This window comes from Coregonus clupeaformis, chromosome 11, assembly GCF_020615455.1.
Source record: "Coregonus clupeaformis isolate EN_2021a chromosome 11, ASM2061545v1, whole genome shotgun sequence".
NCBI lineage: Eukaryota > Metazoa > Chordata > Actinopteri > Salmoniformes > Salmonidae > Coregonus > Coregonus clupeaformis.
Genome location: NC_059202.1, coordinates 26725111 through 26869289, shown reverse-complemented (window position 1 = coordinate 26869289; position 144179 = coordinate 26725111). Strand labels below are relative to the sequence as shown.

At 42.6% G+C, this 144179-nt stretch overlaps 5 protein-coding genes across 7 annotated transcripts; 2 read left to right on the top strand and 3 right to left on the bottom strand.

Annotated features, from left to right (window-relative positions):
* The first annotated feature begins 14690 nt into the window (after positions 1–14690).
* On the top strand, positions 14691–17008 carry LOC121576461 (sphingosine 1-phosphate receptor 1-like). The gene is made up of 2 exons (XM_041889621.1): positions 14691–14827; positions 15571–17008. The coding sequence occupies exon 2, from the start codon at positions 15766–15768 to the stop codon at positions 16882–16884; it is 1119 nt and encodes a 372-aa protein (XP_041745555.1). The 5' UTR covers positions 14691–14827; positions 15571–15765; the 3' UTR covers positions 16885–17008.
* Positions 17009–61410: 44402 nt separating this feature from the next.
* On the top strand, positions 61411–69729 carry LOC121576460 (zinc finger and BTB domain-containing protein 37-like). 2 transcript variants are annotated; one of them, XM_041889619.2, is made up of 4 exons: positions 61411–62042; positions 62211–63231; positions 63637–63730; positions 67170–69729. In XM_041889619.2, the coding sequence occupies exons 2-4, from the start codon at positions 62234–62236 to the stop codon at positions 67677–67679; spliced, it is 1602 nt and encodes a 533-aa protein (XP_041745553.1). In that variant the 5' UTR covers positions 61411–62042; positions 62211–62233; the 3' UTR covers positions 67680–69729. The 2 variants fall into 2 exon arrangements, with proteins under 2 accessions (XP_041745553.1, XP_041745552.1); XM_041889618.2 differs by having other exon boundaries at positions 63631–63730.
* Positions 69730–74236: 4507 nt separating this feature from the next.
* Positions 74237–78955, bottom strand: LOC121576459 (antithrombin-III). 2 transcript variants are annotated; one of them, XM_041889616.1, is made up of 7 exons: positions 78849–78955; positions 77006–77375; positions 76483–76698; positions 75460–75597; positions 75095–75313; positions 74763–75002; positions 74237–74524 (listed from the first exon to the last, which is right to left on the bottom strand). In XM_041889616.1, the coding sequence occupies exons 2-7, from the start codon at positions 77372–77374 to the stop codon at positions 74348–74350; spliced, it is 1359 nt and encodes a 452-aa protein (XP_041745550.1). In that variant the 5' UTR covers position 77375; positions 78849–78955; the 3' UTR covers positions 74237–74347. The 2 variants fall into 2 exon arrangements, with proteins under 2 accessions (XP_041745550.1, XP_041745551.1); XM_041889617.2 differs by having other exon boundaries at positions 77006–77391; positions 78849–78938.
* Positions 78956–86228: 7273 nt separating this feature from the next.
* Positions 86229–119250, bottom strand: LOC121577425 (roquin-1-like). The gene is made up of 19 exons (XM_041891176.2): positions 119162–119250; positions 109803–110268; positions 98591–98711; positions 97936–98178; positions 96914–97089; positions 96162–96362; positions 95921–96053; positions 95469–95587; positions 95017–95129; positions 94578–94844; positions 94317–94501; positions 94070–94116; positions 93732–94013; positions 93346–93507; positions 93071–93217; positions 92474–92681; positions 92118–92389; positions 91711–91799; positions 86229–88847 (listed from the first exon to the last, which is right to left on the bottom strand). Exons 2-19 carry the CDS (start codon positions 110031–110033, stop codon positions 88706–88708), a joined length of 3138 nt encoding a protein of 1045 aa, XP_041747110.2. The 5' UTR covers positions 110034–110268; positions 119162–119250; the 3' UTR covers positions 86229–88705.
* An 8712-nt stretch (positions 119251–127962) lies between these two features.
* Positions 127963–139791, bottom strand: LOC121577424 (SCL-interrupting locus protein homolog). The gene is made up of 17 exons (XM_045223495.1): positions 139445–139791; positions 139070–139157; positions 138811–138918; positions 138440–138555; positions 138022–138209; positions 137229–137485; positions 137017–137100; positions 136704–136790; positions 136197–136347; positions 135836–135945; positions 135411–135531; positions 134328–135314; positions 133000–133123; positions 132611–132854; positions 131731–131887; positions 129652–129971; positions 127963–129391 (listed from the first exon to the last, which is right to left on the bottom strand). Exons 2-17 carry the CDS (start codon positions 139153–139155, stop codon positions 128695–128697), a joined length of 3837 nt encoding a protein of 1278 aa, XP_045079430.1. The 5' UTR covers positions 139156–139157; positions 139445–139791; the 3' UTR covers positions 127963–128694.
* Between the last annotated feature and the right edge of the window lie 4388 nt (positions 139792–144179).

Genomic DNA, 144179 nt, shown 5'->3' with positions numbered 1-144179 from the left:
GTGTTGAATCAGCACACATTCACATCTCACAGACAGACAGACAGACAGAGACACAGACACAGACACAGACACAGACAGAGACAGAGACAGAGAGACAGAGAGACAGAGAGACAGAGAGACAGAGAGACAGAGAGAGAGAGAGAGAGAGAGAGAGAGAGAGAGAAACAGGGCAGAGGGCATACTGACGTCTTATTTTTTTACTGTCGGTGACTGACATGCACCGGAATGGGTGACGCCAAGGGGGTTCTCTCTCTGCTGTTTGTCGTCTGACTTTTCAGTAAGAAGATTACCACTAGTATGTTGGCAACATTAATGGAGACATTAGAGGGTGGAAGTTACAGATAGACATCACTCTCATGTAGTAGCTCTGTCATCATACCAGGTATTAATAAGCAAAATGCTTGGTTCCATTACTGTGGTCATCATATCCCTTGACATAATAATCAACCCTAACATAATGATCTAGTACTGCACTACATAACATTTCCCTCTACGTACCAAATCTGTGCATATCTACATTATTAAGTGTTCCACATGAATCCACGGTTGTGAAAGCTGGTAAAGCATGTTAATTATAGCAAATAGCCATGGTTCTGACAACGCCCATCTTTTTTAATTCAGTTGTCCAACAGATTTCCTCTGCTGATAACATTTGATTTCCTCTGTTGATAACATTTCTTGTTGCTCTATTGTCACTTGGAACACAGTGTCCCCTTACAAGAGGTTGTTCAGCTCTCTCTCTCTCTCTCTCTCTCTCTCTCTCTCTCTCTCTCTCTCTTCTCTCTCTCTCTCTCTCTCTCTCTCTCTCTCTCTCTCTCTCTCTCTCTCTCTCTCAGATACAAACACACACACGTTTGTTTTGGCAATTACAGTGTGTGAATGTACGGTATACTATGCCTTCATCACAAAATGTATTACTAGACCATGTTTGCTTAAATCAACAACAACTAATAATTGAGATAGGATCTCTTCCGCTTACCATTATGAGTTGAGTCCACATCCCTTGATTGTTTCCCCTTTCACCATTGGTCCACTGAGAACGTCTAATGGGTGGTCTGTTGGGATCAGTGAGGTTGGATAATAGCATGTTATTATTAGAGCAATGAAAGTAAGCTCACCTGCCTCGTACAGTATATAGGAGGAGGAAAAAATGTTGTACTTTGGTCTCCAGCTTAATTATAGCACATCATTAATTTGATCAGTTCCAACATAATATCTTGGAGGACAATGGAAGTTTACTAGAAAAAATACAATTTAATAATATTTTATAGAAAATAAAAAACTCCTGTTGCTGCAGTGTCTTATTAGTTTGTGGGGTGAATGTTCACCCTGATTTAGGGCATGTGCTTTAAATCAAACTCAGCCATTCATGATGCACAATTATTAGGTTCCCTTTAGTAAGTACTCTACAACTTGGCTCTTTTCTATGATCTAATGAACACACAACTATAATCAGTCTCCTTTATTCAATCCGTATCGCGAAAGTTCACCGTTACATCTTGATTGAAATTGAAAGGCAATGTTCCTGCGTTAGCGGAGACTGAATTCATGGTAAATGCTGTATATGTCGGCTCAGTTGGAAATGACCTTTACATTTCTACAGCGCATTCTGTAACGTTTCAGCGATACAGACTTAATAGAGCCATGAGTATTCCAAAGTTAGACTTTCAAGTAATGTGGGATGTGAGGAGTCGTAATCCTTCCCAAAGCACCGCAGTGTTGCCAGAAAGGGCTGTGTATGACATCAGAGGAAGTGATGGACAGGAGGAAGTAGTCTAATGCTTTCTGGTGCTCCCTTGGTAACTTCACCACTACACCCCCTCCTCTCCCAGACTCCAGAGAGCTCGACTGCCTTTATCTTTCTTTTCAACCAATAGAAAGTCACCTCCCAAGGAGGTCACAGGAAGTAACTAGTCGGTCATAGTTAGAGGAGCACTGTAAAAGCCATTTTTTCCCCCATGGGTTTGATTTGCACAGTCAAGTTTCTCTGACTCATTCTAATGCTACTGTATTCTGTCCTTGCTCTTTGGTTACACGTGACTTTAGAGACCCAGGCATTGTCATAATACTGACATACAGTAGTAGCAATGTGACACTTGCCGTTTATGAAGAGCATTGACATACCTCATAATATGATGTAACTATTCAGCCTGCTACTACAACCAGGAACACTCCCCTCAGACATAGATGGTTTCACGTAAGACTATGCACACACAGGCAGCAATTTGTGAACTAAATCAACTGTGTAAACATTTCTACAGTATGTTGAGATGAGTAGGAAGAGCTGGTGGTTCTGACTCTTTTCTCATAGACTGACTGCTCATTTACAGATTGCGCATTCCAACTCTGGGACTTCTTCTGTCTGCTCCTAACCCATCCAATGGCCCGCTTCAATTAGACACAAACCAATTTACATTCCTATGACATGCTTAGCTTAACCCTTTTATCAACCACCCCCTTCCCCAATTCCCCTCTACCCTTCTGTGAGCCGCCCAAACCCAGCCACCACTTCAACATCCCTCCTCCCCCCAACAACCCTTCCATGGGTATAGTTGGGGCCAGGGTCCTACAGTACGGTTCTCTTTTTCTCTAGGTTTTGTTCAGTTTTGTTCCCTCTTGAGACAGTTAGCAGTAATTATAGCTACAGTGGCAGTTGGTTCTGACATTCCTACGTATTACAATAGATTTTTAGTTAGAGCAGTCCAAACATTGGCCTGCTGATTGTGTTAATCAGTTTCTATCTCTTATTTAAAGGTCCCCTATATTACATTTTCATCAAAGATTTACCCAAATGTTTTCCACATGTGAGGAGAGTAGAGCACCTGAGTTGTATTATATAGCAAGATCTCAGGATTTTTTCTGTATAAACGCTGAAGTAAAATGTCAAGAGGAGAGGTTTGTCTTTTGTTGTACTGTAGACTGCATGCCTGAGATTTGGTTTTAATGACGTGCTTTTGATTACATTTGCACATTGTTGATAACTCACTGATTTGATTTAAATGCATAATTAATTGAAACACCATTGACAAGAGCTGGTAGCCTGAGATAAAGGAATAATTGGAGTAATTACAGTTTGGAAATGGCCATACTCAGTGTGTGTTTATATAGAAGACTGGTTTCAACTGAACAATGCTATCCAAAAATTCTAAATGATGTACCACACATGATTTATGCTCTCATGGTGCATTCAAACAGTACATTTTTGTAAATTGATGGGAGGTGTCTATTCGATGTCTAGTCCAGCCTTCTTTGGCTAAAGATGATGCTGCCAACAATGGAGCAGATGGGGCTATGGCTTGTGCAGTTGATAGTACAAAGAATGAACAGCATGGGGGATAGCACAGATCCTTGTGGCACACCTGTGTTTACAGATTACGATGTAAGCACACTCCACTGGGTGCTTGTTTACTGAGAGCATTAACTGGGCCTTATATTGGCAACCTTTAAGTGTATCCTCATAATGTCTTTGACTTCCTAGAGATCAAGGTGTTCATTGTGCCATATTCTCACTCTTTCATTATGTACCATTTGGCTGGTTGGCTTGGTCATCTTTGAGAGCACAGTATCTCATCAACTGAAAGACTGTGAGACATGAGGACAAAGCTGAATGATGGACACAGAGTCGAGGGGGTTTGTCACTTGGCAGAGAGTGAGCTGGATCTCCCTGTGGTCCAACTCTCCACGGTGATGCAGGAAGTCTCCTGGAAAGGGACCCGGACATCTATCTTTTGGGACTGCAGAGAGTAGAGTTTGGCCCAATCACTACATTGTCCTCTCCCTCAGGGGGCAAGAGACTGACATTTTATTGGATGGTTTACAGACGATTCAAGATGATAATTTATATGATTTTCATAGCACCATGATGAAGGCTTTTAGCTGAAATGTGTTGTTTAAGTGTAATCCATTATATCAACAACTATACCGAACATACAATACTGCATGTTTTTCCAACAAAATCTTGGATGGTGGGACATGTGTTGTTGGCAGGGAGTCACAGTCAATTTTCTTTGTCTTCCCAAAACTGGATAGCTAAATTAATTTATGCTTTTTTGTTTTTTAATCATGTTTCCTCTCTGTTTCACATGATTGAGTGCTATTCCATATTAATGAATATATTGGGCTGGTGGATGGGAGGGGGTTGTAATAGTTTAAATTGAAAAGATTTGCTTGGGAAGAGTGAAACCAGCAAGCATGCCTTTTATTTCCCAGCAGGGAGACCTCAGTGGGCCGACCTTGGTGTTTCCAAACATCACTATTGTTCCTGGTGACATCAGGTGCCAGCTGGTACTTCCCCCTAATGATCCCACTTTCCTGGAGCATCTGTAGTGGCGTAGACAGTACCGTCTGGCCTCTCACCAGACGCTGACATTTATCACTCTGGTTATCATTAGATTTCCCTGGAACAATCGGGGCCCATTTCAGTCCACATCTGAGCCAAGGCAAACAGATACAACAAAGCGAGGGGTCTTCCATGTAAGGTTATGTAACAAGGGACATTCACTTTGAGAGATCATGGTACAGATATAGGATCTTAATTGAATCACCCTGTTGCAGGAGAACAGGAAATGTACAACCTGTAGTGTATTTGAGGTTTAAAAAGACATCTGAAGTTTGTAATTTCCACTTTGAAATTTCAAACGTGATTTTCCCTTACGAAAAATTCAACCCCTGCAAAAATGTCCATTAGTAGTATTTAGTAGTAGTTATTAGGATCACCAATTAGCTGTTGCCAAGGCAGCGGCTACTCTTCCTGGGTTCCAAACAGGAAAGAAAACACAACAAATAAAATACATAAAATACATAGCACTACATTTACATTACAATTTAGTCATTTAGCAGACGCTCCCATCCAGAGCGACCCACAGCTAGTGCATTCATCTCAAGATAGCCAGGCGAGACAACCACACATCACAGTCGTATCACAGTCGTATCACAACCACGTATCACTACATAATACAGTACAAAATACAATAAAAAAATACATTACAATTTCTGTGTGTCTCTTCACAATCCTTGTCGTGCTGTAAAGTGTTATTTTATCAGTTTTGTTTAATCTGTTTTTTTGCTACCTTGAGTTACCTGGGGTGGAAGAGAGTTTCATGTAGTCATGGCTCTATTGATTGTAGCCCATGTAGTCATGGCTCCATTAATTAGAATCCACATAATATTTCACATTTCCTGTTGTAGCAAACTGTCTCAAATTTAGATCCTACGTCTGTACATGCCATATTGAGGTACAGGGAACACAACTGCATCTCTCTCTCTACTTTTGAGCTCCATATCATGATAGAGAAACTACTCAGTTAATAACCCATGGATGTTTATCAAGACAAAAAGTGATTCAGACAAAGTGTACCGACTAAAAACCAGGAATTACATCCTGGGAGAGAGAGTCAAAAGTGATGTCAACAATAATAATAATCACCATGGTGATTGTAACAATGGTCATGTGTTTTGATTGAATTTTGGGGGACATGGCTGCCCCACCTTTTATGGAAGGTTCCCAGACATTCTAGGGCTCAGGGATGTGTATGCGTTGTGACCTCACTTCCTCTTTGAATAAGCCCTCTGTCACACACACACATCCTGGGTCAAGTGTTGTGGCCGGTCAGTTCGAGCCAGGCCATTGTTTAGGGGCGTCGTGCCTCTAGCATGAACAGTGTGCACCAACAGATCCCAGGTCAGGAAACGGGGCTGGAAAATAAGACACAGAACAGTAATTTCCATTACCCCATTTGTGAGTTCCAGTTCACCATATATTCATTGCAGTGCTGAACGTTTTGTTTTATCACTGAGACTGTGTGTTGTCTTTTGGACAATGGCGTATTTTAAATGGTGTATTTTTACATGGGCAAGTGACCAAGACTCATGACCTGTCCAATTCCCATTTCCTGTTCGACTGAAAGACTCTGAAAATCTGAGGAGAAAGAGAAGAGTTGTGAAGGGGGCGTTCCTCTGACAGAAGACTTTCCTCTGAGTGCAGTTCACCCTTTTCAGAGCTTGGCATAGTTTACGCCTCACCATGGCGACAAGCTGAAGAACTAGCAGTGTCAATGAGCCTGTGTCATTTCATTCTCCTGGGTGCCTTAAGAAAACCTCCAATGGAGGAAGTGAATTTTCCCAAAGTTACGGTAACGTTAGATTCATCAGAGAGAAACACACTGTGACGTGACAGGAATACGATGTGTTTAGGTTGTCGAGTGCATAGTTCTTCACTTCTGCCTATAACAGTTTTAGAGATCAAACTTGACAGAGAGCTTCACAAAATACAGCCTCTCACCTGATTCCAAACCAATGCTTTCTTGGAGAATAGTTCCTATGTCCAATCAGAGAGATGGTGGGAGTGGCACAGTTCTATAGAGTTTCCAGTGAGGGATGGAGATTATGTACTTCCACAGTTTACATTTCTAATGTCAGTAAACAAGCCCTGCCAAAGGAGGCATGGGTTTGGATCCCATTTCTGACACCATGTTATGTTATAAGCTACTATATATGGATGAGACAGAGAGACATGTCACGTTAACAAGAAGTACATGGCAACAATACAGGTGATGCATCTGGGTCTTTGACCTTGACCAATACAGAATGAACCCTTTACAGGACAATGATTTTGCCTGAAGTAATCATTGAACTAATCATGACAAAGACCACAGTGTATAGTAGCCATTAGCCTTTCTGAATATGATTATCCATGACAGTCAAAAATAAGAGGCACAGACAAACATAGGCACAGACACATGATAACATACGCTCTATACACACACATGATAACATACGCTCTATACACACACATGATAACATACGCTCTATACACACACGATAACATACGCTCTATACACACACGTACACATGGATTTTGTGTTGTAGATATGTGGTAGTGGAGCAGGCGCCTGAGGGCACACACTTAGTGTGCTGTGAAATCTGTTATGAATGTGTAGTAATGTTTTTTAAATGTATAACTGCCTTAATAATGGGGATCCATAATAAATACAAATACAAATAGTATACTGTTTGCCACATCAGAACTGCAGAAATGAACAAGCAAGTCGGATAAAAAAAAAAAAGAGGTCTACATATCAGACCTAATGTACGACCAAAACATAGTTTGCTTGATGTTACTGAATATTGTAATACACTATTCTACTTTTAACTCCAGAGAAACCAATCAAAACTGAAAGATGTCTTTAATTCCTGCAGAGATTATTACTAGGAAAGATTTTTCTGCTTTAATCTTTTCCACTGAAGCTGACAGATCATATTAGGAGCTCCCATGATTGGATTGAACCCCACAGTTTGATAACGGAAGACTAGTGACTTCTCTGTAGCTTGTTCTCACTTCTTTCCTCCCCGTTCAAGATCTGTGTGTTTGGGCGAGTGTGTTTTTTTTTTTTTCTCCTGCGTTTAAAACACTCTTTTGTCGGACCAATATGCAAAGCCCCTCTAAAAGCCAAAAGGCTTACACTGAGCTGGATCACGTCACGCTCAGATTTGTTGCCCACGACAACAAAGGGAGATTCTTACTCTTTTGTTCAACTTACTTGTGTGGCCAGTTGCATGTCCAGGAACACAGATGTATGACACATACCTTCTCAAAAGTTTCAGCAAACTATGGCACTTTCTCATGGAGCCAACATGGTTCCAATATTCCACATCCAGTCAGTCCTGGCATGTCCAGAACAGTCTCCATCTTAGAGACCTTGTGGTTAACCCTGAGAATTTAGCTACTTCTCAAGGTTTCCCCCAATGCTCACTTTAATGATGGTATGTTTATGCTGTAACAGTATTCACATTGAACACTAATGACAATGGAGATAATTCAACTGAAATAACCAGCGGTCCTCAATTACTGTTATCTTTACAAAGCCTCCATCTATCACAACATCTCCGTTCCCAATCCAGTATTTGCTGATGAATCCCTCCCTTTGAGAATGAAGCTCCCATGATTTATATGTCAATCAAATGGAAAAGACTGAGTGTCACTGTCAACCATTTTACTCTAGGAGGTGAGAGACATTCCTGGGACTTCACAGCTAGCTATGCGGAGCTGATTTCTGGGAAGGAATTTAAAGCGTGGTGAAGAACATGGAACCCGTCATGCCTTGCGATCTCACCCCATATTGTACTTGGCATCACATTTTCTTTGTTATTTAGCAGACACTCTTATCCAGAGTGACTTACAGTAGTGAGTGCATACATTTTTTGTTCTTTTTTGTACTGTTTCCCAGTGGGAATGGAACCCAGACCCCTGGCATTGCAAATGCCATGCTCTACCAACTGAGCCACACGGGAACACATCTCATTGCTGTCTCTACTGATCATGCCATTGCATACTGTGTCCTTACAGGTTAACAATGACTCTCTTAAATGGTGACAATCTCAATGCTCAACATGCTCTGTAGGCCTTCCTCTGTTTGGGTGATACATAAAATGGGAACATGCTCACCTAAAATTCAATAAGTCAATGCATTGTATTTGTATTTGTATTTATTATGGATCCCCATTAGCTGCTGCCAAGGCAGCACTTACTCTTCCTGGGGTCCAGCAAAATGAAGGCAGTTATACATTTTAAAAACATTACACACACATGATAACATACGCTCTATACACAGATTTCACAACATATTAAGTCAAATCAAATGTTATTGGCCACATGCGCCGAATACAACAGGTGCAGACATTACAGTGGAATGCTTACTTATAGCCCTTAACCAACAGTGCATTTATTTTTAACAAAAAAAGTGAAAATAAAACAACAACAAAAAAAGTGTTGAGAAAAAAAGAGCAGAAGTAAAATAAAATAACAGTAGGGAGGCTATATATACAGGGGGGTACCGGTGCAGAGTCAATGTGCGGGGGCACCGGCTAGTTGAGGTAGTTGAAGTAATATGTACATGTGGGTAGAGTTAAAGTGACTATGCATAAATAATTAACAGAGTAGCAGCAGCGTAAAAGGATGGGGTGGGGGGGGCAGTGCAAATAGTCCGGGTAGCCATGATTAGCTGTTCAGGAGTCTTATGGCTTGGGGGTAGAAGCTGTTGAGAAGTCTTTTGGACCTAGACTTGGCACTCCGGTACCGCTTGCCGTGCGGTAGCAGAGAACACTCTATGACTAGGGTGGCTGGAGTCTTTGACAATTTTGAGGGCCTTCCTCTGACACCGCCTGGTATAGAGGTCCTGGATGGCAGGAAGCTTGGCCCCAGTGATGTACTGGGCCGTACGCACTACCCTCTGTAGTGCCTTGCGGTCGGAGGCCAAGCAGTTGCCATACCAGGCGGTGATGCAACCAGTCAGGATGCTCTCGATGGTGCAGCTGTAGAATTTTTTGAGGATCTGAGGACCCATGCCAAATCTTTTCAGTCTCCTGAGGGGGAATAGGTGTGTGCCCTCAGACCTCTACTCTACTACCACATATCTATTACCCAAATTCAATGTTTACATGTGTGTATAGTGGGTATGTTATCGTGTGTTTGTATGCATGTGTCTATGTTTGTGTTGCTTCACAGTCCCCGCTGTTCCATAAGGTGTATTTGTATCTGTTTTTTAAATCAAATTTTACTGCTGGCATGAGTTACTTGATATGGAATAGAGTTCCTTGTAGTCATGGATCTATGTAGTACTGTGCGCCTCCCATATTCTGTTCTTGACTTGGGGACTGTGAAGAGACCTCTGGGGGCATGTCTTGTGGGGTATGCATGGGTGTCCGAGCTGTGTGCCAGTAGTTCAAACAGACAGCTCGGTGCATTCAACATGTCAATACATCTCACAAATACAAGTAGTGATGAAGTCAATCTCTCCTCCACTTTGAGCCAGGAGAGATTGACATGCATATTATTAATGTTAGCTCTCTGTGTACATCCAAGAGCCAGCCGTCCTGCCCTGTTCTTTGTGGCACCTGACCACACGACTGAACAGTAGTCCAAGTGCGACAAAACTAGGGCCTGTATTGATCATCCTAAAGTGTATTCACCTGCCAGTGTTGTCTTTTTGACCTGCATTTTGATGACGGTGCTTCTGCATGTGGTCTTTATGGTCAATATAACAAAGATTCCCAAAGTATGTTTTGTGTGGGATTGATTGGCGCTATCTATACTGACTGTGAGAACCGGACGAAGGAGAAAGGTCACTTTTTTAGGGCATTGGAAGGAAAAGGCAAGGATGTGGGGATTGTTATCTTTCGTGAAATGTTGTTCTTCCACCCCCCTTACAACTTATATTTGACCTGGTTGAACTGGTGAAGGATTTTAGATAAGTGGTGAATGGGTAGATGATTAGAATTGGGACTCACGTTAATGTTTGTGCTTAAAGTTGGTCAGGGACGTTGAAATCCTGCTAAAAGTCTAAGTGTATGCTTTTCAGTCTATTTTCAACTACGCCATCCATACTACTTGTGCTTGTCAGTGTGTCTTATGTGTGAGTAATAGACGTCTTGATATAAGGACATACTTTGTTGCCGTTTTTATTTTATTTTACACTTAGACCTACCCAACGTAACTTGAAACCCTAGGAGGCCTTGTAAAAACCTCCGTAAATTACTTTTGTTTTCTGTTCTCTCCTTCATTGAGCATTTCCTGCGATCGTATTCCTGTGGAATGCTTTATGAGAGCAGTATAACGTTGCGAGTACATGCCATCGGTATTTTTACAACCCATGACTTGAGGGGGTTTTAAAAACACCTACAGAGAAAGCAATAAGAATAGTTGAGGGTTTCCTCTCCACTTTCTTTTCCAGTCTTGCTTTTCTTTTGGGGGATTCGTTTTCTACACTGACATCTGACATGGTCAACAGAACAACAGTCATGTTACCAGACACTAAATTGACATTGCTGTGTTCCATAAATTATTTGCTGTGCTTAACCTGCCCTGCAGCACTTTGTCTGTTTCTTGTATTTATTGCTTTCTTTAAACAGATGATTTGCACTCAAAACTTGATTTGTCTAGCTGTCTAGACCAATGGCTATAAAGCTAAACTGCAACATAAATCTAGAGAAGTTCCGCCTACTGGGTTGAGTGGCCTATGTGCTCTCATTGTCCAACACATGTGACCTCTCCATAATTTTCTAGGCTGTGCTATGCTCAGAGGTGGCCTCTGAACGTGTGACTTTGTCATGACGTAAAGTCTCTGTAGCGTATATATAACTACTATAACTTTTGGTACCCTGTGAAAAATATACTATACAAACAGAAATCAATGTAAGTCTGGATATGTGTACATATATCAAACACATACAGTACTAGTATGGAGGGTAGGGGTTTATTGCACAAAGTAGGATCAACCAATAGACTTTCAAGTCTTCTCACAATCCAATGACTGTGTTGGTGTGAGTGTTAGGGTTTTGGACATGCAGATTCCGGTGGGGTTGCACCTGGAGAAAGACTGGGATAATGATGAACCAACCAGATACAATAGAATGAAGAAATGGCAAGAAAGGGAGTGGAATAGGGTGGTGGTGAGATGCCAAATTCAGCTGGCACATGGATGTAAAGAATGTCACAGTTGAAGTATCATGGTGGATCAATTGGAGCACGATCGAGCAATTTCAATGAGCACATGTCTTGGTTTTCTTCTCTCTGTACCAGTGAGTTACCGGAGTTCGTCATGTTGGGGCCTCTCCTCTTCCTTATGGGGCCAATGTCATTCACCTCCTCGACTCTGTCCCCTGAGAGTCAAGAAACGAAGTCCGTGGAGCTCATAGAAGCACAGTCCTCTGTTAGTTCCCCTTTTTTTCTTTCTTCTCGCCGCTCCACGTAGTTTTTCTGCATGGCTACTTTCCCCCTGACCTCTCGGACATTGGAGGGGGAGGGGGAGTGGAAGGGAGGTTAACGTGCCTAAGGTCCCAGCTGCTTTGGATCACATTTGCACAAATGTATCAAGTACTGCAGCAATGTGTACTGTAGCAAAGCATTACTGTGAAATGATTCGTATATAAAGTCTAGAGGGCTTATTTTGGTTGGTCGATCTATGGGCCAATTTGTTTTAGATTTATGCTGATGTTCTCCTTCCATTAGGCCATGTTGGGAGCAACCAGGATTGGAGGATAAATGGGTCAGAGTCCTGTGGTGGATACATTATGTCTAAGTAAAGGAGATCAAAAATAAACCATGAAAGAGGGATGGCAGTGGGACTTCCCAAAATAAAGACCCTGTCTTTCTCTGCAAGCAGGCTTTTGATCTCACTTGGTTTGATTGTCCAGAGAGCTGACAGCGATGGTGCCAACGCTCGCTCACAAGACAACCAACTGGAGCAGGGATACAGATATTCTCCCCCTGTCAAAGAATTCACCAAAGAGACCTCTTGAAGGAAGTTTTCCATGTTGTCCTCTTTCCTTTGAGTGCTTTTCCTCTCTCTTTGCGCTCTCTTTCACACAGACACAAACACGTAAGGACTTCCCCCCACTAATTCAAAGTAAAAAATAATTTAAAATGTAATTAACACAAGACAATTTGATGACGTGATTGCATAGGCCTAAGTATACATCCTCTGAGGCAATACTTGGTGAAAACACCTTTGGCAGCAATTACAGATGTGAGCATTTTCTGGTTAAATCATCCCCAATACATAATGCATACACCATCATGTTTGAAACTAAGGATGGTTTTGAATGGATGATATACACACACACACACACACACTCAGAAGAGGCTATGGTTATGCCATGTTTCCCTACTGCCCCACCTCCTGAGGGCTGAGTGGAGCAGCAGACTTGAAGGGACAGAGGGAGCAGCACATGTGATTAATGGGCAGGAGTCTGGGAGCACAGGGGATGGAGCTGGGACTCTGGGAGAACAGGGGATGGAGCTGGGACTCTGGGAGAACAGTGGATGGAGCTGGGACTCTGGGAGAACAGGGGATGGAGCTGGGACTCTGGGAGAACAGGGGATGGAGCTGGGAGTCTGGGAGAACAGGGGATGGAGCTGGGAGTCTGGGAGAACAGGGGATGGAGCTGGGACTCTGGGAGAACAGGGAATGGAGGGGGGTTACTCATGGAGCACAAGGGATGGAGGGGGGTTACTCATGGAGCACAAGGGATGGAGGGGGGTTACTCATGGAGCACAAGGGATGGAGGGGGTTACTCATGGAGCACAAGGGATGGAGGGGGTTACTCATGGAGCACAGGGGATGGAGGGGGGTTACTCATGGAGCACAAGGGATGGAGGGGGGTTACTCATGGAGCACAAGGGATGGAGGGGGGTTACTCATGGAGCACAAGGGGTGGAGGGGGGTTACTCATGGAGCACAGGGGATGGAGGGGGGTTACTCATGGAGCACAAGGGGTGGAGGGGGGTTACTCATGGAGCACAGGGGATGGAGGGGCGTTACTCATGGAGCACAAGGGGTGGAGGGGGGTTACTCATGGAGCACAAGGGATGGAGGGGGGTTACTCATGGAGCACAAGGGATGGAGGGGGGTTACTCATGGAGCACAAGGGATGGAGGGGGTTACTCATGGAGCACAAGGGGTGGAGGGGGTTACTCATGGAGCACAAGGGGTGGAGGGGGGTTACTCATGGCGCACAAGGGGTGGAGGGGGGTTACTCATGGAGCACAAGGGATAGAGGGGGGTTACTCATGCACATATTGCTTGACTTAATTTGGTGGAGGGAAGGGGTGGTGTCATCAGGGGGCGGAATAATGTGCACAGCTGGTGCATTCCCAGAGATAAAAGCAAAATTATTTCTGATAACGGAATTTATTAATGGCATTATTGGTATCATTATTGTTTTATTGTTATAATTACTACCACAATGACTGCTGGCTTCGCCAATACTAAAAGTAATAGTAGTAGAGGTATCATAATAAGTATTCATCTTTGTGTCCATTAGAATATCTAAATTAATGTTAGTAAGCATACTAAATCAACTGCACCACATCGTCAAGACAGACGTTGGTCTTTTTAGGCAGGCTATTCTGTTCAGATGACAATGGAGGAACATTTGGGTTGAAGCCATAAACACCCTCCCATGGATATGAATAAAACTTATATCTACACAATCTATATATCTATCTATTAGTAACTCATAGATTATTACTACGCAATTACCATTTTACAATGGAATCTCTTGTACGTACCTCGTAATTTATGTATTTTAAAATAAATGCAACCCAAATGGCCATATCAACCCCCACTTCATTAACAGAGGCTAAATTGCTGAGCTATTCACTTTTGATTGACAGCAATTGACTCAAAATGTAGCCATGGCCATCCCCCACCACCAAAGGGTTTGTGTATTGTCCAAACAGTATATTTCTTGATCACAAACAAAACAGACCTACTAAAATGAGGATCATGATTGTATTTACTTTCTTTAGGTTGTACCAGTTGCCTAGCATTCATGGTGATTATTATTATCATTATTATCACTGACTTTATTATTTAGAGATGGTAAAACCACAAATGAGTCCAAATATTCATATACATTTTTTTATTATAATAATCTTTAAGGCACATACATTTGACAAATATATATTTATTTTTTTACACTGATTTCATTGCCTATATTCATTTAATGTATGTGTTCTTCTGGAAAATTGGAAGAATTTCTCAATTTAATGCACACTAAATTTAGAAATTCAAAATAAATGTAATCTCAGCAGGACAACCCGACTGGGACGATATGAGGAGGGAAGGGAGGGGAGGGGTGGGTTGAGTTGAGCTGACAAAATGATTCACTTTTACTTAGCCTATTCTGCGCACCGCGCTCAGTCCATGGGATCACTGTGCAAACACACAGAACTGATCCACTGGGAAATACACAAAAAGGTTTCTTACTGAACAGATTTTTTGGCATTATAAAAGGTTGACACTTCGCATTGATGACGACTATTATTAAGGTAAGGAAACATGACATTGACTTAATTTCTAGATTTTATCAATGTATTTGGCCCAATTAGGTGTCTGGCCATCATTATTAGTAGGTTATGAAGAATTTAAAATAATGCAAATAAAAGTTGTTCTGTAACAAGAAAAAATACTATTGGCTTTCGAAAGTAATTTAACGTAATAACTTTTTGATCATATCTTAAATACAGAAGAAATCGAAAAAAACATGTTTGAACAAAATAACGTTTTCATCTTGCTCATCACTTGCCCATGAGTTTTAAGCGCATTTCAAGTTCATGTTAAGATGCCGTTAGATAGTTCTTGCAAGTTTGTTCTGAAGTTCATGGATTTTTCAAACGTCACAGTTCAGAATCAGAACATCCTATTATGGTGGTAATTTAGCCTATGCATCAATGCGATACTTTTCCATCTTGTGGAATTCAGCACACAGTTCAGAATCAGGTATCATGATCGTCATATCTATAAAGGGCCGATCTGGGTCCGACTTTTCTGATTGTTTGCTTTATCACATATTCCTAAAAAATATTTATTCTCAACTCTTTTACAAAATAATTGCCACTCTGTCATGTTCACTTGTTTTTAGAAGGACCTTTGTTCTGTCTTTTGTTCAATTAGCCTACTGAATACTCAATCACCATTCCATATAAAAGGGCATGAGCAGCCTGGGCTAGGCATAAAAAATCTACAAACATTTTCATGACTGTTCTAAATTGGTATTTTCTAATTTTTTCAGGAGTTTGATGATTGGGTCCAAGGACATTCACAGAATATCCTGTGACATTGAGGATTATTTTATTTGAGCGTCTGCAATGACAACTCATCAAGCGTTTAGGATAACCATTGCCAGCAGTGCCTTGACCCACCAGCGCCACTCAGTGGACTAAGTCTTGAACTACAGAATTTGGGGGATTTCATTAAAAACAGAGCCATGGGTGACTCAATGTATTCCGATTTGATAGCCAGACACTACAACTTCACAGGGAAGCTCCGGAAAGTGGAGCAGGATTCTAGGCTCAAAGCGGACTCTGTGGTTTTCATCATTGTATGTTGCTTCATCATTCTTGAGAATGTATTGGTCCTGCTTACTATTTGGAGGACCAAGAAGTTCCACAAGCCCATGTACTACTTTATTGGGAACTTAGCTCTATCAGACTTGCTGGCTGGGGTGGTGTACACTGCCAACATCCTGCTGTCAGGTGCCAACACATACAAACTGACCCCCACACAGTGGTTCTTCCGGGAGGGGAGTATGTTTGTGGCCCTGGCTGCCTCAATCTTCAGCCTGTTGGCCATCGCCATCGAGCGCCACCTCACCATGCTGAAGATGAAGTTGCACAACAATGGCAACACGTGTCGTGTCTTCATGCTCATCAGCACCGTGTGGCTGATTGCAGCCATATTGGGCGGCCTACCCATCATGGGCTGGAACTGCATCCAGAGAATGCCGAGCTGCTCCACCGTGCTGCCGCTCTACCACAAGACCTACATCCTGTTCTGCACCACCGTCTTCAGCGTCATCCTCATGGCCGTCGTGGTCTTGTACGCACGCATCTATGCCCTGGTGCGCACCCGCAGCCGCAAGATGGTGTTCCGCAAGGTCTCCAACGGCCGCAGCGGGGGAAGCGCTAGCAGCAAGAGCTCGGAGAAGTCCATGGCCCTGCTGAAGACCGTGATCATCGTGCTGAGCTGTTTCATCGCCTGCTGGGCTCCCCTCTTCATCCTCCTGTTGCTGGACGTGGCCTGCGACATCCGCATGTGCCCCATCCTGTACAAAGCCGAATGGTTCCTGGCCCTGGCCGTGCTCAACTCGGCCATGAACCCCCTTATCTACACGCTCACCAGCAACGAGATGCGTCGCGCCTTCCTCAAAACGCTCCTGTGCTGCAGCATCTGCACCCGGCCCTCCGGCAAGTTCTCCCAGCCCATCATGGGTGCCGAGTTCAGTCGGAGCAAGTCGGACAACTCGTCCCACCCCAATAAGGATGAGCCGGAGTACTTGCCAAGGGAGACCATCGTATCCTCTGGGAATATCACCTCCTCTTCTTAAAGAGCCTTCTGGACTGTTGTGTGAAAAGTAGCTCCACTGCTTAGGAAATGTGGATGTATATATGTTTTTGTGCAGTGTGCAAGTGTGTTTGTGTGTGTGTACATTATGTATATATGTGTATAAATTGTGTGTGTGTGTGTGTGTGTGTGTGTGTGTGTGTGTGTGTGTGTGTGTATGTATGTGGTTTTGTTGCCCTGTGGATGTGTGTATGTACAGTATGTCAGTTTGTACAGTAAGTTGCCTCTTCAGTTTCCATTTGTTTTATCACTTCTCTAAGTGTCTGTCCATGTCAGAGAGTAGAGATGTAGAGTTGTTCAGTTTGTTTACTTCTCCCCCACACCTTGGACTGCCAGCGCTGATCTGTCATAGGGAAGCACATACAGTATAACACCTAAACTATAAACCTGGCTTACAGTATAGCACCTAAACTATAAACCTGGCTTACAGTATAGCACCTAAACTATAAACCTGGCTTACAGTATAACACCCAAACTATAAACCTGGCTTACAGTATAACACCCAAACTATAAACCTGGCTTACAGTATAGCACCCAAACTATAAACCTGGCTTACAGTATAACACCCAAACTATAAACCTGGCTTACAGTATAGCACCTAAACTATAAACCTGGCTTACAGTATAGCACCTAAACTATAAACCTGGCTTACAGTATAACACTCAAACTATAAACCTGATTTACAGTATAGCACCTAAACTATAAACCTGGCTTACAGTATAACACTCAAACTATAAACCTGATTTACAGTATAGCACCTAAACTATAAACCTGGCTTACAGTATAACACTCAAACTATAAACCTGATTTACAGTATAGCACCTAAACTATAAACCTGGCTTACAGTATAACACCCAAACTATAAACCTGGCTTACAGTATAGCACCTAAACTATAAACCTGATTTACAGTATAACACCCAAACTATAAACCTGGCTTACAGTATAGCACCTAAACTATAAACCTGGCTTACAGTATAGCACCTAAACTATAAACCTGATTTACAGTATAACACCCAAACTATAAACCTAGCTTACAGTATAGCACCTAAACTATAAACCTGGCTTACAGTATAGCACCTAAACTATAAACCTGGCTTACAGTATAGCACCTAAACTATAAACCTGATTTACAGTATAACACCCAAACTATAAACCTAGCTTACAGTATAGCACCTAAACTATAAACCTGATTTACAGTATAACACCCAAACTATAAACCTAGCTTACATTATAGCACCTAAACTATAAACCTGATTTACAGTATAACACCTAAACTATAAACCTGATTTACAGTATAACACCCAAACTATAAACCTGGCTTACAGTATAGCACCCAAACTATAAACCTGGCTTACAGTATAACACCCAAACTATAAACCTGATTTACAGTATAACACCCAAACTATAAACCTAGCTTACAGTATAGCACCTAAACTATAAACCTGATTTACAGTATAACACCCAAACTATAAACCTAGCTTACATTATAGCACCTAAACTATAAACCTGATTTACAGTATAACACCTAAACTATAAACCTGATTTACAGTATAACACCCAAACTATAAACCTGGCTTACAGTATAGCACCTAAACTATAAACCTGGCTTACAGTATAGCACCTAAATTGTAAACCTGGCTTACAGTTTAGCACCTAAATTGTAAACCTGGCTTACAGTATAGCACCTAAACCATAAACCTGATTTACAGGATAGCACCTAAATTGTAAACCTGGCTTACAGTATAGCACCTAAATTGTAAACCTGATTTACAGTATAGCACCTAAACTATAAACCTGATTTACAGTATAGCACCTAAACTATAAACCTGATTTACAGTATAGCACCTAAACTATAAACCTGGCTTACAGTATAGCACCTAAACTATAAACCTGGCTTACAGTATAGCACCTAAACTATAAACCTGGCTTACAGTATAGCACCTAAACTATAAACCTGATTTACAGTATAACACCCAAACTATAAACCTGGCTTACAGTATAGCACCTAAACTATAAACCTGGCTTACAGTATAGCACCTAAACTATAAACCTGGCTTACAGTATAGCACCTAAATTGTAAACCTGATTTACAGTATAGCACCTAAACTATAAACCTGGCTTACAGTATAGCACCTAAACTATAAACCTGGCTTACAGTATAGCACCTAAACTATAAACCTGGCTTACAGTATAGCACCTAAACTATAAACCTGATTTACAGTATAGCACCTAAACTATAAACCTGGCTTACAGTATAGCACCTAAATTGTAAACCTGATTTACAGTATAGCACCTAAACTATAAACCTGATTTACAGTATAGCACCTAAACTATAAACCTGATTTACAGTATAGCACCTAAACTATAAACCTAGCTTACAGTATAGCACCTAAACTATAAACCTGGCTTACAGTATAACACCCAAACTATAAACCTAGCTTACAGTATAGCACCTAAACTATAAACCTGATTTACAGTATAGCACCTAAACTATAAACCTGGCTTACAGTATAGCACCTAAACTATAAACCTGGCTTACAGTATAGCACCTAAACTATAAACCTGGCTTACAGTATAGCACCTAAACTATAAACCTGATTTACAGTATAGCACCTAAACTATAAACCTAGCTTACAGTATAGCACCTAAACTATAAACCTGGCTTACAGTATAACACCCAAACTATAAACCTAGCTTACAGTATAGCACCTAAACTATAAACCTGATTTACAGTATAACACCCAAACTATAAACCTGGCTTACAGTATAGCACCTAAACTATAAACCTGATTTACAGTATAACACCCAAACTATAAACCTGGCTTACAGTATAACACCCAAACTATAAACCTGGCTTACAGTATAGCACCTAAACTATAAACCTGATTTACAGTATAACACCCAAACTATAAACCTGGCTTACAGTATAGCACCTAAACTATAAACCTGATTTACAGTATAACACCCAAACTATAAACCTGGCTTACAGTATAGCACCTAAACTATAAACCTGATTTACAGTATAACACCCAAACTATAAACCTAGCTTACAGTATAGCACCTAAACTATAAACCTGATTTACAGTATAACACCCAAACTATAAACCTGGCTTACAGTATAGCACCTAAACTATAAACCTGATTTACAGTATAACACCTAAACTATAAACCTGATTTACAGTATAACACCCAAACTATAAACCTGGCTTACAGTATAGCACCTAAACTATAAACCTGGCTTACAGTATAGCACCTAAATTGTAAACCTGGCTTACAGTTTAGCACCTAAATTGTAAACCTGGCTTACAGTATAGCACCTAAATTGTAAACCTGATTTACAGTATAGCACCTAAATTGTAAACCTGGCTTACAGTATAGCACCTAAATTGTAAACCTGGTTGACAGTATTATGAATTCAACCATGTTCTTTTTCAGACTGAGAAGAAGGCATTTCAGTCAAAGCTATTTTTTGTATTTAGTACAGCACTTGTTGTAAAAGTGCTAATTAAGAACCATCAACCCATTATAGGCATTTACTGATTCTCTATAATGGGTGTTGATGGAAGAGTGAAAATAGTTTGTAGTGCTTATTGTTCTTATTGAAATATTTAAGAAATACAATTAATGAAGTGCTTGTATTTCTTCGACTTAACTCTGAAGGCTAGTACAATGTCAATTCTACCCCTTGATTAAGAATGTATTTTGTACTTGTAATTTGTTTTATTTCACTCTTATTGGATAAAGTTATCTTTGTAGCTATGCAATGTAGTTGCAATAATAATTTATATTCAAAACAGCGAAAGGGCGTTTTGTTTTTTGTTTGATGTGTGACAAAGTTGTCTTTTCTATCCAGTCATGATTTTATTGTTCTTTCTGTTTTGCTTCCTTTTAGATTAAGATACTGTAGCTCCAGCCATTCAACATATTTGTCTGTCCCTCAGTTATGGCTCTCAAAAACACTTGAAACTCTCTTGTGAAAAGCAGCATGCCCCAGTAGTAGGGAAGGTCATGAGGTTGAAAACAAAAAAGATTGACGTCAAAGGCTAAACAATAGCACTGGTCCATTCCTGAAAGTACCGACCCCAATAATGACTTACATTTTCATAATGGAATAAGTTAATGACAATGGGCACACATCACCAATAGTTCACTGGAATCCTCCCATAAAGATGTGTTGTTGAGTACCGTTAAACACCCATGGACAAGTACAATAACGCTTTTCAGGGGTCAATTCATTACAATTTGCCAAACTCCCATGTGGACCTAAGTCATATTTTGCACGTGTTTTGGTTAGCTCTTAATAAATATTGGAAATAAAAAATTGTATTGTTGTCTTCACTTAATGCTCTTCTCTTGTTGTCTTCTCTTAATGCTCTTCTCTTGTTGTCTTCACTTAATGCTCTTCTCTTGTTGTCTTCTCTTAATGCTCTTCTCTTGTTGTCTTCTCTTAATGCTCTTCTCTTGTTGTCTTCTCTTAATGCTCTTCTCTTGTTGTCTTTTCTTAATGGACAGGCCCAATACAGAATGTTGTGACATTAAAGAAAAAACATATTTTTGCAACATAAAAGTTGTCATTTTGTTACTAGTTGTCATATTGTTAAAGTTGTCAAAGTTGGGTTAAATAAGCGGTTCCGACTAAATTCTGCCACCTAAAGGTGGGGGACAGTAGTGACAATTGGATAAATATCTGTTAATAATAGGCTAATCATCTGAAAGCAATTAGTTTGGGGGACAGGTCCAACAACTTACCCAGCTGTTTCAGCAGCAGCCCTGAATAGGGTTGCAAAATTCCAGGAACTTTCAATACATTCCCTGGTTTTCCAGAAATCCTGGTTGGAAGTTTACGGATTTCCTGCTTATTCCCTCCTGATTCCGGGAATCCTCCAACTGGGATTTCGGGAAAACCAGGGAATTTATTGAACGTTCCCGGAATTTTGCAACCTTAGTCCTGAAGGACAGGAGATGAAGGCAGGAGGTAATCTCGTCCCCTGCCGGCTCTCTCTCTGTCAAACCTATAAACTGACAATAACAACAAATACATTTATCAAAAACTATCAAAACCAAGGCCATCTGATAATCTGTTAGATTTAGAATACGGTATGAAAAACTGTAGATGTCTGGTGTTCCATTCAACTCACAGGGTTGAATCGTGCTCATCAAATTTGACATAGGATAACCTAGCCTATATTACACCACATACAAACATTTGATTGGTTAAATGATTGATTTTCTTGTCATTATTCAAATTTTTACGAAATTAGCTTTTGCTCCAAAGTTTGACAACGACTAGGCCTATATTTTATGCATAATTGGGGTCTTTGGAGTTGACCAGAATACATGTCTCCTGTTTCATCATGCTGTAATACAGAGCAGTGTACCAGTCTCGGGTGTACAGTATGTATGACAGCATACTTTCCTGCAGGTAAATTTGACAATTAAATGTGTAAATGAGTATGTGTGTTTTGCATACTGTATCAGTGAAGGAATGAACATTAGGCAATGTAGTATCAAACATTTTCCCTTGTGTAGTATGTATGTATGACGTGTATCCTTTTTAATTGTGCATCGATTACAATTTTTCCCTTGGAAACAATAAAGCTATTGTAAATGCAATAAAAAACTACAATAAAGTTATTTGTGATGCTGTTTGACTTCAGGCCCTGTGTCCTGCCATGACTGGAGTTTGCAGTTTCAGGGCAATCTTTGGGGGCACTCCTATTTAAACTTTAAAAGATCCAATGCAGCCGTTTTTATCTCAATATCAAATAATTTCTGGGTAACAATTAAGTACCTTACTGTGTCTGTTTTCAAATGGTCAAAAAGAAACAAAAATAGATTCTTAGCAAAGAGCAATTTCTCAAGCAAGAATTTTGCTAGGACTGTCTGGGACTGGTCTGAGTGGGGACGGAAAATCTAAAAACTAGCTGTTATTGGCAGAGAGGTTTGGAACTCTTTTATTGGTCTATTAACTAATTTACTGCCTGGTGATGTCAGGCCAAAATTCCATCCCAACAAAACAGGCAGACATTTCAGGTGGTCTTTTCAAACAGCTCTCACACTAAAAGGGCATTATGATAATTTTCACAATTTCACAGAATTATTTCAACCTCATAGTGTGGAAATACACTATATATGCAAAAGTATGTGGACACCCCTTCAAATTAGTGGATTCGGTTGTTCAGCCACACCCATTGCTGCTAGGTGTATAAAATAGAGCACACAGCCATGCAATCTCCATAGACAAACACTGGCAGTAGAATGGCCCTTACTGAAGAGCTCTGTGACTTTCAACGTGGCACCGTCATAGTCAACAAGTCAGTTCGTCAAATGTCTGCCCTGCTAGAGCTGTCCCAGTCAACTGTAGGTGCTGTTATTACGAAGTGGAAACGTCTAGGAGCAACATCGGCTCAGCCGCAAAGTGGTAGGCCACACAAGCTCACAGAATAGGACCGCCAAGTGCTGAAAAATCGTCTGTCCTGGGTTGCAACACTCACTACCGAGTTCCAAACTGCTTCTGGAAGTAATGTCAGCACAATAACTGTTCGTGAAATGGGTTTCTATGGCCGAGCAGCCGCACACAAGCCTAAGATCACCATGCGCAATGCCAAGCATCAGCTGGAGTGGTGTAAAGCTTGCCGCCATTGGACTCTGGAGCAGTGGAACGCGTTCTCTAGAGTGATGAATCACGCTTTACCATCTGGCAGTCCGACGGACGAATCTGGGTTTGGCGGATGCCAGGAGAATGCTACCTGCCCCAATGCATAGTGGCAACTGTAAAGTTTGGTAGAGGAGGAATAATGGTCTGGGGCTGTTTTTCATGGTTGGGGCTAGACCCCTTAGTTCCAGTAAAGGGACATCTTAACGCTACAGCATACAATGACATTCTAGACGATTCTGTGCTTCCAACCTTGTGGCAACAGTTTGGGGAAGTCCCTTTCCTGTTTCAGTATGACAATGCCCCCGTGCACAAAGTGAAGTCCATACTGAAATGGTTTGTCGAGATTGGTGTGGTAGAACTTGACTGGCTTGCACAGAGCCCTGATCTCAACCCCATCAAACACCTTTGGGATGAATTGGAATGCTGACTGTAAGCCAGGCCTAATCGCCCAACATCAGTGCCCAACCTCACTAATGCTCTTGTGGCTGAATGGAAGCAAGTCCCCGAAGCAATGTTCCAACATCTAGTGTAAAGCCTTCCCAGAAGAGTGGAGGCTGTTATAGCAGCAAAGGGGGGACCAACTCCATATTAATGCCCATGATTTTGGAATGAGATGTTCGACGAGCAGGTGTCCACATACTTGTGGTCATGTAGTGTATATATAAAACACAGGTAAATCACGTTTTGGATTGCACTTGGCCTTTAAAGTCTATGGGGCGGCAAACTCAAGTCATGCTGGTTTATGATAAGATACTTAGCGCCTCCCTATGGCTATATGCTGTTATTGCTTCATAAAGTCGTTTTTTGGTACACCATTTTCATTTATGATGAAAATGGTGTATGTCAGGTATAAATAAAATGCAGATAATGTATGGCAGGTATAAATCAAACGCATTACGAGATCATGCCTGCACATTAGACCAATGAACAATGTTGCTACTGACACATCACTTTCATATTATTATGTATCATATGTGAAATGCAAACTATTTAGGAAACATTTAAATGAAAATTGGCCTACCTGCTTGCCTCTCTACTCTCCTTGTCCACCTCATGTTCTGTTTTTTTTTTAAACATATTGTCCTTTCATCGGCTGTTGCTATACTAGCTTGCTTGCATGTTTAAGCTAGCTAGTTAGCTAGTATTCAGGCCTACATTGAATTAACTTGCTCAATGCAAGATTAAACTAACTCAGTTATCTTTTAGGATATTTTAGGAGATTCATCTACCAAAATTAAATAATAAAATACTCAACAATTCACTCCAGTAAGAGCCTACTACCATGTATTGTAGATATGTGGTAGTAGAGTAGTGGCCTGAGGGCACACACTTAATGTGTTGTGAAAAATGTTATGAATTGTAATGACATATTTTAAATTGTATTTAACTGCCTTAATATTGCTGGACCTCAGGAAGAGTAGCTGCTGCCTTGGCAACAGCTAATTTGGATCCTTAATAAATACAAATACTGCTGCTCATTATCAGACAAACTGGCGTGGGAATCGAGGCCTTCAAACTCGGCTGGAGCTGTTGGATAAATGTTTTGCAACTTTCACAGGCAAGTGAAGTGTCGCGTCTGCTGTTGGTGGCTATTGCTGTCAACAAAGAGTCCGCTTAGGCTGCACCGTGATTAGAGGCTTTTATTAATATCACACGTTTACAGCATAAGTTACAGACCCGCGGTGTCTGGAGAAGCACCTTCCCAAATTAATCTGAATGCTTCTGACTACCCCTTTGTCTAACTCCTACTTATAAACAATGGCAAAAATGGATTGCTCCCTTTTTCGTCCAATCACCTATCCCCCCTGGGGCGTCACCCTCCAACTGCTACATTTGAACAACATTCCATAATCCTAATACACAACATTTCCCCCCTTCGAGACTAACTAAAAGTCTCAAAAACAAACAGAATAGGATTATGACCAGTAACAATTTGTCTTATTGAGTATCCTTAACATTAAACCAAAAACATTCTCCTCTAGAGTGTAAATACCTTTCTATGAAATATGAATAACTGTTTATGAAGTGTGAATACATTACTATGAAATATGAACAAATCTTTATGGAGTGTGAGAGCGAAAAACCTGTCCGGCAGCCATCTTTCCAGATATCCATCCATCAATCAAGACAGTAAAATTCTCTCACGGTCCCTCTGCTCCAGGCAACCACCTAGATACTCCAGATAAACTCATAAACCATGTAAATGCATTTGAAACTATGATGCAATTAAATACACATGTAAGCCCCTGCAAACAAAATACTATCCAAAAATGTCCACTCTAAGGCTGGTCAACCCATTGGACCCTACAGTGGACCTCTCCCTGCCTAGACTCCCTGTCCCTAAGCATCAACGAAATAAACAAAAACATCTAAGATCCTCACATGTATTCAAAAACATCAAATATCCTTCTACAAAAATTAATACCTAAGAATATGACACAAATTATGTATTACACATGCAAATATGTCTATATTTCATTGCAGACACTGGAATGTAGTCCACTACACTTCATCTCCCCGTAGTCTCGACTTCCAATGGATTGTTGATGATGGAATCGGAATCTTTCCACACCCTCTTTGTTTCATCTCCTCCAGTCATTGTCCTTTCACATTGTCCCTTCATATTGTCCTTGTTTGAGTATTTCAATCTCTACATATTCCCCCAAATGCTTCTGGAAGAAAAGAAAAGACCAAACAGTATCTTTTGCAAAACAACACTTTCAAATTAAACATCAATATCAACTAAGAATATAAAAATGATATATAAATGATGTATGAATCACATTATCCTATTCCCCCCTTTTGATTCATAAAATCATACTAAAAATCACACTAATATTGAAAAAAATTGAAAAATGATCAAATAATCAAAAAGGATATTTATCCATTAGTACTCCATCCAGACCCCCTTGTCCATCTTCATCCAGATCAGGAACAGTCAACAACGGCATCTGAGTGTTGTCTCCAGGCATCACAACACCAACCCATCTTAATATCATAGCTTTCGCAAAGGTCAGTAACAAAGTACAAAAGCAAAACATCACACACAACGCTATCAGAGCTGCAACTAAAATCTGAACCATCACTGCTCCTATTGGGCCTAACTGATCTTGCAACCAAGACTTCGCTGACCATCCAGCTCCCTCAGATCTCCCAAACGCATCCCTTATATTCTTCAACGCATCTATAACACTCGTGATATTATCGGAACTATCTGGGATCAAAGTATAACAATCATCCCCCGTCAGATTCATAGCCAAACATAAGCCACCTTGTTTTGCCAAAATATAGTCAAGAGCCATGTCATGTTTCAACAGCGTCAGTCTGTGACTTCTTTGAGTATTTGACAGAAGGTTAAACCCTCTTATTGTTTCATTCGCAAACCCCTGCAAAGTATATGTAATATTATCAATATGATCTGCCAAAATGTTACACCATACCATGGAAAAAGACCGAGTCCCCACTTCTCTCCCAGACTTATTCTCCAATGGTAGGCTTCAAGATTATTAAATGTAGCCATGTCTCTTTTCACCCTATTTTCACCTCTAGTTTCAGATTGATCTGTGTTCGGTGCTACCCCTCTTTTAATGGTAAAAACCTCATATGGAAGCTTCAACGTCGACATGTAACAACATCCTGTCCATCCATAGGGTAAGAATATATATGCTTTATCACCACAAACCCACCAAATATCTCTAAAATTCCCAATAGTTACATTGACAGGCAAAAGCTGATCTTTCACCATCAAAGTCCTGCTCTTCTTACTACCTGGTACATAAAAAGTTACATTATATTTGTCCTCTCTAACCTTATGTTCGTGCTTATCCAAAGTCATCATATAATCATCACAATCTGATATTCCCATGAACATACCCTTTACATCATCTGTTTTATTAGAACAAAAACAACTTTTAGCCCTCACTGCTTTCACCTCAAATGCTTCAGGGTTCGCTGTTACCTGACTTTCCTTACCATCCAACAAATTCACATAGGGTAATTCATTTAACCAAGAACACCTAAAACTAGGCTTAAACAAATGTTTTGACAACGACATTACTTTATCTGTCAATGCTCGTTGCTGATACAACAGCCATCTCAACGCATAGGACTGACACACACTTGATAGCGGTTGAGCGACCGTCTCTAAAATGGAACCCCACGTCTCTGGTGCTGGAATTCTCAACAGACATGGACCCTCAAGATTCCTCACTGATCTTACAGAATGAGTTAACTGCTGGAACCAAAGATTTCTCCCTGCCCATTGATCTTTAATCTTCAAAACAGACGAATCAAATCCATATGCTTTCCATTTAGCTTCTCCTTTCCCTAACGAGCGGTATTGATCAGATGTATCTTCTGATGTTAGGTTGAATCCAAAGAACTCATCCTGTACCTCCATGATATTATCCTGTACTATTTCAGATGAACCTATATTGTTCTCTACCACTATTTGCTGAGTTATTCCTGCTACATCCTTTAATTTCAGAAAAGTTGTTGTCGGTGTCGGTGTCATACTTCCTACATTTGTTATTGCCGTCGTACCATTAAATCCTTCCAAAGTTACCATTAAAGTAGTTGATTTAGTTGATGTATTAACCTTAATTATTTATAGTGGGAAAGCTACCGATATCCTATGTGCATTATTTACTGTTGGAGTGACTACTGTAACATATTCTTCCTGAACTCCTTTGGTGACCGTGGAGGCTTCACCAGATTTCAAATCTTCCATTATAAGCGTCACTTTACGAATTACATAGCCTTTTAACCAATAATTCTTAACCGGAACAAATTTTAATGCTTGCACTAGATAAGTACACATATATTCTCCCTGATCTTTCTCTGTAACATTACGCAACATAAGTGAACAATCATTCACAACCCTCTTCCCCTCCATATTGTTGTACAAAATATACTTCCTTTGACTAGGGGGCACCGCTTCTACATCTGGTCCTGATAACAATACTTCTTCTCCATAATTATCTCTCCATGTGGGAGGAACGTCCCCTCCCCCACTCCATCTCTCACAGCTACACGGAAGATGAGCTGTCTCACCCCTCCTAACCTTAATAACAGTATTTTCTTCTAAAATTGGTGCTGGCTTTAACAACTGTCAATGTTGAAAGAGTTAAATTGCTTCCCACTGTTGTTATAACAGACTGAAGTGTTGATGTTATTGTTGTTACTTCATCCCTAGTTTTCGTAACGTTTTGGTCTGACTTTTCTCCTAACTGGTCTAGGCCTACTTTGTCCAACCGAATCACTAGCTTCTCCTGTAACAGAGTTGCCCTTGGTGGTCTCTGCTGCTTCACATCCCACTGAAATATTCCCTGTTGCTTCTGGGACGTATTGAAAATCAATTTCCCCAAATCCCCTTTCCTTTCCATCCCCTGCATAGTCATCTCTGGCATCATCAGAAGTGTCACCATTATCAACGTTAACCCCAACATTGACAATCTCTCCCTCTTCCTGTTCTCCCCTATCTCCATCCTCTCTCTCTGCGTGTGGCACCTCTTCTGTAGGTGCTTTAACACAATGTGACAAATGATACCACGTAGGGAGACCCCTTAACCTGGACAGCTGTTCCAGTACTACGAACCACTTCAAATGGTCCTTCACGACGTTCGTTATACCACTTCCTTCTGAATACCTTTACGAATACTTTGTCTCCCGGTTGTACTGTATTCCTCTTATCCTCCTCAAGCGCCTTCTGCACCTCTTCTTGTCTTTGCCTGTCAGAAACATATGTGGACAACTTTTTATGAAAATTGGCCATATATGTAACGTACGCTCTCATTTCATCTTCCAACAGAGCCAAGCTTGGACCCTTTCCGCTTGTTCGCAAACAAGGCGTAGGCATCCTTCTTCCTGTTACCAACTCATGGGGTGTCATACGTAGATCACGTAACTCACTTGAGCGACACACCATTAGTGCTAAAGGAAGCGCCGCTATCCAGTTTAGACCTGTATGTTGACAAATTTTCACAATGCGATTTTTCAAGACACCGTTCATTCTTTCACACATCCCTTGACTTTGTGGGTGATAAACTGCTCCAAGACGTTGCTTAATTCCCAATTTTTGCAACATCAATTTAACTGATTTATCCACAAATTCCCTTCCATTGTCCGAGGATATTCGATCGGGTAATCCCCACCTGCTTATGACTTCTTTACACAAGAACTTGGCAACCGACTGAGCATCCTTACGCTTGGTTGGACAAGCTTCCGTCCATCGTGAAAATCTATCTACAACCACCAACATGTATCTTTTCCCATCAACTGGTTTTATCATATCAACAAAGTCAATAACCAACTCACGCATAGGACCCCTTGGTGTAGGAATGTAACCTGGATGAACAGGTATCCCTCTTCGAACATTATTTTTAAGACAGATAGTGCACCTTCCTATCATATAATCAATTTGTTCAAACAAATATGGAGCCCAAAAGCCATATTCCTTTGTGATCTTTCTGTTAACCTCCCCCCTCGCAACATGAGCTAACCCATGTGCTTCCTGAATCATCAGACCTAAGAGGTCTAGAGGCGCTACTATCAACCCCTCATGGTTTCTCCACAGACCAGTAGCATCTTTGACCGCTCCTCGGTCTAGCCATAGCTGTTTGTCGATCATAGAAGCAGCTTCTTGCATCAAAATTACATCCCGAGCGTAATTTTTGTCTTCCAAGTCCACTACATGAGTGACCAGCAAAACTTTTCCCAATTTATCCGCTCCTGCGACGGCTTTTGCAGCTTCATCAGCAGCTTTGTTCCCTTGTGTCACTCTTGACATATCTGTCTTGTGAGCTGCACACTTAGCTATCGCTATCTCTTTAGGCTTCATCATAGCATGCAACAGTTTCATTATTTGCGCATGATGTTGTATCGGAGAACCATCCGTTTTTTTAAACCCTCGACCTTTCCATACTGCCCCAAACAAATGACATACACTATGTGCATATGCTGAATCAGTGTATATGGTTACTCGCTTTCCTTCTGCTAACAAACATGCTTCTGTTAGCCCCACAAGTTCAGCAAGTTGTGCAGACGCAGGCTGTGGTATTACTTCAGCCTTTTCCACAACAAATCCCGTTCCTCTGCCTCTAACTACTGCATAACCAGCACATAATTTATCTCCCACCCGATAACAAGACCCATCAGTCCAATACTCCAGGTCTGCCTCACGTAATGGAAAGGCTTGTAGATCTGATCTAAGCCTCGAATATCTTTCTGCTTCTTGGACACAATCATGTGGCTCACCATCCTCTGAAGTTGGTACACTCTCGGCTGGATTTACTGTATCACATCTCACTAGGGTGACATCTTCCTGCTCTAAGAGCCTATGATAGTCTCTGAGCCTAGGCATAGTCAATGTATATTTCCCATAGTTCAGAAAATTTCTGAGACTATGATGGGTAAGAATTGTTACTGGGTAGCCCATCGTGACCGATGATGCTTTGTCATACATTGAATATACTCCCACCATTGCTCTGTAGCACAGTGGTAACCCTAGTTCTACCTCTGAATAAGCAGTAGAGTAGTAGGAAATAGGCTGAGGATTCGTCCCCGTGCCTGTCGGTTGACAGAAGAACCGCACACGCATATCTACCTCCAGTAGAAGCAGACACATATAGCAAAAAGTTATTTGAGTAATCTGGTAGTGTAAGTGCAGGTGCCTCCTGCAACCTCTGTTTGATCGTTTCAAATGCCACATGGCCTTCCTGTGTCCAGGAAAGATTGCTATGGAGTTGACCACTCTCAGTACCCCTAACCATAGCTCTCAAAGGTGCCATCAAACTAGTATAATCCTCTACCCAAGCTGAGGAATAACCAGCAATACCCAGAAATGTCATCATCTCTCTGACTGTTCTAGGCTTTGGAGCCTTACGAATAGTTTCCACTTGTCTGTCCGAAATGTTTCTGTGGCCATGAGTTATGTTTTGACCTAAATACACAACTTTCTCCTGGCAATATTGCAGCTTTTTCTGTGAAACCTTATGCCACTTTTCTGCCAATACCTATAGTAATTTAATTGAGTCTCTATGACATGTTTCCTTATTTTGCGAGCAAACCATTATATCATCCACGTACTGAATGACAGTGCTCTGCAATATCTGATCTATTCCTACCAAATCCTCCTTCAGTACTTTATTGAAGATATGAGGAGAATGCCGGTACCCCTGTGGCATTCTACTGTACTCATAGAATTGTCCCTTATATGTGAACCCAAATAAATTCTGACTCTCTACACTAAGTGGAACACTGAAAAATGCTCCACATAAGTCTAGTACTGTAAAATGTGTCGCATCAGGAGGAACTTGGGCTAACAAGGTATGAGGGTCTGGCACTTCTGCTGGAAAGTCAGTCACTACCTCATTTACTGCTCTCAAATCATGAACCACACGATAAGTTCCATCTGGTTTTTCCACAGGCCACAAAGGGCGTGTTACTCCGAGGGTTTTTTGTTGTCCTTAAAACCCCTGCTTTCGAAAGTCCTTCAATTTGTGGTTCAATCCCTTGGATTGCTTCATCTTTCAATGGATACTGATTTTTCCATGGAGGTCTGGCTCCTGGTCGAAGTTCAACTTTCACAGGTTGGGCTGATTTCACAAGTCCAATATCGGTACTATGTTGAGACCACAACCCTTCTGGAACTTGTTGCAACATTTCCTCTTTCATAGAGTCTGAATCCATCTTCATATTGCAAATAGATTCATGTGTCATTCCTACAGCCTGTGGCTCTCCTTGTCCTTGAGCTGAAATCATTATTTTAAGAAATCGTTGATCTTCACTTCTCCAGATCGCCAAATTCTCTTTCATTGGTCTGAAAATAAGTTTCTCTGCTTCTGTCATCATTTCTCCTATTTGCTTTTGCTCATAGCCTTCCGAAACCAACAAGGTAACATGTGGCACACTCTTCTCAATCTCAAATTCTTTATTCAGATAGTCGTCTGTGTTTATCTTCATAGCTGCTCCTTGTGGTCCTAAAATAATGCAACTTGAGCTAAGTTGAACATTCTTCGGTTGATGACTCAACCATTCCTCTGAGTGTGGTTGAGCAGCCTTCTTGAAATACTTGAGCGTACAATGGAATGGATATTCCGGAAGCTTCGCATCCGGCATATTTGCAACAATAAATCTTTCCCATATCTTAGCCTGCTTCATAAAATCTTCACTGAGATTTCCAATCCAGAATACTGAAGACGAATCCATCTCTGTCATCATCGACAATTGGTAAACCTTTTCCTTTGGCATTTCTATCAGACAGCCGTCTGGTGTACATCTTATTGTACAGATCAACTTACACAATGCATCTCTTCCCAACAATGCAACAGGTGTATGTTCTGATACCAGTATGGGTATTGTAATTTTCTGATCTTTATAGCAGAGCTCAATTGGTTCCGTAAGAGGAATCAGCTGTTTTACTCCCTCAAATCCGATTGTCCTAATGAGTTGATTGGACATAGGGAGATGTGTAGCATCTTCAGACCGAACACAGGTGAACGCAGCTCCGCTATCCGCCATCACTTCCAATGGTCGGTTGTTTATTTTCACCTCAATTGTTGGATCTTTTTCCGGTCCTGATGCTACCAGCTGACACCCCCCTTTCGGATCATCTAGGCACCTCTAGAATCCTTGCTCCGGACCCCTGTAGGGGTTCACCGGTCCTCCGGATGATCTTGACTGGCCCCTGTATCTTCCTCTGAAATTCCCTCTGATGTTTCCTCCTGACCAATTGCAGTCCCTGACATAGTGACCACCCTGTCCACAATTATAACACACATCTTGAGATTGCTGGAAGTGTGGCTGAAACCTTCCTCTTCCTTCGAAGCCTTCTCGTCCTCTTCCTCTCCAATTCTGTGTCTGTCCAGAAATTGGCTGTGGATATGAAACAACTGGTGCCGCCATTAGTGGCTGGTACAATTGCGGTTGGACCGGTTCTGGTTGAAGCTGTGGCAGTGATTGTTGATTTGGTGCACACTGATTCTGCATAACCAAAGCTTGTTTCTTATCCTTTTTATTCTCCCCCAGTTGTATTTGATTGAGTTTTCTGAGAGTTTCTTCATCCTGTTCTTTTTGATTATGTTCCTTTTTCCTGTACAGATCCACTTGATGGGCTATATGATCGGTATAGACGCCTTTTGTCATGCTTCCAAGTCCAACCACTTCTGCCAGTTTGCTTCTTACTGGTGAGGGCAGTCCCATTTGCAGTTTAGCTCTCAAAATTGACTGCTCAATTTGACTCACATCTGGATCATTTCCAGTAATATTTCTCCACACTTGATGAACTCTTGACACATAGGCTCTCGGATTTTCTTGTTGTCCTAGCGGGTCAATCAGAATATTATCAGGATGCACATTTGTTGGAAATGTATCTTTCAATGCTCTCCACAGACGATTCCTACTTGCAGCCAACAATTCAGGATCGTTCACTGAAGTCCCTACATATCTAATGAGTCCAGCTCTCTGAAAGACTTCTTCCATATCTGGAATCCCAATGAGATTAGCCAACAGTCTCTTAACGTCTCCTATGGCTGACTGTGTTCCCACCGTAATTTCTTCCAATTTCGAAATCCAAGGATAGGCCCCATTTTGAAGAATAGGCAGCTTCTCAAGTATATTTGACATATCGGTATTTTGCAACGGCTTATATTCAAAGTTTTGACCTCGAATGATAACTGGTATCATTTTGCTCGTGGTCTCTTTCCTTGGCCTTAATGCATATTTTGTCTCACCTTTTTTGGATTCTTTTTTCAGCTGTTTCTCCTTCTGTATGGTCAGCGTCTGGAGTTCTTCCTCTAGCTCTCTTACCTCTCCTAAAGTCCTCGCGTTCTCCAGTTCTGATAAGCATCGGTCTATATCTCCTTCTATTTCTTCTGTGCCAGTCTTTGCAGGATAAACTCCTTTCGAATACACAGCACCTTTAGTCTCCTCTTTATCGCTGTCTTCATCTTTGCTTTCCTCAGAACTCGAATATATTGTATCCTTCTTCTTCAAACCTTCCTCAGCCCTGGAATATCTTGTATCCTTCTTCTTCCAACCTTCCTCACCCCTTCTCTCCGTTCTGGCCAACCTCCGTTTGATCACAGGATCATATCCACCCATGATCCCCTCTAAATCACTCTGATCATCATCGTCCTCATCCAGTTTCATCCTACTTAACCTCATTCCACCCTTAGTTTCCAGACTTCTCGTTTTCTTTTTACCTTTGGAGCTTGGATGCATTTTTATGGTCGTTTCTGCTTGTCCTCTCTCTATTATTCGTTCATCTTCATCTCTGATGTAATAATCACCCTGCTGGAGGATCACTGGAAGCTGAGGATAAGCATCCCTAAGCTCTACTTCCTTCTCATAAGGTGGGGGTCTTTTCGCCGAATCCGTATGTGAGAAAGGTATACTGACTTCTACCCTTAGTTTCTCTGTCGACTTCTCTTCCTTTAGCCTTTTCTCCATACCTTTGCTTCCCTTATCGTTGGTATCTTTCATCAGTTTTTGTCCTTCATCTTCAAACAGCTTAAGAACACCCAGCTCCCTTTGTCTCTTTTCTTTACGTCGTTCCTTTAGTTTTCCCTTCTTCTGATCTGCCTTGTAAATTGACAGAAGCACTTTCATGATGTTGATGACGTCAGGGTTAAGAGTCCCTTCCACTGGCCATGGTTGTTCAATGTCAGGCCAACGTTTGTTCCATTTGCCGGATAACCTCGCAATACCCTTAACTAAAGGATTACTATGTTCCACTATATCAACCGGTGTAATGACTTTCATAGCCTTGCTGTCCTTTCTCCCCATTGTAACTACTCTTTTATATTCCTTTATTGTGAAATATTTTATTTTAGCCTATATAGCCTATGGCTTCCCCCCTTTAATTATTAATATAACCTAAACAAATAAATCAATAAATCAATAAAATTAAATAAATAAATCAATAAAAATATGAATATCAAAAAATTCAATTCAAAATTTTATTCAAAACATATTTTTAATTAAAAATAAAAAATAAATTAAAAAATCAATTAAAAATCAATTAAAAATTATGAATAATTAACACCAATCTTTTATTCCTACCCCTATCTTACCAATTTATCAATTAGTGGCCCACTTACCTTAACCCATCCGGAAAGTGAATACCAGTAGTCAACTTCACAGCAATCCCAAAAACCAACGACTTCCAATCTACAACCCTACCACACTCATAAATTCCATTGTTTAATATGCACCCAAGTATCTTAATTTCACAGAATAATGTCAGTACCTGCTTTCCAACCGAACCCCTAATCAAGCCAAGTAATGCACAGAGACTCCAAAATGCAAATTTTATTCAAATGATCAGTCTGTTGCCAAGCGTCTGAGAAATTGTCATAACATCAAACATCCTGTAGGGGAAGATTTGTAAACAAAAAAGCACTGGCCTGATTTTGACTGATCCTCTGCCTGCGTCACACCTTGTCACGTCACGCACACGTTAGCCCCTCCTCTCTCTCTCCTTTGCTCTCGTCCTATCGCCTCTCATATGACAAGGGAACAAAACGGGACAGACAAGCATTTAAAGTTTATACACTTAACTAAGTTATCCACATTCAATATTCCCCCACTCATATTCGCTATAAGACTTAATTCAGAACTAAATAGCTCAATAACATTTTTATTTAATTTTTATTTATTTTAATCGTCTTTTAATTTAATTTATCATAATCCGTTAACATATATCTAATTTATAAATTCACTACATCTCAACAAATAGTTTCATTTTCGAACAACAGTCACTTTAACGATTTAGAAGATTTGTGTCCAAATACCTCTTGTCTGTGGCTATTTCTCTGTCTCCCCCTGCCGTGTAACCCCACAGAAATATGACCCTTTACCCACAATCCCGTGTTGTAGTTTTAGCAAATCACCTCGTGTCGTAGTTTTAGCGCCGTAAAATCAAGCGCATGCGCAAATCAATTTAACAATACGATTGCCACACAATAGAACGCCAGCGTTCCACCTCAGTTCTCTATTTTACACTTATAGTCAGACAATAACATTTAACAGAGCTCACATTTGCGTAGAACTCTGAATTCACACACACAAACAAGTTTAAGAGGCTTATCCCATCGCAATGAGACCTCTAAGGACACGTTAGCATGTAGCACGCAACACAATTAGCATTTAGCCTTAGCCTTTAGCATTAGCCGCTATGTACAATGTGGCATGAACCACACTCCAGCATTTAGCATTAACATTAGCCTTAGCCTTTAGCTAACTGCGGCCTACCCCACACAAATAAGCATCCTGCACTGCCCTTTTCTTTTGACATATTTTCCTACCGTTTTGTGCTACCGTGGATTTAATGACAATTCACCGAGAAATTACACCCAATCAGACCCCCCGTCGGACAAAAGTCGAGCAATAATCACAATCAGATACATTTCATTAACCCGAGTTTTTCTTTAAAAACACACCGACTTGCACATTCTATCGTGCAAGCGGATTTGTCGGCCCATTTCTAAATGGCCCCCCTGGGGTCTTAAGCGGTACAGTGCTCTAATGTATGCATATCTGCCTTAATTGTACACCTGCCAATACTTAATTCCTACCGTTTTGTGCTCTAAAATTCCAATTATCTGCCGTTTACCAATGGAACCACATTTTAGAATATTATTACAGACTCCTAGTCGACCACAATAGCGCCACATCAACAACGACCCAAGTACTTTTAACTGTACACCTTCAATGCCCTCTCATGAATCAGCGGAATAACTAATGCCCAAATTTTGTGAGTAATCTCACCTTTAAAGCCGGCTTGGGCAGTAGTCAACTCGCGACTCAGGAAGGGAACCAAGAACGATGCAATCAGAATCTCAGCGGAGCCTCCATTTGAAGTGTCGCGTCTGCTGTTGGTGGCTATTGCTGTCAACAAAGAGTCCGCTTAGGCTGCACCGTGATTAGATGCTTTTATTAATATCACACGTTTACAGCATAAGTTACAGACCCGCGGTGTCTGGAGAAGCACCTTCCCAAATTAATCTGAATGCTTCTGACTACCCCTTTGTCTAACTCCTACTTATAAACAATGGCAAAAATGGGTTGCTCCCTTTTTCGTCCAATCACCTATCCCCCCTGGGGCGTCACCCTCCAACTGCTACATTTGAACAACATTCCATAATCCTAATACACGACACAAGTCTTTTATTTCTAATTTTGCGGATGAGCTACTACCTACTAGGGATACAGAGACACCACATAGAACTGTGTTACTTAGTAAACTCAACTCCATATACATCTCGATGGAGTTGAGTTGCAATGAGTGTCGAGTCAGTGTCAGTCGATACTTGTAAAAGTAAATTTAATCTTTAAATGCCTACCGTGTACCTATGTTTGTCCTGTGTAAATGCAGGCTTTTCTTTGTGCGCTGAAATCCGTAGTTTATGATTAAAACGCCATTTTATGTGACATCTGTCAAATTGCGCTCCGTAATCCACTGTTTCCCAATGGAGTAGGAAATTACGATTTCAACCTTGCTCTACCACTCGATACTTTTATAATTTTCCATTCTATAACTCTTACTGTGTACCAGTGCTTATCCTGATCATTATAGAGTTGTCAGTTGGAGTTGGAATAAAAATTGTATTCTGTGTGTTCCCTGCCAAAACTAAAGAATCTGCTGTTCCTTCTCCATTAACAAACAATGGTTCCCTTGGCAGCGGTCGCTTAAAATGTTGCTTTTATAAAAAACTACGGATTTCAGCACCCAAAGAAAAGTTTGCAGTTACACAGGACAAACATAGGTACATGGTAGGCGTTTAAGAATTGTCATTTTTAGAAGTATCGACTGACACTGACTCAATGTAGTCGGAGGTACACTCCGCCGACGGTCATCGTAATTGAACTCCATTGAGATGTATATGGTTTGAACGCGATCAAGATTAAGCATTTATGGGCTCTGGAAAGGGAGGGATAGCATTAAAAGTGGGAAACATAATTTCCCCGCAATAAATATTTGTCCAAAATGACAGTGCATATGTTAAAAACTAAATTTTGGGAGAATACAAGAAGAATTGAGTTGAAAAATGAATAATTGATAGAGTACTGTGGATGCCAATATCCCTGTGGACCTCCCATGCACTTGTAACCTTGTTGTGAATCTAAGGTAAACAAAACTAAGGACATTAGACAAAGGGTCAGGTTTGAGTTTGTTTCCAGCTTCACTAAAAAAAAGTCTGCTCAACCCCCTGGACACCGTGTGTGTCCATGTCGGTTTTATTGAGCCGTTGTGCATTTGGTGAGTGTACTGTATTAGGCTACTTTCTTTTCTGATTCCAATTGATTTTTTTATTTTTTATTCATGAAATAAATACTACACTGTTATCATCTGCAAAAACTAGTAAATCGTAATGTGACAGCCGTCTCTCTGCTGTGCTGTCTCAAGGTTCTGGATATACTTTACAGAATGTTGTGATTTGCTCTTTGCTTTTCTTTGCACCGTTTTGGCCGTTGAAACCGACTATAGAGAGAATTAGCAAAAATAACCCAGCAAGGATGTAAGAAATTAACAGTTGTTGGGGTAATCCCAGTAACCCAACCCATTGGGTTAATCACGCAGCCCAGCATTGGTCAACGCTTGGTCAAAATAACCCAGCATGTGTTCTATGCTATATTGACCCAGCGCTGCGTTAGTGAAATAACCAATTTGTAGTGTGCACATTTGGTGAATTTCTGATTCCAATAGTTTTAATCAAGTTTAAATGTTTTGATTGATGAAATAAATATTACACTATTTTTAGCTTATTATTTTGTGACAGCCTTCTCTGTGCTGATGCTAGTCTTTGCGCTGATAGGAAGCATGGTAGTCACAAGGTCAACATGGAGTGGTAAGACAGCCATGCCATATTCTGCTTGAGGACAGCATGTTTAACCAGTGGGGCCATGCCATATTCTGCTTGAGGACAGCATGTTTAACCAGTGGGGCCATGCCATATTCTGCTTGAGGACAGCATGTTTAACCAGTGGGGCCATGCCATATTCTGCTTGAGGACTGCATGTTTAACCAATAATATGTGATCACAACACCTAACTGACATGTAAACATGTTCTAACAAACAACCTCCTTTACAGATAAACCATTGATCAATGTGAATTCATCTGACCTTCTGGAGGGAGATTGGGTGAGAGTTCTGTGTGGAGTTACATTTTACATTTTAGTCATTTAGCAGATGCTCTTAACCAGAGCGACTTACAGGAGCAATTAGGGTTAAGTGCCTTGCTCAAGGGCACATCGACAGATTTTTCACCTAGTCGGCTCGGGGATTAGAACCAGCGACCTTTCGGTTACTGGCACAACGCTCTTAACCACTAAGCTACCTGCCACCCCATTGACTACAGCGGAGGCCACTGTCGTCTTTATAGAGATAAGAAAAATATCCCTATAAAGTTGCTGCAAACCCATGGTTACAGATATGAGTTCCGCATGTCCTCACAAGAGCTGCTGGGAGAGAGATCTGCAGGGACACGGACAACCTTGAGGTGTGACTACAAGCTGCAAGACTATGTGTCTGTGTCGAGTGACAAGAGTACAGTGGTGATGTATGGTAGATAGCTATTATATGTCACGCCTACCCCCGCTCGACGTCACCGGTCTACTAACCACCGGTCCTGGCAACCACCATTACGCACACCTGCTCACCTTGATTACCTTCCCTTTATTTAGCCCTCAGTAGCCTCAGTCCTCAGGCAGTATTGGTTTGTTTTCATTCACGGTCTGCACGCGTCTCATGTTTTGTTTATCTGCATTCTTCATTATTAAACTCACCTTCTGCACCTGCTTCCTGACTCCCGGCGTATACGTGACATTATGGATATATTTCATCCTGGTTTATAGAGACCCTGTATTGACAAGTTTTCAATCCAAGTTACTTAATATGATGCCAATTACACCTAACCACAAGTAATTTGATTGCTCATTTCACATGTTCAGTTGACACCATGCGGCTGCAGCTCCTGAATGAAGGCCTTTAATTGGAGGCCAGTGCTTGAATCAATTTTTTTCCCCATGCTCTTCTAGATACTCTTCATAGCAACACCCACCCGTAGTCTGCGCTCCAGCAGGTATATCTCACTGGTCATCCCCAAAGCCAACACCTCCTTTGGCCGCCATTCCTTCCAGTTTTCTGCTGCCAATGACTGGAACGAATTGCAAAAATCTCTGAAGCTGGAGACTCTTATCTCCTTCACTAACTTTAAGCATCAGTTGTCAGAGCACCTTACCGATCACTGCACCTGTACACAGCCCATCTGAAATTAGCCCACCCAACTACCTCATCCCCATATTGTTATTTATTTTGCTCATTTGTACCCCAGTATATCTATTTGCACATCATCTCTTGCACATCTATCATTCCAGTGTTAATACTAATTGTAATTATTTTGCACTATGGCCTATTTATTGCCTTACCTCCATAACTTGCTACATTTGCACACAGTGTATATATATTTTCTGTTGTATTTTTGACTTTATGTTTTGTTTTACCCCATATGTAACTCTGTGTTGTTGTTTTTATCGCACTGCTTTGCTTGGCCAGGTCGCAGTTGTAAATGAGAACTTGTTCTCAACTGGCCTACCTGGTTAATTAAAGGTGAAAAATAATAAAATAATAAAATACCAGTGATTACTGTAAATGCACAGGTTGTGCTTTATGGATAGCACAGTGAAGGGGAACTGTATACCCCCCACCGACCACACATTTTAGCAGACGCTCTTATCCAGAACGACTTACAGTTAGTGAGTGCATACATTATTATTTTATTTTTTCATACTGGCCTCCCGTGGGAATCGAACCCACAACCCTGGCGTTGCAAGCGCCATGCTCTACCAACTGAGCTACACACCACTGACCACCGACCACACCACACCACCGACCACACCACCAGTTGTAGGGTGGACAGGGATGGAATTCATCTCGATCAGATTCCTTGCAAACACAACATGACTATAACTAACCCATAGCCTATGAAAACCCTATTCAACCATTACTAGTACTACCATTGCTACTGACGTGAAATCCCCATTTCGACCATTACTACTCCTACCACCATTACTACTGCCTTCACTACCACTACCACTACTATTTCACAACCATAAATACTTCAAGGCTAGGAAGCACAGACATTTTACTTCAGGAAAAGTCATTTTCTAGTTTAACAAGTTCTTGGTTGAAGTGACTTCTGGTTGTTCGTTTCTGTGATGTCACATTCATAACAGGTGAGATATTTATTGTAAAAAAAAAAGACAAAAAGACCACTGGGCACAAACTGGTTGAATCAAAGTTGTTCCCATGTCATAAAAAAATATATATATGCGATGACGTTGAATAAACGTGGGAAAACTGATTGGATTTGCGAAAAGTCATCATGTAAAGGAATTTCAGGAATGTTTCCTTTTTTCTATAAACTTTTAAACAAAATCCAATGACATGGTCCAATTAGTTTTTCTTTTCACATTGAATTCATGTTAGTTTACAACTCAATCAAATGTAAATCAAAACTAGACCTTGAACTGACGTCTATGCCCAGTGTGAGGCGTCTAGTATGATGCAGATAAACTTGAGTGAAATATTCACCAAAATATTTAAAAATATATAAGTAGGAGCAGATCACAATATTGGATTACAGCAAGTCGCATAGTTAGGACCAGGCATATGCCTGACTGGTGCAACTGACCTGGGGGCCGTGGTTACCTCAATTGCAATGACATCCTGGAATTGTCTTGCCTATTCATCACTGCATTCGGCAATATTTCCCAGAAGTTAACAGTGTTGCTCCCTCGTGCCTATCAGCTCATGATGTGTCCCAGCGGTTAGCTGATTTGTTGAATCCGCCCTTCGGTTACTGATGTATTCCGCTTAGAACTTCAGGTTAAACTGATACTCATAAGAAGCCTCTCATTAGAATAATTATGATGTTCTGCTACAGATGTACACAGGTGACGCATAACACTTTGAAACAAATTGCATCAATGCTATGAGGTTATGAAACAGGTTGACTCATACATTTATAAATGATACAGTACATTGCTGTGTAAGGCATGATGAAAGTGCAAAAATGCTGTTTTAGCCCTTGCAACCTCATTCACATTTTCTCAAACAAAACTCACAACAAAAAACAGCTATAAAAAAGCTAAAATTCTTTTTAGTCATTTAGTCATTTAGAATCCTTAGTTGCGACATCCATTTTTGGACTTCTAAATTAATGATATATACCCATTGATTCCTAAATAATAGTACTTGTAAATGCCTCATGAGCCTAGTTCAACCCATCAGAACCCAAAATATAGGCTTGTTTTACTCCAATGTTTGTAAATAAAGTAAATGTAAATAAACTGTAAAGCCTCATAACATGGTTAAAACTATCATTTCGATATCATGGATGGTCAGTCCTTGCTCTGTATATGAATTTGAGAGTGGTTACATTTCTCCAGGCCCATCCCTCAGCTTTTTACCAAAACAGAGGTGGGGTGCCCACTTAGTTATTGTTTCAGTTCAGGATTCTAGCTTTAAGCACTACACCATGCAGTCCCTTCATAGTATAGTATTATCAAGGTATAGTTTAGGCTGGAATAAAGTATTTCCAGTATTTCCAGTAATGAAATACAACTGCTAATCAGTCTACTTATACACTGAGTGTACAAAACATTAGGAACACCTATTTAATATTGAGTTGCACCCCCTTTTGCCCTCAGAACAGTCTCAATTCATTGGGGCATGGACTCTACAAGGTGTCGAAAGTGTTCCACAGGGATGCTGGCCCATGTTGACTCCAATGCTTCCCAAAGTTGTGTCAACTTGGCTTCATGTCCTTTGGGTGGTGGACCATTATTGATACACACAGGAAACTGTTGAGCATGAAAAACTTAGCAGCGTTGCAGTTCTTGACACACACAAACCGGTGCGCCTGGCACCTACTACCATACCCTGTTCAAAGGCACTTAAATATTTTGTCTTGTCCATTCACCCTCTGAATGACACACATACACAATCCATGTCTCAATTGTCTCAAATCCTTCTTTAACCTGTCTCCTCCCATTAATCTACACTGAACAAGTGACATCAATAAGGGATCATAGCTTTCACCTGGATTCACCTGGTCAGTCTATGTCATGGAAAGAGCAGGTGTTCTTAATGTTTTGTACACTCAGTGTATATGCTCTGATAGTCTGCCCTTGACCCTACTTTATCAGCAACAAACTTTGTGCCATTTTGTATGATTTTGGATGCCATGTCTTGTTTTTCAATTTCCAATCTAGGTCTAGATGAACGGAACACCTTCAGAAACAAGTCTTTCCCGTTCTTAGCAACTGATGTCATCATGCCTCTTGTGTTAAGCATTACTGACTCCTTAAGAGGAAAGACAGATGTCATACAGTTATCCAGGCGGCTGATCCTATTAACCATTTCATGAACAACCAGCCTGGTCTCATAGACTAGATGTAACATAGTAAATGTAAATCCGGGACACTCAAATTAGTATGATATGTCACGTTTGGTATGGTTACATAAGACATATGGTTACTTGAGGCAAAAATGAAAGTAGGATGGTTGGTCGGGGTGGATGGATGGGCATTTAACACTAACGTCTAGCAACCCAAAGGTTGAGAGTTTGAATCTCATCATGGACAATTTAAGCATTTGAGCTAATTAGCAACTTTTCAACTATTTAGCTAACCTTTCCCCTAACCCTAACCTTAACCCTTTTAGCTAACCCTTCCCCTAACCCTAACCCTTTAATCTAACTCCTAAACTTAACTCTAACCTCTAAACCTAACCCCTAGCCTAGCTAAAGTTAGCCAGCTAGCTAACGTTAACCACCTAGCTAGAATTCGTAACTTATAGTACGTTTGCAAATTCATAACATATTTTTGCAAAGTAACATATAATACGAATTGTAATTCGTAACATATCATACGAAATGGGGATGGACATCCACAAATCAATACTTACCATACGAAACGTAACATATCATACTAAATGGAGTGTTTTGGTTTTATGTACGGAATAATACAAAAGGCTCTGTGACCAGGTTGCATCAACACTTCCAGTCCTTTGCAAGTTAGACCTCAAGCAATCATAGAGGTCTATATCAATATCTCATGTCCTTTGATGGACAATTATTTCACTGTGGCACTTCAAATTCAACCTCCAGCTGCTCATCTGACATTTCTGTATCTTTTCCCCTACAAGCATCAAGCAATTTTATCACCTGCTTCTCCATGGTGGCAGACTGGGTTTTCTTGAGATGATCTAGTTTGGCCATATTCTGGTTACTTTCCACTGCCATCTCAAGTTGGCTCTTCAAGGAGTTTTCTGTATCTTTAGGCAGGATCTTGGCACTGTTGACAAAGTTATCCTTGTACCTTTCTACAGGGTCAACATGATTCTCTCTTCTCTTTTAATACTCTTCCAGCTTCTGCAGTATGTTCCTCTCCTCAGTGTTCAACATGTTAATACCTTCTGCCTTAAAATAGATTTTGCAGGTCAGATTTTGATACCTTTGATAACTCTGTCTCAGCTTTTCGCCACCATGTGATTTCTAAAGTCCCAATCCCACGTTAAACTTCACGCAGAGCATGTTGTATGCATCAGCTTCAAAGCTGTTATGGAAGCTGAAGATGAAGTTTTCATACTTAACTGCATTCCACAAGCTTCGTGTCAATTCCAGGAAATCCATGACTGTATGTGTGTGAGAGGGTTTTGTACAGTATGGGCTGGGGTATCTAAATTCCTGAACTTCTGAATAATTTCTGATTTAAAGTAATTCACTGCTTCACTACACCCTTCATTGACCATTGCCATGGGGGGATTGCCATACCACAGTCCAGGGAGGTACCAGCTGTCCTTCTCAGGGTCATACTCCATGATGTCTGTGAATTTATTGTTGTGCTCCTTTCTCTCCATTCTGGCAGCCACCCCTGTCATGTGATTGAGCTGCCTCAACATCAGCTTTTAGTCTCTTGAATTTTTGTCATGGGCAGCCACATCTGGCCCATTCTGAAGTGCAAAGTGACACATTGGCTTCTTCCCCACTTCCTTCATCCTGAGAAAAGCACGAACGTCAATATGCAGGGTGTCCTTCATCTCTGTGGCATTCTCCATGGCGATGTTGATGATTGTGATGTCACTTAGTCCCACAACCAGTGTGGCCAATTCATTGTCATGTTCATAACTCTCTGCCAGTTGAGCGAGTACTGGGGCTTTAAGCCTCTCTGTGTCAATTACCAAGATGAAGTCACAGCCAATCTGCTCCTTTAAATCTTCTTTCACTTTGATGAGCTGCATGAAGGCACCTCTGGTGCATATTCCACTGCTGACTGCAAACTGGACCGCAAACATGGTGTTCAGAAGAGTTGACTTTCCAGAGCTTTGAACCCCCAACACAGTAACTACTCGGATGTTACTACTGCATCTGGTCAAATAGGGGAATTCATTCAAAACATCTTCTATCCACTTCATTGGGATGTTGGACGCATCACCATCTATCTATCAAATCCAATGGAAAGCCATCCAACATGATCTGGGCACAGATTCTTGGCAGGTCTTGGATTTGTTGGCGAGTGGAATAGCTTTCAGGGAGTGACAAAGTAGACTCATGGAGCTGTCCAATTTCTCTTTGGAAGTGTTCTGTTCCCAAGAAGCTACATGAGATCTATGTGTCTAAGGTAGTGAGTTTCTTCTTACTAGTAGAGCTCTGACATTGTTCTTTATAGTACTCTTTTAGGTGGGACAGGGGTGTTCTTGACAGGTTGTCCAGATTGATCTTCATCCACTTGAGGAAATAGGCTCGCTCCTCTGTGCAACTCTTCAAGCCATTGATGAACAACAAAAAAATGTATGCACTCACTAACTGTAAGTCGCTCTGGATAAGAGCGTCTGCTAAATGACTAAAATGTCTAAAAAATGTACATGTAAAAGAGACATGCTTTCTTTAATGCCATGAGCTACATGCTTCATCCTCAGTTCCTGTTTTTCTGCCTGAGTGTGCTCCTATAATGAGGAATGTTATTTTTCTTGTTTTTGTAGTAGGTTTTTTGTAGTAGGTTATAAATAGGCCAAACATGTAGGTAATGACATCATAATGTATTTGTGTTGTGTGTCTATCTTTATTTGATTGTCATGTTTCCCCCACAGCTCTCTCTGCTGGGATCTCTTGATTGGGCCAATACTGACTGGGAATTTATAGTTATGCCCACCTGTGTGCTCTTGTTGTTGTGACATTGATTGCCAATGCCTTGCACGCTGAAGAAGGGCTCATACCCAAAGCGGCAATAAAGATATTTCAATTTAAGTTTATTTACCGGAGCGCTGTCCTATTTCTGTTCTTTGGATTATATACACAAGGATCCAGCACCCGATTTAAATGTATATAAAGGTGGAGTCGACCACGTTGTTTATCTTTTCACCAAATGTCCCCTGCTCTTCTGAAAATCCAAAGACGGAAAATCGGGATTTGTCCAAATGACCAATGATAAAAAATCAGCGTACTTCTTAGTCGTCACATCCCACAGTCTGTTGACAGATGCTTCTACCATGTATCTTACTTGCATCTGTCTACGTGAGGTTAATCAATGTATAATTTGTGTTAAAAATGTCATGACCAAATAAACTCAATTATTTGGTTTGATGTTACTTAAAGGTGATTGGGCCTTTTTCTAAATAACCACTCCCATTGATTTTTACTACCACTCCTATTGATTTCTTAGCTAGGAGTGGCTAAAGTTTGCTGAAGTTTATAGTGTAAACCATCCTGTCTGGCTCAACTTTAAGGGGTGGTTTCATGGACACAGAGTAATCCTATTCCTTGACTAAAAAGCATTTTCAATGGAGATTCTGCATTTATCTTTTTTTGGTCCAGGACTATCCAAGCAGAAGAAAGGCTCATTGTCCACCCTCCCTCCCAAAAGCCTGGAAGCGATGAGAGAGCCAAGCCTATGGATTCGTAACTTCAATCCCGCAGCACACACACTTACACACACCAACTGATTAATGGACTGCTGAATGTATATTTTTTTATCTTGCTTTTCCATATTATGTCTATCTCTGATAAGCTACCCAGGAAAGGGCTGAAAATAGCCAAAATTAATATATGTAGCCTTAGGAATAAGGTTAATGAAATCTATAACTTGCTAACATCAGATAACATTGATATATTAGCCATTTCTGAGACTCACTTAGATAATTCATTTGATGATACGGCAGTAGCAATACAAGAATATAACATCTATAGAAGAGACAGGAATGCTTATGGGGGAGGTGTTGCTGTATATATTCATAGCCATATCCCTGCAATGCTTAGAGAAGATCTTATGTCAAGTGTTATTGAAGTGTTGTGGTTGCAGGTTCACCAGGCACATCTAAAGCCTATTCTTTTGGGGTGTTGCTATAGGCCACCAAGTGCAAACAGTCAGTATCTAAATAATACAGTGCATTCGGAAAGTATTCAGACCCCTGGACTTTTTCCACATTTTGTTACATTGCAGCCTCATTCTAAAATGGATTAAATCGTTTTTCCCCCCTCATTAATCTATGCACAATACCCCATAATGACAAAGCAAAAACTGGTTTTTAAATTTGTTACATATTTATTAAAAATAGAAAACGGAAATATCACATTTACATAAGTATTCAGACACTTTACTCAGTACTTTGGCAGCGATTACAGCCTTGAGTCTTCTTGGGTATGACACTACAAGTTTGCACACCTATATTTGGGGAGTTTCTCCCATTCTTCTCTGCAGATCCTCTCAAGCTCTGTCAGGTTGGATGGGGAGCGTCGCTGCACAGCTATTTTCAGGTCTCTCCAGAGATGTTCCATCGGGTTCAAGCCCGGGATCTGGCTGGGCCACTCAAGGACATTCAGAGACTTGTGTTGGCTGAGTGCTTAGGGTCGTTGTCCTGTTGGAAGGTGAACCTTCGCCCCAGTCTGAGGTCCTGAGCGCTCATCAAGGATCTCTCTGTACTTTGCTCCGTTCATCTTTCCCTCGATACTGCCTAGTCTCCCAGTCCCTGCCGCTGAAAAACATCCCCACAGCATGATGCTGCCACCACCATGCTTTACCGTAGGGATGGTGCCAGATTTCCTCCAGATGTGACGCTTGGCATTCAGGCCAAAGAGTTCAATCTTGGTTTCCTCAGGCCATAGAATCTTTTTTCTCATGGTCTGAGAGTCTTTAGGTGCCTTTTGGCAAACTCCAAGCGGGCTGTCATGTGCCTTTTACTGAGAAGTGGCTTCCGTCTGGCCACTCTACCATAAAGGCCTGATTGGGGGAGTGCTGCAGAGATGCACTGTCAACTGTGGGACCTTATATGGACAGGTGTGTGCCTTTCCAAATCATGTCCAATCAATTGAATTTACCACAGGTGGACTCCAATCAAGTTGTAGAAACATCTCAAGGATGATCAATGGAAACAGGATGCACCTGAGCTCAATTTCGAGTCTCGTAGCAAAGGGACTGAATACTTATGTAAATAAGGTATTTCTGTTTATTTTTTATTTTATATAAATTAGCAAAAATGTCTAAAAACATGTTTCGCTTTGTCATTATGGGGTATTGTGTGTAGATTGATGAGGGGAAAAAATTATTTCATCAATTTTAGAATAAGGCTGTAACGTAACAAAATGTGGAAAAAGTAAAGGGGTCTGAATACTTTCCGAATGCACTGTATGTGTGAAATGCTTGATAGTGTATGTGATGTAAATAGAGAGGTCTACTTTCTTGGGGACCTGAATATTGACTGGTTTTTATCAAGCTGTCCGCTCAAGAGGAAGCTTCTCACTGTAACCAGTGCCTGTAATCTGGTTCAGGTTATTAATCAAGCTACATTTTACATTTAAGTCATTTAGCAGACGCTCTTATCCAGAGCGACTTACAAATTGGTACACTCAATTTAGGATAGCCAGTGGGACAACCACATCTTGATCACAATAAGTACATTTCTTTAAACAAGTCAGTGCTAGCAGGTGAAATAAGTCAGGTGTTAGTTTAGACAAATGACAGTGGTAGAAAAGGGGGGGTAGAAGGATTACTATTATACTATTCCTGGTATTCACTCCCGAGTGGCGCAGTGGTCTAAGGCACTGCATCGCAGTGCTAGCTGTGCCACTAGAGATCCTGGTTTGAATCCAGGCTCTGTCGTAGCCGGCCGCGACCGGGAGACCCATGGGGCGGTACACAATTGGCCCAGCGTCGTCCAGGGTAGGGGAGGGAATGGCCGGCTGCTAAATGACTAAAATGTAAATGTAAAATGTATTCCTTAAAGAGGTAGGGTATCAAGTTTCTCCGGAAGGTGGTCAGTGACTCCGCTGTCCTGGCGTTGTGGGGGAGCTTGTTCCACCATTGGGGTGCCAGAGCAGTGAATAGCTTTGACTGGGCTGAGCGGGAACTGTGCCTCCGTAGAGGTAGGGGGGCTAGCAGGCCAGAGGTGGATGAACGTAGTGCCCTCGTTTGGGTGTAGGGTCTGATCAGAGCCTGAAGGTAAGGAGGTGCCGTTCCCCTCAAAGCTCCATAGGCAAGCACCATGGTTTTGTAGTAGATGCGAGCTTCAACTAGAAGCCAGTGGAGTGTGCGGAGGAGCGGGGTGACGTGAGAGAACTTGTGAAGGTTGAACACCAGACGGGCTGCAGCGTTCTGGATAAGTTGCAGGGGTTTAATGGCACAGGCAGGGAGCCCAGCCAACAGCGAGTTGCAGTAATCCAGACGGGAGATGACAAGTGCCTGGATTAGGACCTGTGCCGCTTTCTGCGAATGTTGTAGAGCATGAACCTGCAGGATCGGGTCACCGCTTTGATGTTAGCAGAGAACGACAGGGTGTTGTCCAGGGTCATGCCAAGGTTCTTTGCACTCTGGGAGGAGGACACAATGGAGTTGTCAACCGTGATGGCGAGATCATGGAGCGGGCAGTCCTTCCCCGGGAGGAAGAGCAACTCCGTCTTGCCGAGGTTCAGCTTGAGGTGGTGATCCGACATCCACACTGATATGTCTGCCAGACATGCTGAGATGCGATTCGCCACCTGTGGGAAAGGAGAAAATTAATTGTGTGTCTTCTGCGTAGCAATGATAGGAGAGACCATGTGAGGATATGACAGAGCCAAGTGACTTGGTGTATAGAGAGAATAGGAGAGGGCCTAGAACTGAGCCCTGGGGGACACCAGTGGTGAGAGCACGTGGTGCGGAGACAGATTCTCGCCACGCCACCTGGTAGGAGCGACCTGTCAGGTAGGACGCAATCCAAGAGTGAGCAGCGCCGGAGATGCCCAACTCGGAGAGGGTGGAGAGGAGGATCTGATGGTTCACAGTATCAAAGGCAGCAGATAGGTCTAGAAGGATAAGAGCAGAGGAGAGAGACTTAGCTTTGGCAGTGCAGAGAGCCTCCGTGACACAGAGAAGAGCAGTCTCAGTTGAATGACCAGTCTTGAAACCTGACTGGTTAGGATCAAGAAGGTAATTCTGAGAGAGATAGCAGGAGAGTTGGCTATTTTTTTTTTTTTATTTCACCTTTATTTAACCAGGCTAGAGACGGCACGCTCAAGAGTTTACGCTCAAGCTACCAGGGTGTTTACAAACACTACAGGAACAAGATCATCCACATGTATTGATCACATTTTTACTTTGTTCTAAGCTGTATCCGTACCCATTGGATGCAGTGATCACAATATAGTGGCTATATCCAGGAAAGCCAAAGTTCCAACAGCTGGGCCTAAAATAGTGTATAAGAGATCTTATAAAAGATTTTGCTGTGACTCATGTGATGATGTTAAAAATATTTGTTGGTCTGATGTGATTAATAAGGAGCATCCAGATGCTGCACTTGATGAATTTATGAAATTGCTTCTTCCAATTATTGATAAAAATGCACCTGTTAAGAAACTGACTGTTACAACTGTTAAGGCTCCATGGATTGATGAGGAATTGAAAAACTGTATGGTTGAAAGAGATGGGGCAAAAGGAGTGGTTAACAGGTCTGGCTACACATCTGACTGGCTGACTTACTGCAAATTGAGAAATGATGTGACTAAACACAACAAAAAGAAGAAGAAATTGTATTATGAAGCCAAGATCAATTATATAAATAATGATGGAAAAAAAACATATGAGTACTTTAAATGAAATTATGGGCAGAAAGACAAATTCAACTTCATCTTTCATCGAATCAGATGGCTTATTAATCACAAAACCATTTGATGTTGGCAATTATTTTAATGATTACTTCATTGGCAAAGTGGGCAAACTTAGGCAGGAAATGCCAACAACAAACAGTGAGCCATCGTACTCATATAAAAACAAATAATGAAAGAAAAGCATTGCAAGTTAGAATTTTGTAAAGTTAGTGTGGGAGAGTTGGAAATATTATTCTTATCGATCAATAATGACAAACCTCCTGGCATTGGCAACTTACATGGAAAGCTATTGAGGATGGTAGCTGACTATAGCCACTCCTATCTGTCATATATTTAATCTGAGCCTAGAGGAAGGTCTTTGTCCTCAGGCCTGGAGGGAAGCCAAAGTCATTCCGCTACCCAAGAGTGGTAAAGCGGCCTTTATTGGTTCTAACAGCAGACCTATCAGCTTGCTGCCAGCTCTTAGTAAACTGTTGGAAAAAATTGTGTTTGACCAAATACAATGCTACTTCTCTGTAAACAAATTAACAACAGACTTTCAGCATGTTTATAGAGAAGGGCACTCAACATATACTGCAATGACACAAATTACTGATGATTGGTTAAAAAAAGTGGATAATAAGAAGATTGTGGGAGCTGTACTGTTAGATTTCAGTGCGGCCTTTGATATTATTGACCATAACCTGTTTTTGAGAACTTCTGTGTTATGGCTTTTCAACCTCTGCCATATCGTGGATTCAGAGCTATCTATCTAATAGAACTCAGAGGGTTTTCTTTAATGGAAGCTTCTCTAATGTCAAACATGTAAAGTGTAGTGTACCGCAGGGAAGCTGTCTAGGCCCTCTACTCTTTTCAATTTTGACCAATGACCTGCCACTGGCATTAAACAAAGCATGTGTGTCAATGAAATGCTGATGATCAATGTTCACTCAAAAAAAAAAATCTGTCTGAGCAAATTTCAGGTCTGCTGAGTGCAAACTTGAACGTTGTGAGAATTCTGTGCAACTTCCAGCGCGCGTTTATTGTGAACACTGAGGCTGTACCTGCTTTAAGTTAATTTTAACAGTAGCCATGTAGGCTACTGTGGCTATTTGATCTTAATGTAGGCCTATCAGAGTGGCCTACCATCAAAAACAATGGAGAAAACTAATCCCATAACATTTTTACATGGAAATAGCTGTTTTATCATTCAGACTAAAGTAGCAGCCAATGTGTGGTGTTCAATGTAGGCCTACATTCTATGAGACTTTTGAAAAAAAAGAACATGCAGTGCTTGACATGAACCTGTTTATCCACTTGTCCTTCAGACAAGGAGGTGACTGAAAATGTTGTTGTGTTGTTTGATGCAAGAAATCACTTTAATGAACAAAATAAAATGCATTATTATTCCCATACCATTATTACAGAGAATCAGACAAATTATGCTACACTCTGCCTATTGGCTACTTAGCTAATTCAAGCCTGTCTCAAAATACAACACTGCCCCTTTAAGACAAAACAGCTTTACCTGACTCGCTTTTCAAAGATGTCTAGAAATGTACACATTTTGTGCTCTTGTAGGAAACAATCACTCCCCTATTGCTGATTACAAATGATCTATAACTGGGCCAATAACTCACTAACTAGCAAAGGATATGAACAAAATGTGCACACGAGGCTACATGCAGCTCTCGTTTTGATCTCAAAACAAGCGCATCAATTATCTATTTACATATAGGCCTACTGCGGCTCTGATTATTTATGCCGCAGCGGTCTGTGTAGAGTACGGGCTGAGTAGTGCGGGTCAATGCAATAGAATCCTACTCCGATGCGTTCTGCCTACAACAAAATCTGTTGCGTAGTTTGTTTTGTTTCGGTATGTTGCATTGACAGTGGATAATATTGCGTTGATTCGATCACAATTACCACAGTAAAGGGAAATGTTGATAGTGTTTACAGGGAAAACTCTAGAACTGTGGTCAACAACCTTTTCTGAGTCAAGATCACTTTGAGTCAAAATGCAAGCCGAGATTTACCGCACATTTTTGTAAAACATGACTTTAAAAATGTAAGCCTATGCAACATTAACCAATTAAAAACAGTTCTGTAGCAATGAGGTTTGTGCAGTAAGCTATGGGCCCAATACATTATCACCGCATATTGGCTTTGCTTGAATTGCCCTGCCAATTGCATTGTTGTTCAGGCCATTTTTTAAAATTATATTTCGAAATTTGAGGTAGGCTATATGATCATACCGGTAATAGCTCCGTTGTTGTGTTACTTGTGAAGCACAGCTGAGTCAGCATACATTTAAATAATTTGCTTTTTATTTTTATTTTACTGGGCTGATGGTGACTGCATCTGATGGTCAGTCTCAGCGGAGGGAGAGAGCAGCAGACTGAGGGTCCGCCTCTCAACATCCCTCCTCTCCCTTTCCTACACTGACACTGACCAAAAAGGGACATCGTCTTCCAGCTGATGGCGAAACTCTAGTCGCACCACATTATTTCTGCCTCATGCACAAATTCATGTTGTTACTCCTATGAACAGAGAAAGTGAAATATTCCTCGACCCAAGCCGCTAATAATAACAACAACGCAAGCCTATAGATACACTTTCCTACTCATTCATTACTGCTGCAGTACTTGTTGTAGCGCTGAGTGGAAATAGGAAGAATGGCAACAGTTCGCCTACACGGCGCACAGGGCAGCTGAATCGGGTGCACCTACTGTCAAAATAGGCTTTATTGTTGGTTTTTTTACAGAAATGTTTGGCGATCGACTAGGAATGCCTTGGAGATCGACCAGTGGATCGCGATCGACCGGTTTGTGACCACTGCTCTAGAAAGGAGTGAAGTTCAATCTTGTGCTGCTCTCTGTGGGCTGATATTTCTGCACCGCAGCCGGGGAGCTGCATGGCAGTCTTAGAGGGAACGCTGCTGATGATTCAACCATTTACGCATCAGCAACCACAGCTAACGAAGACACTGAAACCCTTAAAGAGTTGCAGTCTGTTTTGGAATGGGTGGCCAGTAATAAACTGGTCCTGAACATCTCTAAAACTAAGAGCATTGTATTTGGTACAAATCATTCCCTAAGTTCTAGACCTTAGCTGAATCTGGTAATGAATGGTGTTGCTGTTGAACAAGTTGAGGAGACTAAATTACTTAGTGTTACCTTAGATTGTAAACTGTTATAATCAAGCACGTGGCCAAGCACGCCTCCAACTCAATCATCAAGTTTGCAGACGACACAACAGTAGTAGGCTTGATTACCAACAATGATGAGACCGCCTACAGGGAGGAGGTGAGGGCTCTGGGAGTGTGGTGCCAGGAAAATAACCTCTCACTCAACGTCAACAAAACAAAGGAGATGATTGTGGACTTCAGGAAACAGTAGAGGGTGCACCCCACCCCACCCCCTCATCGACGGGTGGAAAGCTTCAAGTTCCTTGGCGTACACATCACTGACAAACTGAAATGGTCCACCCACGAAGACAGTGTGGTGAAGAAGGCGCAACAGAGCCTCTTCAACCTCAGGAGGCTGAAGAAATTTGGCTTTGCACCTAAAACCCTCACAAACTTTTACAGATGCACATTTGAGAGCATCCTGTCGGGCTGTATCACTGCCTGGTACGGCAACTGCACCGCCCGCAACCGCAGGGCTCTCCAGGGGGTGATGCGGTCTGCCGAACGCATTACCAGGGGCAAACTACCTGCCCTCCAAGACACCTACAGCACCCAATGTCACAGGAAGGCCAAAAAGATCATCAAGGACATCAACCACCCGAGCCACTGCATATTCACCCCGCTATCATCCAGAAGGCGAGGTCAGTACAGGTGCATCAAAGCTGGGACCGAGAGAATGAAAAACAGCTTCTATCTCAAGGCCATCAAACTGTTAAATAGCCATCACTAGCACATTAGAGGCTGCTGCTGCCTATTGAAATCACTGGCCACTTTAAGAAATGGAACACTAGTCACTTCAATAATGTTTACATATCTTGCACTACTCATCTGATATGTACAATTGAAGTCGGAAGTTTACATACACTTAGGTTAGTCATTAAAACTCGTTTTTCAACCACTCCACAAATTTCTTGTTAAATCAAATCAAATTTTATTGGCCACATGCGCCGAATACAACAGGTGCAGATATTACAGTGAAATGCTTACTTACAGCCCTTAACCAACAGTGCATTTATTTTTAATAAAAAAGTAAAATAAAACAACAACAAAAAAGTGTTGAGAAAAAAAGAGCAGAAGTAAAATAAAATAACAGTAGGGAGGCTATATATACAGGGGGGTACCGGTGCAGAGTCAATGTGCGGGGGCACCGGCTAGTTGAGGTAGTTGAAGTAATATGTACATGTGGGTAGAGTTAAAGTGACTATGCATAAATAATTAACAGAGTAGCAGCAGCGTAAAAAGATGGGGTGGGGGGGCAGTGCAAATAGTCCGGGTAGCCATGATTAGCTGTTCAGGAGTCTTATGGCTTGGGGGTAGAAGCTGTTGAGAAGTCTTTTGGACCTAGACTTGGCACTCCGGTACCGCTTGCCGTGCGGTAGCAGAGAGAACAGTCTATGACTAGGGTGGCTGGAGTCTTTGACAATTTTGAGGGCCTTCCTCTGACACCGCCTGGTATAGAGGTCCTGGTATAGAGATTAACAAACTATAGTTTTGGCAAGTCGGTTACGACATCTACTTTGTGCATGACACAAGTAATTTTTCCAACAATTGTTTACAGACAGATTATTTCACTTATAATTCACTGTATCACAATTCCAGTGGGTCAGAAGTTTACATACACTAAGTTGACTGTGCCTTTAAACAAGCTTGGAAAATTCCAGAAAATGATGTCATGGCTTTAGAAGCTTCTGATAGGCTAATTGACATAATTTGAGTCAATTGGAGGTGTACCCGTGGATGTGTTTCAAGGCCTACCTTCAAACTCAGTGCCTCTTTGCTTGACATCATGGGAAAATCAAAAGAAATCAGCCAAGACCTCAGAAAAATAATTGTAGACCTCCACAAGTCTGGTTCATCCTTGGGAGCAATTTCCAAATGCCTGAAGGTACCACGTTCATCTGTACAAACAATAGAACGCAAGTATAAACACCATGGGACCACGCAGCCATCATACCGCTCAGGAAGGAGACGCGTTCTGTCTCCTAGAGATGAACGTACTTTTGTGCGAAAAGTGCAAATCAATCCCAGAACAACAGCAAAGGACCTTGTGAAGATGCTGGAGGAAACAGGTACAAAAGTATCCACAGTAAAACGAGTCCTATATCGACATAACCTGAAAGGCCGCTCAGCAAGGAAGAAGCTACTGCTCCAAAACCGCCATAAAAAAGCCAAACTACGGTTTGCAACTAAACATGGGGACAAAGATTGTAGTTTTTGGAGAAATTTCCTCTGGTCTGATGAAACAAAAATAGAACTGTTTGGCCATAATGACCATCGTTATGTTTGGAGGAAAAAGGGGGTCGCTTGCTAGCCGAAGAACACCATCCCAACCGTGAAACACGGGGGTGGCAGCATCATGCTGTGGGGGTGCTTTGCTTCAGGAGGGACTGGTGCACTTCACAAAATAGATGGCATCATGAGAAAGGAAAATTATGTGGATATATTGAAGCAACATCTCAAGACATCAGTCAGGAAGTTAAAGCTTGGTCGCAAATGGGTCTTCAAAATGGACAATGACCCCAAACATACTTCCAAAGTTGTGGCAAAATGGCTTAAGGACAACAAAGTCAAGGTATTGGAGTGGCCATCACAAAGCCCTGACCTCAATCCTATAGAAAATGTGTGGGCAGAACTGAAAAAGCGTGTGTGAGCAAGGAGGCCTACAAACCTGACTCAGTTACACCAGCTCTGTCAGGAGGAATGGGCCAAAATTCACCCAACTTATTGTGGGAAGCGTGTGGAAGGCTACCCGAAACGTTTGACCGAAGTTTAACAATTTAAAGGCAATGCTACCAAATACTAATTGAGTGTATGTAAACTTCTGACCCACTGGGAATGTGATGAAAGAAATAAAAGCTGAAATAAATCATTCTCTCTACTATTATTCTGACATTTCACATTCTTAAAATAAAGTGGTCAGGGAATTTTTACTAGGATTAAATGTCAGGAATTGCGAAAAACTGAGTTTAAATGTATTTGGCTAAGGTGTATGTAAACTTCTGACTTCAACTGTATATACTGTATTCTATTCTATAATATTCTACTGTATCTTAGTCCATGCCGCTCTGTCATTGCTTGTCCATATATGTACAGTGAGGGAAAAAAGTATTTGATCCCCTGTTGATTTTGTACGTTTGCCCACTGACAAAGAAATTATCAGTCTATAATTTTAATGGTAGGTTTATTTGAACAGTGAGAGACAGAATAACAACAAAAAAATCCAGAAAAACACATGTTAAAAATGTTATAAATTGATTTGCATTTTAATGAGGGAAATAAGTATTTGACCCCTCTGCAAAACATGATTTAGTACTTGGTGGCAAAACCCTTGTTGGCAATCACAGAGGTCAGACGTTTCTTGTAGTTGGCCACCAGGTTTGCACACATTTCAGGAGGGATTTTGTCCCACTTCTCTTTGCAGATCTTCTCCAATCATTAAGGTTTCGAGGCTGACGTTTGGCAACTCAAACCTTCAGCTCCCTCCACAGATTTTCTATGGGATTAAGGTCTGGAGACTGGCTAGGCCACTCCAGGACCTTAATGTGCTTCTTCTTGAGCCACTCCTTTGTTGCCTTGGCCGTGTGTTTTGGGTCATTGTCATGCTGGAATACCCATCCACGACCCATTTTCAATGCCCTGGCTGAGGGAAGGAGGTTCTCACCCAAGATTTGACGGTACAAGGCCCCGTCCATCGTCCCTTTGATGCGGTGAAGTTGTCCTGTCCCCTCAGCAGAAAAACACCCCCAAAGCATAATGTTTCCACCTCCATGTTTGACGGTGGGGATGATGTTCTTAGGTCATAGGCAGCATTCCTCCTCCTCCAAACACGGCGAGTTGAGTTGATGCCAAAGAGCTCGATTTTGGTCTCATCTGACCACAACACTTTCACCCAGTTCTCCTCTGAATCATTCAGATGTTCATTGGCAAACTTCAGACTTCCCTGTATATGTGCTTTCTTGAGCAGGGGGACCTTGCGGGCGCTGCAGGATTTCAGTCCTTCACGGCGTGTATGTTACCAATTGTTTTCTTGGTGACTATGGTCACAGCTGCCTTGAGATCATTGACAAGATCCTCCCGTGTAGTTCTGGGCTGATTCCTCACCGTTCTCATGATCATTGCAACTCCACGAGGTGAGATCTTGCATGGAGCCCCAGGCCCGAGGGAGATTGACAGTTCTTTTGTGTTTCTTCCATTTGTGAATAATCGCACCAACTGTTGTCACCTTATAATAATAATAATAATAATAATATGCCATTTAGCAGACGCTTTTATCCAAAGCGACTTACAGTCATGTGTGCATACATTTTTACATATGGGTGGTCCCGGGGATCGAACCCACTACCCTGGCGTTACAAGCGCCGTGCTCTACCAGCTGAGCTACAGAGGACCTTCTCACCAAGCTGCTTGGCGATGGTCTTGTAGCCCATTCCAGCCTTGTGTAGGTCTACAATCTTGTCCCTGACGTCCTTGGAGTGCTCTTTGGTCTTGGTCATGGTGGAGAGTTTGGAATCTGATTGATTGATTGCTTCTGTGGACAGGTGTCTTTTATACAGGTAACAAACTGAGATTAGGAGCACTCCCTTTAAGAGTGTGATACTAATCTCAGCTCGTTACCTGTATAAAAGACACCTGGGAGCCAGAAATCTTTCTGATTGAGAGGGGGTCAAATACTTACTTCCCTCATTAAAATGCAAATCAATTAATAACATTTTTGACATGCGTTTTTCTGGATTTTTTTGTTGTTATTCTGTCTCTCACTGTTCAAATAAACCTACCATTAAAATTATAGACTGATCATTTCTTTGTCAGTGGGCAAACGTACAAAATCAGCAGGGGATCAAATACTTTTTTCCCTCACTGTGTATATGATATGTTGTGAAATTGTTAGATATTACTTGTTAGATATTACTGCACTGTCGGAGCTAGAAGCGCAAGCATTTCGCTACACCCGCAATAACATCTGCTAAACACGTGTATGTGACAAATACATTTTGATTTGATTTGAAAACATATAGATTCAATGGTTGTAAAGATGGGGAGAGGTCTGTATGTAATAAAGAGATGCTCTGCTTTTTTGACACCACACTCCACAAAGCAAGTCCTGCAGGCTCTAGTTTGATCTTATCTTGATTATAGTCCAGTCATATGGTCAAGTGCTGCAAAGAAAGACCTAGTTAAGGTGCAGCTGGTCCAGAACAGAGCGGCACGTCTTGCTCTTCATTGTAATCAGAGGGCTAATATTAATACTATGCTTGCCAGTCTCTCTTGGCTAAGAGTTGAGGAAAGACTGACTGAATCACTTCTTGTTTTTATAATAAACATTAATAAGTTGGAAATTCCAAATTGTTTGCATAGTCAACTTATTTACACACGACACTGACACACACACTTACCCCACCAGACATGCCACCAGGGGTCTTTTCACAGTCCCCAGTTCCAGAACAAACGCAAGGAAACAAACAGTATTATACAGAGCCATGAGTGCATGGAACTCCCTTCCATCTTATATAGCACAAGTGAACAGCAAACCTGGTTTCAAAAAAACAAATAAAGCAACACCTCACAGCACAACGCTTCTCCCCCATGTGACCTACTTGTTGTGTGTATTTATTGACATGTATGTTTAACTGATAGATGCACACACACACTACATGTTAATGTTTTTAAATGTATGTAAATTATTTTGTCTGTAATGTCTTTTTAGTTATACGTCGGACCGCAGTAAGACTAGCTGTCACCATTGGCGTCGGCTAATGGGGATCCCACGGGGGACCAGTACCAAAAAAGTATACAAATGTATGCACTCACTATTGTAAGTCGCTCTGGATAAGAGTGTCTGCTAAAGACTAAAATGTAAGTGTAAAAACAAATCTAATAAAATCCTAAACTGTAAATCAATCAATCAATCAACTACCAACCTTTCAAAAAAAATGAAGGAACCAAAGATATTTATAACTAGTTTTATAACTAGTTCATCAAGATAGTTCATCTGTTTCGTTTACAGTGGGCGCAAATACAGCACAATGGGCAGAACAAGCAAGGAGGTGGGCAAAGCCAAGCACTAGCTAGCGAGATCCTATTGGCGCGCTCTAGCAAGTATTTGCATATTTCCGTTAGGGAACGCCTCCTCTGTGAACGCCTCCTCTGTGAAGTGCGCGTGTGCACAAACTCTGCACGCTCCTTCTAAACAACGCAATTTTTTAAAACTTTGACAAAGCGTCAAGTCTGTAAAACGTAGTGCACTGTGTTCGTAACAGATGTTAGTTTTGGGAACAGAAAAATGTATTGAGATCAGATGTTTCATCGATGAGAAGATTACCTAAATGTCGGCTCAGTTTCACTTAGATCCATCCTCTTCCACTACCCGCGACTGGACTTCCTCTCACTACCATATTTGGTGGTGAGAAAACGTTCTAGACCGACGCTTCAGCTTTATAGCCCCTATGACGTGTCTGGGTTACCCCTTCGTCTGTACCATAAACATCAATTTTACTTCAAGGTATTGCATTCTGGGAACAGATGTTATTTTATCCCGCGTCTTTTCTGTTCTCTAACGGCTTGTCCGTGAGATGAGAACACTACTTCCCATAATGCAAATGTACTTTTTATTTATTTATTTTTTATCAAAGTTGGTCCGTCTGCGGTGTAATGGAATTGGAAAATGAGAACAGCGAAAGGAGTAACCGAGCAGATAAAATGGAAAATATTGCAAAAATTGCACATTGATATCAAATATGCAACAGTACGGCAGTTGTATTAGCGACGGTTCGTTATGACAGACGTTGCACAGTGTTCTGTCTTGCTCCGTTTTTGTTGTTAGCTACATGGACGTTGAACTAGCTGGCTAGCCACCTCCCTGTTACGAGCAACGCCGGGGTGTAACGTTGTTCTTCGTTTAGGCTTCGGCTCATCACCGTACTGCAGTATGTTACAGTGGCCGAAAGGAGGGCCAAGGCTCGGTGATAGCATTTGAGCGTCACCGCTGTGCAAGAGCAGCGTTAGTTCACACCATTTGTCAACAATGCACAACCCGTTGCAAGCTATAATTATTACCATCTTTTATGCAAGTTAGCCTGTCAGCTTAGTCAGTAGCTAATATTATGGCGCAGTACAGAAATTAATAGCCAGTAACATTTCAGTGCCGTGGGACAAGTGCTGCTGGTGCATTCCGAAAAGGTATGAAAGTTAGTTTTCTTGGTTAGGTTGTGAAACAGTTAAGCTATATGTCTGCTAGTTTCCAACTTGTAAATAGTCTGTTTGTGTACATCAAGTAATATTAAAGTGATTTTTCATTATTGTATCATATATAGCTACATAATTATCATGTCACTTCCATCTGCACAGCGATAAGGGATCATACAAGCAGGATGGAGCGAGGAGGCATCATGGAGCGAGCAGGCAGCATCCAGCTGGATGTCCCGGACTTCAGCAACTCTGTGCTGTCCCAACTGAACCAGCTGCGTATGCAGGGGCGGCTGTGCGACATAGTGGTGAACGTGCAGGGCCAGAGCTTCCGTGCTCACAAGGTGGTGCTGGCAGCCAGCTCCCCTTACTTCCGAGACCACATGTCGCTGAGCCAGATGAGCACTGTGTCCCTGTCAGTCATCCGCAACCCCTCTGTGTTCGATCAGCTCCTCTCATACTGCTACACAGGGAGGCTGTGCCTGCAGCTGGCCGACATCATCAGCTACCTGACGGCCGCCAGCTTCCTGCAGATGCAGCACATCATTGACCGCTGCACGCAGATCCTGGAGGGCATCCATCTAAAGATCAGCCTGGCGGAGGAGGAGCTGGGGGCCGGAGGGGGGCAGCAGGGGCACAGGGGGTCTGGGAGCTTGGAGGAAAGAAGAAGAGGAGGTGGGGTAGGAACATCAGGGGGCTCGGGCTCCCTCAGCCCGCGCCACAGCAGCCCCAGGGTTCTGGGCCCTCAAGGAAGCAGCGGCGGAGGGGCCATGGATATCCGAGAGGTGGGAAGCCCAGCGGGGGAGTCCATGAGCCCCCAGTTGGTGGAGCACAGCGGGCTGGGCCCAGAGGGTCTGCCTGGGGGGATGGAAGTGGGCAGCAGGCTGGGGAAGGAGCCCATACTGCGCATCAATCGGGCCGGCCAGTGGTACGTGGAGGCCGAGTCGGAGAGGGGGAGCGGCGGTGAAGAGGGGGAGTCGGTGCGGGTGGTGGACGGTTTGAGGATAAAGACGGAGAGGGTGGAAGAGTGGACGGGGGCTGATACCCAGGAAGAAGGCAGCGGGGCGGAAGAGGGAGCAACCATGATGATTGACACGTCCGGGTGCAGCTCGCTGGTTCAGGAGGGTATTGTCACGGGGGCCAAGAGCTCTCAGCCCTCCAACAGCTTCAGTGAGACAGAGAGGTGGGTACAAGTTCCAGGGAAGCAGTCACTTTATATAATATATATGCCATTTAGCAGACGCTTTTATCCAAAGTGACTTAGTAATGTGTGCATACATTTTTTTCCTATGAGTGGTCCCGGGAATTGAACCCATTATCCTGGCGTTGCAAGAGCCATGTTCTACCATCTGAGCTACACCATATAAAAGGAGTGTGCATGCAAGTTTTAAACTGAAGTACAATTCAGTACAAAGTACCTCAGAAAAGCACTTTGGGTAACATTTAAGGTTAATGAGTGAAAATTCTATACAAAAGCAGCCTACTGTATGTATTGCTAATGGAAGATGGAGTGCTAAGGTAAATGGCTAGGTGGACCTGCCTGCCGATGAGGTTTGAGGATCCAGTATCTCTGTCCTGTCAGGTTTAGTCCTACTGGCAGTGTGGTGGTGATGGCAGAGAGACCGAGAGCCAAGAGTGAGTCACCCAGCAGAGCGGACGACCAGCGCCATCCCAGCTCACAGGTATGTGTCACCCTTATCGACTGGCATCCTACCCTGGTGGTCAGCACTCTACATTCCCACCATACATCGCTAGTCCAAAAAAAGCTATCTTTCAGTCCAGGGGAGATCAATGATCTTTTAAGGTCACAAGGCAAGGTTATGGATTGGTACACTAGCCAGTTACATCCTCAATGATAATAGCACTGAGCTGTGTGCTCTATGATTAAGGGGAATCATGCATGTTGTGTGCATTCCTCATGGACACGTACAAACTGAATAGAACAGCGCCGGAGGAGATGGCTGCCGTTTTACAGCCCTCTAACCAATTGTACTCATAACTCTATCCTCCTGATTCCTGCTTATAAGCAAAAACTAAAGCAGGAAGCACCAGTGACTCGGTTAATAAAAAAGTGGTCAGATGACGCAGATGCTAAGCTACAGGACTGTTTTGCTAGCACAGACTGGAACATGTTCCGGGATTCTTCAGACAGCATTGAGGAGTACACCACATCAGTCACTGGCTTCATCAATAAGTGCAGCGATGATGTCGTCCCCACAGTGACCGTACATACATACCCCAACCAGAAGCCATGGATTACAGGAAACATCCGCACTGAGCTAAAGGGTAGAGCTGCCGCTTTCAAGGAACGGGACTCTAACCCGGACGCTTATAAGAAATCCCGCTATGCCCTCCGACGAACCATCAAACAGGCAAAGAGTCAATACAGGACTAAGACTGAATCGTACTACACTGGCTCTGACGCTCGTCGGATGTGGCAGGGCTTGAAAACTATTACAGACTACAAAGGGAAGCACAGCCGTGAGCTGCCCAGTGACGCAAGCCTACCAGACGAGCTAAACCACTTCTATGCTCGCTTCGAGGCAAGCAACACTGAAGCATGCATGAGAGCACCAGCTGTTCCGGATGACTATGTGATCACGCTCTCCGTAGCCGATGTGAGTAAGACTTTTAAGCAGGTCAACATTCACAAGGCCGCAGGGCCAGACGGATTACCAGGACGTGTACTCCGAGCATGTGCTGACCAACTGGCAAGTGTCTTCACTGACATTTTCAACATGTCCCTGACTGAGTCTGTAATACCAACATGTTTCAAGCAGACCACCATAGTCCCCGTGCCCAAGGACTCTAAGATAACCTGCCTAAATGACTACCGACCCGTAGCACTGATGTCTGTAGCCATGAAGTGCTTTGAAAGGCTGGTCATGGCTCACATCAACAGCATTATCCCAGAAACCCTAGACCCACACCAATTTGCATACCGCCCCAACAGATCCACAGATGATGCAATCTCGATTGCACTCCACACTGCCCTTTCCCACCTGGACAAGAGGAACACCTACGTGAGAATGCTATTCATTGACTACAGCTCAGCATTCAACACCATAGTGCCCTCTAAGCTCATCACTAAGCTAAGGATCCTGGGACTAAACACCTCCCTCTGCAACTGGATCCTGGACTTCCTGACGGACCGCCCCCAGGTGGTAAGGGTAGGTAACAACACATCTGCCACACTGATCCTCAACACGGGGGCCCCTCAGGGGTGCATGCTCAGTCCCCTCCTGTACTCTCTGTTCACCCATGACTGCATGGCCAGGCACGACTCCAACACCATCATTAAGTTTGCCGACGACACAACAGTGGTAGGCCTGATCACCGACAACGATGAGACAGCCTATAGGGAGGAGGTCAGAGACCTGGCCGTGTGGTGCCAGGACAACAACCTCTCCCTCAACGTGACCAAGACAAAGGAGATGACTGTGGACTACAGGAAAAAAAAGAGGACTGAGCACGCCCCCATTCTCATCGACGGGGCTGTAGTGGAACAGGTTGAGAGCTTCAAGTTCCTTGGTGTCCACATCACCAACGATCTATCATGGTCCAAACACACCAAGACAGTCGTGAAGAGGGCACGACAAAGCCTATTCCCCCTCAGGAGACTGAAAAGATTTGGCATGGGTCCTCAGATCCTCAAAAAATTCTACAGCTGCACCATCGAGAGCCTCCTGACTGGTTGCATCACCGCCTGGTATGGCAACTGCTTGGCCTCCGACCGCAAGGCACTACAGAGGGTAGTGCGTACGGCCCAGTACATCACTGGGGCCAAGCTTCCTGCCATCCAGGACCTCTATACCAGGCGGTGTCAGAGGAAGGCCCTCAAAATTGTCAAAGACTCCAGCCACCCTAGTCATAGACTGTTCTCTCTGCTACCGCACGGCAAGCGGTACCGGAGTGCCAAGTCTAGGTCCAAAAGACTTCTCAACAGCTTCTACCCCCCAAGCCATAAGACTCCTGAACAGCTAATCATGGCTACCCGGACTATTTGCACTGCCCCCCCCCCCCCCATCCTTTTTTACGCTGCTGCTACTCTGTTAATTATTTATGCATAGTCACTTTAACTCTACCCACATGTACATATTACCTCAACTAGCCGGTGCCCCCGCACATTGACTCTGCAACGGTACCCCCCTGTATATATAGCCTCCCTACTGTTATTTTATTTTACTTCTGCTCTTTTTTTTCTCAACACTTTTTTTGTTGTTGTTTTATTTTTACTTTTTTTGTTAAAAATAAATGCACTGTTGGTTAAGGGCTGTAAGTAAGCATTTCACTGTGATGTCTGCACCTGTTGTATTCGGCGCATGTGACCAATAAAATTTGATTTGATTTGAAACACAGAGGCTATGTGATGATGATGATGCAGGCCCTGTGGAAGTCCTTAATCACATTTCATAAATACTCCATAATACATAAATACTTTCCCCAACACCCATGACTGCAGCTTATAATAAGGGTCTTGATTAAGACATAACTATTATGGGAACCCATGACAGAAGTGTGGTGCCTTCGACAACAATTCCACCTGCAAATAGCAATTATACACTGAGTGTACAAAACATTAGGAACACCTTCCTAATATTGAGTTGCACCCCCTTTTGCCCTCAGAACAGCCTCAATTCGTCGGGGAATGGACTCTTCAAGGTGCCGAAGGCATTCCACGGGGATGCTGGCCCATGTTGACTTCAATGCTTCCTACAGTTGTGTCAAGTTGGCTGGATGTCCTTTGGGTGGTGGACCATTCTTGATACACACGGGAAACGGTTGAGTGTGAAAAACCCAGCAGCGTTGCAGTTCTTGACACAAACCGGTGCGCCTGGCACCTACTACCATACACCGTTCAAAGGCACTTAAATCGTTTGTCTTGCCCATTCACCCTCTGAATGGCACATATACACAATCCATGTCTCAAGGCTTAAAAATCCATCTTTAACCTGATTTAAGTGGATTTAACAGGTGACATCCATAAGGGATCATAGTTTTCACCTGGTCAGTCTGTCATGGAAACAGCAGGTGTTCCTAATGTTTTGTACAGTGTATTACAATGAGTGTTGACACAAAGTCTGAGATGTACCTCTTGTTTATCTGTGGTTTGTCTGCCAGGGGGAGGAGCAGGCTGTGTTCGGCGGCTACGAGGAGTACCTGCGTGAACAGGTGGGTGACCGCTGGTTCCGCTACAACCCTCGACTCACCTGCATCTACTGCTGCAAGTCCTTCAACCAGAAGGGCAGCCTGGACCGCCACATGAGGCTGCACATGGGCATCACACCTTTCGTGTGCCGCATCTGTGGCAAGAAATACACCCGCAAGGACCAGCTGGAGTACCACATCCGCAAGCACACAGGAAACAAGCCCTTCCATTGCCACGTCTGCGGCAAGAGCTTCCCCTTCCAGGCCATCCTCAACCAGCACTTCCGCAAGAACCACCCGGGCTGCGGCCCTCAGGAAGTGGCCCACAGCGCCTCCCCAGAGACCACCACTGTCTCCTCCCGGGGGGGCCAGAACGAGGAGGGGTCGCCCAGCCAGGAGGAGCCAGAGGGGGGTACCGGTGGAGGTGGGGCCTCTTTCAGAGAGGGTGTCCAGGCCTCTGTCTCCACCACTGGGCCTGATTGACCCAGTGGACCAGGGAGGGTGATGGTTGGGGTATAGGAGGACAGGGTATATGTTTGGCTGGGGGCAATTAGGCTATTGGTTTGTACTCTCCTGCCAGGGGAGGAAAGAAAATGTATCTTGAAGTTGCTTCAAAGGAAAGGATGAAAAGGGGAGTAGGTGATTTTCAGAGGGTTTCAAGTCCATCCAGGGTGTGATTTTTATAAACATTTAAAAAATCATTTCAACTAAACAGCAGGGACAGGAGAGCGATGCAACAGAGTAGTTTAATAGGGCACTTTGTAAATGTCGTTATTTATAAATGATATTTCCGCTTTAAACCACATCTACCTTCACAATACAAACATGAACAGATTAAGCCAACGCATGAAGAAATGCCACAAACTCCCAATAACCTCACAACACTGAATGCAGTGGTTTTTATTTGACTATTTTCTTATGTTACAGTTTTATACTTTTGTATTACTGGTTTTACAGGTTCAGAATGCAGAAAAATAACAGGTTGATCTGGTCATAATTTGTATTAATATTGCCAAAATACTGTACCAGTATAATATCTACATACCTAGTCAATTCTTGCCTTTTGTCTTGAGACAATCTTGAGCAGTTGAGAGTCCGTGATAGATAATCAGACTCCTCTTCATACAGTATATGGGCAATTCCACATGAATAGTAGATATGGCCCAGTGAACAAAACCAGTTAATTTGGTAGTGAGTAATGGGTAAAATGATTAAAATAACACTTCACTTTATTGACTGATGTTGGTCTTATGACCATTTTATGTAATGCGTCTTAACACGGCTAAATGCGTTCAGAAGTATACCATTATTTAATCAGTGCAACATTTTTACAGATGTATTAAGATATTGGCAAAGGTAAAAGAGGCCTTTAAAGAGGACTCTTGTTAATCCATATGTATTTGACCCATATCTCCACATTCTTCAACCAGCTGCTGAATGCATCCTTCTATACAGGAACACTTAACACAGGAAACTCAATGTTTTTTAACCTCAGATAAGCTACAATAAAACTCTTACCTCTCACACATCACTACGCAATATAGCTCTGCTCCAAGCAGATTGGTCGATGCACTCAGCCGAATTGACAGTATGTTTTCTCATTTTTCTATGTTGTGGTTAACTACTTTTTTTTTTATACAAGTGACTTGTTTTTGCATAAGCGTGTGTCTTCGGAACATTTTTATCTAGCTCTGACAATGTATCTGGAGGATGTAGAGACGAGACAAGATTGTAATGGAGGACACTCGTATCCCTATTGGGGGTGTTCTAAGGAAGAGAGACGAGACTCTGCAGCTGTACTGTAGTACCACCCAAGAGAAAGCCGGAGCCCACTGATGCTACAGATGTCCCAACACCAGAGGATAGACACTCAGCCTGCATGCTTGCTACAGTGGAGTGTGTTCCACTGGAAATCAATCATTAAGAAGAGGAGGCATCCAAAGGAATTGAGAGGTCAAGCCAAGGGTCGGATTTCCCTCCCTCGAAGGGAGGCCAAAATAACTACGCCAAGCACTTCAAGAAAGGAGGGGTATATATCGCAAATTCATATTTAAACAAATGTAACTTTAAAAAAACAATGTATGCAGATAAAGGGTAGCACAGTGGATTGGCCGTCACTGTTCTTTTCTTTTAGAACTGTGAATCATTTGTGCGTGTGACGGGAGTTAATGAATGGGTGTATGCAAGTGGAAAAACATTTACCGATTGGTCCACTGGGTTTTTCTTATCCGAATTGAGAATGCGTTACACATCACCACAGTACACCTCGGTTAATATTCGTCAGACATAAACAGATCAACATTTGTTATATCAGGTATTTTTGTTTGTATTTTTGTTTACCGTTTTTAAGTTTATTCTGTTTGTACGTAACTTTTAAGGGGTTTTAGATAAACCATTATGCTTGGGCTACCTGCAGTGAAATCTTACAGCAAGCCTTATTTAGCAAGTGCAGCTAAACAATGATTAAATATATACTGAACAAAAATATAAATGCAACATGCAACAATTTCAAAGATTTTACTGAGTTACAGTTCATATAAGGAAATCAGTCAATTTAAATAAATTCATTAGGCCCTAATCTATGGATTTCACATGACTGGGCAAGGGCACAGCCAATCGGAATGAGTTTTTCCCCACAAAAGGGCTTTACAGACAGAAATACTCCTCAGCACCACCTCAAATGATCCCGCATGTGAAGAAGCCGGATGTGGAGGTCCTGGGCTGGCGTGGTTACAAGTGGTCTGCGGTTGTGAGGCCGGTTGGACGTACTGCCAAATTCTCTAAATGACATAGGAGGCGGCTTATGGTAGAGAAATGAACAAATTCTTTGGCAACAGCTCTGGTGAACATTCCTGCAGTCAGCATGCCAAATGCACGCTCCCTCAAAACTTGAGACATCTGTGGCATTGTGTTGTGTGACAAAACTGCTCATTTTAGAGTGGCCTTTTATTTTCCCCAGCACAAGGTGCACCTGTGTAATGATCATGCCGTTTAATCAGCGTCTTGATATGCCACACCTGTCAGGTGGATGGATTATCTTGGCAAAGGAGAAATGCTCACTAACAGGGATGTAAACAAATTTGTGCAAAAAAATTGAGAGAAAGAAGCTTTTTGTGCCTATGGAAAATTTCTGGGATCTTTTATTTCAGCTCATGAAACATCGGACCAACACTTTACATGTTGCGTTTATATTTTAGTTCAGTATATGTATTGATAACATATGTTCTTTTTTAAATGAAGACACCATTATGGCAGTAGCAATGCAGCTATTATCTTATATTGAAACTAGGGATTCACAAATTTGGAAATTCTTGGTCGATAACCAATATTTTCTTGTCCATGATGGCTGATACCAATATGGCATTACAAGTATTGTGTGAACAACTAGCTATTCATCAAAATACATTTTTTTACATAATTAGTTAAGGTCAAACATATTTTCACCTAGAAACACTTTCCATTGCACCTTGTGTGTCATTTTATTGTAGCTCAGATTTAAAGCACCAATCAGCAGTTAAAACAATTACAAAGTGTACTCCCCACCCCTGTTTCGGTAAAAAGCTGAGGGACGGGTCTTGAGAAATGAAACCACTCAAATTCATAGACAAAGTTATGGATGCAAGAACTGACCATCCATGCTTAAATAATGATAGTTTAAACCATGTTTTGAGGCTATATAGTTTGTTTACATTTACTTTCTTTACAAACATTGAGTAAAACAATCTTATTTTGGGTTCTGATGGGGTTCGACAGTATGTTATATTATTCAAGAATCAATGGGTATATATAATTCATTTGAGTCCAACCATGTATGTAGCAACTGCCGATTTCCCCTTTAACACTATAAGTCCAGAATATCAGTCGTTTCTCAGCCATTATCGGTTGATACCGTTATGAAGGCAGATACAGTATCATGCATCCCTGATTGAAACATAAGTATTTGAATACTCATGGTCGTAGCATGAAGATTCTTTACAATGAGATTGCTTCAGCTAACAAGATTTGAAGATTGTCTTGAATTGTTCATTGATGGAAGATTTAAGTGAACATTTTAGTCACACTCCCAGTTAATGCGTGTAAGCCAGTGGTCACCAACCTTGGTCCTGGAGAGCAACAGATTATGCTGACTTTAGAATTAAAACATTCCAGTGCATGCATAGCATTCCGAAGTAGAACTAAAGTGGAATCATTTTAATTGACAGTAGATTTTCAGATACAGTAGATTTCATTCATCTTAGAGGTATAGTACATTACAAACCTTGATGCTGGCAAACCTGGAATCCAGATTGAAAAGTTTTCCTATATTATGAAAATGTGTAGAAAACGATTTTTAAACAATTACTATGAAACAGAATACAACTCATTTTGTTAAAAATAATAATTCTCACCAGGTACCAGGTTTGCTTGATTTACATTTGGTTTGAATAGCCTTTTGGTGGGGTTTGACCAAGATTTATTGTTTCATGCCTTTTTCTTTGTTTATAACTAAAATGGCTTTTGTTAATTTTTTTTATAGGGTTTAACTGCGCAGAAGACAAATGTGTATTTGTATGATTATTGAACCCTTGTATGTGGATTGTTACTGCTGAATGTAGATCAATGACAGGAACAAGCTATCGTGAACTAGCCTCTAGTTTGAGCAAACAACAGATTTATGGCGGTTTTCATCGTCTCCACTTACCTCTATGTCCTGTGAAGATTCTTACTAAGCTAGTGAGAGGATGTCAATAATACAGATATAGTTTATTGAAGTACTGTCCTTAAAAGTCCTGTTTTGACCCATCTGTCCAACTGTGAAAAACAACATATGTAGCTAAAAAATGTTAAGGAATCCAAACATTTCAGTTACTTTAATGAATGGTCAAGCTGAGCCCATATTTAGCAGCGATGCATGTCTTTGTCATAGGTTTTTAATGCCAAACTTGGGAAAGTTCCTTTATCTATATATTTTCTCCAAAACTTGCCAAATAATGATTTATTAGGTGATATTTAATATACTCTACATTTTATTGTGCTATTATGTCCTTGTTTTGCTGATTCATTGAGCTCTTGTGTCTTATCAGATATATTATTTAACAGTTGTCTCAATGTTTATACACAAAGATGCATACGTACAGTGCATTCGGAAAGTATTCAGACCCCTTGACTTTTTCCACATTGTTACAATACAGCCTTATTCTAAAATTGATTAAATATTTTTTTCCCCCTCGTCAATCTACACACAATACCCCATAATGCCAAAGCAAAAACAGGTTTTTAGAAATTCATGCAAATGTTTTAAAAATAAAAAACAGAAATACCTTATTTACATAAGTATTCAGACCCTTTTCTATGAGACTCGAAATTGAGCTCAGGTGCATCCTGTTTCCATTGATCATCTTTGAGATGTTTCTAAACTGGATTGGACTCCATCTGTGGTAAATTCGAATTGATTGGACATGATTTGGAAAGGCACACATCTGTCTATAATAAGGTCCCAAGCCATGAGGTCGAAGGAATTGTCCGTATAGCTCCGAGACAGGATCGTGTCGAGGCACAGGTCCCCAAGAACACAGTGGCCTCCATCATTCTTAAATGGAAGAAGTTGGGAACCACCAAGACTCTTCCTAGAGCTGGCCGCCCGGCCTAACTGAGCAATCGGGGGAGAAGGTCCTTGGTCAGGGAGGTGACCAAGAACCCGATGCTCACTCTGAATGAGCTCCAGAGTTCCTCTGTGGAGATGGGAGAACCTTCCAGAAGGACAACCATCTCTGCAGCACTCAACCAATCAGGCCTTTATGGTAGACCGGCCAGACGGAAGCCACTCCTCAGTAAAAAGGCACATGACAGCCCGCTTGGAGTTTGCCAAAAGGCACCTAAAGACTCCCAAACCATGAGAAACAAGATTCTCTGGTCTGATGAAACCAAGATTGAACTCTTTGGCCTGAACGCCAAGTGTCACATCTGGAGGAAACGGAGCACCATCCCTTTGGTGAAGCATGGTGGTGGCAGCATCATGCTGTGGGGTTGTTTTTCAGCGGCAGGGACTGGGAGACTAGTCAGGATCGAGGGAAAGATGAACAGAGCAAAGTACAGAGAGATCCTTGATGAAAACCTGCTCCAGAGCGCTCAGGATCTCAGACTGGGGCGAAGGTTCACCTTCCAACAGGACAAAGACCCTAAGCACAAAGCCGAGACAACGCAGGAGTGGCTTCGGGACAAGACTCTGAATGTCCTTGAGTGGCCCAGCCAGAGCCCGGACTTGAACCCGATCTAACATCTCTGGAGAGACCTGAAAATAGTTGTGCAGCGACGCTCCCCATCCAACCTGACAGAGCTTGAGAGGATCTGCAGAGAAGAATGGGAGAAACTCCCCAAATATAGGTGTGCCAAGCTTGCAGCGTCATACCCAGGAAGACTCGAGGCTGTAATCGCTGCCAAAGGTGCTTCAACAAAGTACTGAGTAAAGGGTTTGAATACTGAAAAAAACTGTTTTTGCTTTGTCATTATTGGGTATTGTGTGTAGATTTGAGGAAAAACAACAATTTAATCAATTTTAGAATGAGGCTGTAACGCAACAATGTGGAAAAAGTAAAAGGGTCTGAATACTTTCCGAATGCACTGTATATCCAATATGGTTTTGACCACAAAATGCTTACTCCAACAAATCATTAAGCTATGTAATTAATGACTTAAAGTAAAATATGACATTAAAAATATATTCACTAAAAAAAAATATCTCAAAGGAAATGGAATATATTAAATGACAATATTTAAAACGTTCCCTGTCAAGTAAGGTACAAAACCAGCTGTGGTCTTGCAAGATCTTGCAGGTTATATGTGAAATTTATTTTTATTTTGCATGGTCCTGTTCCTGAAAAAGAAACATGTATTGATTACACTGTAAAGGCCAAAGGTTGATTTGTTATTGTTTTTGATAAATGTGAAAATGGGTTACTTCACAATAACCACTATATCATTTTCTTCACGAGTACATATTAAAGTACATTCTTCTTAAAGGAAATACAATTACTCATTCTTAAATACATCACAAAGTGGTCCACTGTTCATCCCATTTGGTTTATTTTAGATCGATACAGAGATCAGAAATAGGCAGTTACATGACATGAAAGTTTACATTGGGGAATGACAAATCTGAAGTGTGTGTGTGATCAGGGGTCACAGGGGTCAGCCACTCGGCCAGTGAACACTATGGTGTTGATGGTGGACTCTCGGATGAGCAGGAGGAAGGGCCGGTTGGCCACAAACACCTCCCGGTTTAAGTTTATGGAACGGCCGATGGCCATTACAACCGTGGCAGCAGTCGCCTCACTGCCTTCCTCATTCACCTGCAACAGTTGTTTATTTGTTAAGCTACTGGACAAAAATGGTTTGAAAGTTTATGATTTCCATTGATTTAATCAAGTTTATCGATGATCTTCTATGCTTGTTAATTGTCCAATTAGGCCTAGTGCCCCACCAGATGAACGTTTGATCTGTTAATTATTATTTTTTTAAATCCCCAGCTACTTTTAGTGATGATCATTATGGATTTTTTATCATGATCCTTATGGATACTGTACATACCTCTAGGAATGCTTTATGGAATGCATCTGAAATATACAGATCATTCGTCTCATCTTCCAGGATGCCTGGCAGGCTGGCGTCCTTGGGGCTGAAGAGGTCCTCGAGCCCCATGGCCTGCAGTTTCTCCTTCAGACTGAAGCTGTCTTCGATGCGAAAGCGTGGCAGCTTCACCGACACCGAGGTTTCCTTCATGTTATGCAGCCAGCCAGTCAGCTTCTTCAAGTCCAGGTTCTCCTCCACCTTAGAACATCATCGGCAGAGCGGAAATTCAGTGTGATACAGTACACTATAATTGTCAGTGAATAGTGTAAATGATGACAGTAGGCACCCACCTCAGACAGGGGTGTATCTTTGAGAGGTAGGATCAGCACCATGGTCATGTCCTCTCCACGGTACGGCAGCTCCAGCACCTGCACCTTGTCTTCCATGAACCTGCCGTAGTGGAACTTGGTCTCCTGGTACATCATGGACACTGGGCACGTCTTTGACTTACTCACATAGAAGTCAGCCTTGAAGACATTCTTTTTGTCAAATTTGCTTTTCCACTGACCCTGTGAGACAGCAGAGGAGAAGGCGGCAGTTGAATGGAAGGAAATAGGTGCCTGGGTGGTGGCTATGGAAGGCCGAGGAGGCCAAAATTAAGTAGTTTTGGCTCAAAAGGCCCTCCATAGGCAGAGAGGAAATAAACTCAACACACCTTGAAATAGATTGTGTTGACCAGGACCAGCACAGTGTTGGAGTTCAGCGAGTCCTTCGGCAGGGTGTTCCGAATCCTGTTCTCAGTCTTGTTTGCGATCCAATCGTTGATGGTCACCCGTGAGAGCTCTGGCTTCTCCTAAAATACCCATGTTCACAGAATTGCATTTCTACATGTCTAGAATTGCTTTGGTTCAGAAAGTATTCACACCCGTTGACTTTTTCCACATTTTGTTGTGTTACAGCCTGAATTTAAATTTGATTCAATTTAGACTTGTCACTGGCTAACACACAATACCCCATAATGTCAAAGTGGAACTGTTTTTAGAAATTGTTACAAATTAATTAAAAATGAACAGCTGAAATGTCTTGAGTTAATAAGTATTCAACCCCTTTGTTATTGCAAGACTAAATAAGATCAGGAGTAAAAATGTGCTTAACAAGTCACATAATAAGTTGCATAAACTCACTTTGTGTGCAATAATAGTGTTTAACATGATTTTTTTATGACTACCTCATCTCTGTACCCCACACATACAATTCTCTATCTGTAAGGTCCCTCAGTCGAGCAGTGAATTTTGAACAGATTCAACCACAAAGACCAGGGAGGTTTTCCAATGCCTGTAAATAAGATTTCTGTATTTAATTTTTTATAAATTTCCAAAATGTCTAAAAACATGTTTTCACTTTGTCATTATGGGGTATTGTGTGTAGATGGGTGAGGAAAACATATTTTATCCATTTTGAATTCAGGCTGTAACAACAAAATGTGGAATAAGTCAAGGGGTATGAATACTTTCTGAAGGCACTGTAATTACTCAGCAGTGTGAGTGCAGATAAATACCATGTAGCAATGCTCAACTTCAGTGCAAGTAATTGATTAGACTTAACGCTGGTCCATAATAGTAACAAGTGTTTTTTAACTCTTGAACACATTGTTATTAAAGAGTATATAATATATATTTGTGATGTGTGAAAACGCTCAATTAAGCAGTAGGCTATGGACAATGCAAGCGGGAAAGACCTTGAAGTTGAGTGGCATGAGTTTGGCTCCATACACCAGCTCACTGATATTCTGGTAAATCTCATTGAATGCCAGAGACTTTTCTCCGAAAAGACGATTGGCGGAGATCAGTTCTGTGGTCTTGTCTTTCTTGCGGTACAGGCGACAGTTTAGCTTGGCGAAGAAGAAATGCACTTGGTCCGACGTCTTCTCTTTGATTGTGTCAAACTCAAACACCTGAATTAAAGATTGAGACAGAGATCAGACATTGGGATGCCCTGAGCTGTTATTAGTTGTGGCTATTCATTTATTTTATTTATTTTAATCACTGCAGGAGGAGCAAGAAAGAGTGTGAACGTGAATTGACAGAAACCCCACATTTCTAAGTTCTTCCAGCCTAATGTGTATGAAAACAAATGCTGAATGAGTCATATACTTGTAAATGTATAGTAACAGTCTCAATCTTGGTTTTATATATTGGCCTTTTGATTTGGGTTACCAGGCCCATTTAACAGTCCTGTGGGTTACGCTTCAGACCCCTTACATTCATAATCTGTTTGAGCGTGTTGTTGCAGGCGCCCAGCTTGGTCATAGCGAAGGCTGAGGAGATGCTGATAGGGGACATGAAGATGTTTTCCTCGCTGGGTTTGCCCTGGGCTAGCTGCTTGAACAGGGACAGAGCGAAGCGACTGTTGGCCTTGGACAGCTCCCACACCCGGGGATTGGTGTTCTCAGGGACTTTTTCCGGGTTAGCGTCCCCTGTCGTGGCTTCGTCCTCGGGGCTGCGGTAGATGCACCTGGGCTCCAGGGGCACGTCTTTGGGCTTGGCATTGCAGATGTCTTTGAACGCCTGGGAGGTTGACAGCAAAGGCAATAGCAGCCCCAGAGTCCACACAAACTGGGGCAGCCTCATTCTGCGGGGAGAGGGGTCTGGGTCAGGGTCAGGGTATAGCAGGGTTAATCAACTCCTTTGGTCTTTGGTCAGTGGCTAATTTAGAAACCAGCTATCTGTGTGGACTCTGGCCGATCGATGGCATGTAAGGATCAATGAAGTACCAGGGGAAGGGGAACTAGAAGACACTGCAGCTCTAGTGGACAGTGCAGCCAAAGACAATATGAAAATAGGCGGAAACTACTTCTCCAGTAGAAATTACCGATCACACGTGTAGGCAATGTCATGGCGACGTTGGCTAGCTAAGCTCATGCGCAGAAACACGCCATTGGATCTAACCGTCGTCTTGCGCGGAACTGTGCATTTGCAGACCGTCAAATCAAAGGCACAATATAAAGTTGTTTTTTACTAAATGAAAACGTGTGTTTGTCACTTTCACACGGTTGGAGTAATAACATGTTCAACTACTAAAGACATTGGCTCAAATCTAGGTTGTGCCTTTAGGAAAATTAACAAAAAGGAATCCTTTTTCACTTTTCTCATTGACTTCTCAAACCCCGGGCCTGGTCTGTTTCGCAAGTGTTCCCGAAAGTCTTGCGAAGTTGCGCCTCTAGGTGTATAGAAACTGTGCTGCAGCTCTCAAGGACTAGCGTTGGTATAGTGGTGCTATTTCCCCTAATGCAGATTTGATCTTTAAGATACCTTGAAATACTGCTGTGTTAATCATTCAAAACAATATAATTCCAATAAAAGCATGTCATATCATTTGCTTTAACACATTCAAAATGACTTTCATCCATCCCCCTCCCTAACCTAAGTCACCAGCCACCACTGCAGCACACATTCTAACCAACACCAACACTTTTGAAAATAACTTCCACAGTCCAACATTTTCTTTACATAGTGGGAGACTGTGTAAAATAGGGAAACGCAACGTACAAAAACAAGAACCAAAGCAAACACGGGGGCTATCAATTTATTTGGGGATAATTCATAATTGTAAAGAATTTCCGCTGTTAGCTCTCCCAATACGTGATCTTCTAGTAACGCGTCGGGGGTATGTTATGGTATCACCTTATTAGAGGCAGCAAACAGTGCCCATTACATTTTCTTTAACGTGTATAATATTGTTGTCCAGCTCTTGTAAAACGTTTGGATGCGCGCAAAACCTCTCATGAAATTCATAATTGTCAACTCTAGAGTGCCATCTCAGTATGTATAGGAAAGGGATTACATTATCAACTAGGAACTACACATAACAATGAAAAACAAATTAAAATGTTGAAGTTTGAAGACTTAAAATAGAATACCATTTATGTTGAGAAGTTTTGAATTGATTGTGTTTATTCAGCTAGCCATTGACAAATAAATACCTGTTGCTAAATACGTGGAATCTTTGAACATGCAATTTGAAGCCAATCTCACCCTGGCATAACCTCTTTCAACCAAATTAAACTCTACGTAACAATATATTTATTATGAATTTACGCCTTACCTGAGGTATATTTTCCTTGTAAATTACTGTGTAAGTCTCCGCTGCTATTTGAGCTTGCGAGTCCCTCATAGGGGACAGGGTCAGTGTCCTGCAGTGCGCGGGGGCTGGAGAAAGGACCATTTACTCAGCTCAACCTTTGAAGTATTGATCGTTGGTCCCACATCAAGTGACCCAATGTTCTAATGTCTTCGCAAGTATTTGTTCATATGAAATGATACAATAGAGCCAAATGCACAGAGAATGATCACAGTGAAGAATAAATGAAGTATAGGCTCATTCGTATAATCGTACAGAATAATAGACATAGCAACAGCAAACTATCTTTAGCCTGCTTAAATATCCCATACATGGTGCAATATTGACAAGAAATGTACATCTTTGAGAAAAGTGTTGCTCTACACCATATGAACAGCTGTGTGTGTGTTGAACTACAAAATACAGTTTAAAAAAGCATCCGTTTCACAATATTGTTTAATTATAGTCCCTGCCAGTAAAGAATCACTGTTGCACATAAGTTACATTTTTCTTACATTTACTTCAAACTTCCAGTTCTCCCCTCCTCAAAGAAACAAAACAAAAGCAATTGTAGTATACAAAAATGCAATCACATTTTCACACAGTGAATTCTTTAACAAAGAAAAATGGTATAACAGCTACATCCACATGGGAGAAATCTCATTCTAAACATTCCTTAAGGGAGTATAATATAAAAACAATGAAGTTAAACTTGTACCTTAATTTAAGCAAACTCTTACAAGAAAACTTGGGTAGTAGTAATCAAAAGCAATTACATTTCCCAAAGTTAGAAATTAAGTAAAAATTAAATTAAAATAAGAATACAAGAACAGCCCCATCTTATTACAATGAATTCAATTTGAGTGCAAGCAATGAGCGTGTTCAGCGTGAACAAGAAAACAATCTGAAACGAAGCGGTCTCTCCCATTGGGACATGGCCGCTCACATGGAAATCAACTCCTAATAATACCCATCGCCTGTCAGGGTGGTTTAATGTCACATTTGATGATCCTGTGTTCCTTATTTTTTAACTCATCGTATGATTGCTAATAAGGACAACTAAGTCCAAAGAAGTAAACAATTCTACATTATTTAGTAAAATGAATCACTGAACAAGACATTTCCTGGACAAGATTGTGACATTCTTGGCAAAGAATTCAGAAGTTACTCGTGTTGTCTTGGTGTATGGCTATCCTACTGTCAAGTGTTACTGTGTTTACCCAATACTTGTCTGAATGATCATCACACACTTCATTTAAATTAGAAAGTATAAATTAAGACTACTGTGATCTCTCCACAACTTCCAAAAACGAACACCTTTTAGAAGGGTAGGAAAGAAAAGCCCCTCGGAAAAGGCAGATAGATGTCTTTCCTCAAATCAATTCTGGCGAGCCTAACACCATCTAAAACACAGACCAAACAATGCTACATGACAGCCAAAACATGCCAAACATAATTTCCCTGGTTTCTATGAAACATACATCAAATGGCTATGTAAACAAACAGGCGAGTTTCCCGGTATTAATGGATCTTTAATATTAATGGGTCAGAGTTTTACAAGTGTAAAACTCGTAACGCAAAACTTCCGGGAAACTCACCCCAGCAGAGATTCTGGCACTGAACTCCTTTGTCTCAGAAAGGATAAGCGGTTCCTCGGCTCTGCATTGGCAATCAGCCGATTGACTCATGTTTGCAGGGCTGATTCGTAGAGACCATTTAATATAAATGCTGACTCTTGAAGGAGTTTAATTAACAGTTGCAAGTTGATGTACTGTATAGACAAACCTACAGGTATGCATGTTAAAACTTTGAAATAGTCAATAGCCTGCTGGAAGGCAGGTCACATTTCTTAAGCGTCAACCAGTGCTCAACAATAGAGCGACTGAGACCAGACAGTATTCAAAAGATAGCAGTGACGGTATGGAGCCAAGATAATTCCTATGCAGATACTATATAAAGGATCACATTTACTAAGCACTTGTGAATTTTGCCCCTTTTTTCTAATGAAATGAATACTTCAAAAACTTTACAAGGACATACATAAACATGCATGTTTAAGTTTCAATATTATATTAATTTGAACAAAAGGTGAAAATGTTACACCAGCGCAAATACTTACTTATGAAAATATCATTAAGCAACAGACGGGGCTTTAAACAACAGCTTAATTAAAAATGGTTCCCTCAATGATGGGCCAAGATGATCATAATACTGTACCTCTGCAAAAACAAAGATACACAATTGTGAAACGTATGCAAACGAAGTAATTTGACAAACCCAGAAAAGTAGTTAACGTAAAAGTGTTAATTATCTTTCCCAGTGCGGGCAATGGCAGTTCCTTCTGGTTAATACCTCTTCATGCAAGGAAAATGCTAAATTCTGATAGACAGCAGTTCTCTTAGACACCATCATGGCATGTTAAGAAGCCGAACATTCTGACTACACCGGGCACGCGCGTGCCATCGTGCGCATGTTGATTTTGTCCATCCACACCAGATGCCACCAGGACACGCAGGTTGAAATATCAAAACGAACTCTGAACAAACTATTAATTTGGGGACAGGTCGAAACACATGAAATATTCATTTACATTTAACTAGCTAGCTTGCTGTTGCTAGCTAATTTGTCCTGGGATATAAACATTGGGTTGTTATTTTAACTGAAACGCACAAGGTCCTATTTTTCTGGATCTTTGTAGAATTTTGAACCACACAAAATGTTGTGTTCTCTACTCCGACACTTAATCCACAGATAAAAGGGGAAACTAAAAGTTTATAGTAAACTCTCCTCCTTCAGTAGTAGTCTTCTTCTGTGTACTTTTTTGTCGGTTGGCAACCAACTTTAAGGTGCATTACCACCACCAACTGGACTGGAGTGTGCACCTCAGTTGATCTGTGTGTACATTTATTTTGAGTGGTGTGGTCAGCTTGCAAAATAAATGTACACATACATGTTATTCAAGCATTTCATCTAAACTGCTCGCAAGCGTCTGTCCATGAATGTTTTATGTGTTTTCCCTGTCCCCAAATTAATATAGTTGGTTCAGAGTTCGTTTTGATATTTCAACCTGCGTGTCTGGATCGTGCCTGGTGTGGATATACAAAATCAACATATGCACACGCGTGCCCAGTGTAGTCAGCATGTCACCCATGAAGCATAGCAATATAAAAAAAACAGGTGAGGTAAACCAAATTTTGTCTCTACAATGCATCACATCACAGCAAAGCTTTTGTATCCAATCTTTACGATTGCTTAAATGTGAAGTGCTTTCCCAAGCAATAGCAACAAAAAACAACCATAACAGTATAATTATAATCAAAATAATGTTACACAGCGATTATACGTTTAAAAGCGGTCCCACCTAAATCTGTGCTTTTAAGATCATAGGATGCCTTGAGAGACCAGTATGTTGGTCTACAAAATAGTAACAAACATAAAAAAAGAGGCAAATAACTGTGAATAAATGTACGAAGAACATACACTACCGGTCAAAAGTTTTAGAACACCTACTCATTCAAGGGTTTTTCTTTATTTTTACTATTTTCTACATTGTAGAATAATAGTGAAGATATCAAAACTATGAAATAACACATATGGAATCATGTAGTAACCAAAAATGTGTTAAACAAATCAAAATATATTTTATATTTGCGATTCTTCAAATTGCCACCCTTTGCCTCAATGACAGCTTTGCACACTCTTGGCATTCTCTCAACCAGCTTCATGAGGTAGTCACCTGGAATGCATTTCAATTAACAGGTGTACCTTGTTAAAAGTTAATTTGTGGAATTTCTTTCCTTCTTAATGCGTTTGAGACAATCAGTTGTGTTGTGACAAGGTAGGGGGAGTATACAGAAGATAGCCCTATTTGGTAAAAAAACAAGTCCATATTATGGCAAGAACAACTCAAATAAGCAAAGAGAAACAACAGTCCATCATTACTTTAAGACATGAAGGTCAGTCAATAAGGAACATTTCAAGAACTTTGAAAGTTTCTTCAAGTGCAGTCGCAAAAACCATGAAGCGCTATGATGAAACTGGCTCTCATGAGGACCGCCACAGGAATAGAAGACCCAGAGTTACCTCTGCTGCAGAGGATAAGTTCATTAGCGTTACCAGCCTCAGAAATTGCAGCCCAAATAAATGCTTCACAGAGTTCAGGTAACAGACACATCTCAACATCAACTGTTCAGAGGAGACTGTGTGAATCAGGCCTTCATTTACATTAACATTTACGTCATTTAGCAGACGCTCTTATCCAGAGCGACTTACAAATTGGTGCATTCACCTTATAGCCAGTGGGATAACCACTTTACAATATAATTTTTTTGTTGTTGGGGGTGGGGTAAGGGGGGGTAGAAGGATTACTTTATCCTATCCCAGGTATTCCTTAAAGAGGTAGGGTTTCAAGTGTCTCCGGAAGGTGGTGAGTGACTCCGCTGTCCTGGCGTCGTGAGGGAGCTTGTTCCACCATTGGGGTGCCAGAGCAGCGAACAGTTTTGACTGGGCTGAGCGGGAACTGTGCTTCCGCAGAGGTAGGGGGGCCAGCAGGCCAGAGGTGGATGAACGCAATGCCCTCGTTTGGGTGTAGGGACTGATCAGAGCCTGAAGGTACGGAGGTGCCGTTTCCCTCACAGCTCCGTAGGCAAGCACCATGGTCTTGTAGCAGATGCGAGCTTCAACTGGAAGCCAGTGGAGTGTGCGGAGGAGTGGGGTGACGTGAGAGAACTTGGGAAGGTTAAACACCAGATGGGCTGCGGCATTCTGGATGAGTTGTAGGGGTTTAATGGCACAGGCAGGGAGCCCAGCCAACAGCGAGTTGCAGTAATCCAGATGGGAGATGACAAGCACCTGGATTAGGACCTGTGCCGCTTCCTGTGTAAGGCAGGGTCGTACTCTCCGAATGTTGTAGAGCATGAACCTACAGGATCGGGTCACTGCCTTGATGTTAGCGGAGAACGACAGGGTGTTGTCCAGGGTCACGCCAAGGCTCTTTACACAACGGAGTTCATGGTCGAATTGCTGCAAAGAAACCACTACTAAAGGACACCAATAAGAAGAAGAGACTTGCTTGGGCCAAGAAACATGAGCAATGGACATTAGACTGGTGAAAATGTGTCCATTGGTCTGAAGTCCAAATTGGAGATTTTTGGTTCCAACCCCCGTGTCTTTGTGAGACGCGGTGTGGGTGAACGGATGATCTCCGCATGTGTATTTCCCACCGTAAAGCATGGTGGAGGAGGTGTTATGGTGTGGGGGTGCTTTGCTGGTGACACTGTCTGTGATTTATTTAGAATTCAAGGCACACTTAACCAGCATGGCTACCACAGCATTCTGCAGCGATACGCCTTCCCATCTGGTTTGGGCTTAGTGGGACTATCATTTGTTTTTCAACAGGACAATGACCCAACACACCTCCAGGCTGTGTAAGGGCTATTTTACCAAGAAGGAGAGTGATGGAGTGCTGCATCAGATGACCTGGCTTCCACAATCACCCGACCTCAACCAAATTGAGATGTTTGGGATGAGTTGGACCGCAGAGTGAAGGAAAAGCAGCCAACAAGTGCTCAGCATATGTGGGAACTCCTTCAAGACTGTTGGAAAAGCAGTCCAGGTGAAGCTGGTTGAGAGAATGCCAAGAGTGTGCAAAGCTGTCATCAAGGCAAAGAATCTCAAATATATTTAGATTTGTTTAACACTTTGTTGGTTACTACATGATTCCATATGTGTTATTTCATAGTTTTGATGTCTTCACTATTATTATACAATGTAGAAAATAGTAAAATTAAAAGAAAAACCCTTGAATGAGTAGGTGTTATAAAATTATTGACCGGTAGTGTACATTAGTCTAATCTCAGACATCCCAATTCCTCAACAATGAGTCAAGTCACGGTAAAGGTTGCCCGATTTCACAAATTGGTAAATTAGCATCACTGGCCTAGCTGCTAACACCCCGATGACTCTCAAACAAGTCCTGAGGACTTTGATGTCCTCTGTAAAAGGTCTGCATACCTTCAAGACAAAAGTGTGCATTATTAACCCACATTCGGAAGGCAATGACTGAGCCTTTTATAAGGAGACATGTTGTATTGATGACGCTGATGGAGGAACATGCGTCCAAATACAGAGAGCTATCTGAAACCGAACCGTAAGCATTACCTGAAGTTCAGTCCCAAATGCGATTGAAAGGATTGTTAGAGTTGATTCTACCGTATGGTTTGACAGATTTGACCTCTGGAACAACACTGCTCCTCAGATAACCAAAGTGAAGTTCCTGGCAGGAAGTCAAGGCTGTCAAAGCCACAGAAGTCCAACAAATACATCATATATGGAAGTTCTTTCCGTATGAAAAGCAAGTCATGTGATCTTGTGATAACGCCAATGGTCGTCACTTCCCCAGACATTTAAATATTTTTTGGCTATGCATGCACACAGCATAGTTGACTGCAGTTCTGTTCAGCCCCAGAACTACAGATGCAAATTTGTGGCAAACATAATGTGCTTTTACACAATGATACATACATTGTCTTTTCCTATGAACTGCTATAAACTACTACAACCACCACCATAATTTAGCCACCACGACGGCTCTACACTACAACGCAATTCATTGCCCACTATAGCGATAGTTTGAAATCTGGTTTGTGCGCAATACCCGATGATACAGAGGTGACTAAAGCGAGATAACAGAAGTTCTAAATCACAAACATGCATGATGCCATGCCAATTACGGGACCATGTCCTCATGTCCTTAACTCTGTTACGATTAATAAGGAGGGTTGGTTTTGGTTAGCATGAAGAGTAATTCAAACGGCATTGAGTAGCCTACATTATGCAATTGTTAACAGTCATTTTCCATAATATTGCTAGAATGCAATCCAATGCTCTGCCATAAGTACAGACAAAGCATCAGGACAAACTCAGGAGAACTCAAAAGGCAGCAATTTTTGAGGACTAATGGACATTTCAATGTCATGTGCACAGAAGGCAGAGAACTTCTATAGGAGACTAATTGACTTAATAAGTCAGTGTCTGGCTTTGAAAATAGCCAAGCTAATGTGTATATACAGTATAATGTGTATATACTGTACTCTACAAATACAGTATAATGTGTATATACTCCTCTATACATAAAGTATAATGTGTATATACTGTACTCTACAAATACAGTACAATGTGTATATACTCTATACATACAGTATGTGTATATACTGTACTCTACATACAGTATAATGTGTATATACTCTATACATATACAGTGTAAGCTGTTTCATATCTCAAATAAAATCTCAAAAGTGAGATGTAACTAAAAACACACGTATAACATATTAAAATATTTCCATAAAGACAAAGACTAGATTAAAACAAGTTTGACTAATCCAGTTGTTGGATATATTTTGAATTCAAATGGAATATCCCAGCCATCATTTCACAATCTGACACCTTTAAATACATTCTGTGAATTCATCTTACCAAGAAGGAAAGTAAGCTTGTAGTACTTCATTTCATAGATCGCATGCATCTGGTAATAACACAAATTGCATCTATGTGAGGGGTGGCGATAATTTAAGCACATAAAAAATGCAACGTAATGCACATAATGCAATTACAAAACTGCAGCACTTTTCATTTGTTCATATTTGGGAAAAAGCACTTATTTGGTGTCATCAAAATGCAATTTCTAGTCTCCTCCCACTCTGTGTGGTGATGCTGTGGTTGTCTCCAGTGATGCTAACTGCTTTGCTAACTGTAGTTCTGCCTTAGCCCAGTTCAGTGGCCTGTCACCTCCTACGCATCAACCCCCATCCAGAAATGATTAAAGCCTTCTCCAGGAACACATCAGAAACCCTTTTACTAGAGCAACTTCTTGAAAGTTAAAATAAATAAAAACTAAACAATAAATGTCTGCTGCAGTTGGTGAAAAAGGTGCTCAGAGGAGTGGAGATGAGGAGGAACTGAAATAGGAATTTCACCTTTCCTGTCATTCGCGGTGTTACGGGTATGTTGATACATACCGTGTGTCACAATGGTGTAAGTGAACATGTCGTAACTCTACAGAAATAAAAAAATGAAGTTTACAGTAGATTGATGTATAAAAACAGGAAGTTTACAGTAGATTGATGTATAAAAACAGGAAGTTTACAGTAGATTGATGTATAAAAACAGGACGTTTACAGTAGATTGATGTATAAAAACAGAGTGGCTATTTTAACCCTGCTCTATACAACATGGCCAACACTATTAGGACCTGAGGGAGCAGCCATGGCCATCTTAGACTACACATTCTTAAAACAGAATGTGGTTTTAAGTTTGACTTTTTAATGTTATATCCATCCTCAGGATGAAAATATTATACATTTAATAAATACATATCCTCAGTACAAACCATCCTTAAAGCTATGAAAGTGCAAATATGTTTTGTAGATCAAGGTCTCAAATTCCAGCCATGGTTCATGTCTGGCTTCGTTCCTCTGTTTCCTTTACTCCATATTCCCAGTACCTCTGACCACCCAATCAACAGCAGACGTATGCTTGACCCATGTTGTGATTCCCTCCCACCCAGTCCATCACTACATTTAAATTACCAAAAAGAAAAGACAGCTTGAATGCCAAGCCTAAATGTATATATCCTTTTCCCATCAGCCCCATCCCAACGCATGGATAGCAGAGGCTGAGGTAAATATCCTTTAACCAGAGCCTGAAGTAAATATATTGAAGGTGGTGGTGGTGAGGGGAGATGCCAAAAGAGGGCCAGGCCACTAAACTAACTTGACACAGGGGAGCCTTTGCTTCTTGTTAAATGCATCTTATAGTTTCATCTAAATCTCAAAACTTCCCAGTTGAAACGCGTTCTCTCGGCCTTCAAGAGGCCAGTGTCATCTTCAATTTGTATTATCTTGGCTATGCGCAACTTATTCACAGCCGGTTGCCAACAAGTATTGTTTCTATGAGATGGAGATATTTTGATCCTCCTTCAACAGAGCACCAATAGTCAAACTTAACGAAACGCTCTAAAAAAACATGGTCGGCGATTAACATTGCAGCTTAGAAACAAGAACTTACAATTAATTCCAAACAAAGTCTGCATTTCAGGACATGCATGTATGCTAAGCACAAAGATTGCTGTAACGATGCTACAGAAAAGTGTGCACATTGTGAAGCTAACGACAGATGTAATTAATGTCAATGCGATTATGGTGGCCTTGTCTATTTGAAACCAAGGAACTGGTCTCGTCGTTATATTATAATTCTAATCATTATTGGGTTTGAGTTCATGGAGCATAAATCTAAAAATCATTGGTTTCCAAGGCAGGGTGAGATTGTATATGAAACAAACAACATTCATTCACAGAACAAAAAAAAACGAAATAGAAAAAATATGAAATTCAGGGCAGATACTGCTTAGTTGTAGACAAACTAAAGTTGCAAGTGTACTAGTTTGTGTTGTATCAAATGAAGCGCCGTTGTCTATGCAGGCACTACATCCACATTTGCAGATCAGTGGCTTTTTCAGTTACTTAGATACTCCTAGCCCTTATATCCCAAATCCCTCTTTGTAAGAAACCTAGAACGGTCTCTCGCCATTGTAAGCAAGGAGAGAGGTGGCACTTCTCTCCACACGTTTTGTGATCGAGTTAAAATTCTCTTAGTGGTGTCAAACAGATTTTGCAAATGTGGATGTAGGTAGGTAGGGTATACCAGACAGTTTGGAGGACCTGGATGTGTGTCTCAAAATGACAGTAGAACGGTTCTAACGTTCAGAGGACAAGGGGTTTCCCAAGGCTCTATGTGGTTGACTGATCAGTTGGTGGTAGTTGTAATACCAGACTCCAGTTGTGTGGCTAGGAGCAGAGGTGGACCACGCCGTTCGTCTTTCGGTCAGTGCCCCCGGTGGTGGGGAGGTCTGTGGACAGGCTGAGGGACAAACCGCCGCTGGCCACACTGCCGCCCTGCAGCACACCACTGGAACCGTTACAGCCCTCACTGCAGAGAACGAAAGGTCAGACAGAGACAGAAACAAAAAAAAAACAATGAATCAAACATTTTGTATTATTCTACATCATTTTTAAAAACATTCTCCATGAATTACATAATGACTTGTTAGTTAAGCCATTGACAATGGGAACAGTGCAAGTACCATCTCACTGGTGTAGTTAAGCCATTGACATTGAGAACAGTGCAAATAGCATCTCACTGACAGTGGTACTGACAGTGAATCCATCACTGCAGTAATTTCGTCTCCCAGAACCAAATCTTGAGTGCGTTTCGTTGATTACAAGAGAGGCTTTGGTGAAAAGCGGATCGCACTTATTTTCACGCGTTCCTTCTATTGTTTTTCCCGGTCCTTTGTGCAACCATATACACTATATATACAAAAGTATGTGGACACCCCTTCAAGTTAGTGGATTCGGCTATTTCAGCCACATCCGTTGCTGACAGGTGTATAAAATTGAGCACACAGCCATGCAATCTCCATAGACAAACATTGTCAGTAGAATGGCCTTACTGAAGAGCTCAGTGACTTTCAACGTGGCACCGTCATAGGATGCTACCTTTCCAACAAGTCAGTTCATCAAATTTCTGCCCTGCTAGAGCTGCCCCGGTCAACTGTAAGTGCTGTTATTGTGAAGTGGAAACGTCTAGGAGCAACAACAGCTCAGCCGCGAAATGGTAGGCCACACAAGCTCACAGAACGAGACCGCCGAGTGCTGAAGTGCATAGAGTGTAGAAATGGTCTGTCCTCGGTTGCAATACTCACTACTGAGTTCTAAACTGCCTCTAGAAGCAACGTCAGCACAATAACTGTTCGTCGGGAGCTTCATGAAATGGGTTTCCATGGCCGAGCAGCCACACACAAGCCTAAGATCACCATGCGCAATGCTAAGCGTAGGCTGGAGTGGTGTAAATCTCTGCGCCATTGAACAATTCTGTGCTTCCAACTTTGTGGCAACAGTTTGGGGAAGGCCCTTTCCTGTTTCAGCATGACAATGCCCTCGTGCACAAAGCGAGGTCCATACTGAAATGGTTTGTCGAGATAGGTGTGGAAGAACTTGACTGGCCTGCACAGAGCCCTGATCTCAACTCCATCAAACACCTTTGGAATGAATTGGAACGCCGACTGCGAGCCAGGCCTATTCGCCCAACATCAGTGCCCGACGTCACTAATGCTCGTGGCTGAATGGAAGCAAGTCACCGCAGCAATGTTCCAACATCTAGTGGAAAGCCTTCCCAGAAGTGTGGAGGCTGTTAGAGCAGCAAAGTGGGGACCAACTCCATACTAATGCCCATGATTTTGGAATGTTCGACAAGCAGGTGTACACATACTTTTGGTCATGTAGTGTACAGTGCCTTGCAAAAGTATTCATCCCCCTTGGCGTTTTTCCTATTTTGTTGCATTACAACCTGTTATTTAAATTGATTTTTATTTGGAATTCATGTAATGGACATACACAAAATAGTCCAAATTGGTGAAGTGAAATGAAAAAAATTACTTGTTAAAAAAAAATCTAAAAAATAAATAACAGAAAAGTGGTGCGTGCATATGTATTCACCCCCTTTGCTATGAAGCCGCTAAATAAGATCTGGTGCAACCAATTACCTTCAGAAGTCACATAATTAGTTAAATAAAGTCCACCTGTGTGCAATCTAAGTGTCACATGATCTCAGTATATGTACACATGTTCTGAAAGGCCCCAGAGTCTGCAACACCACTAAGCAAGGGGCACCACCAAGCAAGCGGCACCATGAAGACCAAGGAGCTCTCTAAACAGGTCAGGGACAAAGTTGTGGAGAAGTACAGATCAGGGTTGGGTTATACAATTTTTTATCAGAAACTTTAAAACATCCCACGGAGCACCATTAAATCCATTATAAAAAAATGGAAAGAATATGACACTACAACAAACCTGCCAAGAGAGGGCCGCCCACCAAAACTCACAGACCAGGAAAGGAGGGCATTAATCAGAAAGGCAACAAAGAGACCAAATATAACCCTGAAGGAGCTGCAAAGCTCCACAGCGGAGATTGGAGTATCGGTCCATAGGACTACTTTAAACCGTACACTCCACAGAGCTGGGCTTTACGGAAGGGTGGCCAGAAAAAAGCCATTGCTTAAAGAAAAAAATAAGCAAACATGTTTGGTGTTCGCCAAAAGGCATGTGGGAGACTCCCCAAACATATGGAAGAAGGTACTCTGGTCAGATGAGACTAAAATTTAGCTTTTTGGCCATCAAGGAAAACGCTATGTCTGGCGCAAACCCAACACCTCTCATCACCCCAAGAACACCATCCCCACAGTGAAGCATGGTGGTGGCAGCATCATGCTGTGGGGATGTTTTTCATCGGCAGGGACTGGGAAACTGGTCAGAATTGAAGGAATGATGGATGGCGCTAAATACAGGGAAATTCTTGAGGGAAACCTGTTTCAGTCTTCCAGATATTTGATTTTCGTTTTTTTTGTCTTATTTCTTGTTTGTTTCACAATAAAAAATATTTTGCATCTTCAAAGTGGTAGGCATGTTGTGTAAATCAAAATATACAAACCCCCCAAAAATCCATTTTAATTCCAGGTTGTAAGGCAACAAAATAGGAAAAATGCCAAGGGGGTGAATACTTTCGCAAAAGCCACTGTATTTTACAGCATCAAATGGCTGTAGTTTGTAACTTCTAATATTTCAAAAGCCATTTCAAACCAATGTGAGAAAATTTGGGTAATTTCTAAGACAGCATTTCTTATCTTAGATATTTTCTAGGTGTTTTTAAGGGAGAATTATGGAGCAACCTTAACGATTCCTTATGGCACAGCAGTTGAGATGAGCTACTACTAGTCTTGCTGTGTGCCGTTTACCTGAGGACCAACGAGTGCTCCGCTCTCTGCCCGTTCTCAGTGGGCTTCAGCTTGTACGCCCCACTCCCATCATGACACACAAGGTGCTCCTGCAAGGGGACAATGGCACCACTGTCAGTTCACCACAATAGTGACTGGGAGAGTGAAAGCTTGTACGCTTTGGAGTCTACATCAAGATTGTCTCAGAAAAGCTTTCAAGATGCACTTGTTGGGCTCGGTTGTGTTTTACTCTTTCATGTTTTATAAGTGAGATAGCAGTAGCAGTGACATTAGCCGAGGGCTCCTTCAGCCCTGCTCCTGTTCACAAAGCCATTTTAGAGATCAAAGCAGGCTGTGTGTGTATTTCTCCCTCTCCTGCCTGTCGCTCTCCATCTCTATTTGTCCATCTCTGTGCTGCTCTCTCTCACCAGGGCTATCTGGCGGGTCCTCTTGCCGATCTCCCTCTCCACACGGTGGAGCTCCAGGCTCAGCTGTTGGCTGGAGACACTCCCCGACGACCACTCCTCCGGGCTGGGCTGGTCCGCCTGGGCAGTCTGCTTGTTGATCTGCTGATTGACCTGCTGGAGCTCCATCGTCAGCTGCTCCCTCTCCTTGACTGGCCGTTCACTGAGGTGGGCCTGAGGGGGCTGGCTGTAAGGGGCAGCACCCCACCCTGCACCCTTCCCATAGTGGTAGTCCGCTGTGGGGGACAACAAGAGCCAGTCAGACTGCGAAATGCAGTGAACGGAGCAAAACCCAAAAGGTGTGCGAGTTCTCCCTGTACCTGTTGCAGTGCCGTGTTTGGGGCTATTGGTTCCCTGTGAGGGGGTCATGGCCTGCCCCGGCCCGGCAGTCAAGTAGCCAGTCTTGGGGGTGCGGGAGATCACCCCGAAGCGTGACACGGTGGGCAGGGAGCCGAAGGGGATGATAGGGTCGTCGTCTCTGGCCTCAGCAGCCCTGCGCCTGCCTTCCACACCTTTCCCCTCAGTGTTCTACAACACCCATAGAGACCACAAACAGTGGAATTAGTTATGGCATTATATAATGTTGCATAGAGAAACTACAGACCCACTCCAGTGAAAATGGAAACAGTGGTTGAAAAACTATTTGTTGAGTTTAACCGTGTTCTCGATAAATCTCAGGACTTCTAGTGACTTCTAGTGACCTTTGATCAGTCAACAAGGTGAAAGTGACCTTTGATCAGTCAACAAGGTTTAAAAGGAAACATCTGTCAAAGAAAAAAATGTAAACAGATGTTTGACCTATTGCAAGAGATTGAGCTTTGGAAAATGTTTTGATCTTTAGATATTCCGATTTGGAACTTTTAAAAAGCGGTCAAGCTTTACACCAAACAAACAGGACATTGATTAATGAGACTCACCATCATCTCTATGTTGTTTTTGGACTTCCCCTCCTTGCTGCCAATGTAGGAGCCGATAGTGTCACATGACCAAGGAGAGTACTGGCTAGCGTAGTCTGGCTCACGATACTTTGAGAACGCTTGTGAGTTCTCCATGTACTGCTGTTGCTGTGACACACACACACAGTATTTTTAAGCAACCTATTCTTTGAAGTAACTAACAGCTGTGGCAGCACGTGGGGTGAGGTGCTACCATTGAATAATACCATAGACAGCAGCCCAGTGTTCCCTCTTACCTCCTGTGTGTAGTTGGACTCGTAGTGGTGTGGCAGCGTGGGCGAGGGGGCGAAGGGTGGTGGAGTGACCTGCTTCCTGTCCTCCAGCTGGGCCATGATCTCCTGGCGCCGGCGGTGCAAGTAGTCCAGACTGGGAGTGGGCTGGGGCCGGCTGTAAGCCTCCTGTACAACAGGACGTGGACACCTTTACTGTAGTGCACTTTTGCAGTGATGGAAATACATTTTTTAAGTGGATTTATCCTGGACACTTATGATAATTGGCTGAATATGGTCATTACTCAATCTGGATAAGGCTGATGACTGAACTACTAAAAAGTAATTGCATAGGTGGCATAGTAATGTATACTGTCATTTAGAAGAGCCTCGTACTGCAGACTTGTTCTTACCCTGGGGGTGTAGGGCCTCATGTGGCTGGGGTGGGGGCCAGGGGGGTGGTACCCCTCAGGAGGGTATCTTTCTCTGGAGGCCTCATCCGCAGGCATGGAGGAGGGGTCCTCCCGGTGGGGATAGGACTGTGGTGGTGGCGGGGGGTAGGCGGGGTGTCGACGGCCGTCGTAATGCGGGGGAGGCGGATACCCATGGGGGTTGACGTTGGAGAAGTGGGAACTCGAGGGCTGGGGGGGAGGAGGACACTGGCGCTCCTGGGGGTAGGTGCCGGGGTAGGGGGGCTCGGGGTACGGGGGCAAGGCCGGGTCATTGGGGGGAGGGGGGTTCCGGATGTAGCGAGGCTGGGGAGGGTACTGGGAGGGCTGGTAGGGGTAGGGGGGTTACCTGACAGGACACAGAATAGTGACAACATGATTGGTGTTAGATAAGCACAATGAAACCACACGACTTGGAGATTTACAAGTCCAATTGCTCCCAGAGAGAAACAGTTTTTAAAATCAGCTGTTGAGTCATAAGCTCGAGATACATAGATGTATACAAAAAAAAGGAAATCACAGAACAAAGTATAGTTTGTGCTGCCTTACCTGGGGGGTACTGGGAGGACTCATACTGCAGGGCTGATGGAGGTGTCCTGGGCTCAGGGGGGTAGAAGAGTTCTCCCTGCTGAGGGGGGTACATGGGGGGCCTCCTGGGCATCTGCTTGTGCATGGCCAAGTGGTCCGCTGCCATCCTGGGGTGGGCCATGGCCCGATTGGGCACAGGGTCCAGTCTGAGAAAGCCATAGAGGATTTCAGTGTGTGTGTGCGTGTGTGTGTATGACAGATGCTGTGTGTCCATCTACTCACAAGTCTGGAGGAGAGCTGGGGGCACTGAGGCTTCCCTGGGACTGGGGCTTCCGCATCATGGGCTCATAGGAGGGGTCGGCACCGCGGGAGATGAGCTGGGGCAGGGCGGAGCCTGTGACCGACGTCACCATGCCATTCGTCAGGCCCTTGTGGGCCAGCCCCTCCAGCATCCCCACCTCCTCAGGCAATAGGCCGACCTCGTTCAGCTGCGTCAGGGATAGGCTGAGGGGCCGGCGGGCAGCCAGCCGCTTGTTCATCTTACGGTACCTTCAGAAAGGAGGAAAAAGACGTGGTTACTGAAAGAGGTTTTAACACCAGTGTCTGCCCTAATGATTGCTGTCACACTAGCAGTGCTGAATTGAACTTTCCGCCAAACATCAATACATAATTGACCGTTAAGTAAAATTGGGAGTGTCTCAGGGTGGAGAGTTGTACTCACTTCTCTAGCTCGTCCTGAGAGTGAGCGAAGGTGCAGCTGGCTCCTCGAGGACAGCCCCCCTTCTGCTTCATGTCCCGACACATGTATGTCTTGTATTTACTGTGCTGGGGCGGCTGGGGAGGGGACACCACAGGCCACGTTAAAATTGACAAGCCAAAATATATGTTATCGTTACTGTTATGGTCACAAACCCGCAGACAACCAGACGGCTATTACTAGTTTCATTCCAGATTCAAACATGGGTCGTGTTCATCAGGCAGCAAACAGAAGAAAATTGACTGAAACAGGGAGGGACTACCTCCAGTTAGTTTTATAAGAAATGCACATTTTCGTTTTCTGTTGCAAAATGACGTTTCGTTCCCTAATGAACACGACCCTGTCATTACCCATCATTTCAGACCTGTTCTATTGATTTAGATCTTATTTTGAGGTATGAGTTTCTAGATTCAGACCTGTTGCGGATCGCTCCCCTTCTTGCTGTGGTTCTGGATGAAGTCCACCAGGCCGTGTACCACGGTCTTCACTGCCACCAAGCCCGTGTCCAGCAGCTCCCACGTGGGGGGAGGGGAGTCTAAGATGGAGGACAAGACGGGGGATTTTTCTGTCAGATGTGTTATACCTGGAAGAGCACTGGGGACAGGGTCTAACAGGCATGTGAATGTACGGCACAGTGTTGCTTACATTTAAAAACGCATTCCTTTTACTGATCTAACAAAGGTATACAACTTACTCTACACTTCTAAAGTGAGAGTATTGAGGGCTTCTCACACTGCTGAGCTGAACCAAGCCAAACAAAGCTGTACTGAGCTGACAATGTGAAAAGAAAATATCAGAGCCAGCACAGTTTTGTCCGGGTCGGCACGATAGTGTGAAAAGGGTAGTAGTGTGATGTAAATGGAGCAACCTGGGCTGGGGTCGATGTTGGCTAGCAGCTCCAGGTGTGGTCGCAGGCGGTTCAGGTTGGCCGGGTCGCCCGTCCTCTGCAGGGCGATGGTCAACTCCTGAACGCTCTGAGCAAACGACGCTGGCGTCTGCAACTGACACACACACAATCCCGGTTCAATACACAGCAACACCACTCCAGGGCTAAGTCATGTTATATCAAAATAAATATGTCGTCCATCACACACACACCTCCTACACACCTTGTCAATGATGGACTGCATGTGGGACTTGTGCGACTGGTCCCCGTAGAGCAGGGAAGACCACTGGTCAGGTGCGATGCGGAGGCCCCCCTCCATTGCGATCTGGACGATCTGGGAGTCGTGTTCGCGCCTCAGCGCCTCGTACGTCCAGAAGTCCTCCTTCAACTGCATCAGGGACGAGTCCTCGTCACGCTTGGTCACCTGAAGACACGGGGTGACAGACAGGACAACATCAGGGCAGATACATCTGGGTTGTGTTCATTAGACTGATATGAAGAAAATGCACTGAAAGGGACTGGGAGGAGGGACTACCTCCCATTTTCATTTCTGTTGCAAAATGTTTTAAAACACTTTCAGTTGCGTGCCCTAAAGCAGCAGGCTCTGTAAAGGAGCTGCATCGCATAACCTATGCTGGTCTTAGAAACGTGTAATAATAATTAACAATTTGGTGGGTGCTTATATTTGTCCATCGTGGTCCTCTGTAGCTCAATGTGGTACTCTGTAGCTCAGCTGGTAGAGCACGGCGCTTGTAACGCCAGGGTAGTGGGTTCGATCCCAGGGACCACCCATACGTAAAAATGTATGCACACATGACTGTAAGTCGCTTTGGATAAAAGCGTCTGCTAAATGGCATATTATATTATTAATACGCATGTGTGAATTGAAAATCCCAACTCTCCTCTAGACACCGTCGGAGAGTCGGGTCACGGCCATGTGTATGTTTGTATGGGTGTAGGTAGTGTCAGACCTACCTTGAAGCAGGAAGCCCTGTAAAGGAGCTGCACCACGTGGCCTATGCTAGTCTTGGAGGCCTGGGGGAAGCGTGGCTCTAACCTCTGGACCACAAACAGCACCAGGACCTTCCTGGACAGAGCGGAGCCGTCCTCCAGAGCCAAGAGCACCAGTTTCAGAGCCTCCTCCTGCATCGCTACAACAGACAGCACAACACATGCTTGCCATTTTTCCTCAGATGGCATTCATTTTCTCAGTCGTTCAGGACGGATGCAATTGAAACATTGACATGTTGTCATTTGGGCCCAGACTTATTATATATATTTTTGTGTTAAAATAAAGAAAATGATATGTGCCTAACTTGCATAAATAAAACAATTAACATAACGGGGTGGGACAGGGCTCCAACCACCAAAACACTTGCTCTGTCTAAGCCTACCTGCAGTCAACTGCACTGTCTAGACTGCCTCATTAATTACTGTCGCGTTCTGTTGCATAATTCAACAAGTGAGTCAATAGCAGGATACTTTCAGATAAAGAAATCTACATGCTTGGCTCTAGATTACACCTCTATAAATACTTTACATTATAGTTGAGATCAGACATAATAATCACTATAATCCCAGTGTTCATTTTCGGAAGTTGCTTTCATTTCAGCGCATCTAATTAGTAAACACCCATCAAAATAAAGTGATCCTATTTCTTGTGATGCAAGTGTCAAGACGATGCGTTAAATCCCTAACGAAGCTTTAGCATTGTTAAAGACGCAACGGAAAGACAATGTATTCCTTTGAACCCATTTTAGCCATTACCGGGGTGTGTTTGACAGGTCAATACAAACATTTCTGCGGTCGTAACGTTAACGGGGGAAAAACGACAGGCACAAGCAAGAGTACGAAAGAGTCACAGGAGTAAAATGAAAGGAATCAATCCAGCGAGATTTAAGTGACAAATGGATTTTGCACCCCTTAAACACAGAAAATAGATGGCTGAGAAAGACAGATCCTCAGGGACGTGCACTTTGCTGTTGTATGTGTGGTACCTGGGCCGAGAAACTGGCAGCCCCTTGCCCTGACTGCAGCCCACAGGTTTGAGGAGAGCTGCTGCGGGTTCTGGTGCTGCAGAATGAGCTCAGTGACGGTGCGCTCCCCCAAAGACCTGGCCGCCCGCGTAGCCCTCACCCGGCCCTCCTCCTCCACCAGCTGACAGTGCACCAGGGTCACCAGCTTCCTCTGCATGGGCCGACTCAGAGAACTCTGGGCACTGCTGGTGCTCAACCCCACACCTGGAGGAGAGGAGAGGAGGAAAAGTGAGAGAGCGAGCGAGAAAGGCTAGGGTTGACACTATCCATAGCAACTTACAACCAGTGTGAACAATAAGGGGGGGACTGTGGAACAGCAAAACACACATGTATCAAAGCAAATGGATAAGGGGGAGAGGAAATGGAAAGAGTGCAGGTGTGAGGAGGAGGAGAGAGAAGAAGCACCATTCAAGATGATGCCTGTTAAAGCAAGATAAGCGAGAGTGAAGAGAATGAGTGCACTAGACTAGAATGATGATTGTGAGTTGCTAAAAAGGGAGAGTGGTTGAAACTGTTGCTATTGAATATGATACGTTGAGAAATGAATAGAGGCTTGTCCCACAATTCATGAGCCATGGTTGTGACTGTCAGCAGGATGAGGTGGTGTCTGACTGACCTCTGCTGTTGCTCAGGGGTTTCAGGTACTGAGCCAGCTCCTCCACACACTCACTGGCTTCCTCATAGTGGGCTATGTCCTCTGCCCCCGTCACCAAGGTGGTAGGCTCCCGTTTGGGCACCTGGGGAGAGAAAAGAGACAGTGTGTGTGTGTGTGCGTGTGTGCGTGCGCGCGAAAGAGAGACACAAATACTTCATTCTATAGCTAGAGGACTCCTGACATCTCCGGGAGTGATAAGTATAAGTTTAGTTGTTGTCTAGTAGTCTTTTTGCTATCTAGGGCTATCTACTTTAAGTGCCACCTGTCTTCCCAGTAGCCTACATGGTGTGTGAACTGCTGACTGCTCATAACTTGCAGATGATTGTTGACACATCAACCAGGATTAAGGGGAAGGGCAATTTGTGACTGTTGAGGTTTTGGTAATCAATGTCAGCGGCGGTCTCGTTGTCAAAACGAAGACTGTCACCGAAACAAAGACGGTTCTGCAGAGTTGTTGGAGGAAGGAAGGAGAGGAAGGCTCCACACCACTCTCTCACTCAAGTATCTTACCTAGTTATTTACAGATTCTCATTTTGTAGCTTTGGCAACTGTGTGTTTTCTATCCCAGTTTGCTCCTCTCCCCTTGGCTGCAACCCTTCTAATTTAGTGTACCCTGTGCGCACAACCCATGTGGAATCATGCACTCCGGCAGCGTTTGGAACTGCCGATCTGCAGTCAAGAACGCTGAGTATCTCAGCCTATGATGCCCTTCAGTCCATATACTTTTTGGCCCTGACGGAGACATGGATCACCCCAGAGAACACTGCTACCCCAGCTGCTCTCTTGGGGGCTGCGTGCTACGCCACTGCTTATAACTATAAAGTTAGGTACAACTATAAGAAATCTAAGATGTGTCAAATAAATGATATCCAGCTCAGAGCTCCAGCTATGCATTTGGTTTGCTAACTTGCTAGCTAAGTGGCTAGATGTAAAAATCAAGCTTCTTGGTTACAGCAGATGCATTCAATCCCCTCCTGGATCAAGATCCTTGTTGCCTATAGTTTTGTGCTTAAATTAATCTTATTTTTTTTTAATTGTGTGCACATTCGTTAATACTGTATACCCTGGTATGGAACAGAAACGGTATGAAAATGTGGATATCGCCCAACCCTATCACCCACCAGGTGCCCTTTGAGAGTTCCTCAATGAGCTTGACACCTTGATAATCTAACTTCCTGACGATGGCTCACTGCTCTTCGTACTGGGCGACTTCAACCTCCCGACGTCTACCTTTGATTGATTTCTCTCCCAACTCTTTATTTCCCCTCACCCTTTCCCAGTCCCCTTCCACTCACAAGGCAGGCAATACGCTTGACCTCATCTTTATTAGAGGCTGTTCGCCTACTAATCTCACGGCAACCCCCCTCCAGGTCTCTGATCACTACTTTGTTTCCTTTTCTGTCACCCTCTCCTCCAACCCTAGCCACTCAGCCCCTACCCAGATGGTGATGCACCATCTTCACTCTCTTTCTCCCACTACTCTCTCCTCTTCTATCCCATCATCTCTACCTTTTGCTAAATCCTTCTCCCAAATGTCTCCTCATTCTGCCTCGTCGACCCTACTATCCACCCTTTCGGCATCCTATGACTCACAATGTCCCCTTTCCTCCCGGCCAGCTCGGCCCTCCCCTACTGCTCCGTGGCAGAGTGACTCATTGCGAGCTTACAAAACAGGGCTGCGGGCAGCTGAGCGAAAATGGAGGAAAACTAAACTTCCGGAGGACCCATCATCCTGTCACTCCCTCCTCTCTACCTTCTCTTCCTCTGTATCTACTGCTAAAGCCACTTTCTATCACAAAATGTCAAGCTTCTGCCTCTAACCCTAGGAAACTATTTTCCACCTTCTCCCGCAATCATCCACCCGCACCCCCTCCCTGCGGACAACTTTGTCAACCACTTTGAAAAGAAGGTTGACAACATCCGCTCCTCATTCACTCAGCCCATTGAGTCCACTGGTCCCACTCACACAGAACTACCCTACGCCTTGACCTCTTTCTCCAGATGAAATCCTTCGACTAGTGAAGTTCGGCCGCCCGACAACCTGCCCGCTCGACTCCATCCCTTCCTTCAGACCATCTCTGGAGACCTTCTCCCATTCTTCACTTCCCTCATCAACTCATCCCTGACCATTGTCTGTGTCCCCTCGGACTTCAAAATGGCCCGAGTCGCTCCCCTTCTCAAGAAACAACACTCGACCCCTCTGATGTCAAAAACTACAGGCTGGTATCACTTTTCTTTTCTTTCCAAAACACTTGAGCGCGCCGTCTCTGAAAAACTCTCTCTCTCTCTCAGAACTATATTCTTGACCCTAACCAGTCAGGTTTCAAGACGGGTCACTCAACCGAGACTGCTCTTCTCTGAGTCATGGAGACTCTCCGCACTACCAAAGCTGACTCTCTTTGTTCTCATCCTCCTAGATCTATCCACTCTCTCAGGACTGGGCTTCTCAGGCCCTGCACACTCTTGGATTGCATCCTATCTGGCAGGCTGCTCCTACCAGGTGACGTGGAGAGGATCTGTGTCTGCACCACGTACTCTCACTACTGGTGTCCCTCAGGGCTTGGTTCTAGGCCTTCTCCTTTTCGCGCTATACACAGTCACTCAGCTCCGTCATATCCTCACATGGTCTCTATCATTGCTATGCAGATGGCACTGAACTACTTTTATCCTTCCCCCTTCTGACACCCAGGTGGCGACACGCATCTCTGCTTGCCTGGCAGATATCTCAGCTTGGATGTCGGCTCACCACCTCAAGCTCAACAAGACAGAGCTGCTCTTCCTTCCGGGGAAGGCCTGCCCACTCCAAGACTCTCCATTACAGTTGACAACTCCACGGTGTCCCCCTCCCAGAGTGCAAAGAACCTTGGTGTGACCCTGGACAACACCCGATTGTTTTCTGCAAACATCAAAGCAGTGTCTCGCTCCTGCAGGTTCATGCTCTACAACATCCGTAGAGTACAACCCTACCTCACACAGGAAGCGGCGCAGGTCCTAATCCAGGCACTTGTCATCTCCCGTCTGGACTACTGCAACTCGCTGTTGGCTGGGCTCCCCGCTTGTGCCATTAAACCCCTGCAACTTATCCAAAACACTGCAGCCTGCCTGGTGTTCAACCTTCCCAACTTCTCCCATGTCACCCCGCTCCTCCGCAGACTCCACTGGCTTCCATTCGAAGCTTGCATCCACTACAAGAACATGGTACATGCCTACGAAGCAGCAAGAGGAACTGCCCCTCCCTACCTTCAGGCTCTGCTCAAACCCTACACCCCAACCCGAGTACTCTGTTCTGCCACCTCTGGTCTCTTGGCCCCCCCACCCCTACAGGAGGGCAGCTCCCGCTCAGCCCAAGCTCTTCTCTGTTCTGGCACCTCAATGGTGGAACCAGCTTCCCCCTGAAGCTAGGACAGCAGAGTCCCGGGCCATCTTCCAAAAACATCTGAAATATCCCAAATGGGGAATATAGTGTGATGGTTCCGAACACTCCTTAAACAATCCATAACAGAAGCACGATACTGAAAACAGTCTCCACAAACATATGACACATGATCGAAAGAACCGTCTATTGCAACCTGACACACAAGTGTAAATGACCATTCTCACAGACGTGTGGGGAATGGGATAGTATCTGCAGGGTTCTTCTAGGACTTTGACTTCAATTGGTATCAACAGACAGAAGATTTTGGTGCCAGAGGATTGAGATATTGCTTCAGGATATCCGGATTAGATATGAATGCCAGGCAATGGGGGTGCATTGTAGCCTGGTCCCAGATAAGTTTGGGCCTGACCATAAGAGTTGGTCAGACAGCACAAACAGATCTAGGACTCAGTGTATTGTGCCATCATTTCCCAAAAGCCAGAGTACAGAACAAACCATCCAAACCAGGATGAGTCATTTAGATCCAGTATATTTTGAACGACTTGAGAGGGACAGATCTAGTTTCCCTTTCCTCATATCAGAGAACTAAATGGCACTCTTGTATGTGTCGTCAGAAAACACAAACCCAGATGTGAAACGTGTGCGCGCGCGCACACACACACACACACACACACACACACACTAAAATACATAGGCAGTCTCACACGGTCAGTGGTAAACTAGAACAAGTTGTACAGTCTTCCCCTTTCAACAAGAGTTTTGCCTTTGGAATGAGAATGTGTGTGTGGAAGAAACTGCACTAGTGAAAACCAAATCAAATGCAGACCTCTCTGTGAGCTCCTTTTCGAAGGCTGTTTGTTTGGGATCAGGGAGGGAAATTAAAACCAGCCAAATGCTGGTAGATTTTGGCATTGGCAGGGAAAATGTCTATTCTTACCAGCCATAGAGCATATCGGACCAAAAAAAAGCAATACACACATATACATACAGTGGGGAAAAAAAGTATTTAGTCAGCCACCAATTGTGCAAGTTCTCCCACTTAAAAAGATGAGAGAGGCCTGTAATTTTCATCATAGGTACACATCAACTATGCCAGACAAATTGAGGAAAAAAAATTCAGAAAATCACATTGTAGGATTTTTTATGAATTTATTTGCAAATTATGGTGGAAAATAAGTATTTGGTCACCTACAAACAAGCAAGATTTCTGGCTCTCACAGACCTGTAACTTCTTATTTAAGAGGCTCCTCTGTCCTCCACTCGTTACCTGTATTAATGGCACCTGTTTGAACTTGTTATCAGTATAAAGACACCTGTCCACAACCTCAAACAGTCACACTCCAAACTCCACTATGGCCAAGACCAAAGAGCCGTCAAAGGACACCAGAAACAAAATTGTAGACCTGCACCAGGCTGGGAAGACTGAATCTGCAATAGGTAAGCAGCTTGGTTTGAAGAAATCAACTGTGGGAGCAATTATTAGGAAATGGAAGACATACAAGACCACTGATAATCTCCCTAGATCTGGGGCTCCACGCAAGATCTCACCCCGTGGGGGTCAAAATGATCACAAGAACGGTGAGCAAAAATCCCAGAACCACACGGGGGGACCTAGTGAATGACCTGCAGAGAGCTGGGACCAAAGTAACAAAGCCTACCATCAGTAACACACTACGCCGCCAGGGACTCAAATCCTGCAGTGCCAGACGTGTCCCCCTGTTTAAGCCAGTACATGTCCAGGCCCGTCTGAAGTTTGCTAGAGTGCATTTGGATGATCCAGAAGAGGATTGGGAGAATGTCATATGGTCAGATGAAACCAAAATATAACTTTTTGGTAAAAACTCAACTCGTCGTGTTTGGAGGACAAAGAATGCTGAGTTGATTCCAAAGAACACCATACCTACTGTGAAGCATGGGGGTGGAAACATCATGCTTTGGGGCTGTTTTTCTGCAAAGGGACCAGGACGACTGATCCGTGTAAAGGAAAGAATGAATGGGGCCATGTATCGTGAGATTTTGAGTGAAAACCTCCTTCCATCAGCAAGGGCATTGAAGATGAAACGTGGCTGGGTCTTTCAGCATGACAATGATCCCAAACACACCGCCCGGGCAACGAAGGAGTGGCTTCGTAAGAAGCATTTCAAGGTCCTGGAGTGGCCTAGCCAGTCTCCAGATCTCAACCCCATAGCAAATCTTTGGAGGGAGTTGAAAGTCTGTGTTGCCCAGCGACAGCCCCAAAACATCATTGCTCTAGAGGAGATCTGCATGGAGGAATGGGCCAAAATACCAGCAACAGTGTGTGAAAACCTTGTGAAGACTTACAGAAAACGTTTGACCTGTGTCATTGCCAACAAAGGGTATATAACAAAGTATTGAGAAACTTTTGTTATTGACCAAATACTTATTTTCCACCATAATTTGCAAATAAATTCATTAAAAATCCTACAATGTGATTTTCTGGATTTTTTTTTCTCATTTTGTCTGTCATAGTTGACGTGTACCTATGATGAAAATTACAGGCCTCTCTCATCTTTTTAAGTGGGAGAACTTGCACAATTGGTGGCTGACTAAATACTTTTTTCCCCCACTGTATATATACACACAGTGAGGGAAAAATGTATTTGATCCCCTGCTGATTTTGTACGTTTGCCCACTGACAAAGACATGACCAGTCTATAATTTTAATAGTAGGTCTATTTGAACAGTGAGACAGAATAACAACAACAAAATCCTGAAAAACGCATGTAAACATTTTTATAAATTGATTTGCATTTTAAATGAGGGAAATAAGTATTTGACCCCTCTGCAAAACATGACTTAGTACTTGGTGGCAAAAACCCTTGTTGGCAATCACAGAGGTCAGACGTTTCTTGTAGTTGGCCACCAGGTTTGCACACATCTCAGGAGGGATTTTGTTCCACTCCTCTTTGCAGATCTTCTCCAAGTCATTACGGTTTCGAGGCTGACATTTGGCAACTCGAACCTTCAGCTCCCTCCACAGATTTTCTATGGGATTAAGGTCTGGAGACTGGCCAGGCCACTCCAGGACCTTAATGTGCTTCTTCTTGAGCCACTCCTTTGTTGCCTTGGCCGTGTGTTTTGGGTCATTGTCATGCTGGAATACCCATCCACGACCCATTTTCAATGCCCTGGCTGAGGGAAGGAGGTTCTGACCCAAGAATTGACGGTACATGGCCCCGTCCATCGTCCCTTTGATGCGGTGAAGTTGTCCTGTCCCCTTAGCAGAAAAACACCCCCAAAGCATAATGTTTCCACCTTCGCAAATGGAAGAAACACAAAAGAACTGTCAATCTCCCTCGGCCTGGGGCTCCATGCAAGATCTCACCTCGTGGAGTTGCAATGATCATGAGAACGGTGAGGAATCAGCCCAGAACTACACGGGAGGATCTTGTCAATGATCTCAAGGCAGCTGGGACCATAGTCACAAAGAAAACAATTGGTAACACACTACGCCGTGAAGGACTGAAATCCTGCAGCGCCCGCAAGGTCCCCCTGCTCAAGAAAGCACATATACAGGCCCGTCTGAAGTTTGCCAATGAACATCTGAATGATTCAGAGGAGAACTGGGTGAAAGTGTTGTGGTCAGATGAGACCAAAATGGAGCACATTGGCATCAACTCAACTCGCCGTGTTTGGAGGAGGAGGAATGCTGCCTATGACCCCAAGAACACCATCCCCACCGTCAAACATGGAGGTGGAAACATTATGCTTTGGGGGTGTTTTTCTGCTAAGGGGACAGGACAACTTCACTGCATCAAAAGGGACGATGGACGGGGCCATGTACCGTCAAATCTTGGGTGAGAACCTCCTTCCCTCAGCCAGGGCATTGAAAATGGGTCGTGGATGGGTATTCCAGCATGACAATGACCCAAAACACACGGCCAAGGCAACAAAAGAGTGGCTCAAGAAGAAGCATATTAAGGTCCTGGTATAACATTTGAGTGGCTGATATGTGGTTGTCTCACCTAGCTATCTTGATGAGATGAATGCACTATGTCGCTCTGAATAAGTGTGGCTGGTGGATCAAAAAGTACATTTTCCACCCTGATTGGGATCCAAAAGGTTTAGAAATCAACCACTGTGCCAGTTGGCGTCACTTCCATATCGGTTGATAGCTCCCATGGGGGAGACCTTTTTACGTCAGCAGATGTCACAAAGTGTTATACAGAAACCCAGCCTAAAACCCCAAACAGCAAGCAATGCAGATGTAGAAGCACGGTGGCTATGAAAAACACAACAACAAAAAAAGGCAGGAACCTAGGAAGAAACCTAGAGAGGAACCAGGCTCTGAGGGGTGGCCAGTCCTCTTCTGGCTGTGCCAGGTGGAGATTATGAGATTACTGCGTTATTATGTGCCAAACACAGGTAACTGCCAAAATAATGGAAACAAGTAAATGAGGGATACAAAGTTTATTGAAAGCAGGTGCTTCCACAGGTTTGGTTCCTGAGTTAATTAAGCAATTACAACATCCCATCATGCTTAGGGTCATGTATAAAAATGCCCAGTTGCCCATTATTTTGGCTACCATGGTTAGCAGAAGAGATCTGTGACTTTGAAAGAGGGGTCTCAAAGAAGCATAGGGGGTTTAAAGTGTGTGTGTCTCAGTCACAAGATCACCACCATCAACAAAACGCCAAATTATGCAAATTCTCGTAGAAGAATGGTGTCGCATCCTTGACACTCCCAGAGTTCCAGACACTTGTAGAATCTATGACAAGGCGCATTGAGGCTGTTCTGGTGTCCGAACAATGTTGGTATAGTATTTACATTTACATTTTAGTCATTTAGCAGACGCTAGTATGTGACAGATGTTATGCGACACAGAATAACAGTGTGTTACTGCAGGGATTGACAAAGTCTAAAAAGGCACTTTCCCATCGGGCAAGTCAGGAGTATTTTTTGGTTGCCCGAAGATTATGATAATTTGCCCCAAAATGTACATTTGTCATTTAAAGGCAGAAGTGCCATAAATAGTGGGGAGGAACCAGAAAGATCAGTTTTAGGCTACTGGAATTTTTTGGAGTTTGGTGTTTATTTTTTTTTTTTTTATCACCTGCCCAATGGGGCAACCTCTGAGCAGGCTCAACTTGCACGAGTGCTCAGTTCACTTCCCCCAGTCAATAGGACTGTGGTATTCCAAGTCGGGGTCCCAGTGGTGTTTATTTTTTTAGGGACTACAAAATTAACAGTACACATAAAATTGGAGAAAGATCATTTGAAAAATACAATTTTATTGAGTAAATGTATTTATTGGTTTCTTCTCATTTTGATAAGAGCTGAAAAATAATCTGTCAAATTCATTGAATTAAGTTTTTTCCATTAGATTTGGGCTGGCAAAATTCTGGTTGAAAAAAATTGGGTACTTGCTGAAAAAGTTAGAATACCACTGCAATAGGGCAACTCTTAATGTCAATCCCTGGTTAATGCCAACTCTTTGCCTTTGCCAATCTCCGCAGTGCTTAGGAATCACAGTCCAGATCCTCCTCTTTGTATTCATGGGATATGAATGAATTCACAAAAATAAGGCCTACAGAATTTGTTCACAGCTTTACAAATATCTGTAAATAGAAGGGGGGCTTTTTGGATTTGAAATGGGAGCAGCTACAGGTGCAACCAGCGAAAGCAGCTGAATAGGGGTTTGCTGAAATGATGATCTAGAACTTTCCTGCAGCTGGGAGAGCTTGGTGGAAACCTGCATGTCATGGTGTGAGGGACGACGTGTGTGTGTGTGTGTGTGTGTGTGTGTGTGTGTGTGTGTGTGTGTGTGTGTGTGTGTGTGTGTTAGGGCTGTGATGATACCAGTATTACAATATTTTTTCCATGGCAAAAATGAAAACAAAGCACACCAAAGTCTTTGGTCCTTTAAAAACCTGCTGTATGTAAAATATTGCCCGCTATAGCTTGGAAAACAAATACATGTGACTCTGGATGACACCATAATGATCCCGTGTGGCTCAGTTGGTAGAGCATGGTGCTTTCAACACCAGGGTTGTGGGTTCGAGTCCCATGGGGGACCAGTACGAAAATGTATGCACTGTAAGTCGCTCTGGATAAGAGCGTCTGCTAAATGAATACAATTTAAATATTTCCAACATTAGGGCTGTTCCTAAAGAAGCTAAATCCACTTCGTGTTTTGTTTCCTTGCCATGATACTAACAAGTACCGCGATACTGGTATAGTCCTGGCCCTAGTGTGTGTGTAAACTCAGAGGTCCTCCTCCTGGGCAAACCCAATGACTCAGCGAAGAAGGAGAAATATGTAGAGAGAAGGAGAGATTGAGAGACGTAGAGAGAAAGAGTGCTAGGGAATGAGAAAGTAAGGTAGGTGTGTGTGTGTGTGTATATGAGAGCGGATGCTAGAGTTCCGTACAGTACAACAACTGAAACCTTGACCACAACATCGTGGGTTGATATCTAAAATCTGACTGTTTGCCTCAGTGTGGTGAAACCTGAATACCAGCAGTGCGCTACGGAATCCTGCTTCAGGGTCCATGTCAGCCCCGGCCCCACCTCGCTCTAGCCCTCCTCTCAATCCACCCATGTGCACTCACTCCTTTCCCCTTCATCATTCTCGTTGTCTCCCCCTCTGAGGTTCCTCTTTGTGACATTGTGCAACTTCAACATGCACTACAGAATCAGGGACAAACATTTTTTCCTTCCTGTAAATGAATGCGTCACAGTCTCTAAATAAAACAACCACTGTGAACACAAAACACCTCATGAATGACTGTTGTGATGTTGTTGTCCCTCATGTGCAACATCGGTTGAGTTATGAAAACAGTTATGAAAACAGTTATGAAAACAGTTATGAAAACAGTTATGAAAACACAAAAAAGTTGAAAACAATGTTGTTCAGGTTCAATTTGCATACAAGGAAGAGAAAAAAACCCAGACATAGCACTCCCACAAGAAGACTCAAAACAGAAATCCTACACTACTTTTGCACGACAGCCAGAATAAGAAAAAGACAAGTGAAAGTTATTTTGTCAGTAACTGTAACAGGAAAATCCCATTGACTGGCAAAGAAAAATGTCCCAATCCAGAATCGGGTAAACTGCTACTACACAACACACTTATTTACCTAACGCAAGACAAATGACAGACCTGGCCAAATTCCCAAAACAGATATTTGGTTCGTCAGTCATCACCAGTCCATTTCTGAGCAGAAAATAGTTAGTGCTTTTCAAGCACTACGTTAATTAACCTAACATGCAGTCACCTCACCAAATGGTGCAGCAATTGTCATTAGGAAGAAAGTGTAGTGAATAAAGAGAGCAATGTGAATGTGGGGTTACTGTCCCAACAGTAACTATAACCATATGAATGTGACATCGGGGCCTCCTGTAGCTCAGTTGGTAGAGCATGGCGCTTGCAACGACAGGGTTGTGGGTTCGATTCCCACGGGGGGCCAGTATGAAAAATGTATGCACTCACTAACTAAGTCGCTCTGGATAAGAGCGTCTGCTAAATGACTAAAATGTGAATTGAGTGAGTACCTAGCCTCTCACCTGAATAGTACCTACCTAGCCATGTACATATTATCTCAACTACCTTGTAACCCTGCACATTGACTTGGTACCCCTTTTATATAGCCTTGTTATTGTTATTTGTGTTACTATTTTTATTTGCTAATTTTCGTACTTTAACTACATTGCTGGGAAAGGGCTTGTAAGTATTTCACAGTAAAGTATATACCTGTTGTATAGCCTAGCCTAGCGTCTCACCTGAGTAGTACCCGAGTAGTACCTAACTAGCTTAACCTAGCGTCTGTCTCACCTGTCCTCCCACCAGCTGCAGCAGGGCTGTGTTGACGGGCAGCAGCTCAATGTCGGTGGCGATGGCCGTCTGGTCGAAGGGGCAGGCCTTGCGGTGCAGCTTGTTCAGGCACATCTTGCAGACGGTGTGGCCGCAGCCCAGGCTGATGGGCTTGCGGACGCTCTCCTCGAACATCTGGGTGCAGATGGGACACAGCAGGAATTCCGTCCATTGTGGCGCTTGCACAGGCATCGTCACCACGGAGGTCTCTGGGGGAAGCACTGTAGCTTCGACGGACGCTTTCTTTTTCAAAGAAAGGTAGATCCTTCAGTGTGTTGGTGTGTTGCCGTGTGGGGTTTGTTTTCTTTTAGAAAACAGAGTGACGCAAAAGATCTGACAGATTCCACTGTAACAAAATAAAGCTCTTCCGAACATCAATTTTCTTCTAAATGTTCAGACATTATGAACATTCAGTATGCGGAATGACCTGAAAGACAAAAAGTGAAACAGAACAGTGAACGGTAAGCATTGCAACTGCATACACCAAACCCAAACGGCAAACAGATTAATCGTTTGGGCAGAAAAAATAAAATATATCAACATTTGATTAACTGCCTAACCATGTTCTGAACTTGATTCACCTGGCTGCCCTTCCAGTAAAAGGACAAAACCAGCAGGACATCAATAAAACTCCCTGGTTTGCCTTCACACTGGGGTCAGGGAGCGTTGGGGTATCCCCTGCCCCAGCAGCAGTTGTGTACATTAAAATGCCAGTAGGCTGATGAACTACTTGTAGCGGCTATTTTAGGACACTCCCTAGTTCAATAACAAGCACTCATCTGAAAACAGGAAGTTTGGGGCTTCAATGGGGAGTGACAGCATCTTGTTGCTGCATATGAACAGGTTACTGTAACTGAATAACCACATATCAGCTACAGCAAGTGAACCCCTAGGCTAGATGTTCAACCTGGCCTCAGGGCAATTCGTAAGATTTGATACGTAAATCTGTATGCCTTCATTTAGTATGATACATTACGAATGGAATAGCGGTCGTACAATATCATACGATTTACCGGATGTACGCTACCGGTCAAAAGTTTTAGAAAACCTACTCATTCAAGGTTTTTTCTTTATTTGTACCATTTTATACATTGTAGAATAAAATGAAATGACACTCTTGGGATCATATAGTAACCAAAAAAGTGTTAAACAAATCAAAATATATTTTATATTTCAGACTCTTCAAATAGCCATCCTTTGCCTTAATGACAGCTTTGCACACTCTTGGCATTCTCTCAACCAGCTTCATGAGATAGTCACCAGGAATGCATTTCAATTAACAGGTGTGCCTTCTTAAAAGTTAATTTGTGGAATTTATTTCCTTCTTAATGCGTTTGAGACCATCAGTTGTGTTGTGACAAGGTAGGGGGGTATACAGAAGATAGCCCTATTTGGTAAAAGACCAAGTCCATATTATGGCAAGAACAGCTCAAATCAGCAAAGAGAAACAGTCCATCATTACTTTAAAAGACATGAAGGTCAGTCAATACGGAAAATTTCAAGAACATTGAAAAAGTTTCTTCAAGTGCAGTCGTAAAAATCATCAACTGCTCAGAGGAGACTGTGAATCAGGCCTTCATTGTCGAATTGCTGCAAAGAAACCACTACTAAAGGACACCAATAAGAAGAGACTTGCTTGGGCCAAGAAACACGAGCAATGGACATTAGACCAGCGGAAATTTGTCCTTTGGTCTGGAGTCCAAATTTGAGATTCTTGGGTCCAACCGCCGTGTCTTTGTGAAACGCGGTGTGGGTGAACGGATGATCTCCGCATGTGTATTTCCCACCGTAAAGCATGGAGGAGGTGGTGTTATGGTGTGGGGGAACTTTGTTGGTTACACCGTCTGTGATATATTTAGAATTTAAGGCAAACTTAACCAGCATGGCTACCACAGCATTCTGCAGCGATACGCCATCCCATCTGGTTTGGTCTTAGTGGGACTATCATTTGTTTTTCAACAGGACAATGACCCAACACACCTCCAGGCTGTGTAAGGGCTATTTTACCAAGAAGGAGAGTGATGGAGTGCTGCATCAGATGACCTGGCCTCCACAATCCCCCGACCTCAACCAAATTGAGATGGTTTGGGATGAGTTGGACCGCAGAGTGAAGGAAAAGCAGCCAACAAGTGCTCAGCATATGTGGGAACTTCAAGACTGTTGGAAAAGCATTCCAGGTGAAGCTGGTTGAGAGAACGCCAAGAGTGTGCAAAGCTGTCATCAAGGCAAAGGGGGGCTATTTGAAGAATCTCAAATATAAAATATATTTTGATTTGTTTAAGACTTTGTTACTACATGATTCCATGTGTTATTTCATAGTTTTGATGTCTTCACTATTATTCTACAATGTAGAAAATAGTACAAATAAAGAAAAACCCTTGAATGAGTAGGTGTTCTAAAACTTTTGACCGGTAGTGTATAGTATCATACGTCTTACAAAAGCATAACTTATCATACAACTTGGAGGACGTGTAGTATTATACACAGAGTATACAAAACATTAGGAACACCTCTTTCCATGAGACTGACCAGGTGAATCCAAGTGAAAGCTATGATCCCTTATTGATGTCACTTGTTACATCCACTTCAAATCAGTGTAGATGAAGGGGAAGACAGATTTAAGAAGGATGTTTAAGCCTTGAGACAAATGAGGCATGGATTGTGCATGTATGCCATTCAGAGGGTGAATGAGCAAGACAAAATATTTCAGTGCCTTTGAACGGGGTGTGGTAGTAGTTGCCAGGCGCACCGGTTTGAGTGTGTCAAGAACTGCAACGCTGCTGGGTTTTTCACTCTAAACAGTTTCCCGTGTGAATCAAGAATGATCCAACACCCAAAGGACATCCAGCTAACTTGACATAACTGCGGGAATCATGGAGCCAACATGGGCCAGCATCCCTGTGGAACGCTTGACACATTGTAGATTCCATGCCCCGACGAATTGAGGCTGTTCTGAGGGCAAAGGCAGGTGCAACTCAATATTAGGAAGGTGTTCCTAATGTTTTGTACACGCAGTATGTCTCTCTGAAATCAGGTTGCTTGTTGCATTGTAACAGCAAAGGAGAATTACTGGGATAATTTAAGTTTGTGGTTAGGAGAACTAATGACAAAGTTTAGGATAAGTTACATAAAAGGGCAATTCTGCCAATTTTAACCTCATATTCATTTTCTCCAGCGCCACACCCACTAAATATGTAAAAACTGTGCATTTCTACATTGCCTTCAGAAAGTATTCACACACCTTGACTTTCTCTACATTTTGTGGTGTTAAAAATAACTGATTTTTTGCCCATTATTCTTTTCAAAATTCTTCAAAAGCTCTGTCAAATTGGTTGTTGATCATTGCAACCATTTTCAGGTCTTGCCATAGTTTTGACTGAACTCTGCTTGAAAATCTCTCTCAGCCACTAAGGAACATTCACCGTCTTCTTGGTAAGCAACTCCAATGTAGATTTTGCATTGTGTTTTAGGTTATTGTCCTGCTGAGAGGTGAATTCATCTCTCAGTATCTGGTGGAAAGTGGACGGAACCAGGTTTTCTAGGATTTTGCCTGTGCTTAGCTCCATTCCATTACTTTTTTTATCCTGAAAAACTCCCTAGTCCTTAACAATTACAAGCACACCAATAACATGATGCAGCCACAACCATCCAAAGTTTAATTAATAACATCACCATGCTCAAAGGAATATTCAATGTCTGTTTTTGTTGTTTTTTTCCCCCCATCTACCCTTCTTTGCGAGGCATTGGAAAACCTCCCTGGTCTTTGTGGTTGAATCTGTGTTTGAAATTCACTGCTCGACTCTGGGACCTTACAGATAATTGTATGTGTGGGGTACAGAGATGATGTCATTCAAAAATCATGTTAAATACTTATTGCACAGTCCATGCAATTTATTATGTAACGAGTTAAGCATTTTTACTCCTGAACTTATTTAGGCTTGCCATAACAAAGGGGCTGAATACTTGACTCCAGACATTTCAGCTTTTCCTTTTTTATTAACTTGTCTAAAAACATAATTCCACTTTGACATTATGGGGTATTGTGTGTTGGCCAGTGACTTTGAAAGTTAACATTTCAACTTTCAAAACGGTACCACAAAGATGGTTGGTGGTCCACATAGAGAATTGAGTTGAATAGGAATATCTGTTATAAATTATACTGTCAATCCTCCATACGAAACCTATTGAAGTCATAGAAATATAGATAATATACTGAACAAAAATATAAATGCAACATTTAAAGTGTTGGTCCCATGTTTCATGAGCTGAAATAATAGATCCCAGAACTGTTCCATACGCACAAAAAACTTCTCTCAATTTTTTGGCACAAATTTGTTTACATCCCTGTTAGTGAGCATTTCTCCTTTGCCAAGATAATCCATCCACCTGACAGGTGTAGCATATCAATAAAATGATTAAACAGCATGATCAATACACAGGTGCACCTTGTGCTGGGGACAATAAAAGGCCACTCTAAAATGACAGTTTTGCCACAACACAATGCCACAGATGTCTCATGTTTTGAGGGAGAGTGCAACTGGCATGCTGACTGCAGGAATGTCCACTAAAGCTGTTGCGATAGAATTTAATCTTAATTTCTCTACCATAAGCCACCTCCAACGTCATTTTAGAGAATTTGCCAGTACGTCCAACAGGCCTCAAAACCGCAGACCATGTGTAACCACGCCAGCCCAGGACCTCCACATCCGGCTTGTTCACCTGTGGGATGGTCTGAGAGGAGCCACCCAGACACTGATGAAACTGTGGGTTTGCACAACCGAAGAATATCTGCACAAAATCTGCGTGCTCGTCCTGACTGCAGTTCGGCGTCGTAACAGACTTCAGTGGGAAAATGCTCACCTTCGATGGCCACTGGCACGCTGGAGAAGTGTGCTCTTCACGGATGAATCCCCGTTTCAACTGTATCGGGCAGATAGCGTGTATGGCGTTGTGTGGGTGAGCGGTTTGCTGATGTCAACGTTGTGAACAGAGTGCCCCATGGTGGCAGTGGGGTTACGGTACGGGCAGGCATAAGCTACGGACAACGAACAAGATTACATTTTATTGATGGCAATTTGAATGCACAGACATACCGTGACGAGATCCTGAGGCCCATTGTTGTGCCATTCAGGATGATAATGCACAGCCCCATGTCGCAAGGATCTGTATACAATTCAATTGACTGATTTCCTTATGTGAACTGTAACTCAGTCAAATCTTTGCCATTTTTGCATGTTGTCTTTATATTTTTGTTCAGCGTAGAATAGACATTACCAAGTTTTCCTTCGACGGCGGGTGGACCAATGACCATCTTTGTGGTAATAATAAGAAATAAAAATGTCAATTCTATTTAAATGTCAATGGTGTACCAGCTAACTTGCAATGGTCTGAAGGGATATTCAACACAAAAACTTCAGATTATGTAAAATAGGGTCTAAGCTACAACATGTGCAAATATAATATATATATAAATAATCTGAGCTCACACATTTTTAGATAATTGACGTTAAAGGTTAAAACATTTCAGAATCTTGATTTTAAAAAAATTCACAAGAAATTATACAATTTTTTGACAACCCTGTTTGTAAGCTTTTAAATGATATCAAACTCAGTCATTTATCTTTTCCAGTGGCATTCAGGTCCAAAATGTCCCTTTCTGACCACGTCTTCAGTTGCAAACATGTATGGAAAGTTCTGTTTAAATCGAAAGGGATACTGTCAAAAAGTGATTGAATTAAAATCGAGTTACACTCACCACATACTAAAGCATGGCGTTTCACATGACTAATATTACACAAACCTAATATAGTGTGACATACATGAAACAACCAAACAGGTCACTCCAATAAATCATTGTGTAATCACATGCTAACTATGAAGCATGTTTGAGCCTGTAGTAGACAAAACAAACATCTGCTGCTACATGCCGTCACTTACTAGTCCATGTCAACTCCCTTATCCTCTAGACATTAACAGCAAGAACAACATCTAGGATGCCAGTACAAAAGTCTGCTGTGTAGGCCTACCTTACACAAGTAGTGCTCTCAATGGCGACAAAGCAGTCAGTAATGAACACTATGCTTCCAGTGTTGCCACTTCCTCACCTGCCATGCCACTGGCTACAATGAGGAAGAGGTTCTCAGTTGATTTATGCTCTCGCAAGCCTGCACTTATTCTTGTATCTGGTTCAAGATCAACATGTCTAACATTAAAATGATATTGGTTTGTGCGCCAACACTACCTCTGCCTGCCCCGTCATAATTTGGCATTATTTGCTCGTGGCCAGCATAAAAAAAGCCACACCTGATTTCAACTGCAGGTGTCTTCGACCTGGGTGGGGATTCCATAGGCTGAAAATAGCACGGGGGGGGACTGACTCAGTGTGTGAGTTACCTATCCGAGTAGGGCAGTGGCATAGGTAGCAAGCTAAGTGTTTACTTATGAAACAGGAGAAGGAAACACCCCCACCTTGGTGCTGAGATGAGTGGGCCAGGCTGTGGGAGTATGTTTCCCATAAAGCCTGGGAGAGCCTAAGTGCTGGGAATTGGCTGTAATACGTGTGATGGAGCAACAGGGACCTTTCCTCAATCAGTGATATGATAATCTACACAGAGATGATGATAAATATCCCTGTGTGTTTATGGGAAGGTTGACAGACAATGAGGTCACTGTACCTGGAACTGCTCTGGTACCACTCACAATGCAGTAGAAGATATGGAAATAAGAATGAATTCTTATTTCTATGGTAGCAGAAGGCTCTCTGTCATTTCCTCAAATGCTTCTGGACAAAACAGAAATGTACCATGTCTACTGCATGTGATCTAACAAAGGGCCTAATAGATGAGTGAATGTACTGCAGCCTTGTCTATAAAATAAAACATATTTTAACTTCAAATAAGGCAACTGAGGCCAACTTCCACACAAACATTCCAGTGACGTTAATGTAAGATCAGGTACAAAAGTTTGAATTATGTGGACCTTTGAGGTCTTTTGTTTTTATATTTTACCCTCATCGCAGACTGACGCAACATCCCACTGTGACTTCTAGCCTAGACCAAATACAGAGGCGGTATTTCTGACCAAATACAGAGATTGGCCTCTGTCTTATTACATACATTTACATTTTAGTCATTTAGCAGACGCTCTTATCCAGTGCAACTTACAGTTAGTGCGTTCATCTTCAGATAGCTAGGTGGGACAACCACACCACAGTCATAGTAAGTACATTTTTCCTCAATAAAGTAGCTATCAGCAAAGTCAGAGCAAGTAAGAAAAAAAAGTGTGAGTGTTAGTTCACGAAAGGCATTCTTAATGATTTTTATATTTTTAGTACATTTACACCCGACTTCCCCTGAAAGTCTGGCTGTGATTGACTTGGTACCTGTACCCCCTGTATATAGCCTCGTTGTTATTTTATTGTGTTACTTTTTAATATACTTTTTTACTCTAGTCTATTTAGTAAATAATTTCTTAACTCTATTTCTTGAACTGCATTGTTGGTTAAGGGCTTGTAAGTAAGCATTTCACGGTAAGGTCTACACCTGTTGTATTCGGCGCATGTGACAAATACAATTTGATTTGATAGCCTGGCCTACATACTTTGTGGTTACATTTTACACTCTCCCCCTTGTACTCACACACTCTTCCAAATTCAAAAATGCCATGCAAATAATGCTGCTGTGACACTGACTAGCTGTCTTAACAGTAGATCCCCATATACTTTTCCTTATATAGCCATTTCACCTAGACAGACGGCTACCTGTTTAACTTTGTGATTTGCTATCTGATTTACTGTTTAATCTCCAATGACTCCATGACTGTATCAGTCTCAAATAAAGTTTAGTAAGGCCTATATTCTAATGAGAACTGTGGCCACAGCAGACATACACTCATGAGGATGCAGATGAAAACGCTCACAGCTAACGTGAGTAAACAATTGTGGTCATCCCACTTGCTTTGGTAAACAGCTGAGGGATGGGCCTGGAGAAATGTAACCACTCTCAAATTCATAGACAGAGCTATGGATGCAAGCCCTGACCATCCAAGATATCAACATTATAGTTTTAAGCATGTTTTGAGGCTATACAGTGTTTGTGTACATTTACAATGTTTACAAACATTGGAGTAAAACAAGCTAATATCTTGCACTCTGATAATGTTTGACAGTTGAACAAGGCTCATGAGGCATATATAAAAGTTTTCTTCAAGAATCAATGGGTATATATCATTAAAGTATAAGTCCAAAAATGGATGTAGCAACTGCAGATTTCCTCTAACGATGACTCATAACACTAGAAGGAACTGTACCATCCTTACACAACCACTAGTCACAGGCCTAATCATTTCCCTACACTAATCAATCAATTCAATGTAGACTATATGTGATGTATTTTACCATTGTATCATCAAAACCACTTACTAGGTTTCCATAACATGTAATGAGCAGTGAAGCACTAGCTATAAGTAACATTGGCAGTTGCGTTTGTGTTTAGTTTCAATGTTAACCGTCTAGTCATGTTGGGTACAGTCACGTTGGGTACATGAATCCAACGTCAACCTGGAAACCAAGTTTGATTGAATATCATGGGGCACTTCCACTAGCTATGTTTTCCACTTACACAGCAGTATTAGTAAATATTGTAAAGTTGTTATTAGGCCTCTGAAACTTATAAGTTAAAAGCATCCAAAAACACAACAAGCAAATGTATCACTACAAAGTACAACGCAAGCAATGCTAAAGTTAGTTAGCCTAGTAGCTAGCAGGTTAGCTACTACTACTACCTCAAAGTAGGCTTACTAGCTAACGTTAGTTTGCTTCGTCCGGCTCGTTGCGGGACAAAGCAAACGTTACCCATACTAAAATCCAAAAGCAACATTTGTCAAACGCCCTGAACCTAGCTAACTAGTTATACCGGTTTGTCTAACTAACGTTGTTAGCTACTGGTGATTTAGTTTGCCTTAGCATAAATATTAGTTACAAAACTAGCTAGCCAATGCAAATTAAGTGGACATTGTTAACATTAGCTAGAATAGCTAGCCAACGTAAGCAAGCTACCATCAATTGGCACAGCCAACGAAATATAGCCCAGTTAGTTAGCTAACTAGTTACCAGAAACAAAAATGTAGTTAGCTAGCTACCTTATTTTTATTTTATTTTATGAAGTTAGCTAGCTAGCCAGCTACACTTGACGGCTAGCCCGGTTAGTTAGCTAACGTTAGCTGTAAATTTGTCGCAAAAATCAAAGCTGTCGAACATAATCCGACCTTATCTAGTTAGCTAGCAGTTTAAAACTTTTGTAGAACCACCCGCATATACTTACAATTTCCAATTAAATGCCATCAACCTTCAGCTGTTTTTATGATAGCTAATATTGTTGTATTTCGTCGGTCGCCATGTCGACCACGTAGCTGGAGCCTGGCAGTGGCAATAATGAGCTAACTAGGTGGCTAGCTTTTAGCTAGACTGTATGTGTCACAGCAGCACACTATGCAAAGGCACAAGCAATACATTTAAAAAAATAGTAACACATCGGCAGGTTACTATAATACAATTTCGGAAAGGAAAATGCTTGCTAGATTGCTTTAATTTAATTTAATTTAATTAGCACATGCATAGCACTTTTGTTGTACAGAATATTTTTTCAGGCAGGTGCGCTGATTGGTTATTAGCAGAGCCATAGTCTGTCAATCCTACTCCCAGTCACCACAGACAGAGCAGAGACATAACACCATTGAAATTATTTGAATCATGTTGCTTTTGTTGTTGTTGCCATGTCGTCGTCGTGTTGATTATTTTGTTTGTGTATTCATTTCCATCATATTAGGCTACTGATAGACTGAGCTCAACTGCATGAGCTCTCTCTCTGCTTCCTCTTTTGGGGCCTTTGGCCCACAATAATGGAAATACCTGAGTCTAGTCTGAAGGGTCATTTAGGCAACCGTTTTAAACTTGCTATCAATGACACAGGCAACCCAATTCTGATAATTCTTCCACTAATTGGTATTTTGACCAATAACATTAGATCTTTTATAATGATATGCCATTTAGCAGACGCTTTTATCCAAAGCGACTTACAGTCATGTGTGCATACACTTTTACGTATGGGTGCGCCCGGGGATTGAACCCACTACCCTGGCGTTACAAGCGCCATGCTCTACCAATTGAGCTACAGAGGACCACTTTTCACATCAGCTCTTTTTTAGAGCTGAACTGATTGGTCAAAATACCAATTAGTGAAACATATCAGAATTAGGCTGCCTGTCTAAACGCAGCAGTTACTTATTATGCACATCTGCATGTATTATTAGAATACAGCCGAGTTACATAATCGTGGGATTTTTATATGGCTATATGGTTACTATTTGTAGCTGTTAAAAACATCTCAGCAGTTCCAGGTGGGAGACACTGGCATTTCCATCAAGTAGACAGTGGAGCTTGATGGTATTTCTTTGCATGGTACCAATATTTGTAAGCATATCTGGCACTACTATTGATCATGGTCAGCATTAGTCACTCTGGCATATCTGATGAAGTATACTTTTATTTAACTTGTTTGCTACTGTTGTCACACTCAGTTATTATATATACTAAGTGTACAAAACATTAAGGACACCTTCCTAATATTGAGTTGCAAAGGTCTGTTACTGTACTTTCCTGTCAGTGAAATATACACACACACACACACACACACACACACACACACACACACACACACACACACACACACACACACACACACACACACACACACACACACACACACACTAACTAGAGCCCTATTGTTTGAAAAGCTATTTTTGGATTGAGCGTTAGTGTATTGAACACAGAGAGACCCATACATTTACCATTTTCATTCTGATACCACATAGTTTTTTACTATTGATTTTTGTTGGTGCTGTCATCGTCTTAAAGCTTGTTTCTGGGTAGTGGGTTGTGACTAGCTTGTGTTTCAAGTTTCAAGTTTTAATGTCACATGCACAAGTACAGTGAAATGTCTTTCTTGCAAACTCAAAACCCAACATGCAATAATCAATAACAATGTATTACTACAAAAAAACAAGAGAAATAAGAATAGGAAATATGAATTACACAATAAAGTAAGTAAGTAAGTAAGCATACTGTATACAGGAAATATTTAAAAAGTCAGATCCAATACTATATTAACATGCAGGGATACTGAAGTGATGGAGGTAGATATGTATAGGGGGAAGGGGACTAGGATATAAGATAAACAGAGTAGCAGCAGCTTGTATATGAGTGGGTGTGCGTGAGTGTAGAGTCAGTATAAATGTACAGTCGTGGTTTTGAGTTTTGACACAAATATTAATTTTCACAAAGTCTGCTGCCTCAGTTTTTATGATGGCAATTTGCATATACTCCAGAATGTTATGAAGAGTGATCAGATGAATTGCAATTAATTGCAAAGTCCCTCTTTGCCATGAAAATTAACTTAATCCCCAAAAAACATTTCCACTGCATTTCAGCCCTGCCACAAAATGACCAGCTGACATCATGTCAGTGATTCTCTCGTTAACACAGGTGAGAGTGTTGACGAGGACAAGGCTGGAGATCACTGTCATACTGATTGAGTTAGAATAACAGACTGGAAGCTTTAAAAGGAGGGTGGTACTTGAAATCATTGTTCTTCCTCTGTTAACCATGGTTACCTGCAAGGAAACACGTGCCGTCATCATTGCTTTGCACAAAAAGGGCTTCACAGGCAAGGATATTGCTGCTAGTAAGATTGCACCTAAATCAACCATTTATCGGATCATCAAGAACTTCAAGGAGAGAGGTTCAATTGTTGTGAAGAAGGCTTCAGGGCAACCAAGAAAGTCCAGCAAGCACCAGGATCGTCTCCTAAAGTTGATTCAGCTGCGGGATCGGGGCACCACCAGTGCAGAGCTTGCTCAGGAATGGCAGCAGGCAGGTGTGAGTGCATCTGCACACACAGTGAGGCGAAGACTTTTGGAGGATGGCCTGGTGTCAAGAAGGGCAGCGAGGAAGCCACTTCTCTCCAGGAAAAACATCAGAAACAGACTGATATTCTGCAAAAGGTACAGGGATTGGACTGCTGAGGACTGGGGTAAAGTCATTTTCTCTGATGAATCCCCTTTCCGATTGTTTGGGGCATCCAAAAAAAAGCTTGTCCGGAGAAGACAAGTTGAGCGCTACCGTCAGTCCTGTGTCATGCCAACAGTAAAGCATCCTGAGACCATTCATGTGTGGGGTTGCTTCTCAGCCAAGGGAGTGGGCTCACTCACAATTTTGCCTAAGAACACAGCCATGAATAAAGAATGGTACCAACACATCCTCCAAGCGCAACTTCTCCCAACCATCCAAGAACAGTTTGGTGACGAACAATGCCTTTTCCAGTATGATGGAGCACCTTGCCATAAGGAGCACCTGCTGCCAATGACTGGAACGAATTGCAAAAATCTCTGAAGCTGGAGACTCTTATCTCCCTCAATAACTTTAAGCATCAGTTGTCAGAGCACCTTACCGATCACTGCACCTGTACACAGCCCATCTGAAATTAGCCCACCCAACTACCTCATCCCTATATTGTTATTTATTTTGCTCTTTTGCACCCCAGTATCTCTATTTGCACATAATCTCTTGCACATCTAGCATTCCAGTGTTAATACTATTGTAATTATTCTGCACTATAGCCTATTTATTGCCTTACCTCCATAACTTGCTACATTTGCACACACTGTATATATATTTTCTGTTGTATTTCTGACTTTATGTTTTTTACCCCATATGTAACTCTGTGTTGTTTTTATTGCACTACTTTGCTTTATCTTGGCCAGGTCGCAGTTGTAAATGAGAACCTGTTCTCAACTGGCTTACCTGGTTAAATAAAGGTGAAATAAAATAAAAAATAAATAAATAAGGCAAAAGTGATAACTAAGTGGCTCGGGGAACAAAACATCAACATTTTGGGTTCATGGCCAGGAAACTCCCCACACCTTAATCCCATTGAGAACTTGTGGTCAATCCACAAGAGGCGGGTGGACAAGCAAAAACCCACAAATTCTGACAAAGTCCAAGCATTGATTATGCAAGAATGGGCTGCCATCAGTAAGGATGTGGCCCAGAAGTTAATTGACAGCATGCCAGGGCGGATTGCAGAGGTCTTGAAAAAGAAGGGTCAACACTGCAAATATTGACTCTTTGCATAAACTTAATGTAATTGTCAATAAAAGCCTTTGACACGTATGGAATGCTTGTAATTATACTTCAGTATACCATAGTAACATCTGACAAAAATATCTAAAAACACTGAAGCAGCAAACTTTATGAAGACCAATACTTGTGTCATTCTCAAAACTTTTGACCACGACTGTACAGTTGAAGTTGGAAGTTTACATACACTTAGGTTGGAGTCATTAAAACTCGTTTTTCAACCACTCCACAAATTTCTTGTTAACAAACTATAGTTTTGGCAAGTCGGTTAGGACATCTACTTTGTGCATGACACAAGTAATTTTTCCAACAATTGTTTACAGACAGATTATTTCACTTATAATTCACTGTATCACAATTCCAGTGGGTCAGAAGTTTACATACACTAAGTTGACTGTGCCTTTAAACAGCTTGGAAAATTCCAGAAAATGATGTCATGGCTTTAGAAGCTTCTGATAGGCTAATTGACATAATTTGAGTCAATTGGAAGTGTACCTGTGGATGTATTTCAAGGCCTACCTTCAAACTCAGTGCCTCTTTGCTTGACATCATGGGAAAAGTAAAAGAAATCAGCCAAGACCTCAGAAAAAGAATTGTAGACCACCACAAGTCTGGTTCATCCTTGGGAGCAATTTCCAAACGCCTGAAGGTACCATGTTCATCTGTACAAACAATAGTACGCAAGTATAAACAACATGGGACCACGCAGGATTAACGTACTTTGGTGCGAAAAGTGCAAATCAATCCCAGAACAACAGCAAAGGACCTTGTGAAGATGCTGGAGGAAACAGGTTCAAAAGTATCTATAGCCACAGTAAAACGAGTCCTATATCGACATAACCTGAAAGGCCGCTCAGCAAGGAAGAAGCTACTGCTCCAAAACTGCGATGAAAAAGCTAGACTACGGTTTGCAACTGCACATGGGGACAAAGATCGTACTTTTTGGAGAAATGTCCTCTGGTCTGATGAAACAAAAATAGAACTGTTTGGCCATAATGACTATCGTTATGTTTGGAGGAAAAAAGTGGTTGCTTGCAAGCCGAAGAACACCATCCCAACCGTGAAGCACGGGGGTGGCAGCATCATGCTGTGGGGGTGCTTTGCTGCAGGAGGGACTTGTGCACTTCACAAAATAGATGGCATCATGAGGAAGGACAATTAGGTGGATATATTGAAGCAACATCTCAAGACATCAGTCAGGAAGTTAAAGCTTGGTCGCAAATGGGTCTTCCAAATGGACAATGACCCCAAGCATACTTCCAAGGTTGTGGCAAAATGTCTTAAGGACAACAAAGTCAAGGTATTGGAGTGGCCATCACAAAGCCCTGACCTCAATCCTATTGAAGATTTATGGGCAGAACTGAAAAAGCGTATTTGAGCAAGGAGGCCTACAAACATGACTCAGTTACACCAGCTCTGTCAGGAGGAATGGGCCAAAATGCACCCAATTTATTGTGGGAAGCTTGTGGAAGGCTACCCGAAACGTTTGACCGAAGTTTAACAATTTAAAGGCAATGCTACCAAATACTAATTGAGTGTATGTAAACTTCTGACCCACTGGGAATGTGATGAAAGAAATATAAGCTGAAATAAATGATTCTCTCTACTATTATTCTGACATTTCACATTCTTAAAATAAAGTGGTGATCCTAACTGACCTAGGACAGGGAATTTTTACTCTGATTAAATGTCAGGAATTGTGAAAAACTGAGTTTTGTATTTGACTAAGGTGTATGTAAACTTCCAACTTCAACTGTATGTGCATATTATGTGTGAGTGAGAAAATGATGGAGTGAGTGTTTGTGTGTGTGTTGGAGTGACAGTGTGTGTGAGTGTGTAGGGCCCTGTGAGTGTGCATAGAGACAGTGCAAATACTGAAATAAAAGGTCAATAAAGACACAAGGTAAACGCAGTCTGTGTAGCTATTTTGTTAGCTATTTATCAGACGTATTGCTTGGGGATAGAAGCTGTTCAAGAGCCTGTTGGTGTCAGACTTGATGCACCGGTACCTCTTGCCGTGTGGCAGCAGAGAAAACAGTCTATGACTTGGGTGGTTGGAGTCTTTAACGATTTTCCGGGCCTTCTTTTCACACCGCCTGATATAGAGGTCCTGGATAGCACAGAATATCGACCATAACTGCATCTGAATTCACGTATTGTAGTGCTGATAGTCCTATTGTCCTGAAAGTTGTTGAATATTTAAATGTTCAACTAAATTAAAAAACATATTGTTTATGCTTTTGTCATTGAAATCCACTTTTGTCAACCAGTCAAACTAGGTGATCGCTGAAAACGTTTACGTCTATCACTTTCATGAAGCAACAGTGATGATTCTCAATGTTGGTTCAAATTGAATGACATGTTACAGTAAGTAAAAATCAATCACATTTTATTGGTCGCATACACATATTTAGCAGATGTTATTGTGGGTGAAGCGAAATGCTTGTGTTCCTAGCTCCAACAGGAAGCTATGCAGATCGTATGACACAACAAACCACACAATAATGAACTTCCAGTGCTAGGACTCCTGAAGAGGCTAGGTTTATTTTTTTATCTTTAGCACATGCTATGTTTTGTGTGGAGAACTTAATATTGTTCATGGGAAAAAAACAAATGAAAACTACCTTTACTTTGATGTAAATTCTCTCTTCTTGATATTCATTGTTTGCTATCTTGTTACATTTACAAAAATATTAATAATTGTTGCCAGCCCTTGTCTTTGCCAGAGAGTGGAATCATCACTGGAATCATTTTTTAAAATAAAAATGATCTACCACATCTTTGAAGGAATTGTATGTACAGTATCTGTTAACGTTTCACTTGTTGAATTGTACAGTGGAGGGTTGCAGTACACACCAGATGACAACCTTTCATAAAAAAACAACCACTGGTCTACTGTAAGTGGGAAACTAAGGACTCGTGCATGTGTGAGTATCTATCTATATGTGAGCAGTAGGTGGCATGATTGCACAATTAGTTTTTTCATGCCTGTAAATAGGTTTCCATCCGTCGAGATTGCCGAAAAGCCAAGTCTCTGGCAAAGACAAGGGCTAGCAACAATTATCTATATATACACTAGATGACTGACAGGGGTTTTGAAGCCACCGCGCCTTCGTCGTCGCACTCCCCACCATTGTAAAAAATATTTAGGAAGCTATAGAAAAGCATTTATTAATGTCTACATTTGATTTTGCCACGTTTATTCTATTACAGACACCTTAATGCATACTTTTAAATTATATTATGTGAGCTAAACATTTAAAACATTTTCCTTAAAGTATAATTTTTTGAAAGTACTAATGTTGCTGTCCCCACTACAACAAATATACTGAAATACATGTAATTTTGTCCTTGAAACATTTAAATGAAATACTATAGAATTCCATTCATTCTTATGGAGGACTGCTTTTCTGAGGATCGTCAATATGGCCGACCCGTGGCTTCAAAGCTTCTCCATGGCCAAAATATAGCGTCAGCAATCGAGGCTTATATACATCATTGAGTGGCAAGGAGTGGAATGTTAGCTAAAGAGACTGGTACTCAGACTAAGGGGAATTGCATTGAATGAAATTATTAATTTCCAATGATTTAACGCCTGTAAGGGCAGGGTGCCCTAGTAATGTTGATTATGTCATGATGTCAATAATGCCACCACATCAGTGTGGGGTATCACCTTTGGGGTCAATTCAGTAGAATAATATGCAATCAAAACTGAGAGATTCATTATTTGATTATAACTTTGATGTCACCATAAAATTCAAATTCTCATCATATCAATGTCACAAAGGTCACCTGACTTGGAATGTTTACTGCTACCGCACAAACCTTGTTAGTTCCAATTATAACATTTTGGACGGAAAAATTCTCATTATCCTTTTTGAGAATGAAGAAAGCAGGTAAAAAAGGTTTTGGAGGTTGGTGGTCTGGAGGTTATGAAGAACCTGACAAGCCTGTGGGGCAGCAGTGGGCAACACCAGCCTTAGCCAACTTCACCAGCCAATCACCTCCACCCCCACACCAGTGACCTGTGACCTGTGACTTCATGGTGGCGCCCTAAGAGGCGCTGTTTATGGAGTTGTTGGACCTCTGGGAGGGCGCAGAGGACCAGTGCTACAAGGCCAAGTTGGAAATAACCAGGGAGCACAGCACTACGCTGGATGAGGGCACCTGGCTCCAAAACAATGACAACTGGTGAAACCACACAAGACACTACGCTGTCAGGTGAACAATTATCTTCACGATTCATAAGAGTGTGTGTGTAAAAACAAAGATATTTAAATCCTTCATAAAGATGTATTCCTGCATTCCTTTTATTTAATACGTCCAACGTTGTATACAGTACTAGAATACTACAGCAGCTGTTTTACTAAAAGGAAGTGGCTATTTGTCAGAGTTAACATACTGTACAGAATCGAGGGAAGTAGAGGAATGGGAAACAGGATGAGAGAGAAAGGGAGTTATCTGGTAAGCAGAGGGGATGGAGAAAGGAAATCAGTGATGTGGGGTTAGGGTGAATACATCTGAACTATACTCCCACTGTGCAGACATGAAGCCATTAACCCAACAACATTGGCTTTAAACTGTTTGAGCTGTTCTATCATTTCCATTCCACTTCCCTCGTCAGTCAGCAACAAATCTGAGATCGTATTGCCTTTGAAAGAGCGCTTCTCATTTAAACATCTGTATTAAACTGAATTCAATCTAAAATCTCTAGTACTTCTCTCAGTTTATTCTAGATAAACCCATTTTGTGTGACATGGCAGCCTTTTCGAAGAGCAGTGAGATTAGGTTGACAGTGGGTATTCTCAGAGGGGATAGAAGGCTGGGTTTTGGTGAGCCTCGGGGGAAATGTAGTGGGCTAACTAAACAGAACACAAAAAAATTTAAATTCACAAAAGTAAAACAAACCACCAATGCAAAAGTACAAAGTAAAAACATGAATCAGGTACATATTTATTAAGGCAATCTTAAATAGAAAGTTCAAGTTGAGAAATGAAAAATAATGCTGGAGCCAGCATTTCATGTAAACACACACACAAGAAAAACAAAGCAGCATGAAAGAAACGTAAAATATTTACAACATTAAAAATGGAAACATAAAAAATCCCAACATTGACTACAAATAGGTGTACACCAATTACCAAGACATTGGGTATAGTGGTTATCAATAAAAGGCCAAACTATTGTGAATTAACATTTACCACAGTTCAGACAATTGGCATCCATGGTATGTTGAAAATAAAACACACTTTAAATTAAAATTGATTAAACAATTCAATGACCTAGCTGCCACCATTGAAAAGCGCTAGATACATCATGACACCACACCCTCTTCCAAATGGTTGTAGTAGAAAGGCAACAAGGACATTTTGCTCACAGACAAAGAGCACTGTGGTGAAGAGATTTGGTAAGAGCCTCTGTTTCAGTGGTCACACACAAATGTATCCATTACAAACAATGAGCACCATGAAGATTCAAACAAAGAGGCATTCAAAACAATCTGTAAACAAAAATTGTATGGAAGCATTCAAAAATAGCTTACTAAGGATACAACCACACTGAAAAATCCCAATGGATTCGGCAATACATTTCATTTGTCATTTTGAGTTTCCTTTGCATTAGTTCCCATGGGCCTTTACATTTACATAATTTAGCAGACCTTTAGAAAAGTTTCGGCAGCTGTCTAAGTCTATTCAGGTCCAAGAAATGTCCCATCGACCCCTCTGGTTGTGGACACTCCCTTTGCATTTCACCTAAAGATGGCTGCCGTTTTGCACCATTCTCCTTGTCTGAATGTTGTTTGGCGCCGCGTGCCAAAAGCGGCATTTTAGGACGCAAGTCCCTGAGTAGCTGGCTTTGAGAGTCTGCATGTGGCGCCTGGGGGTGGACAGGTTTGCAATGTGGCAACTCATTGGTGATGTTTTTCAGAACCAAACATTTGCGCTCCCTCTCTCCCTGCCCTACTTGTTCCTGTTGAACATGGAACTGTACGGTATATCCCATCTCCTCCTCACTCCCGCTCCCCTCCTCTATAAGCCCGTACCTCCTCATGTACTTGCGGGTGGCGAAGGACATGTTGGGAGACAGGATACAACTCAGTCCAACAGTGATCTTCTCCGCTCCAGGCTTCTCTGAGAGCAGTGTGCAGGGGCTGAACCTAGGGAGGGCCCTGGGGGGCTGTTGCCCTCCCCCCATAGAAAGCCTAGAGAGCTGCTGGTCGCTGAGGTACCGGAGGGCGATGGCGTTGGCCTCCAGGCTGAGGTCCACGCTGCCGCTGGGGCCCCACATGCTGGTCCCCGTGGACTCCAGGAGGGTCAGTCTGCTGATGACCGCCTCTGGGTTGATGCCAGCCAGGGTACTGGGGAGAAGGAGACAGAGCTGCATTTTTTATCAAAGTTAACAGGAACACCTTCTGCATAAGTAATGTAACCTATGTAATTACTCTTTAATATGTGCTGTAGTGCATGCCAATTGAAACATTTATTTTTCGAGTACTTCTTGGACTTACATGAAAATGAGAGAGAGAATAGAAGACAATTAGCAACAGTAATAGCATCTATGATCTACATACTGTAGGTACAAAGATGCTGAATAAACATGACAATTCGATGCTCATACCTGGAGCTTTCCATCGAGCTGCGTGTGGCCTTGCCCCCCGGGTCGGCAGAGTCCAGATCCACATTGACCCCTAGCTGCTGCAGCTGGCGCAGTGTGGCGTGGAGCACCTGGTCCTTCCCTCCTGGCGGCTGCTCTCTGGGCTCCGGCCTACGGGAGCGGAGGGGGACAGGGCTAGGGGATGACTGCTGGGACTGAGAGTGGGACACTCGTCTGGGGGACAAGCAGTGTTTCTGCTGCTGTGGGTACGAGATCTGTCTGTCCTGTTCCTCCTCATCTTCCTCCTCGTTCACTGATCCCTGGAGACGGCTGTTCACTTGGCCCTGTGGAGGAAAGAAGAACTTATTCATTGATAAGTGCTTTTCATACATTTAGTGGAAAGTGACAAATAGTCAGGGATCAGGAGGGAGGCTGGCCACATAACATGTGGATTAACCATTTCACTGCAATACTATATTCTGTTGAAGCCTACCCATAAATAAGTAAACTAGGATAAAAGATGGGGCAAATGCATCATCACTTGGGCCGTGCTCATAACTATTTTTTGTTTCCTTTCGTAGTTTTTCTCCATACATGGAACAAATGAAGTCCCTATAAAACACATATGTCAGAGTCAAGGCCCGCGGGCCACATTCGGCCCGCGAGAAGGTTTTTTACGGCCCCTGGGATGATCTTGATTTATTATTAGAACCGGCCCGCAGACCGCAGCAAGCCGGCAGCCCGCAGATCTTTTACACGCACCAATACTACATTTCCCACAATGCAACGGTGACGCACCGAGCAGTAGGCTGCTTCATTTCAATATTTATTGGCACAGCAGTCGTCAGCATCACAGTAAAATTAACTTTCAGATACCCATCAAAAATGGCAAAACGGAAGGTGGACACTGAGAACCGGGGGTTTCAAACAAGGTGGGAGTCGGAGTATATGTTCACGGAGGTAGCTGGAAAACCTGTGTGTCTTCTGTGTGGAGAAAGTGTGGCGGTACTGAAAGAGTATAATCTGAGACGACATTATGAAACGAAACACGCGGACAAAAACAAGAATATGGACATGGAACAAAGGCTACAAAAGGCAGAGGAATTAAAACGAGGCCTCAAATCTCGACAGGCTCTGTTCAAAAAACGTGGAAAGCTCACCACCAAACCTCCAAATGGAGTTGATTGACCTCCAATGCAATGATGCACTGAGGGCAAAATATGCGGCAGTGGGTGCTGCGGAGTTCGCCCGTTTCCTCCCCGACACAATGCCCCAGCTGCGCATCCAGGCTGCTCAAACGTTGTCTATGTTTGGCAGCACATACCTGTGTGAACAACTGTTTTCTTTGATGAACCTGAACAAAACATCACACAGAAGTCGACTTACTGCTGAACACCTCCACTCAATTCTGAGGATTTCCTCAGCTCAGAGCCTTACCCCGAACATTGATGAACTTGTGGAAAAGATGGGACACCACCAAGTATCACCCTCAACCTCAAACAAGTGAACATTACTGTGCAATCACATATTTAGAGTTTTTACTCAGTTCAAGTTTAAAAGTTAAAGTTTAATATTTGTTTTCACTGCATGTTACTTCTCCTTAAACAAAGTGTTGTTTTTGATTAATAGATTTTTGCACTTTATTTTATTGTATTTCAATCCAATTATATTTTAAAAATATTTCAGTTGAGTGGATGATAGAAAATTGCTATTATTGTTTTTTTCTTTGAAGTAAATTTAGCCCACTTTTGCTAAAATAGAAAATATAGGCTACTGATGGTGCCTTGAATACCGGTTTCTTTCATTTAATGTTCATGTTATGGGGATTTTTATATAAAGGAAATTTGTCTTTTGTGTCTGTTGAAAATTAAAGATTACTGACAGAGCCATAAGAAAATATTGCTTTATTTATCTGATCATATTGGAATATATTTGTTAGGTTTTCAGTAGGTTCAATTAGGTTCACTAGACTATATGCGTCATTTAAAAAATTTTCAATGAACATTCGAACAGTCCGGCCCTCGGCTTGTAGCTAAATTTTTTATTTGGCCCTCCGTCCATTTGACTTTGACACCCCTGCTATAAAAGATGAATGAGTCTTACCAATAGGTCTTGATAAAACCTCTGATCGTCCTTCACTGCTCTGGTCTCCTGACTCTTGGTGTTGTCCCTCTGTGGCGACTGGGACTGGTAGTACATGCTGGCACTCTCCCCCAACACAGGGCTCTGGAAGGAACCGTCCCCAAACGCTGACTGAATCCTGCAACAACCGCACAAAAACACATGCTGTTCATAATACAGTAAGAGTTGAATGAAATGGCCACATGGTGGGGTGGGATCTCCCTTCTGAAAACAATTGTGAGGGCTCACCCTGACTTCCACATTTTGGCTGGATTTTAGATTGAAAACTTGGTCTATTTCTTTCAACCATTGACAACTCACCATTGTGTTATAGAGGGAGAAAAATGATGTAAACTCCGCTTAAAGGGGAAATCTGTGATTGCTACATTCATTTTTTTTTACTTTTAAATTAATTATATAGCCATTAATTATTGCACAATATAACTTTAAAATGCTTAGTTCAACTGTCGTACCCCATCAAAATATAAGCTTGTTTTACTCCAATGTTTGTGAACAATGCAATTGTAAAAAAAACACTGTATAGCCTCATAACATGGTTAAAACAATCATTTTGATATCATGGATGGTCAGTCTTTGCATACAAAGCTCCGTCTATGAATTTGAGCGTGGTTACATTTCTCCAGCTCCATCCCTCAACTTTTTACCAAAACAGTGGCGGGATAATACTTTGTTATTGTTTTAACAGCAGATTGCCCCTTAAACCTTTCCGAGTTCCAGGTGGCCAACTACGACATTACTTTCTTGCACCCTTCCAGTCAATTTAAAATGAAGGTGGATCAGCCAGGGCCGATGGCAGGAAACAAGCATTCCGTTTGGAATGCAGCCAACCAGTCTATCTTACCTCTGGTGCATTGATTGGTTGGAGGGTGTGCCTGGAACGTGTCCCTCACTGCCCCCACTCTCTTCTTCTGTGCCATCCACGTGCCTGCTGTGGGTGAGGCTGGCACTGCCAGAATTCCGACCAGAGGAGGACCTGCTGCCATCGGGAGCACCAGGCCCCCTGTTCGTGTGCCACTCTGGCTGTTGGCGCTCGTCCTCATCACAAGCGGGGGCATCGATGGGGTTTCCCCAGAACAGACTGGCACCTACACAGAAAGGAAAGATGCATTAAGAGTCAAGAGTGACTTGCAGTGAGTAGTTCTATGCAGCAAGCCTTTCCCCATGTTGTCAGGGAAATGCTCTCAAATGAACCAAGAGTGAGATAGCTGAAACCAGTGATGAGTCCAGTACCTGTTCCTACAGCGATGCTGACATTCCTCTTGGTGGGTTGTCCTGGGGAGGTGTGTGTCTGCATGGCTGCCTGCTCAGTGGAGATGCTCCCCCCTTTCCCCTGGGCCGCCAGTAGCTTCTGGATCTGAAATAATTGGGACATCAGGATTGGAAAATGGTTCAAGTGCAAGGGTAAGAACTAGGGATGCACGATATTACATTTTTTGGCCGATACCGATATCCGATATTTTCTTTACCAAAGAAAAACCTATACCGATATTTATCTTCCTACCTATTGCCACTGGCATGTGTGCCATGCATGGCAAACTGGCAATTCCGTATTCTTCCAAAGCATTATCACATAGTACAGCGTGTACTTTGTTCTTGGGGATTTTCCAAGTTTCAAACATGTTTTCAAATGCCATTGAAATGGCAGCAGCGGTATGAGAACCAGCACATTCTTGAGCATACAATACGGCTTTCCTCAGTACGAAATCCTTGTTGACCCACTGTGCTATCACACTCAGCATGCCCATGGGGCTGACGTCGCTGGTCCAAATGTCAGTCGTGAAGCTAATAGCAATGACACCCATAGCAAGTAGTTCATGGATGTAGTTTCAACAATACTGTGTAACTCCGGTAGGGCAACATCTGAAAAATAGTGCCTACTTGGTAGTGTGTACCGGTGCTCGACCAGTCGGCGAAAGCCAACATCATCCACGACAGAGAATGGTAGAATGTCAAGGGCAATGAATTCCATTATCTTGGCATTAATGGATTTCGCCTTTGAGTTGTCTCGCTGAAATGTTCTTACTCTTCCAAAGGACTGCTCGACTTGAACTTGTTTAGTTGTTGGAAGTGTGAGCTTAGTTTTTTTCTGCTTTTGTTGTAAGTAGTCGCTGAACGTCTGGGGGTGATGCACTTTCAAATGAGTAATTAGGTTTGTGGTATTGAAAGATTTCACTTTCTCCCCTCCTCAGGGAACAATAGCAGCACAAACGTTGCATATGGCCTTTCTGTTATCTTCCTTTGAAACTTCAGAATAGATCCACACAGCAGACATTGTGGGCTAGGTTAGGAATGCTGTGTAGCGCTGTATTTTTCCTGCCGTCATTACGTCATCTACCTACGTTATACAGGTATGCACGTAAGCTTTGACATCGGTTTTGCACATCGGCGTTAAACTATACATAGAGCCGATGCTGGCATTTTTAGCTAATATCGGCCGATTCCGATATGCTTACTGATATATTGTGCATCCCTAGTAAGAACTGTTGAAAAGCCCTTTCTAAAGCTGCAAGATTGTGGTTATCTGACACTGTACCAAACGACACCGTACAGAGCCTGACCTGTGCCTGCAGTAACTTGAGCTGCCGGTCTTGGTCCACCAGGATTCTGTAGGCATCAGAGGGCAGGAGGCCCATGGGTCCGTCCAGGGGGGAGAGAGACTTCGCCGACTGGGCCTGGCAACACTGGTTCTGACAGACGGGGGCCGGCAGCTCCAAGCAGGGCCCCTGGGCAGTGAAATGGTGTAAGTGTGGGCCCCCAGGGTGGCACACTGGGTTATGGTGAGGGTGTGTTTGGTGGGAAGGGGAAAGTTGAGAGGTGGGGCGATTACTATCAGAGATGGAGCAGAAGTGCCTATCTGGGCTGTTGTGGGTACCTGAAGCTCCCTGCCAGTAGTTGGGGTGGTACAGGGGGGTTACATGGTCGTGTGGTTGGAAGGAGCAGCACCCACAAGGCTGGTTCATGTTGGGGTTGGGGGTGCTGTGGAAGTGTTTGAGATGGACAGGGGGCTGTTGGTGAGTGGGCATGGGGGCCGGGGGGTGACCGGGGCTATGCCTGGGGCGTGGAGGGGGTCCGACAGAGGAGGCCCCCCTGTGAGAGAGGGGACCTAGCACTTGGTGGAACTGCCTGGCCTGGTGGACTGATCCATTAGGAGAGGAGCAAGTCTTTGGAGAAGAAGAGGAAGATGAGGAGGAGGAAGAGGTGGACGTCTTCCCGAACTGCAGAGGAGCCGATTTCCTGCCGGAGGAAGGGGGCCGGAGCGGTGGTGGCTGCTGCCCAGGGGTGAACGGGGATCCTCTGCTGCCCTTACCCTGAGGGTCCATGGCAGGGGTCAGGGGCTTTCTGATGGGTGGGGGGCCACTGAGTGTGGTGGGCCCCTGGCCTGGGGGTCTGGTTGCCCCAGGGTGGAGCTGGTGGGAGGGGGGGCTGCTGCCTCTGGGCTGCAGAGCTGAGAGGGGAGGATGAGGGGTGCCCATGGTCTGTCCATCCAGGATGCTGCAGTCCATCACCAGGGAGAGCTCTGGCACAGAAGGGTGGACCCGCTTGGTCTGAAACAACATGGAGCATGTCTTTTAGAACAGAGTTCATAACAACAAATAGGCTATATGCGTCAAACGAGAGGGAGAGAGAGACACACAACTGACCTGCTGGGTGAGAGGGTGGGGGTTTGGGGAGGGCCTGGGGGAGAGGTCCTCGTCCTCTACTCCAGAGTCATGGTCACTGATAGACAGTCTGTTCTGAGGAGACACTGCCACTACTGCAGGGCTTACGGAGAAAAGACAGACAGGCACTGTCAAACACCGTAGAGCCCACTGTCTTGATAAAGCCTTTTGTCTACCACACTGCAACTCCTCTGAAGTCATAGATACTCTTACAGGATTTTTTCTCATGAGTTCAGTTAGTATTTAATAACATATGACTAATGATTTTCTTGTGACCCAACACACAGACAAAAAGCCAACACTCAGAGTGAGACGGCCCTATTCACCTTGACCACCTATCCACTGCACTAGACTAAGTAAAACCATGTTAATACAGAAGTTTGAGAGAAGAGCCTGTGTATATATACCTTATGAAGGAGGCACGGGACACCAGTTCCCTGAAGAACTCTGCCTCGTGGTTCTGGCTCTCAGCACTGAGCTCAAACTGCAGAGTACGGCCCTCGGACTCCTCCACATTCTGCACAGACAAGGAACAAAAGATAAGTGTCATATATTCACATGGATTTACCACCATATAAATTCATATCTGTTGTAATAGTTGGTAAAGGTCACTAGAGGGCTTTTCATACTACTGAGCCGAGCCAAACTGTACTGAGATGGTTAACACATCCACCATAGCTGCTGGAGGGGACAATCTGAAAGGGAAATGTCCAAGCCAGCACGGTTCTGGTCAGCCCTATAGTTTGAATCAGGCATATGTGTGCCTACCTTGTAGAGGGTGAGTGACTCAGTGCTTGTGAGCAGTTGGAAGGTCATGTCCTGCTGCTGACCGCTGCAGGGCTGGACCTGGTAGAACTCTGGCTCCCTGTGGGTCAGCGAGTACAGCACCACCAGGAACGCACCGCTCTCCGACGTCACCCTGCAACACAACAATGACAAACCAGGGGTATGTTCAGTATCAGGCAAATGTTGTGGAACACTGAACCAAACACAAATCCAGACTACCTGAACAGTGAACACACCCTCCCATTACAATTGTTTTGGTGCTTTTCCCAAACGTCAACCCATCACCTTTATAAGATGTCTAGAACATGTAGTTTCTATACTAACGCATGTTATTTCCTTACTGATGTGTCCTTTTCTCATGTTTATAAAAAGTGTTTATGAACATGTGTCAATATCAACAACACATACAGTACTGGAGCAAGGCCAACTAGGACATGACAGTCAGTGTGCTATTTTCTAATGTGTGAACAGATTGGCATCCCCACTCACTTGTCCTGGAGGGAGGAGCTGAACAGGTACCTCAGACACCACGCCCACACCTGGGGGTTGGATATGTGGTTGACCCCACTCAGCCATCTGCCACAGATAAACGTAACCACGTCAACCAAACTGTACATTCCTGCGTTGGCTCACACGCACGCACACAAACAGCTTGACTAAATGAATACAATAAGGAAGGACAAATCCTTTTGTGGTTCAGATTATCTCTAATGAATGGAGGGGGATTTACGCACATCCAAAATAATAACACAAGCTGGACAAAGAAAATGATGTAAATAAAGTACATGGTGGGTATACTCACAGTCCCACCAGTGGTAAAGTGTAGGCTTTCGGGTCAGATTCCAGTACTAGGAGCAGTTTCTTGCTTTGATCCATGGTCAGAAAGCTGAACAGAATAGAGAAAAAGTGAAGGGGGGCATCCATTTTCTGATAACACTGAGATAAGCTCTTAACGTCTGCTCAAAGTCAAGTATCCTAACCTTACCGCACCCCGTTATTGGCCTATGTCCTTACCCTCGTTTGTGGTTAGCGCTGCTGTGTAGCGGCTGGGTGAGGCTGGTCGGTCCGCTCAGGTTTCTGGCCAGGGCCGTGGGGATGATGAGCACGGGCCGAATGGGCACAGCGTCCAGTGTGTTGCCGGGGGTGACGGCGGCCCAGCGCAGGCAGAAGCCCAGGCTGTCTGCTTGCTGGGAGCAGCCGAGGTGTGCTCGCAGGGCAAGCAGCTTGGACAGGTCCAGGGACTCCCGGGTGCTGCAGCAGTGCTGGAGCATCTGAACAGGTAGGGAGGAGGGGAGAGAAGTTGTACAAACATGACATTTGTGGTGAAAATGTAAAGATCGGCTTTACTTCAATAACTGAAACACAAAGTGGCTTGAGAATCTGAGGGAAGGACGAGGGGATGGGGGCTGCTTATTTTCTCCACAAGAAAAATCTGGAAATTAGACAGGGTAAAAAGCACCGTTTAGTATTAGCAAGCAGAAAAAAATGCTTTGACAATTGGCAGTTCAGTGATTAGCAACACCTGTTGCCGACAGGTTGCAGTAACTGCCAAGCCCGGGGTGGAGGGAGTATGCTCCTTCTGTCACCTGGACAAAAGTAAAGGTGGGTTACTTCGTTAGGCAGTTACTTGACAAGGTGCAGTTCGGATTAATGTAAATTCCAGTAGGAAAAACAGCACTCTGTAAGAATATGTTGTATAGTTATTGCTGGTAAGCATAAAGCCTACAGATCTTAACAAGCATTCATTTTATTCAAACATAACAAAGGACATTTACATTCAGTGTAGACATTTACACATTAATGTTACCTTGAAAGAGATGTGGAAATCTTCTGCAGAGTGAACCATGGTGTCTGTGGCAGCGACCCCCTGGGTTCCAAAAACACAGAGCACCAGGACGTCCCCGGGCATCAGGGCAGTGGGGACCTTTCCAGAGGAGCCAGGTTGCTCCCGGCCCGGGTCGAACCGGTCCAGAGTCAAAGTCACACCCTCTTCATCTTGAAAGAAGTGGAGAGAGAGAAGGGAGTTCACATCAAGCAAGGGAAGGGACAGGGGGCATTTTCAAAATAAAGCGCTTAAGCTAAGAGTTGTACTTAGAAAGCAAGCAGTAACATATGTACTCAATCCATCATTATCATCATTATTTTCCATCTAAAAATAGTGTGACAAGTTCTCTTGAACTTTTAATATTTTCAATTTTATGTAATAATGCCTATGTTAATCTCACCAGAATCCACAGCAATAGTCCCCAGCAAGTAACAGCAGAACTGGGGCTTGTTACTCTGTCGGGCATGCCGGTGGGCCAAGCGAAGAACGTTCTCCACCAGAAGTAGTCTGGGATTTCTGTTCAATAGAAAACAGGTTTTTAAGTACAAGAGAAGGAAGCACATTATCTAATTACAATCACAGTGTGCATTTCAATATAATGTGGCTTCCTTGTCTCCTTTGTTTCAACTGAACTGATTTGAGAGAATTAAGCAGATCAAAGTAAGCCAAGTATTTCAAATCAGTACAGACGAAGGGAAGGAGATAAGAAAGCCACTGGACTACTGAGATGCATCCTAAGTAGTCACTGTCGAAAAGAAAACAGTAGAGTACCTGTAATAGGATAGGTGGAGGCTAACCACATCCCCATTAGGTGTGGGGTCCCATACGGCCAATTTGGATTTGGTGAAGGTGAGGGCAGTAAGTGCGTTCTCTGATGACCTGTGGTATGGTTATCATCATCAAATACTAGTGTCAGACTGAAACCTCCCCGTGGGAACTGTTAGCTTTTGTTATTGTATTGGAATTATTAGGAAACAAATGACAATTGTACAAGGGTTGATATATGTAAAGGAAGAAAGCAAGTACATACCTTCTTGCCATTTTCAGTTTCTCTGGTTTGTAAACACTGGCCAGGACGTGAGATGGCAGTCCTCTCAAATTCACTTGGACACTCATTTCTGTGGTGTGGACAGGAAAAGTGAAATGGTTCTGTCAACAACTAACTAACCTTGACAAAATATGTGTGCATGACACACCATGCAAATATGCAAGTAATTAACTGACACCAAAAGACAAACTAGATGGCAAGGTGACGTTACCTAGCTAGATACTTAACATAAACTAGTTAAAAGACTTTGGACATCTGGAAAGCTTAGAAAATGGCATAGCTAGCTAACGTAACTACATAACGTTAGCTCACACACCCATTCTTACATATTAGTTAGCCCTAGTTGTGACCACATACCACAGCCAGTAATCTTCTTCACCAAACGTAGCTAGCTAACGTTAGCTTATCAGATAGTTAGCTAGCTAGTTAAATAGCAAGCCAGGCAGCTAACGCGTTAGCTATCATTTCGGTTCGCGTGCCACTGAGTCGTGTTGGCTGGCTCAAATGTTGTGAGAAATGTCCTCGAGCAGCGGTTTCAAGACTTCCTCCGCAACATCAGAGCGGCCATATCCGCGGTAAATCCACAATGTATCAAGCTATAATATTTTCGTTATTATTTTACTTCACTTGGTAGCAACCTAGCTAGCGTAGTATTTAATTAATCACTTTACACGTTGCTAAACACAAACAGTCCTTGTGATAAATCAAATGTAATTTGATTGTGGCGCTGTTTCCAGGTTCCAATGGCGGGCCAAAAAATCCAGCCAATAGAAGGCTCCGTTCCATGGCTGCTGACCTATCAGAGGAGCTGAAAATATTACGCGTTCAACCCCATATGCTCAATCAAAGATTTTCTCAGCCCATCCAATTCTTTCAATGGTGGTGGTGCTGTGCTGGTTCTGACAGGCGTCGCCAACTATTCTTGCAAATTGCAAGTGCAATTTATAACATTGTAGATATGAATCTGGTTGTGGTTGCAAAGAATATGAAATACCGATGACGCTACTTTACGTATGTCACGTTTTGCAAAGGGAAACTGCGTTTTGATACTGATAGACATTTGAATTAAATCACAAGTACCACAAGGGGGCACAATTTTACCAGATATACAGTAATAAATATAAGCATTTTCCATAGCTACATAGTTCATCATCTTTATTGACAGAAGCAAGCACATCAAGCAAACAGAAAGTATGCCACATCAGTATACCACAAGTCTACATCAGTATAATTTTCAAACCTAATCTTTCACAGGTTACTTTTAATTTGTAGATATTACAAGTCATAGAAGGGCTTTTCCAACATGATGATATTACATTTCAGAAAAGAGCAACATAATATTGACTTTGCACTAGAGTTTGGTGTGACCGAGTGTAGGCTACTACAGTACTGGTAGTAAGTAATCCTGCTCCCCTGTGCACCCAAACATCAGCTGGGATCAGCAAGGGGCTGTGATGTGACATCACCACACATTTGACTGAGTAAAGCTCATTTCACCCCTGATCGAGATAATCTCCTGTATACCCAGGTTTTATTCACTCATGCTGGCTGAGGCCAATGGGATTGCAGTGATTGCAACAGCGTCTAGCCTATGGCTGGCCGTCATGGATTCATTTTGCCCTCATCCATTTCATTTCAGAGGACATTACCAAACCAATTGTTCATATGCAGCAAGAGACTGTGTGACAGAGAGAGGGGGACAGGAAGGAGTTTGTGAGAAATGCTACATATGAAGATGATTGAGGTACCCTATTCTGTTTGGTGAGACCAGATTCATTTAGACAGTTATGGAGCCTGAGGAGTTGAACCTGGATCTTATCTGGGAAATCAGTGCACTGAAGAAATGCATAAAGAGGTAACTGTTTTCACTTTTTCACACAATTAACTAGTTTACTGTACATTACCACATCATCTTTTATAACATTCATTTGATGTTGCACTTCAATATACATTTGATAACTACACTACATGACCAAAAGTATGTAGACACCTGCTCGTCGTACATCTCATTCAAAAATCATGGGCATTAATATGAAGTTGGTCCCCCCTTTGCTGCTATAACAGCCTCCAATCTTCTGGGAAGGCTTTCCACTAGATGTTGGAACATTGCTGCGGGGACTTGCTTCCATTCATCCACAAGCATTAATGAGGTCGGGCACTGATGTTGGGCGATTAGGCCTGGCTCACAGTCCGTGTTCGAATTCATCCCAACGGTGTTCAATGGGGTTGAGGTCAAAGCTCTGTGCAGGCCAGTCAAGTTCTGCACCGATCTCGACAAACCATTTCAGTATGGACCTCGCTTTGTGCACAGGGACATTGTCATGCTGAAACAGGAATTCCCCAAACTGTTGCCACAAAGTTGGAAGCACAGAATCGTCTAGAATGCCATTGTATGCTGTAGCGTTAAGATTTCCCTTCACTGGAACTAAGGAGCCTAGTCCGAACCATGAAAAACAGCCCCAGACCATTATTCCTCCTCCACCAAACTTTACAGTTGGCACTATGCATTTGGGCAGGCACTGTTCTCCTGGCATCTGCCAAACCCAGATTTGTCCAGAGAACGCGTTTCCACTGCTCCAGAGTCCAATGGCGGCAAGCTTTACACCACTCCACACTCTAAAAAGAAAAGGTTCCTGGAGTATCCTTTAGGGGTTCTTCAAATTGAAACTGTGTGGGAACCCCTATAAATTCTTTGAAGAAGCCCTTTTAATGGATCCTCAAAGAACCATTTAAATAAACTTCTGGGGTTAATTGTTTGAACTACACCCTTCACCTGTTATTATTATTATTATTATTAATAATACTTATAACAATAACAACGATAACAGAATATTAGGATTTTAGTGGCAAAGCAGATTAAAAAATTAAAATATGAGGTAAACTCCCAGCAGATCCCCAAGTCCAATGGGTATATCCTCTGGCGTGTTGATGTTAATGTGTTGATGTTCTCCGTATCCATAGCCAGAATGATTTTGCAGTGCATGGTAATCGAACAGGTTTCTTGTTATATTCATCAGAGGTGTAGGGAGGGTGAAGTCTGTCAATACCAATTTTTTAAATTATTTACATTTACATTTAAGTCATTTAGCAGACGCTCTTATCCAGAGCGACTTACAAATTGGTGCATTCAACTTAGGATAGCCAGTGGGACAACCACCCCCTTTTTCCCCTCTTTTTTTTATGGGGGGGTGGGGGAGGGGGGGTAGAAGGATTACTGTTATACTATTCCAGGTATGCTTAAATTATCCAGATGATTAACAAAACATTATTACAACACAGTATTCATACCTTGGTTTTTGTGGTGAATGTGAATGAAAAAAACTGTTTTGATAATGGTTTTTGTACACATACCTTGTCCATAATGTAGAGGCCTAGGGGATATTCATTGAAGAGGTAAGGGAGGAGGATGGTAAATGTGATCTGCATAACATGCCAATACCAATTGACATACCTTTGTATGCCTCCTTGTCTGTATACCTGCAGACACAGACACAAAAGTGAGCAGTTTAGTCATCTGCACTCAATACAGCTAACCTTCAACATATTCTTATAGCCTACATATTCTTACCTCATTGTTGATTGATATCCATTGAATTGTGTCCATTTTCTGTTTTAGAAAGATTTGCACAAATATGAAAAGATAGATGGTATCATCATAAAACAATATCAATTTAGATTATACAAGGGACAAACCTTACCTTAAATTGAGGATATCTTTACATTTGTCAGTTAAGCGCATGCACCTGCTGTCCTTTCAAATTCAAATGCAAATGATTCATTTGGGCAGATAGGTTCCTGGAAGAACCCCCACCAACTAAGAAGGTTCCTCGATGAACCCCACCTCCTATGGGGTTCTTGGAAGAACCTTTTGGGGGCCATTTTCAGTGCCATGAACCCTAAGGTTCTTCAAAGAACTTTGAGGATCTTAGAAGAACCCTTGTTGAACCCCTCCTTTTTAGAGTGCAGCCAACGCTTGGCATTGCGCTAGGTGATCTTAGGCTTGTGTGTGGCTGCTCGGCCATGGAAACCCATTTAATGAAGCTCCCAACGAACAGCTGACGTTGCTATGGGAACAGCTAGCATGTCATTGCACTAACGCTAGCAGCAATGCACCTCACCCCGCTACCTTTACCACCACTACTGCAAAACATCCCAGGGGAAACACTGTATGTATATGCCCAGCATTTGGTCTAGGTTGGTAAATGAGTCTTGTATATGATGATTGGGATCCAGAACATCAGACTGTATGATGGAAGAGTCACTGACTTGAGGTCAGGTTTGCATTTATCCCTCAATAGCGGTGGTTACGATTGTGACAATGTAAACTGTTCCTAAATCTGTGTTCAGGGTAAAGCACTACTTCAAGCTTGGTGAAAAGTGCAGATGTCACAGTATCCTCAACCGTCTTCTCCCATAGTCCTTCTAAGGCTGTCAGATACATACAGCAAGGCTTTTTAATCCTCTCGTCAAGGCACTGCAATTCTGCCTTCTTTGAAAACCCCACAATCTGAAAAGTACTGTTTTCAACGTTAAAGCTTCACATGCTGTCGACTACTTTCTCTCCAGCTACACATACTATTGGACTATTGCTTCAGCAGCCCACTGGCAGAAATGAGGTCATAGTCCTGCGTTACTCAGAGAACCCTGTCTACTGAGGAAACACTGGCATAAACTGTTGCTTTTCAAAAGAATGACAGAGTCGCCATTACACTACCAGTCTGGTACTCAGGCTGACAGAATGTGAACAAACACCAGACACAGATTGGGCATTGGTCTTTGGGTCATACATGCTAATGTGGCATAGTCCTGGTCTAGAACCCTGGTGGTCGTAGATGTGTATGTTACAAATAGGAGTTAGAGTACAATAGAGGTCTTGTTCGAAGGAGGAAAGGATGGATTGAGCAACTCACATTTCAGTTCTGAAAATAGGGGGAGAATTTATTTGGGGTAAGGAGAGACATTTTTTTATAAGGCTGTGATATTGTGACTTTTAACTCAGGTCTGTGTACTTGGATCTGGCAGTGCATAAAGTTCAATTTCTTACCCAATTTTCCCTATTACTTTGGCCCTGTTTCAAAACATGCCTTGGAGA

What these genes read in the sequence shown, in the direction of transcription:
- LOC121576460 (XM_041889618.2), top strand. Translation starts at nt 62,234, where the DNA reads ATGGAGCGAGGAGGCATCATGGAGCGAGCAGGCAGCATCCAGCTGGAT. An exon ending in AGCTTCAGTGAGACAGAGAG is followed by an intron (nt 63,232 to 63,630) that starts GTGGGTACAAGT and finishes CTGTCCTGTCAG; the next exon opens with GTTTAGTCCTACTGGCAGTG. An exon ending in AGCGCCATCCCAGCTCACAG is followed by an intron (nt 63,731 to 67,169) that starts GTATGTGTCACC and finishes TTTGTCTGCCAG; the next exon opens with GGGGAGGAGCAGGCTGTGTT.
- LOC121577425 (XM_041891176.2), bottom strand. Translation starts at nt 110,033, where the DNA reads ATGCCTGTGCAAGCGCCACAATGGACGGAATTCCTGCTGTGTCCCATC. An exon ending in CAACATCGACCCCAGCCCAG is followed by an intron (nt 95,588 to 95,920) that starts GTTGCTCCATTT and finishes CCTCCATCTTAG; the next exon opens with ACTCCCCTCCCCCCACGTGG. An exon ending in AAAACAACATAGAGATGATG is followed by an intron (nt 92,682 to 93,070) that starts GTGAGTCTCATT and finishes TGGGTGTTGTAG; the next exon opens with AACACTGAGGGGAAAGGTGT.
- LOC121577424 (XM_045223495.1), bottom strand. Translation starts at nt 139,155, where the DNA reads ATGAGTGTCCAAGTGAATTTGAGAGGACTGCCATCTCACGTCCTGGCC. An exon ending in TCCCGTGCCTCCTTCATAAG is followed by an intron (nt 135,532 to 135,835) that starts GTATATATACAC and finishes TTTCTCCGTAAG; the next exon opens with CCCTGCAGTAGTGGCAGTGT. An exon ending in CCCACCCTCTCACCCAGCAG is followed by an intron (nt 135,315 to 135,410) that starts GTCAGTTGTGTG and finishes ATGTTGTTTCAG; the next exon opens with ACCAAGCGGGTCCACCCTTC.
- LOC121576459 (XM_041889616.1), bottom strand. Translation starts at nt 77,374, where the DNA reads ATGAGGCTGCCCCAGTTTGTGTGGACTCTGGGGCTGCTATTGCCTTTG. An exon ending in CGCTCAAACAGATTATGAAT is followed by an intron (nt 76,699 to 77,005) that starts GTAAGGGGTCTG and finishes TCTTTAATTCAG; the next exon opens with GTGTTTGAGTTTGACACAAT. An exon ending in TCCATAAAGCATTCCTAGAG is followed by an intron (nt 74,525 to 74,762) that starts GTATGTACAGTA and finishes CAACTGTTGCAG; the next exon opens with GTGAATGAGGAAGGCAGTGA.
- LOC121576461 (XM_041889621.1), top strand. Translation starts at nt 15,766, where the DNA reads ATGGGTGACTCAATGTATTCCGATTTGATAGCCAGACACTACAACTTC.